This window comes from Beta vulgaris, chromosome 5, assembly GCF_026745355.1.
Source record: "Beta vulgaris subsp. vulgaris cultivar EL10 chromosome 5, EL10.2, whole genome shotgun sequence".
NCBI lineage: Eukaryota > Viridiplantae > Streptophyta > Magnoliopsida > Caryophyllales > Amaranthaceae > Beta > Beta vulgaris.
This window is the reverse complement of record NC_079206.1, coordinates 55,284,039-55,428,217: the sequence shown is the minus strand read 5'-3', so window position 1 is coordinate 55,428,217 and position 144,179 is coordinate 55,284,039. Positions and strand designations below refer to the sequence as shown.

At 36.9% G+C, this 144,179-nt stretch overlaps 9 protein-coding genes, 1 long non-coding RNA gene and 1 other non-coding gene across 16 annotated transcripts; 3 read left to right on the top strand and 8 right to left on the bottom strand.

Annotated features, from left to right (window-relative positions):
- The first annotated feature begins 28,795 nt into the window (after positions 1 to 28,795).
- On the top strand, positions 28,796 to 28,902 carry LOC125498067 (small nucleolar RNA R71). Its single transcript, XR_007274832.1, has one exon. It is a non-coding gene; the product is annotated as a small nucleolar RNA R71 (small nucleolar RNA).
- Positions 28,903 to 32,941: 4,039 nt separating this feature from the next.
- On the bottom strand, positions 32,942 to 39,907 carry LOC104893976 (disease resistance protein RGA2). Its single transcript, XM_010680121.4, has 2 exons — positions 38,678 to 39,907; positions 32,942 to 35,426 (listed from the first exon to the last, which is right to left on the bottom strand). The coding sequence occupies exons 1-2, from the start codon at positions 39,318 to 39,320 to the stop codon at positions 32,965 to 32,967; spliced, it is 3,105 nt and encodes a 1,034-aa protein (XP_010678423.2). The 5' UTR covers positions 39,321 to 39,907; the 3' UTR covers positions 32,942 to 32,964.
- Positions 39,908 to 41,721: 1,814 nt separating this feature from the next.
- LOC104893975 (U3 small nucleolar RNA-associated protein 18 homolog) lies at positions 41,722 to 45,191 on the bottom strand. 3 transcript variants are annotated; one of them, XR_007274185.2, is made up of 3 exons: positions 44,896 to 45,191; positions 42,741 to 44,583; positions 41,722 to 42,151 (listed from the first exon to the last, which is right to left on the bottom strand). XR_007274185.2 is itself a non-coding variant. In XM_010680119.4 (2 exons), exon 2 carries the CDS (start codon positions 44,552 to 44,554, stop codon positions 42,842 to 42,844), a length of 1,713 nt encoding a protein of 570 aa, XP_010678421.2. In that variant the 5' UTR covers positions 44,555 to 44,583; positions 44,896 to 45,191; the 3' UTR covers positions 42,614 to 42,841. The 3 variants fall into 3 exon arrangements, 2 of the variants coding, with proteins under 2 accessions (XP_010678421.2, XP_010678422.2); XM_010680119.4 differs by lacking the exon at positions 41,722 to 42,151 and having other exon boundaries at positions 42,614 to 44,583; XM_010680120.4 differs by lacking the exon at positions 41,722 to 42,151 and having other exon boundaries at positions 42,614 to 44,580.
- Positions 45,192 to 48,490: 3,299 nt separating this feature from the next.
- Positions 48,491 to 52,186, bottom strand: LOC104893974 (50S ribosomal protein L17, chloroplastic). Its single transcript, XM_010680118.3, has 4 exons — positions 52,039 to 52,186; positions 51,177 to 51,422; positions 49,808 to 50,217; positions 48,491 to 48,806 (listed from the first exon to the last, which is right to left on the bottom strand). Exons 2-3 carry the CDS (start codon positions 51,397 to 51,399, stop codon positions 49,808 to 49,810), a joined length of 633 nt encoding a protein of 210 aa, XP_010678420.2. The 5' UTR covers positions 51,400 to 51,422; positions 52,039 to 52,186; the 3' UTR covers positions 48,491 to 48,806.
- Positions 52,187 to 59,135: 6,949 nt separating this feature from the next.
- LOC104893973 (SNAP25 homologous protein SNAP33) lies at positions 59,136 to 63,382 on the bottom strand. 3 transcript variants are annotated; one of them, XM_019249656.3, is made up of 6 exons: positions 63,130 to 63,382; positions 61,447 to 62,084; positions 60,311 to 60,404; positions 60,102 to 60,235; positions 59,630 to 59,727; positions 59,136 to 59,463 (listed from the first exon to the last, which is right to left on the bottom strand). In XM_019249656.3, exons 2-6 carry the CDS (start codon positions 61,957 to 61,959, stop codon positions 59,364 to 59,366), a joined length of 939 nt encoding a protein of 312 aa, XP_019105201.2. In that variant the 5' UTR covers positions 61,960 to 62,084; positions 63,130 to 63,382; the 3' UTR covers positions 59,136 to 59,363. The 3 variants fall into 3 exon arrangements, with proteins under 3 accessions (XP_019105201.2, XP_010678419.2, XP_048500284.1); XM_010680117.4 differs by having other exon boundaries at positions 60,102 to 60,232; positions 63,130 to 63,377; XM_048644327.2 differs by lacking the exon at positions 63,130 to 63,382 and adding an exon at positions 63,036 to 63,060.
- A 1,581-nt stretch (positions 63,383 to 64,963) lies between these two features.
- Positions 64,964 to 70,374, bottom strand: LOC104893972 (hypothetical protein). Its single transcript, XM_010680116.4, has 9 exons — positions 69,933 to 70,374; positions 69,178 to 69,381; positions 68,640 to 68,697; positions 68,397 to 68,459; positions 67,015 to 67,090; positions 66,083 to 66,198; positions 65,845 to 65,934; positions 65,631 to 65,762; positions 64,964 to 65,461 (listed from the first exon to the last, which is right to left on the bottom strand). The coding sequence occupies exons 1-9, from the start codon at positions 70,271 to 70,273 to the stop codon at positions 65,327 to 65,329; spliced, it is 1,215 nt and encodes a 404-aa protein (XP_010678418.2). The 5' UTR covers positions 70,274 to 70,374; the 3' UTR covers positions 64,964 to 65,326.
- An 804-nt stretch (positions 70,375 to 71,178) lies between these two features.
- Positions 71,179 to 71,991, top strand: LOC130591461 (uncharacterized mitochondrial protein AtMg00310-like). The gene has a single exon (XM_057394786.1). It carries the CDS (start codon positions 71,179 to 71,181, stop codon positions 71,989 to 71,991), a length of 813 nt encoding a protein of 270 aa, XP_057250769.1.
- Positions 71,992 to 72,004: 13 nt separating this feature from the next.
- Positions 72,005 to 73,854, top strand: LOC130591460 (uncharacterized). Its single transcript, XM_057394785.1, has 2 exons — positions 72,005 to 72,752; positions 73,763 to 73,854. The coding sequence occupies exons 1-2, from the start codon at positions 72,005 to 72,007 to the stop codon at positions 73,852 to 73,854; spliced, it is 840 nt and encodes a 279-aa protein (XP_057250768.1).
- Positions 73,650 to 80,278, bottom strand: LOC104893971 (uncharacterized). Of its 2 annotated transcripts, XM_010680115.4 has the most exons (5): positions 79,971 to 80,277; positions 77,783 to 77,913; positions 76,159 to 76,218; positions 75,421 to 75,523; positions 73,650 to 74,973 (listed from the first exon to the last, which is right to left on the bottom strand). In XM_010680115.4, exons 2-5 carry the CDS (start codon positions 77,864 to 77,866, stop codon positions 74,351 to 74,353), a joined length of 870 nt encoding a protein of 289 aa, XP_010678417.1. In that variant the 5' UTR covers positions 77,867 to 77,913; positions 79,971 to 80,277; the 3' UTR covers positions 73,650 to 74,350. The 2 variants fall into 2 exon arrangements, with proteins under 2 accessions (XP_010678417.1, XP_048500285.1); XM_048644328.2 differs by lacking the exon at positions 76,159 to 76,218 and having other exon boundaries at positions 79,971 to 80,278.
- A 1,461-nt stretch (positions 80,279 to 81,739) lies between these two features.
- LOC104893970 (uncharacterized) lies at positions 81,740 to 87,809 on the bottom strand. The gene is made up of 3 exons (XM_010680114.4): positions 87,191 to 87,809; positions 85,904 to 86,413; positions 81,740 to 82,285 (listed from the first exon to the last, which is right to left on the bottom strand). Exons 1-3 carry the CDS (start codon positions 87,515 to 87,517, stop codon positions 81,740 to 81,742), a joined length of 1,383 nt encoding a protein of 460 aa, XP_010678416.3. The 5' UTR covers positions 87,518 to 87,809.
- Positions 87,810 to 122,556: 34,747 nt separating this feature from the next.
- Positions 122,557 to 125,485, bottom strand: LOC125497440 (uncharacterized). The gene is made up of 2 exons (XR_007274186.1): positions 125,070 to 125,485; positions 122,557 to 124,490 (listed from the first exon to the last, which is right to left on the bottom strand). It is a non-coding gene; the product is annotated as an uncharacterized LOC125497440 (long non-coding RNA).
- Between the last annotated feature and the right edge of the window lie 18,694 nt (positions 125,486 to 144,179).

The window sequence follows — 144,179 nt, the reverse complement described above, 5'->3', positions numbered from 1 at the left end:
GCTGGCTTTCTTGTTGTGTTAAGTTGTGTTGTCAATTAGAGTCGAGTGCTCGATGATGAGGTGAAATTTGTACCTGAGAGCTGTAGTTGTTCTTTCCCTTGTCTTCCACCTTTGCCCTATGGTTGTTAGCGACTTTTTTTGCCTACATTTAACTTTACACACTTGTTTTGCCCTTAGTGTCACAATGCATCTCTTAATTTTTGTTGCTGCCTTCATTGAACATGATACATACTTGGTTGGTATTGTTGATGCTTGTGTCACTTTGCTGGCTTTCTTGTTGTGTTAAGTTATGTTGTCAATTAGAGTCGAGTGCTCGATGATGAGGTGAAATTTGTACCTGAGAGCTGTAGTTGTTCTTTCTCTTGTCTTCCACCTTTGCCCTATGGTTGTTAGCGACTTTTTTTGCCAACATTTAACTTTACACACTTGTTTTGCCCTTAGTGTCACAATGCATCTCTCATTTCTGTTGCTGCCTTAATTGAACATGATACATACTTGGTTGGTATTGATGATGCTTGTGTCTCTTTGCTGGCTTTCTTGTCGTGTTAAGTTGTGTTGTCAATTAGAGTCGAGTGCTCGATGATGAGGTGAAATTTGTACCTGAGAGCTATTTTTTTATACCAAATGTTTTAGATATTTTATTCTTTTTTGCTGCCTTATTTCTCTCAAAAATCTGTCTTTGGTATTTATTTTTAATATTTTCTTTTATTTAGAAATTTTTGAGTTTATAATTTCAGGTACATCAAGTGCAAAATTGGACAAAGGTAAGGGTAAGGTGATTTATGAGAGGGGGGGTTGTAGGAGATCTCTAAGACAGAAATGTAGACGACTTAGTGAGGAAGGAAAAAAAGACCCTAAAGAAAATGTGTTTACAAAAGTGATAGTATGTGGTTTAGAGGATGTCGGTGGTGGGGTACATGCTGGTGGTGTTGGGGTGCAGGCTGGTGGTGGTGGTTTGGAGGCTGGTGGTGGTGGGGTACATGCTGGTGGTGGTGTCTTGGAGGCTAGTGGTGGTGTTAGCAAGGATGATTTGGAGATTTATGTAGAGGGTGAAGATGGAGAATTCACCCGATACCAAGTTTTTGAAACATGGGAACACACTCTCATTGATGAAGGTCATGAGATACCAACTTTTTGCACTAACTTTTTGAAATTTTTTGGAATTGAAGGGGAGTATTAGTGGCTGCCTTGGTAGGATATTGGAATTTTTTGTACTAACTTTTTGCTGCTTTGTTGGGCCATGTAAATGATGATCATTATGTAATTTTTTTGCTTATTAGTAATGATAATCTAACTTGTTGGATGTAATGGATGTTTCCCCTTTTACATTAGGGTTGCTGATTTTGTAATGATGTTGGAAGCTTGGAATGATTAATGGCAGTTTTTGTTCAATTTTAATTTCATATATTTTTTTTATTTAATACTTTAAGTCTGATTTTATTTATTTTATTTCTAATATTTATTAAATACTAAGTAAAACAAATGTTTGAACGTTAGAGAGAGACGTCTTCACTATTTCTTTATTAGACATTAAAACATTAAGTAACAAGGACCGAACACGTTTAAACATTAAGTAAGTCTTATGGATAATATAAATGGGCTGAAAATGGGCTGAAAATGTACATAATGAACACGTTCAAACACACTTGTTCAAACACGTTCAAACACGTTCCAAATATAAATGGGCTGAAAATGTACATAATGATTAATTCAATTCAACTATTTACATAAATTAAGAAAAAGTTGGAGGTTAAGAATTAAGATACCTTATGGATTATGCCCTATGGTGTACGGAAGTCATGGCTTAAATGCATGTCTAACAACAGAAACTATGTGTTTCATCTCCGGCCTCCGCCTAATCGAGAACTACTCCAAATATTAATGTACTTGTCAGAAAAAATCAAAAAATGTGTTCCATCGATTTTTGAAAAAAATAAAAGAAAGATAAAACTTGAAATAAATGGTAATCTTATACGTCTTCGGTCTTGCACCCCAAAAACAAATAAATGGTGTTGGGTCGGAATGGCATTGAGTCGGGTTTAGTTGGGTCGGGTGCTAACAGGGTTGAGTCGAAACTGGGTCGGTGATAGCTGGGTTGGGTCACAACTGGGTCGGTGATAGCTGGGTTGGGTCACAACTGGGTCGGTGATAGCTGGGTTGGGTCACAACTGGGTCGGTGATAGCTGGGTTGGGTCAGAACTGGGTCGGTGATAGCAGGGTTGGGTCACAACTGGGTTGGGTGGTAACTGGGTTGGGTGATAACTGGGTTGGGTGATAACTGGGTGGGTTTAACTGGGTCATTGGCGGGTGAAGTTGGGTGCGGGTCATTTTGGGTCGAAAACAGGTTGGGTCTGGGTCGTTATTCACGGGTGCAACTGGGTACGGGTACAACTGGGTCGGCCCAACTCAGGTTGGGTTACTAATTCCACGGGTTAAACTGGGCACGGGTGAACACTGGGTCGGAATGGGTCGGCTTTCCAACCGACCACTCTCGGCTCGGAACAGGTTGGGTCTGGGTCGCATGCGGGTTCACCCGTGGGTCGGCCCAGTTTTTGACACCTCTAGAGAGGACAAAAGACTGGCCGAGCTGCGCAAGGAAGAGGTGGAGGAGAAGATCCGGAAGGGCGAGGAGGCCTGGCAGAAGGAGCAGGAGGAGTGGAAAGTGGAGAGGGCCAACCTCTCCTTGGCTAAGGAGAATGCCGAGTCGGCCAAGGCCACGGCCGAGACCAATCTGGCAAAGGTCGAGGGTGACTTGGAGAGGATCAAGTTCAAACTCTCAACAGCCGAGGCCCAACTGAAAGAGGCTCAGGCGGCCGTTGCCCGCTCCCAGGAGGAGTGGTTCAAGGCCTGGCAGGCCTCGGATGATTGTACTGAGTTTTGCGCCGAGGTTGGCCAGTCTTCCCACAAGATGGGCGAGGATGAAGCCCTTGGCAAGCTCAGGGAGGCCCTGGCCGACTCTTGTCCAGAAGCCGACTGGAATTCTGTCTGGTCGCGCTACCAGGAGATAGTCGATGCTGAAGCAGCCGTCATCAAGGCAAAAATGGCCGAGGAAATGAGCTCGGATGACGAGGACGAGGATGATGATGACGAAGGCGCTGCTAGCACCGAGCCGCCTCCAGGGAATGCTGCCGAGCAACCTGATGCTGAGGACCCTGCTGCTGATCCTGCTGCCGACCCCACTCCCCAGCTGCCTTAGGATTTTTTCTATGTTTTTGCCATGTTGGCCTTTTGCTTTAGTTTTTTTTTTTGTCGCTTTCGACCCTGTATTTTTGTTAACTCTTGGTTGTATTTTGCAACTTTTCATCAATTGGAATACAACTATTATTTTGCAACTTGCCTTTTGTCGCACATTTTTCGTTATTTGCAATATTTTAATCATTTGATAGACAATAAACTGGTTAAGTCTCGTTTGCCTTTTTGATCAAAATAATGAGACTGGCTAAGTCTTTTTATTTCTGGGGTAGAAACCCGACTTGGTACATGGACTGGTTAAGTCCGAGTTACAATTGTATTAGCTTGCTAAACCGACCAGGTAGTGCTGGCCTTACATCATGCCCCTAGTGCAAGTAACGAAAAAGAAGTTATACATAGAATCTTTTGAGATTGTCTAAGTTCCAAGGTCGAGCCAGGGGGACCCCTTCGGGAGATTCGAGTCGGAATGTCCCTGGCTTGATGATTTCTGTAACCTTGTAAGGGCCGTCCCAATTTGCCCCCAACTTCCCTTTGAGATGGGAAAGTCCGGTGGCTTCGACCTTTCGAACGACCCAGTCGCCTAGACTGATTGGCCGAGGCTTTACTCGCCTGTTAAAGTGCCTCGTGATTCTTTGCTTGTACCGGATGGCTTGTAGCAAAGCATTGCCTCGGGTTTCTGGCAACAGGTCTAAGTTGACGGGCTTTTCTTCTTCATTTTGGTCGAACTCGTAGAATGTCATCCGAGGGGAGGGGATTCCCACCTCGACCGGAAGGACAGCTTCGCTTCCATAGACCAAGCCGAAAGGAGAGTGCCCCGTGGCTTCTTTCACCGTTGTCCGAGCCGACCAGAGTACTCCAGGTAGGTCGTCTACCCATGCTCCTTTAGCTGCATCAAGGGATTTTTTGATACCCTTTAGGACAATTTTATTGGCTGACTCGGCTTGCCCGTTGGTCTGAGGGCGGGAGACTGCCGAGAACCTTGTTTGAATGCCGAACCGGGCACAATACTCTCGAGTCGGCCCGCTGTTGAACTGTCGGCCATTGTCTGATACCAAGGCTCTTGGAATTCCGAACCGGGTAATGATATTCCTCCATATGAACAACTGAACCTGCTTGTCAGTAATTGACGCCAGTGGCTCGGCTTCGGTCCACTTGGTGAAGTAATCAATAGCCACAATTAGGAACTTCCTTTGCCCAGAAGCGGGGGAAAAGGTCCGAGCAGGTCCATGCCCCACTTGTCGAAGGGCAGGACTGCTTGAATAGTGGTGAGGGGAGTGGCAGGCGCCCTTGGAATGTCCGAGTGAATCTGGCAGGAGGGACACCGCCGGACTAAGTCCGAGGCATCAGCTTTCAAAGTAGGCCAATAGTATCCTGCTCTTAGCGCCTTTCCGGCTATAGTTCGACCCCCTTGATGGCTTCCGCAGGCTCCTTGGTGTATTTCCCGGAGGACATAATTTCCTTCCTCGGGAGTTATACATTTGAGGAGGGGATGAGTGAAGGACTTTTTATAGAGCTGCCTTTCATGCCAAAGGAACCAACCTGACTTATGCTTAATCCGGTCGGCTTCTTTAGGATCGTTGGGTAAGGTCCCGTCTCGCAAGTACTCCACAATTTCGCCCATCCAGTTGGAGGATCGATTGAGTACGAGCTGCTCTTTGGCATTTATGCTAGGCTCCTTCAATACTTCCCAAGTTATGGGGGCCGACCCCTCAGCAGAACTAGCCATCCGAGCCAGTGCATCCGCTTGCTGATTTTCCGAGCGAGGAATATGGGTAATCCGGAATCCGGAAAACCTTGCAATGACGGCTCGGGCTTTGGCCAAGTACATCTCATGTTATCCTCTTGGCCTCATAGTCTCCGGAAATCTGACCCACTATGATTGTGAGTCGGACTTGGCTATGATGATGTTGCCCAGCTAGGATGCATAGCTGTATTCCGAGGATAGGGCCTCATATCGGCTTCATTGTTAGATCCGAGAAATTCGAACTTAACAGCATATTCAATTTTTTCTCCGACCGGGGTTTGATGACCAGCCCGCTCCACAACCACTCTTTGTGGATGATCCATCAACAAGCAACTCCCACTCCTCTTGCGAACCGACCGGGGGTCGAGTTGCGCATTCAGTGATGAAGTCAGCGAGTGCTTGGGCCTTGATGGCTCTTCGGGGCTCGAACTCGAGCCCAAAATCTGCTAACTGGTCTGCCCAATCGCTCATCCGACTCGAGTGATTTCTATTCTCAATAAGCTTCCGGAGCGGTTGTCCGGTTAGGACTTTGATGGGATGCTTGGAAATAGGGCTTGAGCTTCCGGCTCGCCATCACCAAGGCGAAGACCATTTTCTCAACATCGCTCAACATCGCTCAACATCGCTGTACTTCGCCTCGGCCCCCCTATAGGCGTGGCTGATGAAGTAACAGGATGTTGCTTTCCTTCTCGCTCGGCTATTAGGACGGCGCTAAGAGCGTAGTCCGAGACAGCCAAGTAGATAAACAGGGGTTCCCCCGGCAAGGGGGAGATCAGTTTGGGCAAAGATGCCAAGTGATTCTTGAGGTCACGAAGGCTTGCTCGGCTTCGTCATCCCATGCGAACTCTTTTCGCTTCAGGGCCTTGAAGAACAACAAGCTCTTATCGGCCGACCGGGAGAGGAACCGACCGAGTGCCGCTAAGCAGCCGGTTAGGCGCTGTACTTCCCGAACATTCCGAGGCGATTTCATTTCTAAGACCGCTTTGATTTTGTCCGGGTTGGCCTCTATACCTCTCTCATCTACTAGAAATCCGAGGCACTTTCCCCCTTTAACCCGAAGACCATTTTTTGGGTTGAGCATCATTCGGTATTTCCTTAGGGTGCTCAGCGTTTCTTTCAGATCTGCAGGGTGATCCGACTGGGCCTTGCTTTTGACTATCATATCGTCAACGTATACCTCAATGTTCCGACCCAATTGGTCGCTGAAGATTTTGTTGACGGTTCGCTGATATGTCGCCCCGGCATTTTTGAGGCCGAACGGCATCATTTTGTAGCAGTAGACCCCCTGAGGAGTGATGAATGCTGTATGAACCCTATCCTTCTCGGCCATGGGAATTTGATGATAGCCGGCATTTGCATCCATGAAGCTGAGAAGGGCGTGCCCTGCCGTTGAATCGACCAGCCTATCGATCTTTGGCAAGGGTGATTGTCTTTTGGGCAGGCTTTGTTTAAGTCGGTGAAGTCGACACACATTCGCCATGCCCCACTCGGCTTTTTGACCAAGACCACGTTGGCCAGCCACTCCGAGTATTGACATTCTTCTATGAAGCCCGCTTCGAGCAGCTTCTTGACTCTGCTGCTGCCGCGGCTTTCTTTCGGGACCTTGGTGCTGAGCTTTTGCTTGATGGTCTGAACCCCTCTTTGATGTTAAGCTCATGACACATGATTTTCGGGTCGAGCCCCGGCATTTCTGTGGCCTCATAGGCGAAGACATCTTGGTACTCCGTGAGCACTTGGATGATATCTTGCCTTGTTTGGGGATCCATGGCCTTGCCTACCCTGACAGTCCGACCGGGGTCCTGGCCGATCGCGACTTCTTCGTCTCCTCGGCTGGCTGAGGACGCTCGTATTGCTTGGGGTTTTCAGTTATGTACACCCGAGGCTGGTTGAGGGCTGACCCCCTTCTTTTTCTTTTTTTCGAGTCCTTTTGGACGTCGTTGTCCGAGTCCTTTTGGACGTCGTTATTTTTGAGGCTATTCACATAGCACTCTCTTGCGGCCTGTTGGTCGCCTTGAATTTTTCCTACCTTCCCGTCATCAGTCTCAAACTGCAAGAGGAGCTGGTAGGTGGAGATGGCGGCCTTGGCTTTGTTTAGCATGGGCCTCCCATTATTATGTTGTAAGGCAAAGGGATGTCTACCACCAAGAAGTCGATCGGTAGGCTTCTCCCCTTACCCTTTTCACCCATCCGAGTGGGTAATTTTATTGATCCGACCGGGTGGACAGAGTTGCCCCCGAAGCCTATGAGCGGCTGAGCCATGGGGTAACATCCCTTCGGTGTACTTCAACTTTTTGAGGCAGTCAAGGTGATTATATCAGCGGATGACCCACTATCCACCAATACCCTCTTCACCTTTGTATTGCTACCTTGAGCTCGATGACTAGGGGGTCGTCGTGCGGAACGTGCAACGTCCGACTGGGTTCCCCGAAGGTCATGACGGGGCCACTAGCTCGGGGGAGCTGGACATCAAGCACCTGATGTTTGAGGTTTTGAAGGTGAGCCTTGCGCGCTCCGCCGGTTAGGCCTCCCGACGCGAATCCCCAGCGATGACACCAATGAATCCTTCCGTGTCCCACTGTTCGACTGACCCACCTTTTGCTTCCCCTTTCTCTTCGCTCGACGCTTTAGGTAGGGTTGAGTTTGCCCTGGTCGGCCAAACCGTTCAAGGATTTCTTGAGCTCCCTACAGTCGTTGGTGGTGTGTCCACATTCCTTGTGGTAGTCACACCACAAGCTCTTATCCCTCCGAGACGATGATGTCCGGATGGGCGCTAGCCTGGGAAGCCAATTTTTGTTCCGGATGTCAAAGTAGATTTCCTTCCGGTTTTTATTGAATCGGGGGTCGTTGCCATTATCGGTGAGCCGATCCCCTCGGCCCCTCCGTTCTTTGATGTTTAGGCTGACCCAGTGACTCCTTCATCCTTTCTCTTCTTGCCACCCTCGTCCGAGTAGCGGCAGATGTCCGTGGCCTGGATGAATCTTTGGGCCCGAGCCATGGCTTCCGAGTAAGTTTTTACTTCATTCTCGGCCAATGACCATCTGAGCCGACCCGGTTGGAGCCGGACATAGGGGGCGAAGCTACAGCGTCCTGTAGGTCGTTATTTTGAGAGATTCCTCATTGAACCTCTTTATGTAGTCCGACAAGGATTCATTCTTGTCTTGCTTCACCCCCATGAGATGAAGGCTGGTTTTTCTTTGCCTCTTTCCAGCACGAACTGGTGGATGAAAGGTGTTCCATATGGCGAAGTCAGTGATGACCCCCGCTGGTAACTCTTGGAACCAATTGAGAGCCAGGCCTTTGAGGGTGGTAGGGAAGAAGCGACACCAAGTGGCCTCGCAACTTGTCTGCACGCTCATTTGAGCCTTGTAACTAGCCATATGATCATCTGGGTCGGTTAGGCCCGCAAATGGCTCGATCAGGGGGGTTTTGATTTTCCCTGGGGGTTGGGTCCCTAGGATTTCTTGGCTGAAGGGGATCAGGAACTTGAGCCCTCCTCCGGAGCTAGGAGGCTGAGAATGAGCCGAGTCCCCTTGGCCCTCTCGGTCATTGGCTTTCTTCCTGAGGAACTCCCGAGCGTCATAGCCTTGGCTGAGGCGCTTCTTGTTGTTAAGGAATTCTCGGGCATCTTGGGGTTTCCGACCCGCACCCCCCCTTGGGGATTTAGATATATGGGTTTCCGCATGCTGACGGGCCGACCCCTGTCGTGTTGACTTTTCTCTTTCCCGGTGGCTCGGGTCTCTCTCATCGGACCGTGGTCGGCTAGGCTGCGGGTCTCGATTAGAACGAGAGTTGTCCCTCTGGGAGCGGACAACCGTGCGCTCCCTGGGCTCATGCTGATTGAGCGGGACGACTTGTTGCGGCTGCCTCTGCTGGAGCATGGCCATCATGTCCATCATACCCTTTTGGAAAGTTTCCTGGAGCTGAGCCGTGATAAGGGCCAGGTCAGACGCAAAGAGCGGCTGAGGCTCCACATGCTGAATATGCTGGGACACGACGAGGTCCAGAGTTTGGACGGTAGGTGACCTCAGGGCCGGTGAGGGAGTCCGCTCGGCCTCCCGGTTATGCGCAGGCGAGTGACCTCGCTCCGGTCGAGGGTTCGGGGGATCCCTATTGTGCGCGGGGGAATGGCCTCTTTCTGGCCGACCCATTTGGTCAGAGGCTTGCTTAGCGCGAGTGTTCTTTGTTGGTGCCATTGTCAATTGGCGTTTTGAGCTGAGTAGCTGAGCGAATAAATCTGAGTGAGTGGTGGCGAAGTAACCTTTTGTACTATCCCCACAGACGGCGCCAAACTGTTTCTGTCTAGAAATTAAGGGTTCTGATTCCTTTGCTTAGGGAGTACCGGGTCAGATTCGAATGTCCTGAGTTCAAAGTCCGTACGCCGGAATCCTGCAAAGTAACGGTTAGACTGCCCCGGGGGTTGTTCCGGGATCGCCTCTCCGACGCTCAAGTCAGTAATCAAGCTTAGAGAGATAAAGTCTAGAGAGAGATGCTCTGGTTTGTTAGGTAAGAATTCAATACCTTCTCATTGATGAGGGGGTTGAGTATTTATAGTGCTGGGGATATCCCAACTGTAGGCCAGCTGGGGGCACTGACAGCTGGGATGCACCATCACAGGTGGGGCCCTCTGGAGGGTTAAGGCCTTTATTGGGCTTAATTATCCCTGGTAGGCCTAACCCAGGAAATAAGCCCAAACATTAGCTAATCATACTCCAATATATTCTCATTACCTAAAATTCATCAAAAATAAGAAAATATACCGAATAGGAGTGGAATAAGATAACTTATGAATATGATGCAACAATGAACCTAAATATGAAACTAAATGTTCTAAAATGCAACCTAAATGCACCTAAAAACTATATAAATATGACATATCAAGAAGCTTTTGGGTTGATGGAGGTGATTGGAGTCGCTGGTCAAACCCGGTCATGTGCGTCATTTATGGATTGATGGTGTAAGCTCTCTGTGTGTCTGTAGATGATGAAGTTCTTTGCAGGATAGCTATGGTTTGTTGGGGTGTTTGGAATCCTCGTAATGAAGCTCTCTTCAAGAACTCTGGAAGATGTTATAATGAAGTGGTGGCTGCGGCCATTAATTATTTGGAAGCATTTATGGGCGAGAGAAAAGGGTGAGATAATTGGGGAGCGTTTGGCGAGCTCATGGAGCCTCCCACCTCCGGTAGTGTTCAAGGTGAACTGTGACGCAGCTTCGAGGCAGGGTGGTTTGGCTAGCTTAGGGACATTACTCCGAGCTGAGAATGGCGCACTGACTGCTGCAGTGAAGCAAGAACAACGGGCTTGAGACCCAGCGATAGCCGGAGCAAAGCTAATCCTCTTTGTGTTGAAAGTTGCGCTAAATTGTGGCTATGATTAAGTAATGATCGACAACAACTGTTTGGAGGTAATCCTCTTGGGACACTTACAAAGAGGAAGTTCAACTTTATCTTCGATTTCAGTTGTGTGATGATATTTTAATGTTTTTTAGTTTTTTTCGTTCTATTTGTTGGAATCATGTTAAAAGAGAGGGTAATGTAGTAGCTCACCTTCTAGATAAGATTTCTCTGCTAGAGGTTAATGAGATAGTCTGGATGGGAGTGCCCCGAACTTCGTTGTCGATGTTATAGCAACGGATATTTGTGATATCTTTATGGAATAAATTTACCTTTTTTCCTTCAAAAAAATTGTTCTTACAAGATTCATGCTGGAGATTTATGGGTCTCGTTCTAAAATTGAAATTATATATATATATATATAGAGAGAGAGAGAGAGAAGTGAGTTCATATGAGAATGCATACTTATATGAGAAATGAGAATGAATTTTACACGCTATAACTCTTATGAATAAGTGATGTAACTCTAATGAAAAGGTAATGTAACTCCAAAAACAAAATATTTGAAAAAAAATTCAAAAAAAAACATTTTTTTTTTTGAATTCAAATTTTTTTAGAGGGATATAACTCTAATGAATAAGTGTTGTAACTCTAAACCAATCGTGTGGTTGAGATTCATTCTCATTTCTCATGTAAGGATCATTCTCATGTGATCTTGCCTCTATATATATATATATATATATATATATATATATATATATATATATATATATACTTAACATAACAAATATCTTTTTCACTATAAGATTCAAACTTTTATTCAATCAATAATAGCAAATCAATATAAATAAAACTTTATAACAATCTTCTATCTAAAAAGTGTCGTTCTCGTAGCATTCTTTAACGCAAAAGTATCAATTAAATCTTCAACAAAAAATTAAAACGTAATTCAATCGATTAAACTAAGTAAAGTCAACACAAAAAAATTAATTCTATCCTATTTTAGCAGCTCAGTCATAACCAATCCAACATTATTTACTAATTCACATGCATATTGCCTTAGTTTTTCTCTTTGGCATTCTTTTTAAGTCATTCGGCATTTGAATTACTCAAGTACACAAACAGAAAGAAAGCATCAAACTCACAAAACACAAACATTCATATGTACAAATATAATCAAAAACCAAAAATTGGAGAAAATAACTTACATAAATTGACCAACTAATTCTTCGACTAGTTATTTCTCTCTCTTTGAAGAATATATTTCAAATAAATGAGAACGATAAACCCTAATTTCCTCAAAAAGAAATTGTATTGGATGATTGGCAAAAAAAAACTCGAGGAATAGTACAGATCAGACGGTTAGAATGAATTGGTAAAAAAAAAAAAGATAAGGAGATGTAAATTAGCAGTCAGCACCGCCGTAAAGTGGATCCGGTCGGCGGTGATAGTTGGAACGGTGAGAAGTGCGAAGTTGGGGGAAATGAAAATTACTCAAAGTAAAAAAATGTTTTCTTCATTTAACGGAAAAATTATCCCTAATGACTGTTAAAAGTTAAAAAAAAAGAAAAGAAGAAGGTAAGGGAAAAATCAAAATCAGCGCTAAAGGTGCGTTTATCCTTGAAACCCAAATTCAAACTTAATACTGGAGTAGTAGGAGTAAATGGATTTATATTTGCCTCATATGAGGGAAGAATTGTCCCCATATGACTGTTGAAAGTAAAAACAATGTAATGAAAAAATCAAAATCAATATTAAGGGTGTGTTTATTCCTTATTCTCAAAGTCTTAAACCCAAACTTTAGACGGATGGACTTTATTTTTGTGTAATTATGGAAAATAATATTGTTGATAGGGAGAGAACCTGTGCAAAGGGGCACTTTATACACCTCCGCTATGGGCCTAATCATGGGTAGACCATGGCATGCATGCACACTCACATGTTAGTAGTTTATACAAAAGAATTAGTTAGAAGGCTTAACACAAATTTAAAGATGACAAACTTAGCGTTAAACCTAAAAACTTTCTTGAACCTTACTCTTGTCTCTTCTTTCTCTTGTTTTCGTGAGTCCTCAACTTCACAAACTCAACTCACTTTATGAGTTTTTGTATGTTCCCCTTTGTAATGCTTACGGTAGTATATACAATATGGTGGACATATATATATGGATAATAAGTAAAACATATATGAATAATAAGCCAAATAAACATATATGTATATGGATAACAATTCAACTGAACATATGTACATCTCTATTGGTACATGTTTATAGGAATTGCTTTTGTGTTCATAATCTAGTCCTTCATGTTCATCGTATGTATGTTTCTCATCCTACAGATATATGTATGTACTAATTTGAATCCCCTTTAACTTATAAAATAATGAGTTTTCTCTTGATTTGTTTTGGGAGGTTATCCCGCATTAAATATCTGAGTAGATTATCTACCAAATTTGGTCGATTCTAGGATACTATTATCTAGCAAAAACTATTAACAGAGACTGTCTAATTTTAGTATAAAAGTAGACATAGTCACTAAATGAATTAAACTAGTCACCGAAAGAAATTATCCTAGTTACTATTGGGCTAATTCGCTGTTTAATATTGGGCTAATCATTGCCTAATTTTAATTTAAAAGTAGGCGGTCTCTTACAAGACGGTCTATCTAAAGCATCATAATCCTTTCTTTTTCCTTTTTCATTTATTAAGAAAGAGCATGTTGATATAAGTTGAAGTGTTAATGATAATGTTGTTGAGTACTTGAGTAGTTCTCCTCTTCCTAAATGATTTTTTTATATGAAGGTAGTGGGGTCAAATTCGTCTGACTTATGATTAGAATTATAAGTTTGATTATTTAATAGATTACTTTGAATATTTGATTTTAAATATTAAATATCTGATATTAAAAATTTGATTATCTGATAGGTTATTTTGAAGATCGTGTAATCTTTAACTTTGAACATCTTATAGGAAAGTTTGATTACCTGATCTAGACTTTTCATTAGTTGAAATAAACTTTTATTCTCTGACAAATTTTTTAATTAACTATGTGATAAACAGAATTGAAAGACTGATATAGATATTGTAACACCCCGAGAATTTTCTATTTTCCAAAATACCTTTTAAATATAAAACTTAGAGCATTATCAAAGTATTATCGCACATGTGATAACGTACCGGCTTATTCAAAATTTTATAGCGGAAATAATAATAAATATACTTTGAAAATAATACTTATTCAACCAAAAGTCAACTTCAAAAGTCATTCCAACATAAGTCAAAAGTCAGCCTTTAGAGTAAAAGTCAACCACAAAAGTCAAAGTCAACTATGAAATAATAATAGTCAACACAAGCTTTCCAATTTCCTGAACCCTTGGTGCATCATCTTCAAACTTGTGAACGATGATGCTCTATTGATCCCGAGAGACTGCTCACCAATTGGGTCATCAATAAGGCATAATCATGATTAACACATACACATAAAGCACGTAATCAGCAAAGTTAAGTATTACATAATGAATAAATACAAAACCTAACATGATACTAATATATATTAAGCATGGATAAATAGCAATACAATAACATAGCATACTACTTATACTGAACTAAACTACACAACTAATAAGTTAATTAAATTAAGATGGAATAATCAATGGAACAAGTTATCTAAACCAAAACCAGTCTTCAATCTAGAAGACGGAGTACAGGCGCCACTCCGTACTCATCTGACCTACGATATTGAGGACACTAGTAGCATAAACGCTTATTGCTGCGGTGATATTGCTGCGGTTTTATCTATACTCAACAATATATCACGTAAAAATAGAAAATAACAATATTGCTGCGGTTTCCGCCCAAAACTGCAGCAATACTGTTGCAACGGATATATTTTCAAAACTGTGTGAACTTAGAAACAGCATGTATATATGCGGTTTCTTGGGGAAACCGCAGTAATATATGCTGCTCTCACTTACCAAAAAACAAACGCGGGATTTCATTTTTTTCGATATTCTCTAATTTAATCTCTCTCTCTCTCTCCTCTCACACTCACTCACACTTCGACGAGTTTTTTTCCGGCGACTGGGTGCGGGCGAGTTTCCGGCGACTGCTGCGACGTTTTCCCGACTAGGGTTTTTTAATTCGATCTCCTCCGCTTCTCCTCCTTTGTTTAGGGTCCGTTTCTCCTCGCTTCTCCTCCGTATTTCCTTCACTGGCACCACTCCTTCACCGACGCCACTCCCTTCACCTCCGGCGCTTCTCCTCGAATTTACGGCGAGGGTTTATCATATTAGGTTTTTTTTTAATTTTTATTGATTAGTGTTCTAATTAAAAATTTGGCTTAAATTGTAGTTTAAAATGCTTAGTATAAAGTGTATATATGATTAGTTATAAGATTTGAGTATTAAAAACTGATTTTGTGATGATTTTGCTTAAGTTTTTGTATGCCCTAAAATGTTATACGAGATTGTTTATGCTTAAGTTCTTGTGATATTTTTGCAATTCTTTATTTAAAGTGATATGCAATGCCTTTATATTGATAGACTCACCAATGGGAGGGGAAGGGAAATCTAAGGAATGATTTGGTACTTGTTGTTTGGTGATAACTTGAAATCGCTTGAATGCAATTATTGTTTGGTGAATACTTGGAATCGCTTGAATGCGATTATTTTTATATACATCATATTGCCTAGATACCCGTTCATGACTTACTTATTAGGAGTAAGTCTTGAATAGTCCCCGTTTCGGGACTGTTCTTAAACATCACATCTCACTTAGGTGCGTCGTGAATGTGTGTTGATTCATTAATTATAAGTGAAATAAGGTTAGTCATTTCCCTAATTTGTTCTCCGGGTACATATAAGATAAACAATTATCTTTATCGTGTACTTGGAGAACTGAAGGGAAATGCTGCCGAATTTTGCTTAGAATCAAAGATGATACATGCATTCACTAGTGGGATTGGACGTTTAAGGATGGGTTGGGTTGGGTTGGAGTGATAAGGACCCAATGGAAGCATGCATTGAATATTAGTTTATTGTGTTATATTTATGTGAATTTTTTAATTGATAATAATTTTTTATGTATGTATGTATGGGGTTTATTAGAAATGGATCGAAGTTGGATGTATGGAAAATGGAATCCGTTAGAGTTCGTACAAGGTGTGAATGAGTTTTGTTAACGTGCTGTAGAACATCAACAACTTACTTGCGAGGCTGAGATTTATTATCCATGTGTTGATTGTTACAATGTGAATATGATTTCTGATATTAAGACCATAAGGGATCATATTATTCGTCGTGGATTTAGGGCTGAGTATTATATTTGGTTATGGCATGGTGAGAAGGGAAAATATACTCAGGATAGTGTTAATGTTGACGTTGGCACTAGTAACTCACTAGAAATTGATATGTCGAATGTCGGGGTTGAGAATGAAGTTGTGATTGACGATCATGTTAGGATTGAAGGTGATGAAAATAACAACGGAGATAATAGTGACATTGAGGATGTACTAGTTGTTAAAAAAATCTTAAAAACTCATACTTTAATCATAAAAATTGCATCATAAGCATCCTTATAAAATTTCCAACAACTTATAAATATACTAAAACCCTTCTAGATATACTTAAACATCATTAAAGCATAAGAATACTCAATTTCATAAACTATAATATACTACTATGATTTTCCAACTTATAAAACCCTAAAAATTCATGCTTTGATACTTAAAATCTTGATTTAAACATAATCAATAAATCTGAAATTTAATTACTCCATCCGTCCTAGAGTACTCTTGACACTTATCAAGGCACGTAGTTTTAGATGATAATTTGTTGTTTGGTTATCAATTGTTATTTTATTGAAAAGTAGATGTGATAGGAGTTAGTAGTTAGTAATAAAAGTAGTATTATATTATTTTAATGAGAGAGAATGTGGATCATGATTAGAGTTGGTAGGTAATAAGAGTGGTATTATATTATTTGAAGGAGAGAGAGTATGGGGCAATAGTTAAAAGGTGGAATGATTAAAATAATAGTGAATTATATCCCAAAATAGAAGTGTAAAGAGTATTATGGGATAGATAAAAAAAGAAAAGTGTAAAAAGTATTCTGGGACGGAGGAAGTACTTCATTATATAAACTACAAATTTTAGTTTTATATTTAAATCCTCAAATTAAAACCATCTTTAAAAATATAAACTTTGCATTAAATAAAACTTGAGGAGGAAGATAAATAACCAAAGCGAATAGAGGGAGGAAAGGACGTCGGCGGGGAAGAGGCGGCGACATCGGCTAGTCGGCTAGGCAGCAGTCGAGTCGGCCAGGTATTGGTTGTGAAACACGAACAGGAGGAGAAAAGAAGAAAAGAAAGGAAAGAGAAAAAAAGAATAAGAGGAGGCCGAAAATTAGGGGAGAGGAAGAGAAAGAAAATAAGTGTGTGGGAAAATTTTGGGGTTTGGAAGATTTATATAGTTATCCTCTTTTGGACTTAGGAAAAGGTGTTTGGGCTAAAATAATATTTAATAGTTGGGTTATTTGAGTAGTTGAATTTCTTTAACCCAATTTAAAATCCTTTTTTGCTAAACCAAAAGGTTTTTTAAGCTATTTAAATAGTTTTTTAATTATGAGTAAATAAAATGTTTGACTTCTTTAAATCATTAAATAATTCTTTTGACTTTTAAATAGTCAACCTTTCAAGAAATAAATCATTTAAATGTAAAAGATGTTATATATATATATATATATATATATATATATATATATATATATATAGTAAAATATATTTATAAAATTCATAAAATTACGAGGGATATCTTATTTCAGATATTCAATATATATAATCGTTTTTTAATAGAAATAATTAGATTATCAATATCAAGCATCAGATAATCAAACCAACCACTCACCTCTCACTCCTCACCCTCCTAATTCACACCCTCATCCAGCATCTTCCTCCACCACTCCCCTCACGCTAATTAGCACAATCTCCTCTTCCTTCTCCCTGCGTTATCCAGCCTCGACCTATCAACCTTTGCTACGCTCTCAAAGGCATCGACAGATTATGGGAGTCACTCCTTATCAGCGAGTGCCACCTCAATCCAACGCTGATACGAAATGTCATCATTTCGTTCGACGTGAACAAGCTCAACCTGAGGCTTCAATAGGTGTTCGCTTCAAGGCTTTAGGTTGGAAACTGGTGACGTAGCGAAAAAATGAGAGATCAAATTGCGAAATGTGAGGACAAATTGGTTGACATTAATGTTGCTATGAGGAAGCCTCCACAATTGCGGTTGTTCGAGTTGAAAAAGAAGAAGGAAGTTCAAGGATGGAGAAAGAGTGAAGTGAAGGGTAGCTCGTCTGAACGTCAGAAAGAGTGAAGTGAAGGGTAGCTCGTCTGAACGTCAGATTGTCTGATGATGGGTTTTAAAATATACCGCAGTGCACAGTGTCTGTTAAGCAGAAATTGGCAAATACGGGTCGATCCACAGGGAGAGGAGTTCTATAGATTTATGCTCAATTATTTAACTACTTCAAGAGAAAAAAATCGATTGAAGAATTAATAACTAAACTAGAGTAAACTAGAACCACAAAATGATGTAAGTTTATCAAATAATTAAAAACCTAGGGCAATTGATCGGTCCACCATGCTTATACCAATCTAATTACTACAATATAGTTCAACAATACTCGGATTGAGGTTCGAATAACTAGAGTATTTCGTTAATCCTTGGTCAGGCATCAACAACTCTTAGATTAACATATGCCAGTACGGTCGCTCAACATAATCAAATCTACATATTGTAACAAGCCTCTAATAATGAATACGATCTTCCGATTCTAATTCTTATTAGCTAAACATAACTCATAATATTGCGCAATTACATGAATTAAACAAGCATAACAAATCAACAGGAATTATTCTAATTCAATCCAATTATCGAAGAACATCAAACCACAATTAAAAAGGTATAAACATGGCTTCTCTCTCTAAGCCCTAGAAATATACTACTCACTCATGATACTAATAAACTCATCAATAAACATGATCAAAGTAAAATAATTCATTAAATTAAAGAAAGTAAAGAGGAATACCGAATGATTGAAGAACAATGAAAAGGAAATCAACAATCTCTATAATCTTCAAATGTAAAAGTTCATACAAAACTAGAGAGAGAAAAACTAAGTGTTTAGCCCTAAAAACGTAGAAAATAAGATAGTCTAATCGAAAATACTAAAAACCTATTTATACTTTTTACAAAATCGGCTAAAAAAGGCGAAAAAACCCGTCCCAAGAAACCGCCCAGACGGCGCGTAAGCGAATTTCCCCCTTTGGTCGCCCAGTTGGCCGGGCGAAGTGAGTGTTGGTGGCCTTGAGTTTCTTGATCCGCCCGGTCGGGCGCGTAAACGCTTTTCTCCATTTGGTCGCCCGGTTGGCCGGGCGAAATGAATATGCAACAGCAGCTCAGGTTTTGTGGTTTGCCCGATCGGGCCAAACCGCTCGGTCGACCGGGAGAATGTGTTTTCTTGTCTTTTCTTCGTGCAATCCAACCGAATCGTTCGTGCAATCTTCCGGATACTCCTTGGACCTTGTGTGACCATTGGACTTCCTTGTCGCGACTTACATAAAGGCAGAAAGTGCCTAATCTGCATCAAAACATGCAACACACGAAAAGAGCTCCAAATGCATCAAATCCACAATAAATGAGCTCAAAAGAGCCCAAATCGACTATCAAAACTAAGGGGATTGGAGTAAATAATCGATGAATAGTAAACACATCAAAATCCCCCAAGCTAACCTTTTGCTTGTCCTTAAGCAAAACCATGATATGAACAAGAATATGATTGCCTCACCCCTTTATATATGAAAACAGAGCTCAAAGTCTTTTATAAGGCTCATAAATCATTCAAGCAAGCGCAATTCAAGTTTAACTGTTCAGATTACTCTATTTACCAATCGCCCAAATAAGCAATCAAATGCAGCTGCCTTATATGACATACAAATCTCGAAAAGGCTCTCACTAGGGTGTCACTCCTCTCGACATTTTTGTGGCAGGCAAAAGATGTGCCTGATCACTCACCATCCCGACCATAATAATTCCCACTCATACTCTCATGTGTTTAGAAAGGTAATAATGTCACTCATCCTAACCATGTCGACTCAAGTAGCGAACGTACTCTTGAACCTTGACAAACTGAATCCACATCAATCCAATAAACAATGTAAGCACAAGCTCAAGAGGACTTTTTCAGGGTTTTAATGGGGCTTAGGTAAGGGTAGGGAATATGTATGGGAAACGTGGTGGAAAAACCAAGAATGGGGGAGCACAAGTCACTAGAAGTATTTTACCTGAATATAGCCAATAACAATGTCCCAATTCTATGAATCAACAAAATTTTCAATAAACTCATCCTTGAAGCAGTGTGATGAATTTTTTTTCTTTGCAAGCACTTGTGAAGGAAAGAATTTTTAACTTTTTGTTCATTTTTTTTCAATCTTTCTTTTTCTTTCTCTTTGCATCTTTTCAATCCAACAATCACATGTATTTCACTATGCTTATTCTTTTCTTTTTCTCGAATTTTGAAACTTAATACAATCATCTCCATCCAAAGTAACTCATAAAAACCATCTCATATACTAACTTAGACAGATGCTCCCCCAAGCTAGGCTTGGGATTAATATCAAAATGAGGGCTAGAGGCATGTAATGAGGTTTAGTAACATGAAATAGTCATTAGGCTCAGCGGGGCTAAGAAGGATAATAGTATATCGAAAAAAATCACTCTGAGGCTCGAGAATCAGACAAAAGAACGCCTCTATCACAGCAATTGCCACAAGTTATCAGATTTCAATAATTACGTTGTCAAAGTCAATATCAGTCAGCTAATGAGGAACTAACATATAAGAAACAGAATGGACATAGAAATAAATCCATTGGCAAGAATGAATCCTCGCAGTTTAACCAATTCGAGTATGCAGTCAAGATAAGGGTGTTATCATCAAAACTCACTTAAGGTCAAGGCATTTAGAGTTCACATTCCAGCATCACAATATCAAGTCCCCAACTATCAAGATAAAGAGCCCAAATACACTTTCAAAGAATATCATGGGGCACAAAGGAAGCAATCACACCAATCAGTCAAATCGTATTTTTGGTATTTTTTACAGCAAATTTTTTTTTTTTGTTTTTAGGAAAGCAATGAAACTAAACTATGAAAAGCAAACTAACTAAACTGACTACACTAAAAAGCAATAAAAAGGGAGGGGTGTACTTACAGCAAATCTCCCCCCACGCTGAACTCGGCAATGACCTCATTGCAGCAAGAGGGAAAAAGAGGGCTCACGTCTCATAATCAGACATATCAGCAGTAAAACCGCCACTAGAAGTACCTGCAGTACCAAAGAAAGCATGGCCAGAAGTGCCCTCCCCAGCATGGTCAGAGGGGTCAGGTACATGTGGCGTATACCAATAGGGGTGGGTGGCATCATGGGCAATAAGCCCCTGGTGGTAGTAGTCATGATAGATGGGGTAGAGGCGTAGCGCATGTCGGACTCCACGGTGGTCAACCGTGTGTCCAGGGTGGTCAAGTGGGTCCGAATGGTGGCCTGGCCGAGCTCAAGACGGCCTATCTATGAAGTAAGGGATTGTTGTCCCTGCTCAATGCGGGTAAGGGCGGCCATCATAGGGTCTACAGGTGCGGAGGAAGAGGCTACCCCAGCGGACTGCCTATGGTAGGGCCTCAGAGGTCGTCTGGCAATAGGCTCCTGACCCCGCAAAGGAAGTAGGTACGAACCTACACCAGGCTCAAGGCGGGACTGGGCACGGTCAGGAAGAAGGATGGACTCTTTCTTGGCAATGTACCACCTAAACTTATTGGCTGATTGGGCAATTATCCACTTGGCATTGATCATATAATAATCGATGCCAATCTCTGCGGGGCCAGCTACTGCATTGTTGATGTCAGGCACATAACCAAAATGAATAGCGATAGCGGTAATAAGGCCACCTAGATCAATAGGTTGTCCCCTAACACTACCATCCTCAAATGTGGCAGGCAAACTAGTTGCAGTCCGTTTTAGTTGAGATACAAATAAGTAAGGCGGGCACAAAGCATAGTCGAACTCGGGAAACGAATAACTCCCCATTAGAAAAATCTCCTGTTTTTGACAGGAGTGGGGCTCAGCACGCCCTAAAAGTGTACATTCTAGAAATCGCTGCAAGTAGCAAAGACTAGGAAAGTGTAATGGTCAGCAGACATGTGTTGGGTGTTCATTTCCTCTTCTCCCGTAAAGGCTGCCCACAATGTGTTTATGCGAATGTGAGGAGGGTGGTGATGGTCCTCAGTTATGGGTAGGCCAAATATAGCAGCTAATTGGCCTAGTGTGAGTTCTCGATCCTCATTCATGAGGCGAAAACGAAGAACCTGATTTTTATTCCCTACTTCTAGGGAACTCAGAAATTCAAGTGTGAGGTGCCTAAAAGTCCAAAAGAATATGCCAAACATAGTTCCTAACCCCAATTTCTCAAATAAAGTCTTGGTATCAGCAAATATACCAAAAGTATGCAAAGATTGTGAATCAACAAAACGAGTGGGAATTATATTGCGGAATTTCAACTTTTGAAACTTTTCTTTTTGCTCTAAAGATTTTAAAATTACCTCAGGAAAAGTTGAATCCGGCGGAATTTGAGTGCTTAATTCCCCTCTTGAGCTTTGCCTCCTTTTGCTTGGCCTTGACATGGTGAAATTGGGTGAGAAGATGAATTAAAGTGAGTGGGAGAAAAGATGGAAATTTTCTGATTTTTTTTTGGTGAGAAAGATGGAGAAAAAGAAGAAGGGTGGAGAAGATTTGAAGGAGGAGATGAAATTGGTGAGTGAAGAAAGATAGGAGAAGGTATGGGTATGGAGGTAGTGAAGAGAGAGAAAGGGAGGGTTTGGAGAGCATGAAGAATTGAGAGAGTGAAAAGAAAGGATGAAAAAGAGGGTGAAAGGGCGCACAAATAGGGCGCGCTGTCGGGGTCCTCGCCAGTGGCGGATTTACTTAGGGTCACGTGTGGTCACGTGACCAACTAATATTTTTGAAAAAAAAAATAAATTTTTTTTTTTTCATTTGCAGCGCTTCACACGCGAAAGCAGAGAGCAAACCCTTCCTTTCTCTCTCTTTCTCCTTCGCGAACAAAAAACCCTAAGTAGGAGAAGTGTAGCAGTGCCGCAGCCCGGCCGGTGAGTTTGCCGGTGAGTTTGCCGACAGCCCGACCCCCGACGCACTTCAGTCTTCAGTATATGTGTATGTACAGTAGCAGCGCCGTGTAGACGTCTAAGAGACGAAGACGTGTCTCGCAATTCGCAAAAGAATCTGATTTTCCGCCTTTCCGGTATGTTATTTGCTTGATTTTGTTTGATTTTGTTTTGTTTTGTTTTGTTAGCATTTCGATTTTGTTGTTTTGATTTTATTAGGGTTTTTTTTTATCACAAAAGAATCTGATTTGTGTCTTTGATTTGCGAATTGCGACAGACAACAACACCAATAGAGGGCGGCATGCCGGCTGCAAGGCGGGTGGCAGCGGGCGGCAGCAGGCGGCAAACACTTCAGGTATTCTTCATTTCTTCTTACGTTCTAATTCAACCTTCTTAATTGAATCATTCTTAAAAATTGTTGAATTATTCTTCATGAATCATTATTGGGTTGTAAGTTGTTGGCTTGTTGCTGAAAATTGATGTTTATTTGTGAATTTTTGTCAATTTGATTTCATTCTTGATTGTGTTGTGATTTGGAAATTAGATTAGGATGCCATTACGATTGTGTTGTGATTTGGAAATTAGATTTGGAAATTGATGTGAATTTGTGATTTATGAAATATGTTACTAAAGTTAGGAATTAGAATGTTTTAGAAATCATTTTTGAATGATGTATTATGTATTATGTGCTTGATTGTATTGTGTTGGTTTTTCAATCGACTTACTTAATCTCATTCAAAACTCGTCGAGAACAGTTGTAATATTTTCTAAGTACTATTTGGTTGTAATAAGTACTATTTTTAGGTACTATTTTATTGTAATATGAACTATTATTAGTCATAAATTGATTTTATTTGAAATAGTTTTCTTTCAATTCATGGATTATCCTATATGGATACGCGTATCCGAACCCGTACCCGTAGCCATTTTTGTGCAACCTAGTCGGTAGTGACCAACTATTCATAAATTCCTGGATCCGCTACTGGTCCTCGCCCGGTCGGGCTGTCCCGCTCGGTCTACTGGGCGAAACTTTTTCTTGCTTCTTTTTCTTCCCTGGGCGTTCGCAAATAATGGCATTCCGCCCAGTCGGCCGGGCAAAATTCTAAATTCCACTCTATTTTTTCGCCCGGTTGACCGGGCACCAAAACTAAACTTTTGCTTGCGCAGCCGGTCAGGCGGCCTTGCCCGGTTGACCGGGCAAAAAACACGTTACTTTTGTTTTCATCGAATTTTTCGCTCTACTTGGAAACGATTACGCGCCCGATCGGGCGAACTCGCCTGGTCGACCGGGCGGTTTCATTTTATGCTATTTTTCCGTCAAAATTTCTCCAAGTCATAAGATTTGTCTCCTACACACACTAGACTCGTCCAAATATCAGTACACGCTCCCTCACCAATCTAAAAAATGAAAATCAAAAAGAAATAATCTAAACTAGCAAAGAAGAAAAGAAAAGACGGGTTGCCTCCCGCAAAGCGTTGGTTTAGACGGTCCCACACAACCGTAGTACCTTTGATTTCAAAATCAGGGAGTGTCTAGGTACATAACCTCTACTTGGCCGATGAAAGCTCCCTCATAGTACAGTTTCATACGTTGTCCATTCACTTTAAACTTCGTCCCAGCTGCATTAGCCACTTCAATAGCTCCATGTGCTTTCACGTCATTGACAACAAAAGGTCCAGAACATTTTGACTTATGCTTTCCAGGAAAGAGCCGTAGTCTAGAGTTGTATAGTAGAACTTTGTCACCAACATGAAACTCCCGCTTCACAATCATCTTGTCATGAAATCTCTTTGTTTGCTCCTTGTAAAGTTTGTGGTTTTCATATGCTTCCAGTCGAAGCTCATCTAACTCATTCAATTGAAGAAGTCTTGCCTCCCCTACAGCCTCCAAATCCAGGTTAATTTCTTTAACTGGCCAAGCTGAGAGATATTCCATTTCAACTGGTAAATGACAAGCTTTGCCATAGACTAATCGATATGGGGTGGTTCCTAGAGGTGTCTTAAAAGCAGTTCGCAGAGCCCACAAAGTGTCATCCAATTTTTATGACCAATCCTTCCTTGACTTGTTGACTACCTTCTCCAAGATGCGTTTGATCTGACGATTGGAGACTTCAACTTGACCACTAGTCTGAGGATGATAAGCTAAACCAACTTTATGAGTGACTCCATATTTCTTCGGTAAAGCTTTAAAGGTTCTCTGATGAAAGTCAGACCCCCCATCACTGATCGAGACTCTCGGGACTCCGAATCGAGGGAAAATGACCTTCTTGAAAAGCTTCATGACTACCTTAGAATCATTGGTAATGGAATCCACAGCTTCAACCCACTTAGTCACATAATCCACAGCAACCAATATATATCTGTGTCCACAAGAAGAAGGGAAAGGTCCCATGAAATCAATGCCCCATACATCAAATGGTTCAATCTCCAAAATTCCCATCTGTGGCATCTCTTGTCTCTTTGAAATATTACCCATTCGTTGGCATTCATTACAAGAAAGACAAAAGGCACGAGCATCTTCAAAAATAGTAGGCCGCGCCAATAAAAACCACTCTGGAGAACTCTATAAGCTGTAGCTTGTGAGCCAATATGTCCACTACAAGGCATACTATGACAATGTTGGAGAATCCCAACTATCTCCCAATCAGCAATACATCGTCGGAATAAGCCATCTAAGCACTTCTTGTATAAGAGTGGGTCTTCCCAAAAATAATGTTGGGCATCATGATAAAACTTATTCCGCTGTTGGTAAGTCAAATCAGGAGGATGAGAACCACTAACACAATAGTTAGCAAAGTCAGCATACCATGATGATTGAGTAGACACAGCAAAAAGATGGTCATCTGGAAAAGCATCATCTATGGGACCGTCAGCACTTGACTCAAATCTCAACCGGGAAAGATGATCTGCAACTACATTCTCAGCACCCTTCTTGTCGCGGATCTCCAAATCAAACTCTTATAATAAGAGTATCCATCGTATAAGTCGTGGTTTGGCCTCTTTCTTGGCTAATAAATACTTCAGCGCAGCATGTCAATATGGACAATCACTTTCGAACCTATGAGGTAGGTCCGAAACTTGTCAAGAACATAAACAATGGCCAACAACTCTTTCTCTGTAGTAGCATAGTTGACCTGGGCTTAATCTAAGGTCTTGTTGGCATAGTAGATGGCATGGAGGACTTTGTTTTTCCGTTGACCAAGCATAGCACCAACTGCATAATCACTAGCATCACACATGATCTCGAAAGGGAGACTCCAGTCCGGAGGTTGTATCATAGGGGTAGTGATCAATGCTTCCTTAATCCTGTCAAAAGACTCCACACACGCATCAGTAAAATCAAAAGTGGCATCCTTGAGCAACAATTGAGTAAGGTTTTTTGCAATTTTTGAAAAGTCTTTTATAAATCTGCGATAGAAACTCGCATGACCCAGAAAACTCCTCACTCCCTTATTGACATTCACATGAGGAGGAAGTTTCTCAATCATCTCAATTTTTGCTCTGTCCACCTGGATGCCACGCTCCGATATGAGGTGTCCAAGTACCACTCCTCATTCACGATGAAGTGGCACTTTTCCCAATTAAGAACCAGATTAACCTCGGAACAACGTTTCATAATTTTAGAGAGATTATGCAAACACACATCAAAGTCAGAACCATAAACACTAAAATCATCCATACATATCTCCATGATATTCTCGATGAAATCAGAAAAATGGCCATCATACATCTCTGAAATGTGGCAGGGGCGTTGCACAGACCAAATAGCATTCTGCGATATGCAAAAGTGTCGTAAGGGCAAGTGAACGTCGTCTTCTCCTGATCGGCTGGGTGAATGGGAATCTGAAAGAAACCTGAATAACCATCCAAATAGCAGAAAAAAGTTATGTTTTGCTAATCTTTCTAGCATCTGAATAATAAAAGGGAGAGGAAAATGATCTTTCAGAGTGGCAGTGTTTAATCTGCAATAATCAATACACATCCGCCAACTTGTAATAGTAAAAGTAGGAATTAGTTCATCCCTATCATTCTAACAACAGTAGCCCCCCCCCCCTTCTTAGGAATAACTTGAACCGGGTTCACCCCCTTAGAATATGAGATAGGGTAGATGATGCCCGCGTCAAGTAGTTTCATAATTTCCTTTTTCACAACCTCTTGCATATTAGGATTCAAACGTCTCTGGGGTTGTATGCAAGGGAGGTGGTTTTCTTCCAAGTTAATTCTATGCATGCAAAAATCAGGACTAATACCCTTTAGATCATCAATACTATACCCAATAGCCTTCTTGTGCATGCGAAGCACTGAAAGAAGTTGTGAAAGCTGGCTATCTATGAGTTTAGTACTGACAATCACAAGGCATTCCTCAGCATCATCAAGAAATGCATATTTGATGTGAGAAGGTAAAGGTTTAAGTTCTAACTTCTTTACATGTGGTTCGGAAGTAGAGCAAATAGTCTCCATTACCTTACAATCTGCTACCTTTTCAACGTCAAGGCCATCATTCAGATCAAGACTTGTATCCAATAATTCATATAACAGAAATTGTGAAAAACTAACTCTAGAGATCTCATCGAGTATGTCAATCCTGCAACATGTGTGCTCAAGCATAGGAGACTTAATAGCATTGGTTAACTTAAAAGTAACAGTACTATCATCACCAACACTCAAAGTCAAAGAGCCAGATTTTACATCAATAACAGCACCAGCAGTACATAGAAAAGGTCTACCCAAAATAATGGGAATTTGACTATCTTCTTCCATATCAAGTACTACAAAATCCACAGTAGAATTTTCCAACTCTAACAGGTACATCCTCTAGAATACCTAAAGGATATTTCACGGATCGATCTGCCATCTGCAGAGTAATCTGTGTACAAAGCACCCAAGTTCAGTTTATTACAGATAGATAAAGGCATAACAGATACACTAGCACCTAGATCACACAAAGCCTTATCTATAAACAAAGCACCCACATGACAAGGGATGGAAAAACTACCAGGATCTTTTAGTTTTGGTGGAATTTTATTTTGCAGAACAGCGCTGCATTCTGCAGTTATAGCAACTCGGTCTACCCCACCAAAATCTTTCTTATTAGTAATCATATCTTTCATAAACTTGGCATACATTGGTACTTGAGAAATTAAATCAGTGAAAGGAACCGTTACCTCAAGATTTTTGACCATAGACATAAATTTGCCAAGTTGTTGATCGACCTTTGAAAATTTTTGCATCCTATGGGGGAAAGGTAGTGGTGGAGTAGGAGAATGAGTAACCTTCTCCTTGCGTTTCTCTGCTTCATCTACTCTCCCGCGCTCAACTTCAGTTCTGGAGCTATCCTCACCTTCATTTTCATTCACATCATCATTCTGAACTGGAGGTGCTGAATCATTAGTAGGCATAGGTGGGGCATCATACTGTGTATCACTTCAAAGAGTGACAACATTAGCAGTTTCTTTAGGAATTGGTAGCCCCGGCAAATGACCTGGTTGCCTCTGTGCATTATTTCCAGCCACCTGAGCAAGTTGAGTCTCCAAGTGTTTGGTGGTGTTCTTCAACTCCTTGATGCTCTCCTCATGATTTTTCTACATAGAAAACATCATTTTCATTAGATCAGACATAGTAGACTCTTGAGAGCTGGCATTATGAGAAACTTGCTGCTGATATCTTTGGTGTGAAGGCCTATTGAAACCAAGAGGGGGGTTCTGAGGAGCCCCTTGATAATACGGTTGTCTAGCAGCATGTTGTGGTGGGTTTTGATGTGATGGTTGGTAGGAAGATTGTGGTGGAGGTTGAGGATTCTGAACATTGTTGTTCTTGTAGGAAAAATTAGGATGATCTCTCCAACCTGGGTTGTAAGTGTTAGAGTAGGGGTTGTGTGGTATCTGCTGAAAAGCATTTGCATGCTCCATCTGATTCAGATCAGGTTGACTGTAGCAACAATCATGACCAAAGTGGCCTTGAACACCACACACTTGACAAAAGGAAGAAGTAATAGGGGCCATGGAAGACATCGCATTAATACTCATGGGAGGAGTACTAGACTGCGAAGATTTCAGTGAGTCCATCTTCATGCTCAACTATGCTACTTGTGAAGACAATAAGGCATATGCATCAGCATCCAACTTTTTCTTTGTAATAGTCCTGGAGGAACTATGATCATTCGCTGCTAAGTTGGCCAGAAAATTGTATCCTTCATTTACCCCCTTATCTAGGAAGACACCCCCTGCAGATGAATCAGTTGTACTCTTGATATGAGGTTGTAGACCATTGTAGAATGCTTGGGTGATGAACCACTTATCCAGATTGGGGTGTGGGCATTCTCTTTGCAGATCCTTAAACCTATTCCATGCTTCCTTCAGTGTTTCATCGGGTTCTTGTTGGAAGGTAGCAAGCTTGTGTCTTATTTCTGCAGTCTTGGTGGGAGGGTAGTATTCTTTCAGGAATGCGTCAGAGATAGCACTCCACTCAGTTTCATTAACATCATTCAGCCATTTACGTGCCTTTACCTTTAATGAAAATTCAAATACCATGACCTTCAACTGATGAGGAGTGACCCCTTGGTGCTTAACGGTAAAACAGAGTTGTTGAAACCGTTGTATATTATTAGCAGGGTCTTCAGCTGGATGCCCGCCAAACTTATTCTGTTGGATCATATTAATGAGAGCAGGCTTGATTTCAAAGTTAGTTGCCCGTATATCAGGCATAGTAGGGCCAGTGGGAACATTGCCAGGAGAAGGTACCCCATAAGACTTCAATGACTTAGGAGGCATGATTTGTTCTGTTGGTTCTTCCGTGGTTTTTTCCTGATTAGCAGACTGCTTTTTCTTCTTTTGTGTCTTCTTGAGTTGCCGGAGGGTTTTCTCAAGATCAGGATCAGTTGGTTCTAGAGTACCTGTTCTTTTAAACCTGGGCATAAAAGAAACAAAGAGAAATGTGCAGTGAGATGGCCTCAATTGGAACAAGAAATTCCAATGAGATAGCAGAAATAGTTTAAATAATTAATCAGAAAGCTATAGAAACTAGTCGTCTCCCCGGTAACGGCGCAAAAAACTTGATGGGTTTTAAAATATACCATAAGTGCACGGTGCCTGGTTAGCAGAAACTGGCAAATACGGGTCGATCCACGGGGAGAGGAGTTCTGCAGATTTATGCTCAATTATTTAAGTACATCAAGAGAGAAAATCGATTGAAGAATTAATAACTAAACTAGAGTAAACTAGAACACAAAATGATGTAAGTTTATCAAATAATTAAAAACCTAGGGGAATTGATCGGTCCACCATGCTTATACCAATCTAATCACTACAATATAGTTCACCAATACTCGGATTGAGGTTCGAATAACTAGAGTATTTCGTTAATCCTTGGTCAGGCATCAACAACTCTTAAATTAACATATGCCAGTACGGTCGCTCAACATAATCAAATCTACTTATTGTAATAAGCCTTTAATGACTACGATCTTTCGATTCTAATTCTTATTAGCTAAACATAACTCATGATATTGCGCAATTACATGAATCAAAAAATCATAACAAATCAACAGGAATTATTCTAATTCAATCCAATTATCGAAGAACATCAAACCACAATCAAAAAGGTATAAACATGGCTTCCCTCTCTAAGCCCTAGAAATATACTACTCACTCATGATACTAATAAACTCAACAAACATGATCAAAGTAAAAGAATTCATTAAATTAAAGAAAGTAAAGAGGAATACCGAATGATTGAAGAACAATGAAAAGGAAATCAACGATCTCTATAATCTTCAAATGTAAAAGTTCATACAAAACTAGAGAGAGAAAAACTAAGTGTTTAGCCCTAAAAACGTAAAAAATAAGATAGTCTAATCGAAAATACTAAAACCTATTTATACTTTTTACAAAACCGGCTAAAAAAGGCGAAAAAACCCGTCCCAAGCAACCGCCCGGTCGACCGGGCGATGGTGATTGACAACTTACAACAAAAAAACAAATCCACTCGGTCGGGCGCGTAAGCAAATTTCCCCCTTTGGTCGCCCGGTTGGCCGGGCGAAGTGAGTGTTGGTAGCTTTGGGTTTCTTGATCCGGTCGGGCGCATAAACGCTTTTCTCCATTTGGTCGCCCGGTTGGCCGGGCGAAATGAATATGCAGCAACAACTCAGGTTTTGTGGTTCACCCGGTCGACTAGGCGAATGTGTTTTCTTGTCTTTTCTTCGTGCAATCCAACTGAATCGTTCGTGCAATCTTCCGGATACTCCTTGGACCTTGTGTGACCATTGGACTTCCGTGTCACGACTTACATAAAGGCAGAAAGTGCCTAATCTGCATCAAAACATGCCACGCACGAAAAGAGCTCCAAACGCATCAAATCCACAAGAAACGAGCTCAAGAGAGCCCAAATCGACTATCAAAACTAAGGGGATTGGAGTAAATAATCGATGAATAATAAACACATCATCTGACTCAATACATTAATTGTTATTTGTCTTTCTAAAAAATCAGATATATTTCTTGGATGAGGTATATGTAAATATATAGTAACTAGTTTTTTTGTCCGAGTCATACCTCGGGTCAGTTACAATAAACAAATATGTTATTATTCTTAAATTTCATAATTTATTTTGCTCCTCTTCGTATTTTTTGTCCATTAAGAAATTGAAAATTTTACCTCACAACATGATGATTAAAATTTTTTTGAAAGGTATGAGTTTGAAAATAATACCTTAAAAGGAATTGTGGTGAGAGAATATGACATCAATAGTCTCTTGTTAGTTATGTAATAAGAGTGTTGGAGATGTATATACTTGTTTAAGTCTTTTTAGTTAACTATAATTATTACAAGACTTTATTATATTTTATTTGAAACATTAGACAATAAAGTCATAGTGTATTGATGGTTAAACTCTTACTTTTCATTTCAAATGTCACTTGTTCAATAACTTACACTTACATACACAATATATTCTTTTAAGTGAAGAATACACATGGACATAAAGTATTTGCATCAGAAATTTGAGGAGAGTGCCACGTGTCACATAGGCTTCCTTATGCACACCTTTCAATATAGTTGTATAGGTGTATCATCAGTGTAGTACTAGTAAATTTGATCCAATACGATAGCTCAACTCGAACTTAAAAAATATGGCTTAAAATATGTATTTTCAACTCGTTTAAATCATGGAGTCCGCTAATTAATCCATTTGATTATATGGGTTAGGTAGGTTGATATTTAGAACTGAAAATTAACTTATTCTAACTCGTTTAACTCATTTATGCACATCAATCCCAAAAACATATCACTTTGTCCGTCCCATGCTAGGGTTCATTCTCTTTATATAAAGCCCATGCTTTGAGGAGGCACTCCTCCTTAATGAGGTTTTGCGAGTGGAAGATACATGTATTACGCTTCTATCATATATACTACATTTTGCGAGAAACAACCTTTAAAATTTTCCCGAGAATATATAAAAACTTTAAAATTTTATTTGATACAACCTTGCCCTTCTTTGAGGCATTGACCCTCCAATTACCGATGTTGACCAACTTGATGCCTTACCAAGTTTAACATACAATATGAAATTGTTAGAGAAAAAATAGATCAATTTCAATTAGCAAGAATAAGTTTTACTAATAAAAACCAGTTTCAGGATGATTATAAAAATTAATTTTATCTAACACTCCAGAGTACGTCCAGAACTTTGTAAATTTCATAAAACAATACACTAGAAAAACAGTAAAAAAGAAGAAACATATTTAACATGTAGGATTTAATAATAAGTAAAACATTCATCATAACTACAAGAAATCATTTTTAGTTGGTAAAAATGTCAGTTTTAATAAGTGAATAACCAATTTGGCCAATAAAGATAATGCTCGCTTAGTAGAAATCAAAGCTTTGTTTAAAAGGTATAAAACATTTTCCTAGAATACTATTTTCATTTATTTTCAGTTTTACATTGATTGGTTTGCAAATAAGTGTAAAATAATTTACCCTAGGAGTAATATTGTTTTTCCAATGATGGAAAATCTCCATTGATGAAAAATCATTTTCTCTTCAAAATGAAGGGAAAACTATTTTCCTTCCTTTTCCTTTTATTTCTTGTACACTCCTTGCACTACCTCCTTATTTTCCCTTTTATTTTTTCTTTCGCTTCATTATTTTTCTTACATAGAACCAAACAACATAAACTAATTTTGGAATTGTGTTTTCTATTGTAAATTGTTTTCCGCAAAAGTCATTTTACATTAAAAATATTTTACACCCAGACAAACGGAGCCCAAGTGGAAACAAACGGACCTAAAGATGATTATTACTTTACCAGAAATGCGATAAGTGACTTAAATCTCCAATACAAGTATTGCACTAACAATTTGTTCATAGATAACTAATGGTACACATGAGACACCATTATATATTGTCTAATTATTCTACCTATAACATTATCTGGAAATATGTCTGATATATGAAAAAATATCGTTTTCATCTTAGTAGTCGACGACAAGGGAAGGGATACAGGCAATTTTCGACCACTCTTCAGTGTTTTTGCGAATTTGTTTGTCTAAGAGAGGACATTCCCAAATGCACAAACTTGTTAAGTTGGAGAACCTTTGCATTGCATCTTGTGAAGGCAGATGCTTCAAATTTGGCAAGGAACAGAGAGCTAGCGACGAAAGTGATGTCAACTTCCATAGCCAGTCTGGTAAATTCTGCATACTTTGAAATTTTTTAATATGGAGTGTTTGCAGTGCTGATAAATGTCGAAGCTGGTGAGGAAGAGTGGCTGTTCCGGCCAACTGCTGTGGCGCCGACAAGTTCAATGAATGAAGGGATCTGCACAGTGGACTATCTTTGCTCAACTCAGTTGGTAACAGTCTATCAGTATTTACTTCCCTTAAACAAGGGAGACAGGCCAATCCCACTAATTCAGATGTAGTAGTAATACTGTCACAGTCTATAACTTCCAGGTATTGCAGCTCAGTTAATGGCGACAAATTTGGAAGATTCCCAACTTTATTGCAAGAAATTAGCTTCAGAGATTCAAGCAACTTGCAGCAATGAAATCCACATTCGGGAAATGAGATAGTTAACTTGCGACAACACTCCAACGACAAGAAACGAAGACCTGTGAGGTTCTCCAGTTTGAGATCTCCCTCCGCATACAAACAATGCTGCAATGTGAGGGAGACAAGGTTGCAAAGCCGCTGGGAACCTTTTCTATCAACCATTAACCACGCTGGGAAGCTCGTGCCATTATAATGAGCTACCTCAAGTGCAGCCAATTTATCATGGGGTTCTAGGCCTTTTAGAATGCAATCCGCAGTGGAACGTTTGTCTAAATATGTAGACCATTTTAGGATTAACCTATCAACATTTGATTTCTTTCCCAAATGCATCCCTCGGGCTTCTTGTTCACCGCTCATAGCATCCAGTCCACCTATTCCCAATGTGCCTCTAAGGTTGTTTAAATAACCTAGCTCACTTGCTTTACCACCCCAATTGCTTTTCAGATTGATGGTAGACAAAGTTTGCAGAGCAGTCAAACGCCCCATGCCTTCTAATATACCAATGTCAACATATTCTGCACTAATGTGCCTCAGACTGACCAACTTACAGACGTCTCTCAGGGGTAAAGAACACCCTAGCTCACCCTTAGTATTATAGTCAATCCTTAAAGTCTGTAAATGATAGAGGCTAATGATCACATCTGGAAGTGTGTCGAAGCAATTCTGAGAGATATCAAGGTATCTCAAATGTTTTAAGTCGCCAATGGATGTGGGTAATTTGTCTAGGTTAAGACGGGGCAAACACAACACCCTTAAACACGAAGAATGCTTCAGAAATAGTTTCAAACTTTCACAATCCTGCAGATGCTTAACCTGAGGGTAGCAGTAGTAGTAAGTACGCAACTTCTCGCAGAAACTGGAAGTAAGATGAGGATGATCTTTGCTCGGAAGGAGAGTAGTTGATAGGTGACGAGCCTCTGTCGTTAAAGAGTCCTTGAATTTTGAATTCATTTCCAAATTCAAGCAATCCTCTCCTGAAGCATGCGCAAGAGATGATACAAGTTCATGTATCTTGAATGTCATCACATTTCCAAGCTGATCGCAACTTGGCTTTTGGAACAAGGAGCTATTCAACAGAATATCAACACTCTCTTCCCCAACACCCTCCATGTTGTTGTATGGTTGCAGGAAGCCTTGCGCCATCCACATCTGAATCAATTTGTCCTTTTGGATCACCTCATCTTCCTTGTAAAAAATGGCACAATATGAAAAGCATTTTTTCAGAGCCACATTTGGCAAGTAATTGAAACTTAATTTTAAAGACGGTAGAATGCTATCTTGTTCGTGCCATACATGGTTTTTCTCAACCTCGCGCCACTTTTCGACACTTTTGTTACGTAACAGGTCACCTAGAGCTGTTATGGCAAGAGGAACGCCACCACATTTCTTTATCATACTCCTTCCTAACTCTTGGAACTCCCCATCAGTAAGATTGCCACTACCCACTGTTCGCTTGAAGAGAGACCAACTGTCATCATTATCAAGCCCTTCTAATTCATAAGTGTCCTTCTGAATATCATCTCCATATGTATTTATGTTTGCCAACACCTTCTTGTCCCGCGAAGTCATCAAAACGGTAGTACCCTTAGATCCACCAATTTCTTGTAATGCAAATTTCAAGGTTTCCCAAAGAAATGTATCCCATACATCATCTAATATAAGTAAATACCTCTTGCCTTTCAGCTTCTGATGAAGACCTTTAACCAATGCTTCGTCCGAGTTCGACATGTTTGAAGCATTTTTAAAAAGTTGCTCAGCCATTTTCTTCAGAATAACTCCCACATCAAAGGTATGAGAGACCACAAGCCAAAAAATCCAAGAATAGTATTTCTTTACTTCTGGTACCTTTGCAACTTGTTTGCTCAATGTTGTCTTTCCGAGACCTATCAAGAATATATACATCAAATCGATATCTAGTATTCAAATTAAATATGTTACATAGCATAAAATTAATTCTAGCTACTTTCTCCATTTCTTTTTACTTGCAACGATTTGACTTTTACGCTATTCACCGACTCCGGCCACTTAGTTTATCTTTGATGATTTATAGCTAAGCAAAAACACATTCATGTGGGATCTTGCTAGATTCCTCTCAATGCATATTTTTCGAAAATCTACTTGTCATAATTTTTTATAATCGCTAAACAAAGATATTAACGGTTGAAGTTATGCATTGTCAAGCGCGAAAATTAAACTTTTGCAAGTAAAAATAAACAGAGAAAATATTAAATATCCCCCGATATTAATTATTTATAGAAATTTGTATAAACCTCTCACCGATCAACTTGACCCGAGTTCGCGAAGTAGGGCAAAAGGATAAGAGGAATTCCCACCTTCAAAATGCTCCTAATGGGGATTGAACCCCAAACTTTAGGGTTGAAAGACACAATTCTTTGCCACTAGGTCAAATTTAATTTGGTATATATGTATAGGAGACTAGGGGGATATAATAAGTAGTTCTTCAAATGAGCAAGATGAGAACAACAAGATAAATATTTTGTGAAAACTGAATATGTTTATTACTCCCTCCATTTCCTAAAGATCTTCCCTCTTTCTGTTTAAGGGTGTTTCCAAAAGATCTTTCCTCTTTTGCTTTATTCCTTATTTGGCAAAACAAATTTCCCTATTTACCCTCTCATGTCACTATCATATGGTCCACCATTACATTATTAATTCAATTTTACTCCCTTTCTCTCTCCTACTTTAACCCTTTTATATTTGTTTGTTTGTCTTAACCCCTTTCTCTCTCCTACTTTACTCACACCATGCCCCACACAACTTGATTTTCCTTGGTATCTGTAGGAACAGTAAGTGGGAAGATCTTTAGGAAACAGAGGGAGTAGTTTTTAACTTGATAGTACTTGTTTGATTAAGGAAAACAAGATAAATATTTTGTGAAAAGAAGTGCACATGACAAAAATTTATGTACATTCAATTAAAAAATATCCACATTAATTTAGTTAAATTTGTAATGCATATCTTCCTACTTTTACTTTATAACGTAGTTGGTAGAGGCTAATTCCCTTTTAATATTACCTTACCAATTATTCCCATATACTTCCTCCATTTAGTGAAATGTCATAATAAGTGACACATAGCTCAAAGTAGTAAAGAATACTTTTCATTTATTACATCTTTGTCATCATTTAATTGTTTCACCTAATTATTTTATCCAAAACTTAAATTTGATTGGTTAAACAAGTGATCCCAACTTTCTCTCTCTAGACTCTTTGGTATTCCTTCACTTTCTCTTTATGGCACTTATTAAAACATGGAGGAAGTATTACTTACATTTATAAATAGTTACACCATTTCATGTTTTCACGCTTATTGCTGCATAGTTTCAAATATTAATATCTTTTTAATTACAAATTACAATGTTATCATAATCAAGATTCTACTTTGGATCGTAGGAGTTGGTAGAATCGAATCAGTGGGATCGGGTCGTAAATGGTGATAGTTTTTCAATACTATAACATTGAAGTAACATGCAATCAAATTCTAATAGAGAAAATATAATATGTGAAATTACTTTGTTATTTTTTTTACGATAGGATCGGATCGTAAAGTTGTAGGGTCTTAGAACCATATTAAGATCCAACCATGTGATTTTTTGGGGTTAGATAGGATCAAAAGATCCTAATATGATCGGGTTCAGTGAGTTCCTTATCATAAAACCATATGATTGTAAGATCCGGATCGGGATTTTAACAACAATATTTAATTATAAATAAGTAAAAATTATAAAAGGCTATGATTAAATCATATACATTAAAATGAATCAAACAAGATTCTATATGATCATGTTTTCTCCTAAAATATAAATTAACGAAGACAATTAAAATGTAATATGTGAATAGTAAATAATGTGCAAATGATGCAACTATTTCTAAAGGGAAAAAAAGTACTTTTTAAAATTTTCTCACAACCATATTCTCTCTCCCATGTAAATAAAAATTAACTCACTTTCACACTCTCTCCTCCTTACCGCGTTATTGTTGCTACAATATGTAAAAAAATCTTTAAAAACTAGAAGGAAGTAGAGTCATCAAATGACAAGATTCTTAAATTAAAAGGATGAAGAATAATTTTTTGCATATTTTTGAACTAAATGTGCATAATTTTTATATTAAAGGCGCAAATATTTTTACGATGTATATATTCTTTTTAACAAAATATGCATCTTTTTTGTCAAAAGAAAATACATACGGGTCAAAAGTGAAATATGCATATTAATTCAAAAATTACGCACATTTAGTTTGAAAAATATAAATATGTATCATTTAAACTAAAAAGGATTAAGAATATTTATTTGCATATTTTTTATATTAAAGGCACAATCTTTTTACCATGTATATATTCTTTTTAACAAAATAGACATCCTTTTTGTCAAAAGAAAATATACAGCTCGCAAATGAAATATGCATATTACTTCAAAAATTACGCATATTTAGTTTAAAAAATATGAATATGTATTATTTTCATTTGGAAATTTTTATGAGATATTCTTGAGGTTTGGCATAATTTTTAAAATATCCTTATTGAATTTTGAAGTTCTAAGATTAAGTTTCAAGGGTAACTCATGAAATTAATGCATTTGAATTTTTGTCTACAATAAGGACCTTATGGAAACATGAGAGATTCCAAAAAAAAAATGAGAAGGGTCTTTCGAGAATTACGCCAACCTTAAGAGATACCAAAGTAAATTTTTCCTTTTCATTCTGATAAACTCTTTTAGATCTCTCCCCAATAAAAAGTATTACCGCTAAAACAGTCCCAAAACTCGATATATCGTGAGTAAGTCAGTACACATCTTATCAAGCTTGTTTGGTGTAATTAGTTGGGGATTTACCTTCTAACCTTAGATTACTAGGTCGAATCCTTCCACCTGCTTTACTTGGAGGTAGGGTTGCCCCTTACCTTTCCCCCTATCCTAAGACCAAAAACACCATACAGGTTGAGATCTAGACATGATTTTTCTCTTTTACCATTTATATAAAAAATAGAGGATAGAAACATATCTTTGCTATTTAGCCACATAGATAGCCCAAAATAAAAAGTACTACCTCAATTTATAAAGGATGATGAGTAAAAAAAAAAAAAAAGAGGTTGGATGGATGTATTTTATAGTTACCTGCCAAGCCGACAATTCCGACGACGGTGAGATCTTTGGTATTGTTGCTACGATCACAAAGCAACTTAATTAGCCGATCTAAGTCTTTATTCCGTCCTGCCAGGCTATTGTAATCCACCCATTGTCGCTGTTCCTGCAGCTTCCTTTGTTGTTTATCATGACTTAATCTACTACTTCTTCCAGCAACGACTTTCATTGGTGTGATGCCGAGCTTTTCACCATTACTGTAGATCTTACTTATTTCCGTGCTCAACCCCTTTACTCTGTGAATGAGTATTCGGCGAACAGGATAAGACGTGAATTTATCTTTGAACTTATCCCTGTTTCTGCTTCTGTTTTCACGCTTCAGAGTTTCATATGAATACTCATCAAGCAGATCATCTGCATCATATGCTGCTTTCTTTACCATCCTCAGCCAATCACTCAGTAGCACATTGTTGTTCGAAACCAAGGAGTTTTCGGCTGGACCATGTAACAGCTTATTTAAATCATCGAACTGCTCATGAAGCTTCTCAAACTCTTCTTTGTATTTCCTCGCATGTCTGATTTCCTCTCTGATGCGTGACAACACCAGTGTAACTATTCCATGAGCTTCATTTGCAATCAGTCCTCCGACTGCATTTGTCCAAAGTGTGGTCATCATTTTTCTCTTCCTCCTTTGGTAATGAGGAAGATTGAATAAGGAGAGATCGAGATGATGTTTTCAAGGTTCAGAAATACTATGAAGAGGAAAAAGAAGAGGAACCAACAAAAAACCAATAGAATGGAAAGAAAAAATGGAATATGAACACACACAGGGAACCGAATATTAGCTTATACAACTCGTGAAAGAGATAAGAGCAGAAAAGGGCAAGCAAAATGAGATAGGAAGAAATGACATTCATCATTGTACATTTATTGAGCATTGAAGGTAAGTCAGTCAATGCATCGGTCAACGGCTAGCTTGTTGGTTGCAAAGAAGACTTGGGAGATGGGGCCCTTTGCCATGGAAACTTCAAGGATGTTAATTGGAGTAAAATTGTCTGCCTCTCATATTAGACCAGAAAAGTATTATTCATAGATGTTTTCTTTGTTTCCTTTCGTATAGGAGTATAATAGTTATCTAGTTTCACATTTTTGGTTTATATAACACAAATAACAATCTTTAAAAATAAAAAAAAAAGTAGAAAACCCTCAACTAATATAAGCATAAAACATGTTCAAGTGAATACAAACAATATAATTTCACTCAAATTAATTCATATACTTCCTCTGTTTCGTTTTAAATGCAACAAATGAATATTTTATATCTCACAAATAATACTCCTTTGTTGCATTTAAAACGAAATGGATGAAGTATTAAATATAGTCAAGTATCTAATATAGATTGAGGGAGATAGAGCAAAGAACAATTAACATGTAGGAGATAACCGATTGTGGAAGCAGACATCTCTATTACATAAGGGAAGGGGGACCTATGATGTCCTCTTTTGAACTGACTATTTTGCCCTCCTTCCCTTTCTAAATTACAAAAAGAATATCACTACCAAAATGGGGGTTCAAACAAAGCTACCGGAAATTAAATTTCAATATCACTCACAAATCACTTATATCAGGAAACTTTACAAATCACTCAAAGAATTGAGAAAATCACGTTGAAGAAATCACGCAAATCACTCACATGATCATAAACTTTACAAAAAACTAAAAATTAACTTACAATCTAAAACTAATATAGTAGAACGTCAATACATACAAAACATTCACAAAATTCACTTACAAATCATTGTTCTCAAAAACCATTCACAATTACATACTCACAAAAATTACCTATAAACACAAATCTGAGAAAAACATAAGATTTTGACAGTCATATCACACATTTGTCCCGGCGATTTTCGAACTTTCAAACAGGTACATAATTCTTTTAATCTTCAAAGTTATTTCACATTAATCGATTGTTATGTAGTTGAAAAAATGGATAATAGCAATTTGTTGAGAAGGGCTTTTATATAATTTGATTCATTTTCATATAAAATCAGAAAACAATATGTGTATGAAATTTGATTCATTTATGACACTGATAAAAAGTAACAATTTTAGTTCTTTTTTATGAAAATTCCAATATAAAATTTTTTGCCCGAAACTTTTGCTAAATTTCCATGTTCAGTTAAAGGGGGTATGTACTCTTCGGACCGTAAATACTATTTTCAATTAAGAAAGGTGAATAATAACTTGGCTCTAAAAACTGCTTCCTCTAAAAAACGAGGATTAATAATATTTTTGCAAAAAGTATAAAGTATGAATAAAAGGAAATGAAAGAAAAAGAAAAAAGTAAAAATAAAAGAAGTAAAAAGTGGCCTGGGATCCATCTTAGTGGTTTTATTTCTTGATTAAAAAAAAAAAAAAGTAAAAAGTGGGAGAAAATAAAAAGAAAAAGAAAACAAAAAAAAAAGAAGAGAAAATCGAAGAGTACAACAAAAGCCAAAAGGAGTAAAAAGAAAAGGAAGAAAAAAAAAAGAAAAAAGAAAATAGAGATAAAGAAAGAAAATCAGAAACTGAAGCATCATACCCCCTTTTTGCGAATAACTTTTTCAAAAATCCATTTTCAGAAAAATAAAATTACATTAAATTGCGAAATCAGATTGTGTATGAAAAAATTAAAATTTCATTTCAAATATAATTGAAACTCAAAGTGTTAAAATTTAAAAAAGGAGAAAAATTAAAAATGACCATTTGATTACATATTTGAAGTCGACTGAGCTGATGAGTGTGCGTGGATTTTCAAGAAAATTAGTTGAAGTCAACAAAAAAGTAGTTACAAATGCAATTTCTTACTTATACTTATTTATTAAAGTGTTTTTAAATAATATTTGAATTGTATTTCAAAGAATCTTATTCACAAAACGGAGGTGAACTTAAATACTAACTTGCATTTTATTTTTGTTTACTACTTAGTAATAATTAGGCCTAAAAATGTCATCGCACGCATCGCGTGCATAAAAAGCTAGCGATCTACAAGGAAGGCCGAGAACCCAGAGATAAACTCATAAAAAACAACATAATGCACTCGAACTCTCAACGATATGTAGATAATGATTGAAAGGAACTGTAAGCAACTAAGCACTTAATCTCAAAAAGGCCTAAGCATGTTTTTCTCAACGAAAACTTGATTATCCAGAACATACAATGGCCAAAACATCTTTTCAGAAGCCTAAGACATTGATCTTAAATAGGGAACAGATTATAAGGTTGGGTGGACGTGGACCACGTGAACGAAACTCCGCTCGGACCTGCCAAAGCTGCACAACCTGCTATACTTCCAACACAAACCAACATGCAAGCCTAGCAGTCGTGCCAAGTTCTTTCAGCAGGCGCTTCAAAGTTCAAGCCATCTCACTTGCCTTTGCAAAGCTATATAACCCACAAACATCCATGCCTCAACCATGCAGTTCCTCTTCCCTACTAACATCAACACTAACGTCCCAAAACGCCCTATACCACCGAGCACTTTGAAACAGTAATAAGACAACTGAACAAAATCGATGCTCCGCCTACTCGCTCATGTTAGGAAGTCACAAACACCAGGTACAAGGAAACTGCTATATATATGGACTCTGTTCTGTCCACCAGCATAATGATAGCATCAAAGTAAGAACAAACTGCTACTCTCCTGGTAAAATTAAGATTCAAAGGAAGCATATAATTTCTCAATTGATGTAATTATTTAGATTATTGCAAGTGCAAGATTAAGAACTAGAAATAGCATCCCTGGCTAAGCTTATGTCAGATTACGCTTATAGCAAAGAAGCATGAGTTGCAATGAAGATTCATTACCAGCACGGTACAGAATGTACAAAGATATTGATCAAAATACAGTGTATCATAAACTGAATCAGGGAACTTAATTATCAGAGAAAACAAACAGACAAACTGAAATGATATAACATAGAAGGCTATTTTAAAATTTAATATCTTTGATGGATGAATATATTGTTCAGGCTTCATGATATTGTGATATTGATATGTGGATTGAAGAGGAACTATAAAATGCAACTAAAAAGTCTGAGAATACTAAACTTACAAAATTCGCACATAGGTTACTTCCCTCTGTTGATCTCAAAACCAGAGAGAAGCTATTCCTTAGAGCAAAACTGGAAATACAATACAGACAGACCCATTATCTTATGCTTGCTGATAATGATGTAACTTATACAGCAAAACCTTTCCAGCTGCATTCCCCATAGCCATGAAACCACCAGCAGGACTAAAATCCAAACTTCTCGGAAAGTTCAGTGTTTTGTTTGCTGGAGGAAAATTAGAAAAGACAGTAAACGAAGGGACGTGAACCAATTTTAGGCTGCCCTTCTGCATTCTTGAACAGATGGCTAAAATCTGAGCATCATGGTTAAACTTCATGAAACTTGCTTCCGTTCTGAGATGCTCAAGTGTTTTGATTGGTTTTCTCTTTCCCCCCAAGAATTCCTCCCTGTTGTAAACATTAACAATTCCACTAGATGAACCAGCTGCAAACAGATTCCCTACTGGTGAAGTACAAAGAGCAGTGCCATTAATAGAGCCTTCATCCACGCCCTTATGGAGACAAGTTCTTGTTCTTAAATCCCAGTGGTAGACATGCCCATCACCACCAGAACTCAACAATTGCTGTCCATCGTCAGTGAAAGCTATAGATCGAGCTGTTCCATTCATTTTAAGGGTGCCAATCAGTTCCTTCGTTTTTGCAGATACCAACAAAATGTAACCATCATTTCCCAAAAAGGCTATAGTACGAGAATCTGGGGAAACCTCAAAAACTTCCAAGCTTTTTTCCTCTCTCCCAGTTAGTGGCCCAATTTTATCAACATTTCCCTTGGATATGTCGATACTATAGAAGAACTTTCTTCTACCAGCAACAATAACTTGTGAGCCATCCGGTAAGAAAGATGCGTTTCTAATAGGGCAATCTTCAATGAAGATAGAATCCATCATTTTATTCCTCTTGCCATCAATCTGGAAAAATCTCAGCTTTCGGTCTAATCCAGCAGCAAGGAGTAACTGATGATTTCTGTGAAACTGGACAGAGTTTATTGGGCCATTAGAAGGATCTTCTACATTTGCATCCACTAATTTCGAGTACTCAAGGATTCCAGGCAAAAGCTTCACTCCTCTCTTCATCACAAGCTCTTCATTTGTTTTTAGAATATCATCAACCCTTTTATAACCAGAAGCAACCACCGCCCCATTTTCTACCTCAGAATCTTCATCAGAATCATACATTCCAGCCTTTGAATCAAGATTGGCCCAACCTGTGCCAGGGTTCAGCTTCTCGTGATGAGCCCTCAACCTTGACACATATGCAGAACCTGATATAACAGTCTCATCTTCTTCCTTCCTTAGCTTCCTCAACCTATTAACCTTCGAAATGTTAATAGCAGTCTCCTCCTCTTCGTCATCCAACCAAACCGGTTTCCTTTGTTCACCGCCATCTTCATCAACATTTCCCCCTTGATAACCTCCATCCTCTCCATAAGCCGACAAATCATTATTGCCAGACCGGTCCATGATAAATAACGGCGAGGCATCCATATCCACTCCGCGTTGTTTTTCATCCTCATCTTCCTTTCCGAACTCAACCGGCGAATGCAAAGACCCAAACAAAAAATTCCCCAAGTTCTGCATTTCCATTTCCTCCTCCATCATCTGGTTTACCTCCGCTTCATTCCTTTTAATTCTTTTCTTATGACTAACAATATCATCAACATCCAAACCCTCTTCCTCCAAAATCTCCTCCTTGTCTTCTAACAAGAGAGGCTCCTCACCCTCATTATCATTTCGCTTCGACTTCTTTTTCTTCTTACTTTTATCCTTAATAACAGCATTTTGAGAAATCAAACTCATCTCTATAATGCAAAAACGTACTTCCCCTGCTGCAAATCAAACCAAATACACATATTCAAAAACTATTATAAATTACAAACTATTACAGCATCTTAATCAAACTAACAAAAATCGACATAGAACCTCAAACAAACATAAACCTAGCACAAAAAATCTGATCTTTTTTAGCTTACCATTGTATAAAGTTAAAAATAAATAAATTAATTCATTATATCAACAAACAGATTACAAATTAACTAAATTAATTCATTATATCAACAAACAGATTACAAATTCTTACTCAAATATTTGTGGGTAAGCTACAAAACTTAAAATTTATGGTAAATTAGTCCTAAACAAACCTTCAAAATTTTGGAAGATCCAACTTTTCGGTCTCACACTTCTTGCTGCTCGTCAAATTCAGAAAGGGTAACTTGAATTGAAGTTAGGAATACAAAATTGAATTTGTTAGAAAGAAAAATGGAATGGATGCAGTTAGAGTGTAGTTTGTGAAGAGATAGAAATTGTAATTAGCGCAAATTTGTTAAATTTTTTGTGTGTACTGTATGTGTGCGCTGCTCCTACCGATTGGAGTGTTAGGGTTTTAGGGTTAGAAACTGTTTTTTTTCCTACTATCTCCTTTACACTTTATTGAAAATTGATTGTAGGGGTAGAAAAAATTTGTTAAAGATTGTTAAAGATTGGTATTTAAAAAAGGGTTTGTATAATGGCTATAATTTTTAACTATTGAATTCTTACCCTTTTATTTTTAAAGAATAATTTTGTCTATAAATTTAACAGGGTAGGAGATTAGGTGACCGTTTGGTTTACATGACTAGTCAAAATTCTCATATAATTGCAATTTATAGGAAATAAATTACTTAATCAAATTCATGGAAAATTGGTTAAATTATTTGGTTGACAATGGAAAAATTAAATTCCCATGAGAATTTCGGACCTAGGTAAGTAACTTACTCCATTTTGTATGAATTCAAAACTACTAGGAATTTCTAATACCTTCGTTCTGCTATTTTGTTGTCAGTCAAACAACTCACCAGATTTTCAGTTAGTAAGAATTTCTATTTTCCATGTTTTCTCGTATCAATCAAACACCCGATAGGAGTAGTTTTGTTTGGAGGGGGGGTTTGTTAAATTTCAGCAAGAGTAGGTTAGTCTTCCAACTTGTGTTTACTGTATTTAGCCTCTTTTGTTGTATACAGCACAACTCTAATTTAATTAAACCTTAAATATTATGAAAAAATAGAGAAAAGACCAGTTTCAATAAAGAAAAATTAAAACAAATTGTCATTGAACATTATTTACACAATCATCTTTTCCCTTTTGGAGTATTGTTCTTTTCTTTCTTTAGATTTCTTTTGTTATCACTATTAACAAAAAAAAATTGGAATATAAGAGCCAATTAATATATATACAAATTTATTAATGTATAAAATTTCAATTATAGTTTGATTAAAATAGTTCTAAAAAAATGGTTTAAGTTACACAATTATGCTATAATTTTATTGCAACCATTATAAAAATATCATTTGATGTATTGTATACAAAATGCAACATATTCAATTAGACAGGTGTATAGTAATTTATTGTAAATTGTTAATGGAAAAAGGTTTTGCCTTATATATAGGTCTCTTATTATATTAAAGATTGAATATTCGATTCAATTTATCGAATTCCCTTTGATTTCCGGTTGTGTTGAAAAATATCATAAATAGTGTAAAATCTAAAATTTCCATAAAATATAATCATTGGGTTAAATCGAGTTCGATTCGGGTCAATTTTCGTTTTCTCTCGGTGATAATAGACTGGATTCAGGTCAAGAATTACCAGCTCTAACTTATATAGAAATTAGAAGTGACTTATTTAAAGTAAAAACTTACTAGCAATAAACGGGTTATTAGTATATATGTAAAAAAGACCCATTTAAGGTTAAAAGTCACCTTTTGTTTGAAAGTGACTTATTTAAGGTTAAAAGTCACCTTTTGTTTGAAAGTGACTTATTTAAGGTTAAAAGTCCTCCTTTTATTTAAAAGTGACCCATTTTGACTTTAAAAAATGACTTATTTTGATTTTTTTTAGGAGACTTTAATTTAAAAGTGACCTAATTTTTACTAAAATTGAATTAGTCTGACAATAATTTATTGTACACCTTGTACAAACATAAATTTATTGTGCCTATACACACAAAAAGTAAGCAAATGATGATATATTTGTCAAAAAAAAAAAAGAATTTAAATGGACATTAGTTAGGTTTTAAAAAAAGTATTATATCGTTATATAAATCTAAATTTTTGTTGGATTTAATTTTTTATCGCCAGATTTAACTTTATATGTTGACATGTCCCTCGACCAATAGCAATTGAACACACTAACAACGAATACAATGTATGTCCGAAACTTTAAGTGGCATGTTCTGTAATTTTTAATTTTGGAAGGCTTAGAGGATATTTATGGGGAAATGTTCAAATTTGTTTTGTAGCTCAGAATCTTTGCCTAAATGTTAATTTGAGTATATAGGAACCTATAATGTCTAAAGGCACACATAAAGCACGAAATTAAATTTTTACTGATACACTTCAGGCCTAACAATGGCATTTTCATAAGAAAAAGTTGCAAAAATAGAAAGTTCAGAAAATTTCAAGAAAAATAAGAAAAGTAAAGGTAACTAGGTTAGTATACAAAAAATTAAAAAGTTCAGAAAAGTTTAGAAAAAAATAAGTTGAATAGAACATGTCATTTAATTAAAGCACTGACTTGAGAGGTTGTGTATAGGTTGCATGTGAGCATGGGCCTAGAGGAGGTTGTATGAACGTCCAATTGCTAGTTTCTCAAAATACTCCAAGGACTCACTTGTAATATCACGCACTAAACAGTTAAGTTGATATCAAATAAAGTCAAGTTGGTACAAAATTTAAAGCACGTTTGGTTCATGATTTTTGAGCTTCAAGAAACAGAATCATTACCAATTCCCTTCCTATTTGTTTGGTTCAATACATCACCAATCGATTACCGTTACTTGGTGGTAATGGACTCCCCCTCAAGTAACAAAATGCATTATTTGGTGATAATGGTTATCATTTCATTTCCATTCCATGGCTTGAATCAAACACCTAATAAAGGTAACCATTTTCATTACCATTCCTCTCCTCTATTTGTTTCCATTCCCTTTCCAGTCCATATCTTAAAGACTTAAACCAAATGACCCCTTAGTGTCAAGTTGGTACCAAGTTAAAATACAACAATACCCAACATAACCTGTTTTAGTCTCCTTGTCATTGCTTTTGACATGATTTGTGTAGATAACATTGTAATGATTTATTGGTGTAAATTGTAACGGTAATGTTGGGGTTCGAACATTACAATATTTGTAAAAATGACCCATTTTGGCTAGATCCTAGACCTGAAACCTAGACCCTACATACCCTAAGTTTCGGGTCCATCTCTTCTAGACCCTTAAGGTCCGAGTCTGAGTCCAACAAAAACTTTAGGGTTTGGGTCAAGAGTCTGGCTTTGGGTCGGGTACCATGCCCATCCCTAATGACAGCTATAAAGGTTTTATTCGCTCATGGACTATAAAGTGATAAAACCGGTTCCAAAGAAATGCAATACTGCTTCCAAAACAATACTACTACAATTTTTCCATCTTGAATTCGAGTAAACCCGCTGAAATTCCATCAGGATAAAGAGACTAATCTAGGTGAATAGAGATCACAGCTTGGGGATTTTCTTCTCCAATTGAACCCCTCTGACAAGGACATCCACCAGATTGCTGCTCAATTTACAGTTATTGAAGTCGTCACGGCGACAGATGGATGCAGAGCCTCCTTATTGTTTCTACTTCATACTTAATTAACCAGCATGCAACTAACTACCCAATGCTATACTAGCTTGATTAATAGATTATCGTAGGCCATTGTCTAGAGAAGTTATAAAAGAGAATACTCAAACCTGGTTTACTTTTCGTTTAAACTATCTATATCCCTTCAAAAGAAAAGAAAAACCATCTATACATAATATATGCCCTGAACAGAACATACAACTAGCAAAGAAGGGGCTAACAGAAACACCAATTTACTATATCCATTGTCAAATACAGATTTTCCTGTCGTAATAATCAGCCACTGCACTGAAACTAAAGTGATTAACATTAAAAGATGAATTCCTACTTATCAAAAGTTTCTCAATTGAAGCATGTTGTTGTGGAGCATACTCAATCGGTTTTCCAGTGACCACTTCACCAACTGTAAACCTTCACCTGAGCAACAGAAAGGTAAGGTATTCAGCAACTATGGATTTGTCAACTATATACAGCATGGAAATCAGTTGGATCAAAGTAATCAATTGTCTGCAATAGCATAAGCTACAAAAGCACCCAATTATATCTATAATCTCATCATCTGTATATATGATCAGCGATAAAATTATGACAATGCTTCTGAAAGAGCAGCTTTTGCCAGAACCTAACTTGACGACATTTGCAATATAAAAGGGACAAAGTAGTTACTATAATTTCAAGTGCACAAAGTACAGAGATAAAGAAAAGTATATAAACACAATTTACATTGGTCAATTAACAGTTTAACACTTATTGTGTGACCAAAATCACAGCTTGAACATGACTGGCCCAATAGATATGTACCCAAGGCCTACTTCGACATCTATGATGGGATTGCTAGGGGGGATTTCATTCAGGAAAAAGGCATGGAAATGTACAAAGATATGCGCATCAATGCGATTAAAGTTTATATATTGTCATGCAGTGGCGAATATATGGCTTTTAAGATCTTGGACATGGAGTTGCAATCAGCTCTGCAATAAATATGTGTGATAGCAAACAGAAGGGTGAACATAATACATGGACATCAAACTTAGAAATCTCACATCAATAGAGTAACGTAATTCTACACAATTTGTTGAACCAAAAGGCTAGAGAATAAAAAAGGATCCAAAGGCATTGACATTAACCACAAGTTCATTCCTTGGAAGTATGACTTTAATCATAGTAGTTCTAGAGGAACAGAAGAATTGCAATACAATAAAAAAAAAAATGTATGCTAAAATCCTCAAATCTACACAACAAGAACAATATGCCAGTCTTTACTTTAGCATATCCATGAACAAAAAATTATCAAACAAAAACTTCATTACAGACTGTAAATAACCAACAACACCTTCCGAAGGCGAAAATTCTAGAAAATATCACGCTCCAACATCAAAAATATAACAAAGAGGGAGCTGAAGTCATCAGAACAGTACCTAAACAAGCTCAATGTAGGCCATTGGAGCATTGTCCCCTCTCCTTGGCAGGGTTCTGATGATCCTTGTGTATCCTCCATTTCTGTCTCCATACCTATCTTGCACCTCAGCAAATAAGGCATGAACGATCTGCTTCTCATATATAAACCCAAGCGCTTGCCTTCTTTTGTGAAGAGTACCCTCTTTAGCCAAGGTGATCATCTTGTCAATATACTTCCTCACAGCACTTGCTCTTGCTCTGGTAGTCTTTATACGTCCATGCTTAAGAAGCTGAGTTGTGAGGGCTCGAAGAAGTGCACGACGTTGATCTGGAGGCCTGTTAAGTTTAGGCACTTTTCTTCCATGTCTCATGGCAAAGAATCGGCCCCCATTATCAATGATTCTGAATAGACTGTCAAAACCTGAGTTCTCTGTCAAAAAAACAGCTGAGATAAGAGCACCACCAAAGGTTGAATAGGACAAAAACATATGACATCTCATTCAACTTATGGCCAAATACAAAGTTAAAACCACTGGTTATGATAATGTCAGACTAATGCTATTTCCACACAAGAGACCCTAGATTCAAACTTCTGAAACACATATGATAAAGCTTACAAAATACATCTGCATATAAGCTTCCTATTATTTACAAAACTAAAGCACAGGAGTCAAGTACCATTTTGTCTCATTACTAGATGCTCATGATTATATTGATCTTTATCCTCATCTATTGTAGCAACTGCATCGCACCTGTTACAACTATATCCAGAAATGTTTACAAAATCTTTGCAAAAAAGGAGAGCCACACAAGTCTTGGTCTATAGTCAGATCTCTATCTTCTTTTAGAAGCAGACTATCCAAAATCTAGATACCTTGAAAACGATTCTATGCTAAAGAAAATTACAATCACCAATTCTGTTTGCATTTTCTGAAATCTAAAGTTCCCGTACAGCAACATAATTTTTTCATTGGCTGAATTGAGATCATATTTAAACAATTAATGCGACATGACATAAGAGATATACGACCACAGCATCAAAATATAACAATCCAGCATCACAAAGAACCTAAGGCTACTGTCATATTCGCTATATTAAGTATCTTGACGCCTATATAATAGAACTTCATCTTAAGCAGTAAGGTTCCATAAGATAAACTAATCATTGTTACATGTATCTATTCCCAATGATGAAGAACGCTACAAAATTGGCACCAGGGAGAATCATTCAACAAGGTCACAGTCACAAAATTTTCCAAGGATGAACTAATCATTGTTCCAGTAAAATTCTATAATTCGATAAACAATCATGAAAATTAACTAAGCAAAATCACCACCAGGGAAAATTACTCAACAAAGTCCATATTTTCAAAGGAACGGAGATGATACCTAATCCAGAGGGGAGAAGGGGGCAGAGAGCAGTGAGGCCACTGAACTGTGGTAGAAGAGGCTTAGAACTCCGTAGCGATAGCCCCACTCTTGGCGGCTTTGAGGACGAAGTATTACAGACAGCCGAAATCGGCAACTTGTTAAACACAGGAGCAGAAGGATTAGAAGGCAAGGCCGCTTTTAGAGTTGCCATGCTCCATGCTGTTGAAGATGAACAAGCCATCTACCAGCAATTTTGAAGTGGAACTAAAAACATAGAAAAGAAGGAAAAAGCAAAAGATTTGAATTGAATACATTAGCAACTGATAATGATACTGCCAATTCACAAAACATAAATGGAGTATCAATTATAATTCCAATCACCCAGTTCAAAGAACAAACAGAATAGCTGAGTCTGAAACAGAAATTAGGAAACAATCCATGTTTTCACCATTCATTCAATAAAAAACAATTGAGCAAATAAAAAATCACAACTTCAACATGTATCAAAAAAATTTCACACACCCAATTTACAAGAAACATACAGCAATCACAAAACTATAATGCACTAATGCAAATGTGGACATACAATCAACTAACACAAAAACAGAAATATAACAATTTTATTGAATTTTGCCACTAAAAATCAAGCAATAAACCCACCCTTAAAAAAAACCCAAATAGCAAAACTTTCTCATAAGCATTTCTTCAGACAGATAAGAAGCATAAAAAAGAACAATTCTTTTACAACGGTTTTATCAAAATGAGCATAGAATTATCTGACCAACAACCATATTTTAACCAAAAATTCATGTAACAAACGAAAAATAATAAGTGACATTGCAATTTTAAAGGCAAAGATAAAAGTGAGAGGGAATTTTACCAAGTTGAAAGGTAGTGTAGAGAAGAGCTGAAGCCCGAATCAAATTGGATAAGGAAGGAGAGAGACTATCTTCACTCTTTCGCTCAGCAATTTTAAAGGGATAGAAATATGGTGGAAGACCAAATTGATATGCTATGCTCAACTCCACCTTAAAACTACTGGAGAGTAGTCCACGTTAGCATGAATGATAGCATCCATTCGTTGGATAACCCTTGCTAGTTTTCAATTTCAACGCTAGTTATTAGGCTCGGACTATGCCCCGGGTAAGAAAAATTTCATTTATTAATATTGTACTTTGATATGATAGCACTAAAGACAACTTGGTCTAGTGGTTAAAACTTTAGTACATTAACTTGAGGTCATGGGATCAAAACTTATACTATGCAAATTTTTTTTTTATTGTACATGGATTACATGAACTAAACTCCCTAGGGAGAGCACCACGTGGCACCTCCTGGTTTACGCACGCCTTTTAATATACTAGTATAGATAGATGTTAACACTAAATACAACTTGGTTTATTGCTTAAAACTTTAGTACATAAACTTGAAGTTATGAGATCAAATCATATACTATGCAATTTTTAATTTTTTTTTATTGTACATGAATTACATAGAGTAAAATGCTCCTAGGGAGAGTGTCACGTAACACCGTTCCTTGCTTGAGAACGTCTTTTAATATAAGGTTTTTTCACCAAATACCTTTGACAAAAAAATTTATTCACCAAATACCCCAACTTTTTTCAAAATTCACCATGCACCCTTGATTTTTAACAAAATTCACCAGATACCTTTACTATTAACGGACGTTAGTGCTCTGTTAGCCCGTATTTACAAGTTTGCCATAAGTCAACCTAATTAGCTCTAAGTCAACCTAATTAGCCCTCGCCCCTCAGTTAACCTAATTAACCTAATTAAACCTAACTAAACCCTAAACTCTCCCTACCCCAACCCTACCCCCCAAACCCTAGACCCACCAGCCCCACCACCCAACCCCGACCCCACCCCATTTTCGGCAGCCCCCGTGACCCCCTTTCCGGCAGCCCTCTTGCCTCGCTCACGCCTCCCTCTCCCCCTCCTTCCCTCGCTCCTCCTCTTCCCCATCCCTCGCGCCTCCCCTCCCCCTCTTTCCCTTGCGTCTCCCCTTCCCCGTCCCTCGCGCCTCCCCTCCCCCTTCCTCACTAACATAGGAAGGTTAGCAGATAAGTTCGATAATGAAGTTCAATAAAAGAGCCTGAAATGATTTCTACTAATTGGGCTTTCGGAGTCCAATTGCTTATTGCGATACCTTTCTGGAAGCGGAACGGGCCAACAAGTCAAACTCACCGTTATGCCGTGACCTATAGGCTTTCTAAGCCATCCGAGTTCGCTTAAGGCCCGAAATTAGCATTTTAATTATTTCCGGATTTTATTATTTCCTTAATTTCGTATTAGGGTTTTGTGTTAAGTATTTAAACATTATTAGGTCATTATTGGGAGGCAGTTTTTGACTTTTAATAATGTCACTGAGTTCCTACTCTTTTCTGTTGGATTCCGAATTTTCTACAGATTTATTGCTTGTAAATTTGTTCGTTCTTGATTGAGATTAGCGCTTCCTTTTCTCCATATTTTTCGACTGCGTCAGATTCCCCTGGCAGCCTGGCTCCTTCAATTATGGTGTTCTACTCCTTCAAACATCCTTAAATGGAATGTTGATATATAGTTCAATCTTCCAACATCTCTTGGATCAGCCGTCAGTGGGGTAGTGTAAGGGTGAACACCGGAAAATTTTTGTAACACCCCGATGATTCTCTCTTTTTCAAAATACCTTTTCAATATAAAAGTTAGAGAATCATCCAAGTATTATCGCTCGTGTGATAATGTATCGGCTTATTCAGAACTTTGCATTGGAAAACAATAATAAATAACTTTAGAATTGAAATTTAATTAACTACAACGTCAACTTCAAAAGTTAACCAAGAACGTCAACGTTAACTAAAAAAACAAACCAACTATAAAATATATAAAACCAAAGTACGATAAATAATTTAAAATACACAAGCTCTCCAATCCCGAACCCAATGATGCATCATCTTCAAACCTCCAGATGATAATGCACTACTGATCTTGAAACTCTGTTCACCTAAATTGATCATCACAGGATCAATAAGGCATAACCATGATCAACCACAGGCAAACAAAAGCACGTAATTAGCAAAGCTGAGTACTACATAATAAATAAATAAACAATCCTAACATGATACTAATAAATAATAAACAGGGATATATAATAACATAATAACTTGCATATAACTTTTACTGAATTAAACTTTAACAACATTCTTATTACTTTGAATGGAATAGTTACTCGACCGAGTTGTCTAACTAAACCAGCCTTCCCTTGACGAAATACGAACGCGACTTCGTATTCTCATGACCGACGATATCGAGGAACCTTTAAAAATAAAATAGGACGATGATCAATCCGATCCCAGAAAAAGGCATGGCGCGCTCACCATGTACCCCAACTCCTGTTTGTCCAATACTTCAAACGTGCACCAGTCTAAAGCTTATTACTATCCAATTTTCACTTTACATGATTTACCGGCCATTTATTACTTGTTATGACACACAAGCAACACAGATAATACATGATCAAACAATCACAAAATATTTAATGATCAACAATCACAACTTTTATTTTTATTATAGGATTAGATAAGTGATCACACAACTTACAACCCAAGATTAATTTCTTCTTTAATTCAATCTTCCTTATTTGTTGAACCTAGCTAACAACCAACTTACTTTTCAAAGGTATAAATATCAACTTACCAAATAAGTCCCTTGGTCCTTATAAAGTAGTGAAATAATCAAAAGGGAACAAAAGATCAATCATGATCCAAACTGATATATATATATATATATATATATATATATATATATATATATATATATATATATATATATATATATATATATATATATATATATATATATATATATATATATATATATATATATATATTCCCCTACGTGAATTAATAAAATAAAGTTTCCAACTATATGCTTGCATCAATCTTTCATACAAACATAATATAATTTCATAATCGACATGTTTCACACAACGACACAAAACATGCAAACTAACATAATATAAATCATATACGAACTCAAAATAGTTCATATACATGATACTACATGATTCTCATCCTTAAAATCATGATACTAATTCAATCAACACATAGTATGTACGTACCTTGTGTAGACAAAATTCGAGGCTACTTTAACAAGTTTAAAAGTTGCCTAAAGAGAATTTTCCTCCTAAAACAACCAATATAAATTCACAATCAATCCTTTATGAATTTTAAGCAATAATAAAATACTTTAAACCCTTCTTAAAAGTGTTTAAACCCTTTCCCATCATTAAAATTTCAATTTTTTAATACTTCCTAGTATAGTAATACTATATTAGTCATAAAAACCTTTAAAAACTCATACTTTGATAATTAAAACTCTATTATAACTATAATAATAAAAAATTCCAGCAACTTATAATGCATTAAAATTTCTTTAATTAAAACATACTTAAACATAATCATAATTATAAGAGTACTCAATTTTACAAACTATAATATACTACGTACTATAATTTTCCAACTCATTAAACCCTAAAAATCCATACTTCAATAATTTAAAATCCAATTCAAATATAATAAGTAAATCTGAATTTTTATTTCTTTAATACATAAATTATATAAACTTAGATTCATAAATAAATCATCAAACTATAATCTTTAAACATAATCATATTAAACAAGAATCAACGACCGCTTTAGCGAGGCTTCAGGCTGTCAGCCGGTAAATTCATGGATCTTTCTTTTCCCTTTTGCTACCAACAAGACAAACCTCAACTTATTGATTTGTTTTCATTATTTTCCATAAATAATGGGGGTACAGCTGTACCCCTTGTACCCCCTCTAGATCCGCCCATGACTGCCACCCATGCTACTAGGAGATTCTGTGTAATTTTAGTTCTAGATTAAGAGTACTATATGGAATATAGTTTGTGCATGCATGGGACAATGAGGGCAACTGGGTTATATGGTATTTATAGCCTTGCTTTGTTTTTACTGGGAAGGAAAAACATGCACTATACTACTATATTGGGGGGAAGGATAAACATGCACTATACTACTATATTGGGGGGAAGGATAAACATGCATGGATAGGTGCGTACGTGTTTATCCCTTTGGTATCCGATGTATCATGCTTAGGGTAACTTTGATATAGCGGGAAAGATTAGGCAAGAAGAAAACTAATACTGACAACTTTTTTGACAATTCATCGATTTGTATACGATATATCACTTCTTTGAGATTAGTAGGGTTCCAAATGTTCTAATCCTATTAGGTGGTTATTTTGTAAGACCGCTTGTGATCCTCTAAGTTTCTCTATTGAAAATTATAGAAAAGCTCTCGAATCCCCCACCTGGTGGACTAGGTCACATTAATCAAACCACGTAAATCCTTAGCTTGTGTCTTTTGTTCATTTCCATTATTGCTTTCTCCCTTATATTTTATTGTTGACTATTTTTATGCATTAAATCAAACGCAACACTGTCATAATACTTAACATTAATCTTAGATACACACTATTATATATGTCGACTGCCAAATGGTGTGGTCGTTCACGCACGTCAGCTCCGATCCCTCAACTCATTTTCAATAAGAGATCATATTTCACTCGTCTTTTACCAAGTGTTGGAAAGTTATCGAGCTAAATTTTCATATCCAAGTTAAATCTTCTTAAAGCGTTGAGTGTGCTATGAGAATGTCCATTAAAGTTGACCCAATTGTTCATAAGTGTAAATTGATTAATGCACCCTCTTATTTTTTTTTCTTATGTTTAAGTTGTTGCTTCCAATAGGTCATCATTCCACACATCGAGCATACAAGTGTTCAACGGGGAAAATCAAGATGTTTTGGAGTTTTGTGCACAAGGGTCGACTTCAAATGAACATTTCTCAAAGCACATGCAACATTTTGGGAAGATTCAAGTTAGAGATGAAAGTTTAGCTCGATAGCTTCCATATAGCTGGTCAAAAGCTCGATTTGAATATAAAAGAAAGTGAGATATGACCTTTTCAAAATGAGCTAATGAAGCTGACGCGCTCGCGACCATTTTGATCGGCTACACAGAAAACGCGTTGAACTATGTACATTAAAATTTGTATATTAATTGACTTTATATTCCACAAATTTTTTAATGTTGGTAACAAAACATCTAAAAAAGAGAACAATACTCCAAAAAGAAAATGTAGATGACTAAGTAAATAACATTCATCTACAGTTTGTTTTCATTTTTTTTATTGAAACTAGCTTTTTAACCATTTTTCTATGTTTTTTTTACGGTTTAATTAAATTAATAGGCAAAGTTAGTCTATAAAAATAAAGGGCAAAGATTTCAATATTTATAGTGAACTATAATTTTGTTGTAAAGGAGAAAAAGAAAGCGAACATAAATTAAATTCTATACCACAATTTTGCTCCCTTTTGCTGGACCCTATGGAGAGAACGAAATTCAAGGATTTTCAACAACACTTGTTGTTCATTGGCCCAACTTGAAAACCTAGTTCCTTTCAAAACCACTTTCCTTTTCCTTCCTCAGTGCGTTGTTCATAAGTCCAATTATCTGATCATGTTTTGGTATTTTGGTTGGCAATTGCATTTTAGGAGAGCCTCAGGGCCTGTTCTCTTCGGCATAAAACAGCTGAACTGAACTGAACTGAACTGAACTGAACTTATCAAAGCTGAACTGAACTGAACTGAACTTATCGGAGCTGAACTGAACTGAACTTATCAGAGCTGAACTGAACTGAACTGAACTGAACTGAATTGAACTGAACTGAATTGAATTGAATTAAATTGAATTGAATTATATTACATTGAAATAAATTGAATGTAATAAATATATAAATAATATTTTAAACAATAATAATATGAATATTAAATAATAATTATAATGATAAGTAATAATAATGAATAATAATAATAGTAGTATTTTGAATATTTTTAAATGACAGTTATAAATAAATAATATTAATAATAATAATAATTAATGATAGTAATGATAATTAATAATAATTATTTTATATTATTTGTATTAATATATTAATACTTGACGATGATATATAATAACAATAATATCTAAGAAGTAAATTAATATTACTATTTTCATAATTAGATTTAATAATTTAAAAATATTTAGTAATAAAAATAATGATTGGGTTGGACCGCGAAAATTACATCATAAACCGTCTTGACGCGATTTGATTGGTTTATGGGCTAAAAAAAGTGGGTTTATTTGTGCTTTGACCTAAACCATGCTCCTCCTAATAATAATAGTAATAATAATTAGTAAAGCTACAATAAAAAAAATATATAGAAACAACAATAATAATAATAATAATAATAATACTTAATAGTAATGATATATATTAAATAATAATAATAGTAATTAGTAAAATAAATTATACCAACATAATAATAATAATATTTAACAAAATGGTTATAAAAGAATAGAGCTGAACTGAACTGAACTGAACTGATCTGAACTGATCTGAACTGAACTGAACTGATCTGAACTGAACTTATTGGAGCTGAACTGAACTGAACTTATTGGAGCTGAACTGAACTGAACTTATTAGAGCTGAACTGAACTGAACTGAAAATAAGCTGGGGAGAACAGGCCCTCAATCTTAATATGCAACATCCCAAAATTTTGCTCCCATACAAAAATTTATAGGATTTCACCAAATGAGCTTTAAGCTACCAAATCAACGTCATATATACTTCTCTTTTCGTTTCTTTTTTATCTACACTTTCTTTTTTTATTGATTTTTTTAAAATCTACACACGGTTGCTTTTTCTAATTTTGGTAAAATATCACATCTAATTTATCCTCTTTTTCCACAATGTCATCCACTTTTTAATATTTAAACCCACTTTTTAATTTCTCTCTCGACCTTTTTATCTTTTCTTTCAAACTTTTGTACTTCCTCCTTCTTGGTTCTCCCTCAAAATTAAGTGAGCAAGTTAAAAGGAAACCGATGGTGAATTTGTCACTGGATAATGATACTTTACGATATTTTTCATTATTCACGAGCTAATATAAATATCAAATACAGACATAGTGCACATACAAAAATGTTTTTTCAAATAATCCTCCTCCCTGATTCACAATCGTTTGACAAACCCAATTACCCAAACAGCAAGAAATTTAGGAAGGCCATTAAACTGAAAGGGCATCCTTGGGTTGAAGTTACCATGTCGCAAGCTAAACTCATCATTTCCCAAGCAACCGGCGTGCACGTTGGTTGGAATCTTTAACTCTATCATTCAAGATTGCAACATCATCATCAACGTGGTTTAATGAATGGTTTTGCCTGAAATGGATACATCAAATGTTATGTCAAAAAGCTTGCCAAACAGTAGCCAGCTACAACAACCAATGGTGAATTCTCGGTATTACGAGAAGGTAGCATTAGCATGGTTCAAATCTAGGAATTCAGAGTAGAAGAAGTCGAAAGGCTTAATGAATGCAAGACTAACCGCTGAATCTCAGATCCCATGTCCTGTGCCATAACCTTCAGCTCGCCTAACAGATCACTCAAATCTGACAAGGCATCATCTTGCTTCACCTTTTCCGCCTGTTTAAAAGAATTAGCAGAAGAAGTTAAAAATCCAAATTAAACAAAATTGAGGCATCCATTCCTGTATGAGATGAGATGGTTGTGTGATCAGAAATTATGTACTATTAATTATCATAAGAAATAAGGACGACTTTGTATATTATAGGGTGACTTCTATTAAGATATGGCCCAAATGAGTTTACATTTTCCCTTGTATAATTAAAGACAGTCCTGTGCTAGAATTTACCATTGAAATCTAAATTAGTTATGCAATAGATACATGATGATCTAAATTTTGACAAAATTACTTGACGAGATTAAAAGCATTTGATAAAGCTCATAAATTTCAAAAAAGCTCGTAAGCTTTGTTGGATATAGTCAGAAATACAAACCTCAACTTTTTGCAATGCATTTGTGGGTTCAGGGGGTGGAGTCCTAGACTTTGAGCGTCCATTCTTGGTAGATGTCAATCCCAGCCTCTCCTTCTGTTCCAAATGGCTACCTTTACTCCAAACAGGATCATCTGCTGAAAATGAGATCTGTAAGTGCCAAAGCTATGTTTACATCTTAAATATTTTGAAACAAGAGAAAAGACATAAACCTCTCAGCATAATAGGGCCTTTGACTGGAGCAGTCTTCTTTGGCTTCCAAGTCTTAGAAAACAGCCCTCCAAGACTTCCTAAAAGCTTCTCCCCCTACAATCAATGAAAATAATATTAGTCATGGTTCCATAAAAGAAAATGGGAAAATCCAGAATACTTGCATGAATATTACAGAAGCAGTCACGCAACTTTCCATATAGTTATACAATTGTATTATACTCTATACATCTAAAAGAGGGAAGAGACCATGACTAATAAGCACTAGCGTCTAATGAGCAGCAGGTGATAGCCTAGTGGTATCAGCATCATCTCCGATCCCAAAGATCCTGGGATCGAGTCTCACCCCTTGCAAGAACGGATCCCCAATTTCCCCCCTCCTTGCAAGGGACTTCATCTTACCTTTAAAAAGAAAAACAAAAAAACACTAGCGCCTAATGTGTTGTGTTCAAAAACCCTAGAAAGAAAAGTGATCATGTTACTCACAATTCAAGGCTCGCTAAACAAACTGATTAATCTCATACCCAACTACGAAAAAGAGTGGCCTGAGTATAACTCTGACTCGAGGAGGGGACAAGGAACCGAGAGCATGGCTCTGCAAGCGTATGTGGGTTGTGAGTATGTCTCCTTGTATCGAGTAGTCGAGTGTGTGTATGGAAAAGACAAAATGGTCTCCTCTTAAAAGATTTTTTTTTACTCCAGGATCATGTAGTTCAGACTTCAGATGTGAAGCCTCATTATTTTTCAAAGGTAAGGAGAATTCCCTCGCAAGAAGGGGGAGAAATTGGGGATCCTTCTTGCAAGGGGAGAGAATCAATTTGAAGCCTCATTAGCAGCTAACTCAAGATCAAAACTATTATAAGGTTAACTATTGGAAAAAACAACAAAGGTCAGGCAACATTGTTCTGGGGATTAATAAATGCGCAATCTCCTGAACTTCTAACTGAAAACAGATACAATGCTATACAACCAAACACATCATGAATAGTAATAGAGTTAATATGCTGCAGTAAACATAGTAAATAGTATCTAGAAGCTACAATTTTAAGGATCATATTACTTTTAAAATAAGAGTACCTCCCTACTCAAACAATATTGTCATCGGTAAAGACCAATAAAAAATAAAAAATAAACCTACCCGACTTAGATCATAGTCCATACTGGCAGCCTCCTCATGGGTTCTTCTAATCTGTTCACCTTGCTGATGAAGAGTGACTAACGTCTTGGTAGCATCATCTCTTATGCCCTCAGCAATCCTCAAACAGTTATCAACACTCTTTGTTGTGTCCTCAGCTTTATACGCAGCATAATGTTCCAAATCTTCCACACTTTGATTATCCACACCACCTGCATCATAAAAATCGTTCTTGTATTTGTTTCTTTGTGCATAGGTGAAGGAATACTTAGAGGTGGATGAACTTTCTTCTCTCTCTCGATTATCAACGTCATCATCAAAAGGGTTAGTCATGCTAGAATTTGGTAAATCTTTTGGCGGTGCAGAAGGAGGTTTTGTAGCAGATCCTTGCTTCGGCTTCCTATCAGACTCATCATCTGAATCAAAAGGATTAGAGCTCGCATTACTAGGAACTTTCGAGCGAGCTGAGCTAGGCTTAGCAAACCTATGTAACGGTGAGTTCTTTATACCAATCATTCCCAAAAATTGTATGTTATGTACGAAAGTACTGAACAGAAATGGTCAGGTTTCACAGCGAAAAATGACTGTACAATGTTTCTGGAAATTATCCCGATCCAAAACTGAAGCAGCACAGCAACAAACTGCATAAGATGGATATAGAAAGCATAAGCATACAATTTATAAAACCAAATCATGATTCATAACAACACTAAAGATAGATGTAAATATTTATAAACATTGCATTCCTTATAAAACTTCAAAAAAATAAGAAAGAAGATTCAGCAGGAAAGCTACAACTTAGTCAAGGGAAGATATATAATGAGACTTAGGAAGGGGGAAAGAATCAAAAAAGGTGGACATAAAAGTATTCCCTTTAACTTCATTTTCAAAAATTCTTTGGATTCCATTGACTAATAGACGACCCAACCTAACCGTTTAAAGCAAGATTAACAAAATGCCGAACATATAAATCTTACAAATCAATACTACAACAACAACAAAGCCTTAGTCCCGAAATGATTTGGGGTCGACTAACATGAACCATCATACATAACCATTCGCGAAAAGCGAAAAAACTTACATATAAATTAAGGGAGCATTACCAATTTCAAATCAATTGAGAAACTCTACTTACTTTTAAGATCAACTTGGAACACAGAACTTAATTCCAAATTACAGGGTTTAAATATGGATCAAACAGCTTATTCTTAACAATTAAGCACCAAACACAGAACAACAAACAACCCAGCATATGTGAATCACCCACAAAATCAATTGAGTTCGTTTTGTAGTTAAATCAAAACACTTTAATCAATCAACAATACCCACAAAAGAAGAATATTTAATCATTCAGAGAAAGATTAATACGACCTAAATCTTTTTATATGCTAGAAAGAGGAGATTAGCAAAAGAGAAAAAAGTAAATATGGGTTTAATTTCGAATTTGAAGTTAATAATCAACAGTAAAAACTCAAAAAGCATATAAATTGAAAGCAAAATACTTCAATCACATGAAAATTAAGCACTTACACAAGTTACAATATTAACAATAGTAAAACAACCAAAAAAAATGCAATAAACAAAGTTAAAACCTTGGATTCTAAATTGTAATACTTGAATTACTCCATCTTTGAGCATAAAAAAAAAAGCGTAAAATGGTGAAGAAGATAATAGAAAGGGTAGTACCTGAAATTGAAAAAAGCGGGATATTTGGTAGAAAATTAAGTTGTTAAGAAAATAAGAAAGATAAGAAGACTTAATAATGAAGAAGAAAGAGAGAGGAGAAATGGTCTAGAAGTGGAGGAAGTTAGAAAGAAATTGCCCGTTTTAAAGAACACGGCTTCTCTCTCCTTCTTACGTTGTTGTTTTCTCTCTCTATCTTAATTCTTAAACCTTCTAAGACTTCCAACTTTCTTTTTCAGGTTTGATTTATGAAGAACTACTTTTGTTGAACAAATCAAACTTTTTGAAGATGGGGGTGGGCGGACTTAAACTCCTTACATTTTTTTTAAGGTTTTGTTCTTTTGGACTGAATTAATAAAAACTTAATTCAATTTGTTTTCTCTTATAGTCTAAGTTTAATTTGATTCTTACAAATTAAGTTCAAAGTTTTACTTACTCTAATGTTTCGTTTAAGTTAGGGTTGTGCATGGTTTGAGCGGGCATGAGGGTGGACCTGTTATAGCTCGGTGCGGCATGAGAGGCTTGATGGTGTGTCGTGGCAGCATCTGAACTCCATTTTTAAATTTCAACTTTAGCGTCATACGAGTATGATGGACTAACCCGTTGATGTGCTCATTTTAGAGTCAATAATTATCGGAGAAATGAACAGGTGCAAGTTGCAACCAATTACCTTATTATATGTCCACCAACTTTTCCTCTCCTCCACAAAATAACATATTTGGCACCATACTACCACTGGATGCATGAATGTCAAAATGCGAAGTAAGAGAGATAAACTATTCTCTAATAGACATGAATGCTTTTAAAAGATTATCGATATTTATTTTTTATTAGGTATGTAAGGTGATTGGGAAGGGAGATTGGAAATCCATCTTACAAGGGGTGAAATTTGGTCCAAAGACTTATGGAATCAAAGGTGACACCAACACCACTATGAGTTATTTATTAGATTTAGACCTTTGTATAATTGTATTAAGTTAACAACTTCATCACCACATCGATCAGAAAATAAAGTTCTTGCCTTGAACTCCAATGCCCTCCCTCCGTCCCAATTTATAGTGATTGTTTCTCATTTTGCACAAAAATTAAAGAACTCATCATTTGCTTTAAATATAGTACTTGCATATGAAAGATAATTATTTGCATAAGAAGATAAACATTTGGATCGAAAAATACAAATATTGAATATGACTACAACTTTACATGTAAAAATAATGACAAATATTAAACGGGTAAATGAGCAAAAAACAAAAATATAGTACCATACTAAAAATAAAAAAAGATGAGAAACAAAAAGAACATTTTAAAAACCCTAAAATGAAATACAAGCATTATAAATTGAGACGGATGGAATAGTAAATAATTATCCGTACGCATCATATGGAGAATAATTTTAACTTTAAATACTATCTAGAAAATTATTTAAACTATCTAGCTAATGAAAACTCTCTATGTTCCATTCAAAGTGTTTCTTGCTTGCTTATCTCCCTTTCCTCTAATAACAATTTACAAAATGTTATTGACCATGGATACAAAATGTGTACGCCCTCATCAAAATAAGGATGTGCATGGAACATGATGTTTTGAGCTTTGACTTATCACAATTTACATGCAAAAACAAATAGCTAGAATAGAGGATAAAAGTATATAATACACTTTCCCACGAAATGACCAATTAAATACTAGCATATGGAGTAGTAAATAAATTATATAAAAACCATGCGATGTATGAATTCGTCATCCTACCAAATCCCAATTGTATGCTTATCTGCCATTTTTTAATGTCCATTACAAGTCATAATTAAGCAAGTGGGAAAAGAGTTTAACAATCTTCGCGTTTACTAAGCTCAACTTTCATACTACCAACAACTTTGTAGTTTGTACAAATGATAATAAGGTTCATTTTCCTGTATTCACCCATAATGTTTTCAAGTAAAACATATAGTATTTAAGATTTAAGTCATTTGCCATTTATCCCTCCTGAATAATCAAATCCCATTCCTTTTTCCTAATAGATACATCACGTAATATCATCAGTGATTCTGTCAATGGACCATCAGCCAGACACCAACTATAGTCGAAAGCTCGAATCATCCTGCACGCGACCAATAAATCTGCTCTCTCATCACAGTTTCCTTCTTTGCAAAGAGATCAAGTCATAAAATGCAGGGTCTAAAACCATTTTTAAGGCTTCAACACATTACACTTCAAAACGTTTGAACCAATTGCTTATGGTTTGGGCAAGAACTTTGGTGTCATTCAATGAAGCAGTTTTCAAGCCTTGAGCAATAGCGTCCACAGGCGTGTAGAGGTCCCCTACTTGCCATTTTGGATCCTGATCAGTTTAATCACCATATACTCAGTAGACAGATAAATTCAGCAGAACTTGGCGAGATATATATTTTCTACTCTTCCTCTTCAGAAAAAAAAAATGTATGTGCTCAAAATGTCATTAAAGAGGTACACGTATGACTAAGGAAAGTGGACTTGTTATAACACATTACCTGTATGCATGGTGTCAGGTGGTTACCACTTAGTTGGACCTTCTCCAGGGTTCCACCAATAGACATAACACGGGGCTTCATTGTTTCTTCAAGGAGATCTGTCTCGTCAATTGTATCAAAACTGAACTTCACCTGAGACAGACGACACTGTGATGAAAGGAAGATAACAGAATCATGGTGTTAAAGAGAAGATGATGAGGGAAACATATCATACCAGTAATGTGTGTGGGACATTGTATGAGCCCTTACAACGTTCACGATTTTCTGCAGGTGTAGGCCGGAACTCGGACACTCCCTCTCTAACCTAATAAGATCATATAAAATTGAAGTATCAAAAATTCAAATTTGGAAATTGGAGTAACAAAATAAGTAACTTAATTGTTCCGAAACTAATCTTTATACATGTGGGAAAAAAAAGACTAGACCGAAGTGCATGCTCAGATTAACAGTACCTCATTAAACACCGAGGGCAATTGATCCACAAACTGAGTGACTGAAGATAACAACTCAGGATCATTTTGTGATATTACTGCTCCAGCTCCATCTAGTAGCGCTTTCCATGCATCTCCTATGTAATGCAGTAGTGATAGAAAGCACAATTAAAATGATCAAGACATTTTTGATAAATAAGCAACCTCGGATGTTAGATTGACTTGTATTTACGACTTCAAGGAGCATGATAGAAAATGCAACAGGACCAGACTGTATGACATGTTTTTCCACTAGTTTTCCCAATTTCACTACATTCATACATACAAGGTTGTAAAGAAATATGAAAAAGGCTCCAGTAGTCTAGGATAGTTTCTGAAAATTCTTCAAAATGTTGTTACAAACTAAATATAAATAGAAAAGTGAGGAGCACTTACATTTCAATAATCATTAAGCTGTTACATTTCAACTTGAATAATGACACAATTTATTGCAGGTTTCCACTCAAACAGCATGGTCAACACATAAATATGAGCAATCTTAGGTTATTTATCTTTCTTGGGGGAGAAGCAACATATGTTGCTTAATCACAAGATGCTAGCATTTAATCTAGATTCTAGCTCATGACCATAGTGAAGAGAAGTGAAACAAGTGATCATTTAGCTAAGTAGAACTTCATAGATTCAGTAGTAGTTAACTGTATGAGTACAGTTCAAAAACGGTTTTAAATGAACGACAGTAGTACTGAATATGGATCCTAGCTCTGCATGTACTGTCATTGATGACCCGAGTCTATGAGAGATAAACTGATTATTAAAGTCTAAAACAACAGATAAGTTGAATTGGCATTCTTTTAATTTCTAAAAAAATTATAAAAAAAATTAAGAATCCATCTGAAGACTACAAATGGAACATACTAAAATACAATGGAGCTCCGCAATGATTAGAATCGTACCTGATACACTGCTTGCCATTGAATATGCTGGAGTTGTTTCCACCATTGGCATAACCTGACTAAGTAAAGGCCCCAGCTGCAGAAAATGTTCCACAGACCACAATTACCATCTAGAAAAGAAAGCTGATATTTTCAAATACAAAAGGTGAAAAGCTAATGATCCAAGGAGCTGAACCAGATTCCTAATATTGCCCAACTAACCCACACAAGTAACAGTACCTAAGCATAAAAGGATAATCAAATACAGGTCCACAAAAGTTTTAAAGAGGCAGGAATCTTGGTGTCCATGAAAACAGATAATACGATAACAAATAAAGCAGACATCGACATATGACCTTGGTATCAGTTTGTAACTAATCAGTGTCTCTACAAATTCTAGAAGCTACCTCAACTGAATTAAAATGAAAAAAGAGCTGAAGGAAATGGAACGCCACAGCGAATTCATCATTTCACATGCTGCTTTGCGTTATCACTAGCTATTTACTTGGACTCTTCATTTCACCTCAAGTATCCGTGTCGAATCTTTGATACTTTGACATAGGTACAGACATTTCGACACTGTTTTGGGCCAATTCCCTAGTCGAACACTTGAACACATACCGCACCCGACACAAGTACCCGAGTCCAAGGAACATAAGTCAGAAGTCACAACTAATAAGCAATGATTCACATGTTTCCCAGTCACAATGCTCATCAATGAAACCACAACATAGTGACAAGCAAAACAAAAATGAGAGGTAAGAAAGAAGCAGTTCAGACCTTCAACACATCAAAATATTTTCAGAGTATCTAATAGGCTTGACAGTAATGATTATGCCACAAAGAAGAATCCTATTTCATATTTTAAGTTTGCTGTTAATGGATGTGAATGTGATAAATTGCATCAGCATCATATGTTATGTGTAGCTCAAAAGTCTGCAGGTGCAGCCAGCAGCATTCTATTTACAGTGAACTACTGCTCTAAAAGAGATCAAAGAGGAAATATGATATTTTCCTTTCAATAAGTCAAGAATCAAATTTAGTTGGAACAATTGACTGACATGACCCCAGCAGAAACTAACCAAAGCATGTGAAGCAGCTTAATTTAAAGACCTATGGAATGAGTCAAGTCTACAAGTTTTTGACTTAAAAGTTATTTGCATAGATTATACTGTGGAGACACTAGAGAACTCCTTATAGGTATATGTTCAGAACTCTGAAAACTCAGAGGTACATCCCCAAGAGTAGCTCACAGTTCCTACAAATAAGTTGGATTGAAGCACTAGCACATCTAACTGATTAGCAAAAAATAAAAAGGAAATTAGGAATAATTCAGTAGTATTATAAAATTCAAATGATAATGATAACTGAAACCAAAATATGAGCAAAGGCATAATTAGTACCTGTTCAAAGTACGGCACTGCCTCGGTTGCTGACCGGTTGTTGAATGACACTATGGCATTAGCCTTCCACAAGAGACATATTCTTCGTCACATAGTGCAGATCGCCAAAGTTAATATAACTAATAATTGACATATTTCATTTTCCTATATACTATAAGTCTGAGAAATTAAAATTTGGGCTTAAATATGCCGACTACTACAGTAAGTGAGTAAACAATCAAAGAAGACGAAAGGGGAATAAACCTTTGGTATTTTGTCAAAGAAGTAGCTTGCTGTCAGCACCTGAAGGAGTGCTCCATTGCTGCAGGAAAATCAAACAAAGAAAGTAATCAATGGACAATGATAGTGTCTTTTCTGTTGATGGCAAGTTAAATCTCCCACAACTCCAACAATGTGGTCCACATTTTTCAGCATTGCTGTGAAACAAACATAGCGTTAAAATCCATCAAGTATCTTATTCAATCTTCTTCTCCTTGTCTCCAATAGATAAAAGACTAATACTGATTATTGAAGATATCATAGCACATAGCATCCAACTTCTAATGGTAAAAGATAAAAAAGTGATACAATAATTGAACTAGATCCACAGTACTGTCAATTGGACAGGTTTTATGACTCCATCCTATAATTACTGAGTACAGTATACACAACATAATCCAAAAGACGAATGCAAACAGAATGCTATAGAAATGCACCACATTCACCAAACTCTGCAACCAGATTTGGCAAATTCAATCAACAAAGCATGATCATAGATGAAGCACTGAAAAGAGTAACATACCTGTGGCCAACAGAGAAAATAGGAAGGCCAACGAGCTGGGAAGCATCGAGTTTCGCATCAGATAACCCAGAAGTGAGAAGAATATCCAAGCAGGCATTAAACCTCTCATAAACCTGCCTAGCTGCATCTTCATGATTGAATGTCACATTATAAGGAACTAGCACAACAAGATATCCTTCCTTTGCCAATAGCTCTATTAGATAGCTGAATAGAAATAAAAGAAAACCATAAAGACCACTAATTCTCAGTATCTAAGTCCATAATTCTAGGACCCAAATTCTTAGTCTACACACATGTATAAATCAAGCAAGAACCATTGATAGACCTAAAATAGTAGTAACTTAATGAATAACTTTCACATTGACAAAAAAAGATATTCATCCTTGAATTCCAAATAGCTCAACTAAACAGCTAAAATTAAGGGAAAACCTAACACATATCCAAAGGGCCTACATACAAACCCATGGGCGATGAGGTTCCATCTTAGAACCAATTGGCGATAGGCGGAGTAGTCCACGAGGATAGGACTCTCCATGTGGGTTTTCCTCTCAACAAAAAAAAACCACATAAACAAAAATTAAGCAAATCATGTAGAACAAGAACCCATTAAAACTAACAACTTTCACTATTTTTTCCAAATTACTGACTTAAACTCCACAAACCCAATTAGCCAAACACCCAAATGCAGTTCTCCAAAATAAATTTGAATTGAAAATCAAAATTTCTCAAATTCTTCAAATTAAAGAAAGACAAACCTGTAAGTAACATGAGAAACTTTGCCAATAAAAGCTCCACCAAGGAACTTAATAATGGCACGAGGTTTTCTGAAATTTGGTGGAGGAACTACCAAACAAGTATCCACAACAATCTGCCCATTTTTCTTGTCAAAAGAAGATGAAGAAGAAGAGTTGTTGGGTCTAAAATTGCTATTGCTACGTCTCTCAAAAAACCCACCACTAGAAACCATCTTTGGACCAGTAAATTTGTGGGGTTGATAATTTGGGTTCCATTGCCATGATGGTGTGATTGATGATTTCTTTGAGATTGTGAATACTGGAGATAATATTGATTTTGAGGGACAAATTATTGTTGCCATTGGTGGGATTATGTTTGATCTTAGAGTTTGATTAATCCAAAAGAACTTCTGCCAAGATTTTACTGATGTAAATTAGAGTTATTGTTGTCACAAAGACACGATGAGCACTTTAAAACCACTAAGGGTCTCATATGGTTAGATACTTGGATGGTGACAGTTAAATCCAATTTGGGTAAGTCACAAGTTACCGTTCCAAAGTAAACAATAAAGGGAATAGTGAAGAATAAAAAGATTTCTTAAGTTACTATACTAATATATGTTTGGATTGATAGAACACTTTAATCTTATTGAAGTAATGAAGTATATTCAAAGGAAACATGAGTAAAGCCTATGACAGAGTGGAGCGGGGTTCCTCAGGAAGCTACTATTGACGATGGGATTTGATGGAAGATGGGTCAATCTGGTTATGAGTTGTGTTGCTACTGTCTCCTCTCGTATTCCTTCATTATTAATGGAAGGGTATGTGGTTCTGTTACTCCTTCTAGAGGATTACGCCAGGGTGATCCTTTATCTCCTTTCCTGTTTATCTTGGTTGCTGATGCATTCTCTCATATGATTAAACAAAAGGTGGTTACGAAAGAAATTCATGGTGCGAAAGCAAGCCGGAATGGTCCAGAAATCTCTCACCTTCTTTTTGCAGATGACAATCTTCTCTTTACTAGGGCTACCCGACAGGAGTGCTTGACAATAGTTGATGTTCTCAACAAATATGAAGCAGCATCCGGGCAGAAAATTAATTATGAAAAGTCGGAAGTATCCTTTAGTAGCGGTGTAAGCTGTGCGAAAAAAGAAGAGTTGATAAATCTTCTCCATATGAGGCAAGTTGATAGACACCAGAAGTATCTTGGTATTCCAACTCTTTGGGGAGGTCTAAGAAGGTGCTTTTTCGGGAACTATTAGATAGAATGTGGAAGAAGTTAAGGGGCTGGAAAGAAAAGTTATTGTCGCGAGCTGGGAAAGAGGTTCTGATCAAGGCTGTTATCCAAGCATTGCCTACATACATAATGGGAGTTTATAAGCTTCCGGTTGCTGTCATACAAGAAATCCACTCTGCAATGGCTCGATTCTGGTGGGGAGGAAAAGGGGATGAGCGGAAAATGCATTGGCTAAGTTGGGAGAAAATGTGCAAACCCAAGTGTATGGGGGGTATGGGATTTAAGGACCTTGCAGTTTTTAATGATGCTTTATTGGGCAAACAAGTGTGGCGATTATTGCATAATAAAGAGTCCCTTTTGAGTAGGGTAATGAGTGCCAAGTATTATCCTCATGGTGATGTTTGTCAAGCGCGGTTAGGATACTCGCATAGCTACTCGTGGCAGAGTATTTGGGGTGCGAAGAGTTTGGTATTGGAGAGTTTGATTTGGAGGGTTGGAGATGGAACTAAAATTGACATATGGAGTGCACCATGGGTAGGAGATGAAGAAGGTAGATTCATCAAGAGTGCTCGAGTGGAGGGTCTTGAACTGGTAGGAGATTTGATGGATGTTGAAAGGAAGGAGTGGAATGTGGAACTAATCGATAGTCATTTCAATGAACGTGATCAACAGTGTATCTTGGCCATTCCTTTAAGCACCAGATGTCTACATGATGAGTTAACTTGGGCGTACTCTAAGAACGGCACTTATTCGGTGAAAACTGCTTATATGTTGGGAAAAGGGGGCAACCTGGAGGATTTTCATAAGGTGGAATATATAATGGAGCTTAAATGTGTCGCCTAATGTACGTCATTTTATGTGGCGTGCTTGCACAAGTTCACTCCCAGTAAGGAAAGTGCTTCAGAGACGCCACCTTATCGATGAAGCAGGGTGCCCCTGCTGTGATAGAGAGGATGAGACACAATCACACTTATTCTATCGCTGCCCGATGTCGATCAAATTGTGGGAAGAGCTGGACAGTAACATATTATTGCCAGGGATGGAAGATGAAGGCATGTGTGATACCCTAGTCAGATGGAGTCAGATGGATACTAATGTGGTTCAAAAGGGTTGTTATATCCTATGGAACGTTTGGGTTGAAAGAAACAGGAGAGTTTTTGAGCATACAAGTCACCCTGTCACTATTGTGGGCCAGAGAATTATGAGACAAGTTGAAGATTTTAATAACTATGCTGTGAGGATTTATGGAGGAGTGCGCTCCCCTGCGGCCCCGAGCCCAAGCCGATGGTATGCTCCCCCGATTGGTGCTATTAAATTGAATACAGATGCAAGTTTGTCCGAGGAAGGATGGGTGGGACTTGGAGTGATAGCCCGCGATTCGGAAGGTAAGGTGTGCTTTGCTGCAACTAGACGTGTGCGTGCCTACTGGCCTCCCGAGGTAGCTGAATGCAAGGCCATTTACATGGCAACCCGCTTGGCCAAAGCTCATGGGTATGGTGATGTGGTTTTTGAATCCGACTCTCTGGTAGCAACGAAGAGGTTAACGAAAGCAGCTATTTTCTTCTCAGATTTGGATGCAATACTTGGGGACATTCTTTCTATGTGTAATGCATCTTCTTCTTTTTCTTTTTCTCATGTTAAAAGGGATGGGAATACTGTTACCCATAACCTTGCTAGAGTTGTGCCTTTTGGTGTTGAACAATGTTGGGAGCATCATTGTCCTAGTACTGTAACACCTTATGTACTTATGGACACCTTGTCCCTTTGATTAATGCACTTCTCTTTCCCCTCAAAAAAAAAAATGAAGTATATTCAAATTTCCATCAATATAAGGAGAAATGTTAAATATCTAAATGTGAAATAAAGAAATTGTTAGACCCTCATTTTACTTGTAATTACAAAATTCTTCAAACACTCATATTTCAATTTTAGATATTTAACGATCCATATTTAACATTTTCTCATTCAATAAATGGTTGTGAAGTGATGTGTTGGTTCATTTCATATTTTTCGTAAAAGTTATTTTTTCGTCGACATTATTTAAAAGGAAAAATTATTTTCAACGGTATCAACAATTAGCGATTTATTTTAAACGGTACCAACTATCGTTTATTCAAAAACATTACCAACTATTGGGCCTATCTGCAATAAACGGTATATTTGCAATAATTTTTCTGATTATGAACTAGTAAGAGTGTGACACGTGTCACCATATAGCGTTTGTTGCAAATATGCCCAATAGTTGGTACTGTTTTTGAATAAACGATAGTTGGTAACGTTTAAAATAAATCGCTAATAGTTGGTACCGTTGAAAGTAATTTTAATCACCAAAGCCAAATACGGTTAAAACAATTACATTAACAAATAAAGCCCCTCAAAAAAAAAAAAAAACAAATAAAGTTAACTTTAATCATTAATACCTCCAATTATTAATTGTGAAAATTATAAAAAGTTGAAATACTGTAAATATATATTTAACATAAATCTAATAACATCTTAGATGCTCATTGGTAAATATTGTATTATATTATATATTAGTCCCAAATTACTGGTCAAAGTAAGTACATGAACAGTACTCCAAAAGTTAAAAAGTTCCAGTTATTAATTCGATTAGCTCCAGAATTGTCTCTGACCCCCGACTCTCCAACTATTGTCAAAGGAGATATTGGTCTGCCATTGAAGCAGAGATATATTGATGATGGATAATACTCTAGCGTTTCAGCATAATCCGTGTATAAAGCCACAAAGTTTTGATCAATTCGCACCATGTACCCAACCCCAATACCAAAATGGATTATGTGTGAATCAGGGAGGGGTCCTGGTCTGTGTTATTTCCTTTGTGGAAAAGCTCAGCATGACCGTTGATCAGGAGAGGATGCGGTTCACGGACATGGTTTTCACTGGGGGTGTTTCGACAGGGCTCGTTGACCTTGCCAACGAGTAGTGGGTTCGATGGGTTCCCGATTGATCTCTGAAGGAGGGCTGGAATGAGAGGTGGTTTTGTTGGTTGATAGTAGGTTCTTTAATGGCGGTGGACTTGGTTGCGGTGAGATAGAGCTTGATTATGATGGTGCTCTTGGAGGAGAAAACCTTAAGGAAGAATGAGGAGGCTTTATATACAGTTATAGAAACCCTGTTCAGGTAATCCTCTTAAGTTTACAAAATCTTACAGAGCAAAACAGTATTGAACTCATCAAAACTATTATGCTTCACAAATGCTCTGAAGAGGGCCAACAGATTTCCTCTGCTCTATCAGAAGCTGTGCTTCTAGCTCAGATATTCTCTGTAACGAGGCTTGTTCAATGCAAGCACGGCGTTTACGCTCTTCTTCCAGTAACTCTGTCATTTGGTACCTCAATTCTGCCATTTCTTGCGCGAGGTCCTCTGCTTCTTCTTTTGCTCTAAATTTCTCTTTCTTAAGTTCTTCCTTAAGCTGCTTAATAAGTTCTTCATATTCATGGAGGTCATGGCACATTTTATCTCCATTACCCTTGAAATCTTTAGACTCACAACTGCTTTGATCAAAGGCCATCATTTCCAACCTCAAGCTCTCTATTTCACATTGGTACTCCAATGCATTAGAGGCAATAGACTCTTCTAGTTTTTCTATATGCAATCTTGATTGATGGAGTTGTGTTTCTTTAGTGCCTAGCTCTTGAACTAAGAAATCACACTCCGAGTTTGAACTCTTCAGTTCCTCCCTTAGACCGACAACTTCCTCCTCCAAAAGGTCAAAGTTAACTATTTTCATCTCGAAGCTCCCAAGACGCTCTTCCAAATGATTCACATCTGCGTTCCTTGCATTCAGCTCATCCTGCAAAAAGTCTAAAGAGGACAAATTATGCACCAAAGGAATAATGATGCTTTCACACAAACATAGCAAAATTTACAGCTTATAAGCACCAGCAAATCAATCTAGGAACTGGAGGAAGAAAACTACACACATGATCTCACAAGTCACAGGATAGGATCCTCTAAAGAGACATTTGGGTAATTTTGAATTTGATATTGTACAAAGATTCCAGCAGTTCACCAAAACAAACAAAGAAAAAAGATTTTGGTGGTCATCTGTCCATGATGGTTTAGTTTTGTTTCCCTAATGCCGTCCTTAATCTTCACCTTCCTCAAAAAATTGTCAATCTTATCAATCAAGATAGGTCCTGTTGAGTGGATGACTCAATCCCGCACTCGCACCACCAAAATAAATACAAACAGTGACAAAGGGAAGAAAGCCTAGTGCACAGATTGCACAAAAAGGGATGAATATATTACCAATTTCCTGATGGCAGTTTTTCAACTCTTTTTCTAACTCCTGAATGCGCCTCCTATCTTCCAAGCGAACCTCATTCAGTCTTCTTACATGCAGCTCCAGTCTCTGCATTGCATAAAATCTAGTACTTAGTAATAAATAAAAAACATAACCAAGCCTCATGGTAGCATGCAGAGTTTCACACTTGTTCTAACATCACCATAGAATAATGAAGAACAGATTAATGTACAGAACAGTAAAAAAGAACAATGACTATCCTTCCAGAATGTAAATATCACCAACTGAAAACATAAATCCTTCACTCCAGAGTGTCCTTTTAGTTTGGGACTTCCCGAACTATATACCATCAGCGCACATTGTTTATGTGGATTCATCAATAGGCTTCATATCAGTTTTTGGTAGAATTTAGAAGGCACATCATAAACAACAAATATATTAATAAAAAGGATGGCACACTGATAATAGCTCTTTTCATATACAGAAAAGACTATCAGGGAAAGACAGACTTGCGGGTACAAAGAGTACATATAAAACTGTCTGCCGCCAGATATGCTGCAAAGTCCTCTAGGATTCAATTGAGTACTCCAACAAATCAAATGATATTTCCACAACAGCACATATTTCCTTTTTTCCAGGTTGGGGGTCCGGAGGATGGAAGGATGAAGAGTACAGATTCTGTAACTAAGCAGTGATACATGTCAATAAATAACAGAATGTTCATAAAAAGATAGACGAATTACTTTGATCAAGTCAAAGCTTTGGGATTGCGTTTCTTTTAACAAGTCCTTCTCTCTTCTTAACTGCAACCAAAATGAGAAGCAAGAAAACAATGCATGAGTTACTCCTTTCATGCAAAAGTAATCTCATTAAAACAAAGTAAAAGATGAAGTAATGTTATATTGTTGCTATAGCATACACCATTGAGGACTAAAAAAATACTTCCTCCGTTTTCTTTGAGTTGTACCTTATTCCTGTTTTGTCTGTTTTGAATTAATTGTACACCTTATTTGGTCATTTTTGGTCCTTCAATTCACATAATTAACCTTGGCACATGCGATGGTCCCAAACAATTAAGCAACTTTTTCTCTCTAGCTTTACCAAACATCACAAGGGTTGATTTGTAAATTCGCACTCCTAATCTTTTCTCCTTAACATGTGTGCCAAACGGCCCAAACCCTTTGGGTACAACTAAAAAGACGGAGGAAGTACAAAAAATAAAATACAAAATGTTCCCCCCCCCCCCCCCCTCTCTGTTCTCCTTATAAAATGTGAAAGCAGACTTCTACATCATCCATCTTATAGAAGACAAAATCTTAGCATAGGGGTCGGCTGTTGAAATAGTAGACTAATCCTGCAAGCTGGCAGATTAAAGTGCCTGTAGAAGACATAGGTGAAAATCACTAGACGATTGCCTGATAAGGTGCAAATGAGGATTATATTTTTGGTAGCTTCTTTCAGAACCTTGATTTGACAAACAGAACGGAATAGGGAAAAATAAAGATATAAATTTGACAACCCAGGCCAAGTCTCATGAAGCTTCAATGACAGCATGTGAAAGGACCATGGCTTAATAGATATAAAATTGAAAATTGGATTATTCTCATGGCATAAATGTTATAACAAATTCCTATGACCAGGAATGCACCCATCATTATTGCATTTCACAAGCTAAATTATTGCGTAAAGCTGAACAGAACATTTATCTTTTATTGCAAATCAAGAACCTAACTGTCTGCTTCTGTGCAACAGAACATTTTGTTATCTACCACTGTAAATTGATACATTCCCCTATTTTACAATACCCTTGCCTAAGGAGCGACTGAACAGATGCAAAGGTTTCTCTTTTCTGTTGTTTTCTGAAGGGAGAGGGGTGTTATCGAATTTGCTCCATCAAATCACCGCACCTGGTAGAGTGCATTCTCTTCACCTTAAAGTTAAGTTTTAAGTATATAGATAAGTTCAGATAACTGATCTAAGTTCCAACAACTTCCAATAAGTTCTAATTAGTTATAAATAATTTTCAATATTCCAATAAGTTCAGAACAGTTCTACTAAGTTAAGATAAGTTTCAATAAATTTTAACAAGTATAAATAAATTCCATTCAAAAAACTTCATCAATAAAAAGATGAAGAGAAGACACCCTTAATGCAAAGACCAACAGGTCCACTGGGGGAAGCTACAGTGAATGATCTACTGCTGCTATTCAACTCACCAAGGACAATATCTTCTGTGCTTCATCGTTTCTATACAACACTTTTTCTCTTTTGTTATATCAAATATATCTAAGTCCACAACAACTTAGTGGTTAAAACTTACGTTGTCATGCAAAAGCAACCCAAAAGAACAATAGTACTGCAAGATACCTCTCTACATCTTGCTTCAATATGTAATAGTTCCTCTACATCAAAATTGGAGTCATCAGTATCACTCTTGGAGCTTGTGGACATCTTGAAAACATACACCACAAACGGTATATATCTGCCTGGTTGCAAAACTGCCATAAACACCATTAATCATGTTTATTATCAGTTACTAAAGAATTCTTAAAAATACATCTGCATGTGCTTTTTGATGTATGCGAATAAACGTATTGGATATGAAAAGGATCAAAAGGATAAGTCCAATATATCAGCATGAACATTTAGCACTTCAATATATCAGCATGAACACTTAGCACAAGGTACTTACTCTCTACAGATCAGTAGCAACTGAGGAGAACAAATTTCCTACTAGATACTTTGTATTGGCAATAGCTAAACATGAAAAAGATTGGTTCGGGCCTTCTGGGAGGGGGGAAGCATTTTTTACAAATTGGTATCTTAACCTTTTGTTTTGAAATTAAAACGACTCAACCATCTGCCCAAGTGCCCATCATGCCACAATTTTGAATGTTTACATATGGGTAACACATTCCTTGTATTTCATGACTAGAACAAGACAACTCAACCATCATACTATATCTCTTTATATGCATACATATGGAGTCAAATTCTTTACATATGGGTATCGACCTCTTCTTGTTTTGGGGGGGTGGGGGGTGGGGGGTGGGGGGTGGGGGGTGGACGGTTTAGCCATAATGCTAGAATTTGTAGGTATACACATGGGTAACACAACCTTCAAAATTCATGAGTGAAGACGCTTTAGGGGAGTTAGGTTCCCATGAACCCAAGTTATGTCCCAACATACAAGTTCTTATAAAAATAGAAGATAAAAAAAGAATGAAAATGTAGACAGAAAGAGCTACTAGCCTGAAGATTTTAAAATTTGACAAGTTAGAATGAACAGAGAACACTTGTTGACCTAATCAGGCAGTTCAGTCTGGATTCACCACGACCTTCAATGCAGACAATTTCCATCTACTCCCCTAACCATGTTTATATAGATCTGACAGATTCCATCACAAGCTCACACCTTATGTAGAAGGCCTAGTGGCCTACCAACTAAACACTGAATTTACCTAGAGAGCCGACACTCAATTCTTAAAAAAAACTAATGGAAGTGATCTCACTCTCCCATAGGATCATCCTTAATTTACTATCTGCACAGCTCTCTCCAAACATGATGAAAATGGCAACTCCATATGCATCTGGCATGGACACATAAATGGAGTGCTTACATATATGCTTATCGTCGTCAAATTTTCAGAAAAATATATCTCCGAAACACCCAAAGAAACATTTTTTAAGAAATGAAAAGATGCTTTTTTGTTTAATCTTTCAACATACTTCTAATAAACTTTATTAAAAAAAAGAGTCTCATACTCTCATCCATCCAACAAAGTAAATTCAACAATTGAACAATCCGTAGAAGTCCAGGGAGAGGGATTTGGCAATGAGCCTATATTAATGTGCAATTGTGCTTGAAGAAAATTCCACAACAAAATTTATAAAGGATATGCGGTCAGGATTATGTCAGCTAGACAGTTCATAAAGGTATAAGTCTCTATAACAGTCATCAAACTTGTGACATGAACAACCAACTCTCTAGCAAGAGGGTTCTCACTAAGACGCCAATGTGCCTTCTAATAGTTCGATAATTCCCATACTTCTGTTACTCAATTCAACTAGTAGCATCTAGGAAAGTCCAGACATAGACTATCAGTGTATAACTTTACAAATTAGGGAAATGATTCATAATACAGTATACATGAATAACATAATAATTCCGTAGGAAATGCTAATTAACAAAAGAAAGCCGTACCAATCAAATATCAATGCATGTTTATGCCAAATTTTGTCCTCAGTAAACAAGCTAACCTAGCTTACAAATTCTCTACAAATTGACATGAGGAAAATAACTTGCATAAACTAAAATATGATCTTTTATCTAATACTTAGAAAAAAGAGCATGATAATTTATTAATTTATCCAATTCATAAAAATAAACAAGTTCAAAGACTTAACATCGGACTAGGTTAAATTCAACCCCAAAACACAACAAATTCAGAAAATAAAATTATGTTCTTTCCAAACAGCTTTATTACCAAAGTCACTCATTTCTGCAATATGAATTCTACAGAATAAATGGGTTATTACTGAAACTCGAAATTACCTTGAATTGTAAATAATCTGGCAATCAGAAGATGAAGGAACTGAAAAATACCCAGAAAAAAATAATGGTCCAAAATTGGAAATTGAGAAATTTGCAGGGTTCAATTTGTTTGATTTTAGCGTTTAAGTAATATAGAAGAAGAATTATAAGAATAACAAGAGAGATAAATTTGGAGGATGAGTTCAAAGGAATTTGAATGGAAGAATCAAGAAAGCCCAGAATGGCGCAATGAGGAAGAAGTAAGTCAACAATAAGGCTGAAATTACCCTCTAAATCTTTTTTTTTTAATCATTATTGGCACTTTACAGAATTTTGAATTGAAGATGGACAGCTCATTTTGAGCACCAAGGGCTAAAAGGGCCAAAACAACACACTTTTTTTTTAGCTATGTCATTGTAATTTAAGTAACTTTTTAGTTTATCTTTCCACCTCTTTAGTTTATCTATCACATTTTGTTTTTCTTCGTTGGTTTTTGTCTAAGAGTAAAGTAAATAAACTATAAAACAATAAATGAACTATGATAAAAATGAAACCCAAATTGGACTATTTGGTTTGATTCTAGGATATACACAACAAAATATTTCATAATATTCTATTGATATTTAACCGCTGCAACTGTATTTTTAGATTCTACAATTGTAATTATGGATTGTGCATACAATTGATTTTTGTATATTTAGATTCTACAATTTTAATTATGGATTGTGCATATAATTGATTTTTGTATGTATATGAAAAAGGAACTCAAGATGGTATAATATAACTTCTATAATTGTATTTTATTGGCATTTGGCATTGCTATCACAAAATTGTAATAGGATTCATGATTATAGTACATCTCATAGAAGTATCGAAATTTTATTTAACCCAAATCCAACAAAGATCATCATGTTTCTTACCCATCTTTATTTCACTTTTGAATTAACAACATTATATAAGAAAAAGAAAATAAAATTATCTATTGCCTTTCAAACGTTAGTACTCCGGCAATTCACTACCTTTGGATAATATCTTTTACAAATTGGATAATTATAGTCAGATGCATCGACTTGTCATTTTTTGCTTAATATGAAGGCAACTGTAAATAATTTGTTCTGACATTTTGGTACTACAATCTACAACCAAATTAGCTTCTTTATAATCACTATCAACCCAATGCCAAAGCTTTGCTTATAAGGTCTCCAAAGAACAAGTTGGAGGTTCTGTGCAACAACGTTATCCTGCTTCTCTACTACTTTTTCGTCTCATATTACTCGCTACACTTCTCAATTCATAGATTTCTAGGCATTTTTTAGAGAAGAGAGGTAGAGAGTAAAAAGAAAAGGGATCATGTGAGGAGAGAGATAGAGAGAGTTTATTGCCAAAAATAAAAGTGTAGCAAATAATGTGAAACTTCCCACAATGAAAAGTGTAGCGAGTATTATGAAACGAAGGTAGTATGTAAATTCATTTCGTTTCTTTGCAATATTCGCTGATGTCCCAAAAAAAAAAAAAAAAATCCTGATGTTTCTGTATTTCTTGCACCAGGAAAATATACCAAAGAATTGGATTGAGTCCTTGCGGCCTGTAGGCCCAAAATATTCAACAAAGACCAAGATGCTACTAGTTCTTTTTCCCGATGGAGCCCTTCAATGAAAAGGTGTCTAGTCTGTACAAAATCTACACGAAATAGAGCCCCAATGGGGGTTCATATGTCAGGTGAGTTATCTTCATGAAGCGTGCCCTGGGTAGGCAACTTGGAGAGCGCTTCAGCCTTTGTGAGAATTAGGCTAGCTGTGGAGACCGCTGCTTGCAGCTTCAGCCTGTTGGCCAGCACAATGAGAATTGAAGACCGTCTCGCTGTTACAAACCACATTACATATAGTACACGTTCTCACAGCATCAGCAGCAGCCCCAGATTCCAGAATATTCCGTTTCTTCGTCTCCACATCCTTTGGCTCCTTAGCCGGACCTTTTTTCTTCGCCTTCTGCGGTTCAGGCAAAGATATTTTGGTGGCAGCTGTGTTTCCTTCAACTCCGGTGGACGGATTTGTCGAGGGTAGTGGAGCAGCAGTTGAGGGTAGTGGAGCAGAAATTGAGGCAGGGGTAGTAATGGTGCTAGAGTTCGAGGTTTGGAGCTTCTGCACATTCTTTTGGTGCTTCTTTCCTGCTAGGTGAATCTTCAGACCATCACTGCTTGTACAGCTGATTTTGCAAACAACACACCACACTGGAGCAGATTCCCCACTTTTCTTTTTCTTGGTTGGAGTCTGTTGCGCCTTGGTCTCCGACATACCCACTGAAACAGGATTTGAATTCACACTACGAGCACGTTCCTAAAGCAGGAGTATCAGACATTAAAGCTAATATATTTATGAAAACAGATATCCCACTGAACTAAAAAAAGAACGAAGAATTTATCACAAAAGAGTATATACAAAACATTCAAAGGAAAAGAAAAATTCTATTGCACAGCTCATAATGAACAAAACCATCATGGTAGAACCAGTTATACAAACATAAGCCACAACCAGCCCCCTAATTCTACCCTGCTCAGTAATCCCTTTCAGAAGCATTAGGGTAATGTGTCAAGTGTATCCAACAAACTGCCACACCAGTGGAAGAGTTACTAATTGATTCAATTTGTACAAGTCTAACTTTTACCCTAGCCAACAATCTAAGAGTAACTTAGTTTGCATATTCAAGTTCCTAAGAGTGCAAACTTATTATTGGAAAATCAATAACTTATTGAGTTTCCCAAAGACCCAAACTTTAGTCAGTGATAAAATGATGTCCCTTAAACCTGACATCATAAGCAGAACCATGAACCAAATGACAGTTCCACATGGTATTAATACAGCCAGCGTACATATGAGCACTATTGACTAGCCAGCCCGAGTGAGATGCTGTATTTCAAGAGACATGTACAGTTCAAATTACAATTGCAAAAACAATAGCTTTATATTAGGGCAAGAATTTCAAGGAGATTGATATCGGGAACAGTGAACGAGTAATCTGAACTCCTGAAAAGAAAAAGGTCCTCTTCCTACCATCGAACTTCAAAGGAACTCGTTCAACCATGGAATTCCAAACTAATCCAAGGATTACCCTCATAGCATTCTTAGAAATCCTCCCCCACAAGATCCAAGAGAGCACTCCAAAAAATCAAGCGAGATCTTCAAGCCATTTAAAAGTGATACAAAATTAAATTAAATTAAAAGTAAAAAAGAAGTAGAGACGGCACTTTTTAAAATCTGTCCCTGCAACGAAATTTAGGCTCTCTTCTAACCATATAACCTCTTAGAGATCTTCCCCACAACATCCAAGAGAACACTTGTAGAATTGCTCTTAAAGGGAAGCCGACGGCAGGTAGGACATGAAAGTAAAACTGAACAATTTACTCTGCCAAACAAGAAAACCTATTAAGGATGACAGAATCCACTTCAATCCATGCGTTGCCATATTTAGATTTCAGACATGTCAATTTCAACAACCAAAATTAACTACAAAATCTGGAGAAAGAGAGAAAAAGTAGTCCATGAGGTAGAGGCCATTTAAGATATAGAGTAGAGAGGTTTTGTTTAATTTCTCAAAATAAGAAACAAAAACCAAAAAAATGGATCATATGCAAACTATATGTGAGAGCTATCATCATCTTCCACCAAAAACACAAGCAGCACATTTAATTTGTCTCCTCTCCCTTGTATACAGGAGATACCTCCTTGGTATCCTATAATAATTGATATTTTCCTTTAATATCAGGGAAAAGAGGAAGAACAAGAGAGCACCAAAATCCTCCCATTGCACAAAGAGTCAGCAAAGCTAACTTAACTCGTGAATAAGACAACAAATACGACTCACAGGAATAAAACACTGTAGTTAGTATTAAAATACTTCCATTGAAACAGGCGGACTTATTGCTAGAGTTGCAGTGCTTTACCTGTTTATTATGACACACATATGGACATGAATACATGATCCAGATTCCAGCGAAAGATACTTGCTAGCTTCAACTAGTAAAAGCAACATAACAGGACAGCTTGACCTGAACCGAACACGACATCTCAAAAACAGAAATTACTTAAATTAACTGGACGATGAGTAACCTATTTGATCAAAAGGTTTGGCTAGCATCGTGAAATCACATCAGATTTATTAGACATGAAACAATAGCCTAACAGAACATGACCTGTTCGCCAGCTAATTGTATAGCATCTGCAAAAGGCAATAGGCCCAATACTCAACAGCCTAACCATTGACACATGAGCTATCGGTTCAAAAACCCAATTTTTCCTTTTCAAAGGCAATCATGAAATTCGTTGACTCTCATCCCTTGGAGAAATTTTTTATCCCTCTTCAAACTCACGATAAATTATGGAGATCTGGCATACAGCGGCAAAAGACCCACCTTGTGCATAAACTACCGAAGATTAATATTGCTCCACACTAAACCAAAGGAGCCAAGTAGACTACTATGATGCAAGTTAGTTTCAGATCTCAGTCTACTAAAAGTCAAAACCATAGCGTTGCTATTGGTGTGCTTGCTTAAAGCAACACTGTAGAGAATCCAGACTGTCACCAACTGACATTAACATTTATAAGATCTGCAAGGTCGGATTTGACGCATCAACTGTCAAGCAAGGGGGATTATCAGTAAAACACTGCCTCTTTCTTGTTTCAGTTCTGTAATGAACTAGCATCACTAAGGTAGATAAAAGAAGTAAGGAGTAAAACTGATACTTGATCGATAATATGGAATTTGACAGTGAAGAAGATAGTAACAAGCATTCGAGAGGCTTGTTTCTCTCCCAAAACTAGACTACTAAATCCTCCAATATTTTCTTCATGTCCTTTCATTCTCCCTACTCTATTTATAGCATTTCATTTCTCACACTCTTTCTGTCTTCTTCCTCAAGTTACTACTAATAACTAACTAATTATGCATTACCCATATTACCCCTCTCACTAGGCTTGTTCATCACATGATCTTTCCCATCCCCTGCATTAATCGGACTTCTACTTCAGCAGTATGTAAGCCAAGCTCCAACAATGTTCTATTCATCACTCATCAGCTAGTTGAACGTTAATTAAGGAGGCTGAAACTACAACTTGGGCACGTGACTACAAAAAGCATATCCTTTCTTCGTTACTTAAGCTATTCGGAGGTGAATGGATTTGACCTAATCAACAAACAAAGTAACCTCACTCCCTCATATTCATTTTTATGAACTATACAATACCATATGATGCTGCCATGGTGCTTAAAAAGGGAAGGAGCCACTACTGCCACAAGGGAAGGAGACAATAAAAACAACTAGCTTTTCTAGTTGACATCTTTAGAAATAATCTAAAAATTCCAATTCAATACAATACACCAAAAGTATATACACAAAGCCTAACCTAGAGCACAGCGAAAGAGCATGAACACAAGAAAGGGAAAAGGTTCTCTCAACAAAGTGTAGTTACATACGAACATTGATACTTTCAAATGTAGAGGTGCATATATAACAAGTTAGACTGTTAGAGTGTATTTAGACCTTAAAGACTCGTTATGTATCCTACATCTTCAACCTTTTTTTTTTACAGGATCTTCAATGTTAGAATAACCATCTTAGACTCTTCCTACTCTTTCACCAAATTATGACCCTTGTATCGGAGTTTAAGTATCATCTCTTCCTAATTCGTACATCCTCAAAATATTTAGTCATCTTTCAAGCATTCAAATTCTATGTATTGCACTTCTTACCAAAATCAGCTTAACCAGTTTCCACCCCATAGGTTCTTAATATTACCGTAAACAAAAACACACTTATTTACCGATATTGACCAATGAAATACTTCTAGAACGTAGGTCCTCTTGATATTAAACTGCAAACACATGTGATATCAGCTAGTTGCAATTAAATCCTAGATGCAGACAGGTAAGAGTTTAAACAATGTTAAAGAATATTCACCTTTGCAACATGCTTCTTTCCAACTACATGATCAGCAAATGCTATTTCCCCATTACAGGCCACATTGCATATTGCACAAGTCCTCATAGATTGAGCTGCGGCACCACCTTCCAAAAGCTTCTGCTTCTTTACTTCCAAATTAGCAGACTGATTTGGTCTTGGGACACCTTGTCCATCAGGAGTAACTATTTTACCACTACTATTTGCAGACTGAGATGCTTGCATAGGCGTAGCTGCAGATTGTAAACCTGGAGCATAAAGTTTCAGGAGACCTTTGCCATGCTTCTTCCCAGATAAGTGCTTCGCATAAACATCAACGCTGCTGCACTCAACCTTACAAACCTCACATCGCACATTTTGGCTCACAGACGATTTGTTTGGAAAAGCCCTGGGTCGCTTTAGTTTTTTCTTAGGTACATTTGTAACCAATTGTCGACTTACCGGCTTGTGGTTCATTGGGGCGGCATAACTTGTTGAAGCAGTGGCTTCCTGCCTCAACGGGTGGATAGCCTGCAGCTTAAAAGCATCCGCTAGTAAATTTCTAGTCATCACACCCCATAAAACTATATACAACACCCCAAAAGAATGTTAAGACATCACATTTAACAGCCTTATCACTTTGTATGGTAAATGTAAGCCATAAATCCGTAAATATTAAACACCCATGATTAGCTGGACCTTGTCAAAATTACTTTCTTACATAACTCATAACAATAATGATTTTCAGAACCCCAAATTCCAATTTAAACCACACACTATTACGCTCCAACTGTCCAACATAACAATTGCAAGAAGCACAAAAACCAAAAACAGATTATGTGTACATAAGTCATTAAGTTGGTCTACAAAAAAGACCTATCTTACTATTTGACACAGAAAAAAATCACTTAATAAAAAGTAACGTAAACAAAAAGTGACTCCAACATAAAAAGTGATAGCCTCAGTTTCATTCATCATACTCCCAGGTATACTACATGTGTCGTACACCCAAGATTAATTCTTGCTCATTTGAAACTTTTCCTTTTTAGTAATGCGCACAAAAAAATAGCCTCGACTATACCATGCTCAAAATACACTCGGGTGTGTGATAAAATTTTAAAGAATTTGCCTATGTACATGCACCTTTGATCTCTCTCCACCCAAAACATTTAGAAACATATTGCACATTCGTCAATCACAAATTAGGAATTCAACTAGAAAAAAGAAACCACAATCAACCAACAAAAATTCAACAACTACCCATTTTCAAGAAAGAGCAAATAAATAAAAAAGGAAAAAGAAACATACAGGAGAATACTTAATAGGAGCTGCTTGTTTGACGACCCAACTGGGAGTAACATCATTATTAGTACCCGAATAATTCACAGGTGGGGCCCCAAACCCGGCGTAATTAGATGGGTAATGCCCAGAATCAATATATGGGTTGAAGGTAAGAGGATGAGAGAAGGATGGAACAGAGGAGAGAGAATTGAAAGGAGGAGGAGGGTGAGATAATGAATGGTCAGAGGAGAGAGAATGGAAATTATGGGGTGGGTTAGGAATTGTAGGGGGGAAAGATTGAGTAGATAAGTAAGATATATTGGTGTATGAAGGTTGATTAAGTGGTTCATACATTTTTTTTGTTGTTTTTGTTAGTTTACAACAGATGAAATTTGTGGAAATGTTGTAATGAAATGAAAACTGGATTTTTTTTGTAAGAAAGAAGTTGTGAAGGAAGATGATGAAAATGTATGGAAGTGTGCTGTAGATCTAGGTTTGGAGTGAGAAGAAGAGGAAGACAAAGGGAAGGAATTTAAGATGATTTACCAGAAACCCAAAACTCTGAACTATGAATCTGTGCGATTGGACTGAGTTGAGAGTTCTAAATCTCACTTTTTTGATAATGAGTAATGACCCATTTGACATTTCCTTAGACTCGTACAACTTGATTATTGTGTAGTTGTGTTTTTTTTTTTTTTAATACTACCTCCGTTCTTTTTTAGTTGCAACGTTTGACAAATTGCACTATTCATATTCTCTTATTTGACCACATTTATTGATTTATATGTTAAACAAAATATAGTCATGTGGGGTCTTGTTTGATTCGTTTCGATGTAAGCTTTCATAATATCAAATTTTTATAATTTTTACTTACATACAATTAGAGATAAAACGATTTGAAATTGTACATTGATAAGCGTGAAAGTCAAAACGTTGCAACTAAATAAAAACAGAGGTAGTATATGAGCGACGAAGTCAATACAAAGTACAAAAAAAAAGGGGAATCGAAGCTGTGAATTGTGATAACACTTCTTTTATCATTGTTACTATATCATTTTAGAGTATTGTTAAATGCCGCTCTAATATTTCTTACGATTTTTTCACCAAATATCCCGAGTTTTTGATTTATTCACGAGGTACCATCGCACTTTTGAAAATACACAGGGTACCTCTCAGTTTTACAATAATACATCCACGTACCCTTAGTAACTAACAGCTTTTAACGCCTTTAGTTTTAACCCTAATTTGTAACACCCCGATAATTCTTTTTTTCTAGAAATAACTTTATAATAAACCTTAGAGAATTTCTCAGGCATTATCGCCCGTGTGATAACGTTTCGGCTTACTCAGAATTTTGCAGCGGAAAACAATTTACTAAAAACCAACTTTATTAAAACTTATGAAATAAGAAACCAATAACAATGTTTTGAACTAAAACACACCAACTTAAAACTAATGTCTGAAAACATAAACTCCTAGAAAAACAACTTAAATGGTTCTAGTAATACAAGAGCCTCTCCATTCCAGATTCCCCAATGATATGCATCTTCGAACCTGTAATGTCAATGCCGTCTCAACTCTGCTCCCCCGAAGGATCACCACATGAACAATAGGCAAAGCCATGATCACAAACACAAACAAGCACGTAATCAGCAAAGCTGAGTACTACATATCAGACATACATAACCCTAAACATGATACTACAAAAATATAAAATGTAGGAATAAATAGTAATAAAACATATAACAATCTGCAGACGACTCCTACTGAACTAGACTCTAAACTTTTATTTCTTCTTTAAATGGAATAGTTATGGGACGAGTTGTCTACACTGAAATAGGATATACGGTCATGACTCCGTAATCCAAAATGACATGCGATATCGAGGAACCTTTAACTAATGAGGAAAGGTGATCAATCGAATCCTAGGAAAATACATGGCACGCTCACCTTGCATCCCAACCCTTAGTGTCCAACTCTAGACGTACACCAGTCTAAAGTCTATAACCTATTCTCGTTTCACTTTACGTTGATACATTTTAATACTTGTGTTGACACCAACCAAGCACATAACACATAACTAATAATCACATAATCATCACAGAACTCCTTTTTATCTTAGAATTAACAAGTGTTCACAACTTATCAATCAAGACTCATCTAACTTCTTTTTATTCTTTACTAACTTGCCTGTTGAACCTAGCCAACAGTAAACTATACCTTTATATAGGTATAACTCATACTCACCCGAATCTGATTGGCCATATTTCTCATAGTTCCGTTTATTTTTAGCCAAAACTTCCTTCTTGAAAGTTGTAGATCTCGAAAAGTTATTGAATTTAGGCTCAAGAATCACTTAATTCCGATTCTTATTCTATTAGTTATGACCTCTGCAAGTTTCGCAATTCTGCTGCCATATTTCACTCGCGATTTCGGTATTTCATTCTTTTTCTTCCTTCTCCATTGTTGTGGTTGTTTTTCTTTTCTTTCTCTTCAAGATTCCATTAAAGTAATAGTTTTTATATTATTTTATTATTTATTAGCATGTATATGATTTAAATTATGGTTTTATATGCAAATATATATTTCGGCTGTCATATATGTAAAAAATAATAAATTTCAGATTTATTATATTAAGTTATTTTCAGTTTTTATTATGAAAGTTATGGTTTTTAAGGTTTTTAATCACTAGAAACTATACTTATAAAATATAAATCATGAGATTTGGTTAGCATATAATTTTATATGTATTAAATATATTTTCAGAAGATTTATAAATTTTTATAAGTGCTGGAATTTCAGAAAATATGTATTTTAAGGGTTTTTAATGATTTTTAATCACTAGAATAGTTGTACTATACTAGGGATTAAAAATAACGAAAGTTTGATACGTAAAAACGATTTTAAAACATGTTTAAGGGGTTTGGGTCGTTTTTAAAGTTGCTGTAAATTTTTAATTCAAGGTATTTATTTCATTATTTTATTTTATAGGCGGACAATTCGTAGTAGGAGACTTTTAGAGCGTAAAAGTGGCCTACAGATTCGTTTATACAAGGTACGTACATAGTCTACGTGCTATATGATTTAGAAACATGCTTTAGGGATGTTTTATTTATTAGTATCATGTATAGGATTCTGTTGTTCATATATATGATTTACTGGAATTGTTTTACATGTTATTTGCCTGTGTGCTACATGTAAACTAGTAGTATTTATGAGTATGCATGTTTGTATGGAAGTTTGATGCAAGCAGATAAGTCCAGTTTAAGTATTAATTCGTGAGTGAATTAATGTAAGTAAGATTGAATCATGTGTTACATAGATTCTTGAGTATTATTTATTTATCTTATAAGAACCGTGGATCTTATTTGGTAAGTATGAGTTATACCTATATAAAGGTACAGTTTACTGTTGGCTAGGTTCAACATGCAAGTTAGTAAAGAATAAAAAGAAGTTAAAGGAGTCTTGATTGATAAGTTGTGAACACTTGTTAATTCTAAGATAAAAAGGAGTTCTGTGATGATTATGTGATTATTAGTTATGTGTTATGTGCTTGGTTGGTGTCAACACAAGTATTAAAATGTATACAACGTAAAGTGAAACGAGAATAGGTTATAGACTTTAGACTGGTGCACGTCTAGAGTTGGACACTAAGGGTTGGGATGCAAGGTGAGCGTGCCATGTATTTTCCTAGGATTCGATTGATCACCTTTCCTCATTAGTTAAAGGTTCCTCGATATCGCAGGTCATTTTGGATTACGGAGTCATGACCGTATTTCCTATTTCAGTATAGACAACTCGTCCCATAACTATTCCATTTAAAGAAGAAATAAAAGTTTAGAGTCTAGGTCAGTAGGAGTCGTCTGCAGATTGTTATATGTTTTATCACTATTTATTCCTACAAGTTATATTTTTGTAGTATCATGTTTAGGGTTATGTATGTCTGATATGTAGTACTCAGCTTTGCTGATTACGTGCTTGTCTGTGTTTGTGATCATGGCTTTGCCTATTGTTCCTGTGGTGATCCTTCGGGGGAGCAGAGTTGAGACGGTATTGACATTACAGGTTCGAAGATGCATATCATTGGGGAATCTGGAATGGAGAGGCTCTTGTATTACTAGAACCATTTAAGTTGTTTTTCTAGGAGTTTATGTTTTCAGACATTAGTTTTAAGTTGGTGTGTTTTAGTTCAAAACATTGTTATTGATTTCTTATTTCATAAGTTTTAATAAAGTTGGTTTTTAGTAAATTGTTTTCCGCTGCAAAATTCTGAGTAAGCCGAAACGTTATCACACGGGCGATAATGCCTGGGAAATTCTCTAAGGTTTATTATAAAGTTATTTCTAGAAAAAGAGAATTATCGGGGTGTTACAAAGTGGTATCAGAGCTTTAAGTTAGTTTAAGACTTATAGGCGCCTAACTAACTAACTAGCTTATTAAGTTACCTAACTTATTGGTTATTTGGAGGAAACCTTAGTATTGCTCCTACGTTTTCATTTCAAAAAAAATTTTTTTTTTTATATACACCGAATTTTTTTTTTTCGGAAAAATTTGGGGTTCGAAATTTTTAAGTTTCAGCGAAATTTTTTTCGAAAAGTGCTGAGTCCGAAAAAAAAAAAAAAATTCGAGTGAAGATTTTTTTTCGAGTGACTAGGTGGTCCGAATTTTTTTTTTTTTTCGAAAAGTTATTATTAGACACTTAAGTAATGTTATTTATAAAGGTGTCTGCATTATTTTTCATGCCTTTAAGGTTTATAGTATTGCATTGTGAGAATGGGTAGTATAAGAAGGGCATATAAGATAGAAACATTATATGTCTGCACTAGAAGGTTAGTTCAGCATCATTTTTATTTTCTTCCCTGCAAATAAGTGCATTATTATTATACTTCCCTGCTATTGATGCATGAATATTTTTCTTCCCTACTAACTGTTTATAATTCTTTCCTGCAAAGTGTATATTTGCATGTCTTTATTTTTTGTTTACCTCTTGTTATTTGTGGGAACACGTTAGAGAGAGTGCTAAACCATTATAGGTTTATTTGTTGTAGATCCCTAACCATGTCTGCCTGACAAGTTAATAGAATTGTCAGGCAAAGTTAATATAGTAGGAAGCTATCATAACCCAATTATATTGAGCGATGATGAGAATATTCGATGTCATGAGCCTCGAAGTTATAGTTATATTAGCCTGGAGATCATTATGCATTATGGGTTAAAAGTAGGTATCCTTGTTAGCGATATATGAAGTAATTCAAGAGTTTGATTGTACTAGAGCGCAAACCTGAAAGGACATCTACAATATTATTTGGAGATCCTATTTGAGCGATGTGAATGTTTTAGAGATGGATGAAAATGGATATCAGCCCAAAAGGATTTGAAGATATACTCGATCTAGGAATTCGAGTTATTATTGTTATTATTATTATTATTATTATTATTATTATTATTATTATTATTATTATTATTATTATTATTATTATTTATTATAGTGAATACTGGAGACTTTGAAGATGAAATGTTTACTCCATAAATATAAAGGAAATAAGGATAGAAATAAGTGTAATCCATAGAGTATTTATTTATGCTTAAGATTAGTTGTTGGAAAGTAGTCAAGCTACAATGGTTTAAATTTCCTTATTCTATATTGTTTGAGGAATAAGTTGGTTATTTTGGATTGGGAGAATATTCTTATTATTGATTGAGGAATGAAATCTATTATTTATTTATATGAGTGAGTAAGAATTTATTCTGGGCACGTGATGGGAATATTTTTTTATTTTATTATTCTTTTCATCATGTGATTATATTCTTGCTTGCTTGTTTCTACTTTCAGTTGATGTAATATATTTTACATGAACGATTATGTGATATTAGAGAACATTTCAGTTGAAACTAGTGGAAATTGTTTGTTGATGCGATCTTTAATGATCAAATCAAATATTGCCTTATTAATGGACATGTAAGTTATGCTGGAACCTAAAGTAGAGTTACGTTTCAGTCCGCGAAGTAGAGTGTCAACAACATACAATATGCCTTAGCTTTGCTATTCGCCTATTGGCAAAGAATTTGACTCAAGAAAGACTGAGAGTCCCGATTTGATGGGACATGTTTGAGAGACTAGCTAAGATTAAGCCGTCGTACCTTAAGGGGTAAGCTGACCCTATCCTCTTAGAGAGTCGGATTAGGGCGTTTGAAAAGATTTTGGGGCCGTGAACTGTCCTGAGAGTATTAAAGTAGGTCAAGTTGTACTGTATTTGAAAGATGAGACTGACTTATAGTAGGAAGAGAATGAGACTATATGAAAAAGTTTATTTGGGAATCCTTTATTGCTGCTTTAAGAGAAAAAAAGATTTACCCTGCTTTTATGAGGAAACTAGAGTTTATAAACCTTAGGATGAGAAGTATGACTATCTCTAAGTATTATAGCAAGTTCATAGCGTTGTCTAGATTTGCACTTGAAGTATAGCCATGAGGAGTTAAAGGCTCGTGATTTGAGCAAGTTTGATAGAAAATTCAATTGGGTTTATTAGATTTCGAAGTGTTTGATTTTCCTATTAGCATACCTATTGGAAAAATCATAAGGTGTACCAAGTTGTTTAGAAAATTTCCTTTAAAGATAGGAGACTTTGTATTTACATCCGACTTAATTGAGTTCAACTTAGGAGACTTAGATGTGATTCTTGGGATGAACTGGTTGAGTCATTACAAGGCCAGATTGATTGTGAAGTTCAAAAGTAGTGTTGAGAAACCCTTCGGGAAAATTGACCTCATATAGACGATTTGGGAAACCAAGAACTTTGGAGTGATCTCTGCTATGCAAGTGCAGAAGTTGATGAGAAAGGTGGTGATTATTTTTCTGTAGTGGAGTGAGTAAGGAAGCTGAGTTAAAACTTGAGGATGTTCCAATAGTGAATGAGTTTATGGACGTATTTCCGAGTGAAATTTCAGGTATGCCGCCTGCAAGAGCTGTTGAGTTTACCATAGACTTAGTTCCTGGAACTGCACCTATATCTAAGGCACCTTATAGAATGGCACCTCCTGAGATGAGTGAGTTAAAGACGCAATTGCAAGAACTTTTGGATAAGGGTTATATCAGACCTAGTGCATCGCCTTGGGGAGCTCCTGTTTGTTCGTGAAGAAAAAGGATGGGAGTATGAGGTTATGTATGACTATAGGGAGTTGAACAATGTTACCATTAAGAACAAGTACCCTTTGCCTAGAATAGATGACCTATTCGATCAACTGAATGGAGCGAGTGTGTTCTCGAAGATTGACTTACGTTCAGGATATCATCAATTGAGGGTAGCTGATAAGGATGTACCTAAGACTGCCTTTAGAACGCGTTATGGTCACTACGAGTTCACTGTAATGCCATTTGGGTTAACAATGCTCCTGCTATATTTATGGATTGATGAATAGATCTTTCATGAGTTTTTGATAAGTTCGTAGTGGTTTTCATTGATGACATTTTGATATATTCGAGGAATGAAACCGAGCATGATGAACATTTGAGGATTATTTTGGAGACTTGAGAAGAACCAACTATATGCCAAGTTCTCTAAGTGTGAGTTTCTTTGGAGAAAGTAGCATTTTGGGTCATTTTGTGTCTAAGGAAGGAGTCTCAGTAGATCCTGCTAAGATTCAAGCTGTGAGTGAGTGGCCAACTCCAAAGAGTGTGTCAGACATTAGGAGTTTCTTGGGTTTAGCTGGCTATTATAGGAGATTTGTGAGAGATTTCTCGAAGATAGCAAGACCTATGACTAATTTGATGAAAAAGGAGTCCAAGTTTGAGTGGAATGAGAAGTGTGAGGAAGCTTTCAGATCTTGAAGGATCGTTTAACCACTGCACCTGTTTAACCCTACCTGATGGGAATGAGGGATTTGAGGTCTATAGTGATGCTTCGAAAAATGGTTTGGGTTGTGTGTTGCAACAGAATGGTAAGGTAATAGCTTATGCGTCGCGTCAATTGAAACCTTATGAGGCTAATTACCCTACCCGTTTAGATGCCATAGTGTTTGCTTGAAAGATTTGGAGACATTATCTTTATGGAGCAACTTGCAAGATATTTACAGACCATAAGAGTTGAAGTACTATTTACCCAAAAAGACTTGAATATGAGGCAAAAGAAGATGGCTAGAGTTGATTAAGGATTCTGATCTAGAATCCAGTATCATGAGGGGAAAGCAAATGTGGTTGCTGACGCCTTGAGTCGAAAATCGAGTCATAGCTTGAGTGCTTTGATAGTCCCTGAGGAGTTGTGTAGAGATATGCAAAGGTTGAACCTAGAAATTTTAAATCCTGGGGAAAGTGAGGCTAGACTTAGTAATCTTTCTTTGGGAGTGTCAGTTTTCGATGAGATGATTGAGGGTCAAGTCGGGGATGAGCATCTAGAAGATAAAGAGAAAATGAAGCAAGGTAAGGAAGTAGACTTCAAGATTCATGATGATGGGAGTCTAAGGTTTAAAGGGAGGTGGTGTGTACCACAGAGTGCAATGACCTTAAGAGACGTCTTATGGAGAGGGACAAAACTCCATATTCTGTGCACCCTGGGGGTGACAAGTTGTAAAGGACCTTAAGGTGATCTATTGGTGGCCAACATGAAGCGAAAGTAGCGAGTATGTGTCTAAGTGTCTAACCTGTCAGAAAGTGAAGATAGACCATAAGAGACCCATGGGGAAAGTTCAACATAGAGGTTCCTGGATGGAAGTGGGATTCATTTCTATGGACTTTGTGACTGCCTTACCCAAGTAGAGTGGAAATGATACCATTTGGGTTATAGTGGATAGACTGACCAAGTCCGCTGTTCATACCTATTAAGGAGACATGGAAGAAAAGCAACTCGCTACAACCTATATCAAGCATGTAGTGAGATTGCATGGAGTTCCAAAGGACATTATCTCGGATCGTGACTCTAGATTTCTATCTAAGTTTTGGAAAAAGGTCCAATAAACCTTGGGACAACATTAAAATGAGTACCGCCTTTCACCCTGCGACCGATGGTCAGACTGAGAGGACTAATCAACTATGGAGGACATGTTGAGAGCTTGTGCAATAGATTTTCAAGGAAGTTGGGAGGACCAATTAGATTTGATTGAGTTTTCTTACAACAATAGTTACCACGCGAGTGTAAAGATGGCACCTTTTGAGGCATATATGGACGGAAGTGTAGAAGTCCCATTTGCTGGAATGACTTAGTGAAATATAGTTTGGGGACGAATTCATTGAGGAGACCGTCAAGAATGTTAGATTGATTCAGGCTCGAATTCAAGCTGCGCAAGATAGGCAGAAGAGTTATGCAGATTAAAACGCGCGAAGATGAGTTCGCTGTAGGTGATAAAGTATTCCTGAAAGTATCACCCACAAAGGCGTTATGAGATTTGGGAAAAAGGGCAAGCTGAGTGCTAAATATGTAGGCCCATATAGATTTTGGAGCGCATTGGGAAAGTAGCTTATAGATTGGCATTGCCAATGGAGTTTGAAAAGATGCATGATGTTTCATATATCCCAACTTAAGCGCTATATCCCTGATGAGCGCATGTGTTAGAGCCTGAAAGAGTTCAGATAGATAGTAGCCTCACTTATGAGGAAAGACCTGTCAAGATTCTCGACAGGAAAGTGCGTAGTACGCGGAACAAGGATGTTCATATTGTCAAAGTTCTTTGGTCTAACCACGAGTCAGAAGAGGCAACGTGGGAAGCCGAAGAGGATATGAAGAAAAAGTATCCAGACCTATTCCTTGAGGTGAGTTACGAGGGTGTAACTCTTTTCCTTTAAGGGGGGTAGAATGCGATAAATTTCGCGCTTTTGTCTATTTTTATGAGATTTTCATGATATGTATGCCTATGTTGGGCAATTTGCACATGTTAGTGCAAAAGAAGTAGAGTCTCCGCATAAGAAAAGTGTTCATAAGTAACACAAGTGTTTTTAAAAAAATGGGAAAGTGCACGAGAGGCACTACCTTTTTCCCCAAAAGTTTTCGAAATATTTAGTTCAAACTTTTGAAAGTACGAGGGTTTTGTGTTAAGTTTCGGGACGAAAATTCTTTTAAGGGGGGTAGACTGTAATCCCCCACAATTTTAAAGGAATTTCATAAATATATTAAAGTATGAGAACGTATTGTGTCGGACTCGTACGACCATAATCTTGGTCGGACGACTTTCAGGTGGTTCCAATTTTTTTTCAGGTAGTCTTCATTTTTTTTTCAGGTGGTTCCAATTTTTTTTCAGGTAGTCTTTATTTTGTTTTCAGTTAGTCTTCTTTGTTTTTCAGTGGGTTTTTGTGCTTCAGTTAGACTTACTTGGGTTTCAGTTGGTCTTTATTATTTTTCAGGTAGTCTACATTTTTCTTCAGGTAGTCTTCAGTTTGTTTCAATTAGTCCATTATTTCTTTCAGTTGGCCCATTATTTCTTTCAGTTGGTCCAACTGAAAGAAAAGAAAGTCCAACTGAAAGAAAAGAAAGTCTAACTGAAAGAAAAGAAAGTCCAACTGATAGAAAACAAAGTCCAACTGAAAGAAAAGAAAGTCTAACTGAAAGAAAAGAAAGTCCAACTGAAAGAAAACAAAGTCCAACTGAAAAGAAAACAAAACACTAACCTCTACTTTCTCTCACTTTCTCCTTCTTCTTCATGGCATCATATCCACACTGCCCCTTACTTTCCAAACAAGCTGTGCAGTTATAAGCCTTCCAGTTAAGCAACACTCCACTTTCTAACATATCTATTATTCTCCCATCTTTCATATCCTCATCATTATATGGAACTTCAATAACAACACCATTACACTGTCCCACCAAATCCTGCAGTTTCGAATCATTCCTATACACTGCTAAACTCCCACATTTCACCCTTTTTTCCTTATTCTCTTCCTTATCAAATGGCGATTTTTGCGTACACCATTTTTCTTCTAATTTTCGTTGGTTTTTATCGTCGAATGGCGCCGAAATTCAAACCCAAAATCTTCTCTAAGAAATTTCATGAGAGTACGTAACATCAATACATCATGAACCATGTTCATACAAATACAATCAACTCCAACGTACGTAGTCCTCACTATATATAGCAACCTTGAATCATCACAACTTCACCAAATTCTCTCATTTGTCCTGCTGTCGTAGCCATATTAATCTTGCTCAGTACTACGACAGGTTATATTCTTTGGTTTTGCTTATTGTTTTAGAGTCTTTGTGGACATAATATTTCTTGGCTAACATTCTTTCCATGGCGGATTTTGAGAAGGTTACGAAGAAGAAGGTTTCGTTTCTCCTTTGCTGTATATTATAGTACTGGGCTCAGCCCGTCTGACGAGAATATTAGGTCAGACGGTCTGACCCAATACTTTCACTTGAAGTATTTATGTAGTTATATTTAAATCCAAATGAGTGTGGAAAATGATTTGACTTTTAAAAAGGGTTGACTGTTTTAAAAGTCAACTAAAAATATTTTTCATAGCTTAATAAAATTTATAATGTTTTAATTAAGCATGTTTTAATAAGAATTTTAATTATTAAAAACATATTTGAAAATAAAGCTTATTGGAATCGAAAGCCCAAAAGTAATAAAAAGGGAAAGGATTATTTGATGACTAAAGTCCTAATGAGCCATCTTATTAGTCATCAAAGTTTTATTTATTAAAATCTCTTTTCCTAAGCCCAAAAGGAAAAGCCTCTATTTAAATATCCTAAAAACCCAAATTTTACCATACACACTTTATTTCTCTCTCCTCTTTCCACGTGACTTTTCTTTTCTCTCTTCACTCGTTTTTTCTCTCACCCGAATCTGATTGGCCAGATTTCTCATAGTTCCGTTTATTTTTAGCCAAAACTTCCTTCTTGAAAGTTATAGATCTCGAAAAGTTATTGAATTTAGGCTCAAGAATCACTTAATTCTGATTCTTTTTCTATTAGTTATGGCCTCTGCAAGTTTCGCAATTCTGCTGCCATATTTCACTCGCGATTTCGGTATTTCATTTTTTTTCTTCCTTCTCCATTGTTGTGGTTGTTTTTCTTTTCTTTCTCTTCAAGATTCCATTAAAGTAATAGTTTTATATTATTTTATTATTTATTAGCATGTATATGATTTAAATTATGGTTTTATATGCAAAATATATTCGGCTGTCATATATGAAAAAAATAATAAATTTCAGATTTATTATATTAAGTTATTTTCAGTTTTTATTATGAAAGTTATGGTTTTTAGGGTTTTTAATCACTAGAAACTATACTTATAAAATATAAATCATGAGATTTGGTTAGCATATAATTTTATATGTATTAAATATATTTTCAGAAGATTTATAAATTTTTATAAGTGCTGGAATTTCAGAAAATATGTATTTTAAGGGTTTTTAATGATTTTTAATCACTAGAATAGTTGTACTATACTAGGGATTAAAAATAACGAAAGTTTGATACGTAAAAACGATTTTAAAATACGTTTAAGGGGTTTGGGTCGTTTTTAAAGTTGTTGTAAATTTTTAATTCAAGGTATTTATTTCATTATTTTATTTTATAGGCGAATAATTTGTAGTAGGAGACTTTTAGAGCGTAAAAGTGGCCTACAGATTCGTTTATACAAGGTACGTACATCGTCTACGTGCTATAAGATTTAGAAACATGCTTTAGGGATGTTTTATTTATTAGTATCATGTATAGGACTCTGTTGTTCATATATATGATTTACTGGAATTGTTTTACATGTTATTTGCCTGTGTGTTACATGTAAACTAGTAGTATTTATGAGTATGCATGTTTGTATGGAAGTTTGATGCAAGCAGATAAGTCCAGTTTAAGTATTAATTCGTGAGTGAATTAATGTAAGTAAGATTGAATCATGTGTTACATAGATTCTTGAGTATTATTTATTTATCTTATAAGAACCGTGTGGATCTTATAAGATAAATAAATAATACTCAAGAATCTATGTAACACATGATTCAATCTTACTTACATTAATTCACTCACGAATTAATACTTAAACTGGACTTATCTGCTTGCATCAAACTTCCATACAAACATGCATACTCATAAATACTACTAGTTTACATGTATCACACAGGCAAATAACATGTAAAACAATTCCAGTAAATCATATATATGAACGACAGAGTCCTATACATGATACTAATAAATAAAACATCCCTAAAGCATATTTCTAAATCATATAGCACGTAGACTATGTACGTACCTTGTATAAACGAATCTGTAGGCCACTTTTACGCTCTAAAAGTCTCCTACTACGAATTCTCCGCCTATAAAATAAAATAATGAAATAAATACCTTGAATTAAAAATTTACAGCAACTTTAAAAACGACCCAAACCCCTTAAACGTGTTTTAAAATCGTTTTTACGTATCAAACTTTCGTTATCTTTAATCCCTTGTATAGTACAACTATTCTAGTGATTAAAAATCATTAAAAATCCTTAAAATACATATTTTCTGAAATTCCAGCACTTATAAAAATTTATAAATCTTCTGAAAATATATTTAATACATATAGAATTATATGCTAACCAAATCTCATGATTTATATTTTATAAGTATAGTTTCTAGTGATTAAAAACCTTAAAAACCATAACTTTCATAATAAAAACTGAAAATAACTTAATATAATAAATCTGAAATTTATTATTTTTTACATATATGACAGCCGAAATATATTTTGCATATAAAACCATAATTTAAATCATATACATGCTAATAAATTATAAAATAATATAAAAACTATTACTTTAATGGAATCTTGAAGAGAAAGAAAAGAAAAACAACCACAACAATGGAGAAGGAAGAAAAAAAATGAAATACCGAAATCGCGAGTGAAATATGGCAGCAGAATTGCGAAACTTGCAGAGGCCATAACTAATAGAATAAGAATCGGAATTAAGTGATTCTTGAGCCTAAATTCAATAACTTTTCGAGATCTACAACTTTCAAGAAGGAAGTTTTGGCTAAAAATAAACGGAACTATGAGAAATCTGGCCAATCAGATTCGGTTGAGAGAAAAAAACGACTGAAGAGAGAAAAGAAAAGTCACGTGGAAAGAGGAGAGAGAAATAAAGTGTGTAGGGTAAAATTTGGGTTTTTAGGATATTTAAATAGAGACTTTTCCTTTTGGGCTTAGGAAAAGAGATTTTAATAAATAAAACTTTGATGACTAATAAGATGGGTTCATTAGGACTTTAGTCATCAAATAATCCTTTCCCTTTTTATTACTTTTGGGCTTTCGATTCCATTAACCTTTCTTTTCATATATGCTTTTAATAATTAAAACTCTTATTAAAACATGCTTAATTAAAACATTACAAATTTTATTAAGCTTTGAAAAATATTTTTAGTTGACTTTTAAAATAGTCAACCCTTTTTAAAAGTCAAATCATTTTCCAAACTCATTTGGATTTAAATATAACTACATAAATACTTCAAATATATCGGGAGAGAGAGATGTCTGGGTGGGGGAGGGTTGCTTCTCTACGGGGGTGGGGGTGCGTGTGGGAGGACGACTGCGGGAGGTGGGGGAGGCGGGAGCTGTTTGGGTGGGGTGGGGGTGGAGGGAGCTGCAGGGGTGGTGGGAGGGTGGGGGAGGGGGTGGAAGGAGTTGCAAGTTAGGGTTAGGGTTAGGGTTAGGGTTGGGGTTTATGGTTAGGGTTAGAAGTAGGAGTTAGGATTAGGGTTAGAATTAGGGTTAATTAGGGTTTAAAATACAAAATTAGAATTAATGACTAACGATGGTTAACGTTGTTAGTCATTAAGGGTATTTGGGTGTATTATCGTGAAACTAAGGGGTACCCCGTGTATTTTCATAAGTGCGAAGGTACCTCGTGAATAAACTGAAAACTTGGGGACATTTGGTGAAAAAATCGTATATCTTATTAAGGCCCTATATTTTATACATTTATACACATCTCTTTCCTCCTCTTTTCTCTTTCCTTTTCTGTAATTTTTCTAGATCAATTCTTGCCTAATTTGTCTGACTAAAAACATTTAACAACATCTTTTTTAAAAAAAAATCAAAATCTTCATCCCTAATCTCCATTTTAGTACTTCTGTTCTCGTGACAATGATTATGCAAACTCATTCTCTTTCTTCCCACATTATTCCTTCCAAAATGTTCCCAATCCCAAAACACAAAACCTCAAATCCCAAAACTTTCTCTCTCTAAAACCAAACCCACGCAATTTCCAAAGTTCTCCATTGCAGATTTGCAGTAGCTTCAAACCCAACAACGATTCTAGAAATTGAAGAAAAAAAATGATTTTTTCTTAAATATGTTGAGGCGTCAACCATGGACGTTTACCCTGTGGTGGGTTTGGGTGCTTATAAGTATCCGGTTTATGATGTGGTCGATCCAATCCGATCCGATTTTTCAGATATCCGATCCACTTTTTTAGTTTCCGGATATTTCATATCGTATATCCGCAAATTTTCGTATCGGATACGGATCTGAATTTTTCATTTTCGTGTATCCGAATTATAGAATTTTAGGATTTTTCCGAATATCCGATCTAAAATATCCGTTTTCAAGGCAGGATCCGGTCCGAAACTTGTTTTACTAACTTTTCCTTTGAAAATTTCATTTTTTTTTAGTTTTCGGATATCCGATGGTCGCATTCTTCCCGATCCGAATTTTCTGGATATCTGAAATTTCGGATCTGATGTTTGAAATTAGCACCCCTAGTGGTGGGTAGCCTACCATGGACGTCTCATTGATTTTCTTTTTTAAAAAGAAATTCTGGTGGTTGGACATGAGGAGAAAGATCATGAAAAAATTCTGGCGGTTTCAATGTTGCTCCGGTGGTTGGATGAACTCAAGTTTTTAGTGTTCTTCAATGGTGGAAAGATGAGAGAGCAAGGAGAAGATGAGAGGGCATGAGAAAAGAGAGAGTTGTATAAGGAAAAGAGATAATTAAACTTTAGGTATGTGAAATGTATAAAATACGTATTAGGGCATTAATGAGAGAAACTAGAGAGAATTAAACTTTAGGTATGTGAAGCATATAAAATACGTATAAGACGTTAATGAGAAAAACTGGGGTGGCATTTAGTAAGTTAGTTACCTCAAGAAGTCACATAAAGAAAAAACTTATCTCAAGAAGTCATGACATAAAAAAAACTCACCTCGAGAAGGATGAAATAGAATGGCAATAAGCCCTTTTATTTTCCACTTATAGATTGACGGCGTATAATTTCTCTTACTAATTTTTTTAGCAAAATTATCAAAATATCTCTGAGTAATTTTCTTTTTCACCAAATACATTCTAACATTTTCAAATTCACCATAAATCTTTTATTTTCTTTAGAATTCATCATATGCATTGAATGACTAAACCCTAATTAGTCTCTATTTGAGTTATTTACACTAATAATCAACTAGTAAAACATCACTTATGATCAAAAATATGAAAAAAAGTTGTGGAGGAGAAGAAAGAAAGAAAACAAAATCATATTATTTCAGTCGATTGTCGACTAAGGAACAACTTATATAAAGGTCAATCAAGGTTCAACAATAAATTGAAGGACTAATGACTAAAAAACTAACTGTTATTAGCCATTAAAACATAAAAGCATATGGTGAATTTTCAAAAACATTGAGGGGGTATATTATAAATTCTGAAAAGTTAGAGGGTATTTGGTAGAAATAAATTACTTGGGGTATCTGGTGGAAAATTTGTATAGAAAAAATACGTTAAGATATTCAAAATAACTTATTTTTGATTTATTTCAAAAAAAAAAGTAACTTAAATCTGATAAGTTAGTAGAATTAGATGTTAAGATAAGTACAAAGTTCAAATAAGTTATGATACTTTTTTTTTTTTTGATAAGGAGAGAAAAACTAGGCTAGTCCTTTAAAAAGGACCAACCTAAATCATCCTTTCGAATAATAGAAAGAAACACATGATCATTAAGCTCAAACCAACTGTGAGGAGACCGAAACGAGTGACCCTTGTAGGCCAGGAAATCTGCCGCTTGATTAGCTTAACAGAAACCATGGTTCATGGAAATTGAAGACATTGCCCTAAGATCCTTACCTGCATCTAAAATAATATTATTAATTTCCCACCGGATCTTCGAAACATTTTTTAGACAGTTAATAACCAATAAGTTATCTCCCTCCACAATTAGATGAGAAATTCCTAATGAAATAGTTGCTTTAAGGTCTTCTCTCATTCCCCAAACTTTAGCAACTAGGATAGAAGTATTATGGTAAAGGCTACCCGCACCCATGATGAAAATATTACCTTGAGCATCAATAATGATGTACCCAAAAGAGGAATTACCATTATTTACTTTAGAGCCATCAAAATTAAACTTATAAGCATTACTAGGGGGTTTAACCTGTAACAGCCCCCGTCCTAGCTTGTGTTAAATATTAATTAAAAACTATACTTCTAGCAATAGCGGAAGCAAAATCATAATCAAACGTTACGGAGGCTGTCACCTGCTGGAGTCAACCCATTAATATGGTTGAATTGACTCTACGAGCTAATCTTAAAATAAACATTCATCACATATGAAATTAAGTTAGTTATTACAGACCCAAAAGAAAGTTATAAATTAAAGTTAAACAGTGTTCATGAGCGGAAGTAAGTTGCAAAATATGATCATGTTCAAGCTTGCATCCACTATGACGGTTGAGACATGACTTCACTACAGCTCATCCCTCGGACTACCTTAGCTTGCTTTTCCCTGCACAAGAGTCTGCCCCACCAGGACAGGTTCATAGAACAAATAAAAATCAGTTTACACTGGTATGCAAATCAATCCAGAAATAGATTTATGGTGGCTGAAAACAAGGAGTGATCACACTCCAAGGTAATTTACAAATCAATATGTCAAGAAAGTAAACCTTCCTCGTAAGAATACACATTCGAAATGTTCACAAGTTTATAGCAAACGTCCACATACCAACACAATTTTGAAAACGTTTAGCTTGAGGGCGTAGGAAGAAGATATCACAATGAGGTGTATTAGAATACAACCTCCACACAATTCGGAGTTTAAACTCCTACTATTTTCTCGCTTGCAAGCTTTTATAGGACATGTCCTTTCACATGATACACACATTCCTCTTCACTACGCAAAAACGAATTCTCATTCTTTAATAACGAATACACTTACTAAAACGGTTTGTAAGAAGTTATACTAAAAGTTAAGCTTATAAAAATGATTTAAGGTTTGGTCCAGGATGGATTAATGGACTTAGGACAGTAGCTACATGATTTTAGGAATGCCAAAAATAGTTTTAAAGAATCCACACAATCAATCTAACTAATCATAAGAATAATCCAGGTTTTGATGTGCGAAAAAGGGTGATTTCGGACCTCATACAAAGAATACTTTGAATAGAATTTGATCATCGATTTTGATTGAGTAATATAAGTGAAACATTTATGTTAAGCTACTGTAAATACATCTATATATCATTGAAAATGTTTCCCTTAAAAAGATTATAGGCAACCCGATATAGTTCATTTTTAAAACGTAGTTTGTAAATAGTTTTCGAAACCTCTAATGTAATCTGAAATGATGTAGAAGATTCTTATCCAAGTATATCATGAACTCCATGTTTCTTTATCAAGAGTAACTAATAATAAGTTCAATGAAATCCTTTTCCAACATTGATCACATTTCCAAGTAAAAATCACATAGTAAAACATGCCTTTAACCACACTTTTTAGTATAAAACTTAACCTTCATCCTAAATGATGTTCTTAGCTATTAACACACACTTATATGATCACCTAATATCATCCAACCTACTGCCTACTTACAAAAAATCCATCCATAATACCAAAAATCGCCATTCTTAACCAAAACAAGTAAAATCCACATACTATTCTTCCTAAGGTAAGAAAAGGAGTCCTTTTTCATTTGTTGTACCAACATGCAAGGGTTTAAACTTGTATAACATCAAAATATAAAATCCAATAGCCATTCACAACAAAAATTCAGCCTTAATTTCGTTCTAAAACAAATCTAACAACTTCCATCATTTTTAATCTCCAAAAAGGCATCGAATCCGCATACCTTAACTTGTAAATGGTGTAACTCGACTTCTACTGCTCCTCAAGACTGGATTCTTGATTCTTTTTGATTCTAAGACATAAAAGAACATTCACACCAAATTTCATAAGAAAATACCTCAAGGAAGTACCTTAATTCAACCTAAACATTCACTATACTTACTGTTTTCTTGATTGAAGAAGATGGCCTTGCTTCTTGAACTTCCCGACTCTTAAAGCTCGAACTTTTACCTTCCCAGTATGCACCTATGTGTTTAGAATATGAATCAAGCTTTGCATGCAAGTTTTTTATAGAGAAAAATTGAAGAAAACGAAGGAAGAACCAAGCTCTGCAATCTCGCAGGAGCTGGCGAGTGAGAGAGGGAAGAATGGTGTGTTCTGGGCAGCAAGCTTTTGTTGTGGTAATGTACTGAAATTTTTATGAGGTGTTGGTATGCATGTGAACCAAGTCTGGGTATGTTTTATATCTCGTGATCTCTTCTTTAATAAGCCAAATGAGGTCTTTGTTCCTACTTGGTCTTCTGCAGGAATTTCTGATCTTCTTTTGTACTATCCTAAGCCTAATTTTTTTTTTTTTTATATTGATTTGCTTACTAGTGATCTAACCTTCCCCAAGATGACTATTTTACTCAAAACATCCATAACATATACTCCTTAATTTATATCAACCCATCTATATTAAAGAACTCCAAAGTCCATTCTTTTAAACACAACCCTCAATTTGCCTAATAGTTGAAACATGATTCCTATCTTCCACTAGTTTTCAATTTCCATAACTTAACTTATTAAAATAATATATCGATACTAAATGTTCCCATGTAACGAGATAATATTATTATTTTTATATATAATTCCTTCTAAGTACTAATTACACACAAACACACATTATTTTTACACACAACTCATCATACGTATTTCCTACGTACGATCACGTTAAAATTCCACAATTTAAGTTACTTAATCATATAATAATCCTTTATTATTTACCGGCTGTTACACGTTTCCCCCCTTAAGAAGTTTCGTCCCGAAACTTAAACCGTACCTTAGAAAAGTTGCGGATAGCGGTGCTTCATATCAGTCTCTTTTTCCCAAGTAGCCTCCTCCGAATTTTGACTGGACCACAATACCTTAACTAATGGTATGACTTGATTCCGTAGAACCTTTTCGCGTCGGTCCAATATTCTGATAGGTCTTTCTTCATAACTAAGAGTTTCATCAAGTTGCAATGGTTCATGAGATAACACATGGGAAGGATCGTGCATATATTTCCGAAGTTGTGATACATGGAACACATTATGGATGCGAGACAGTTCAATAGGTAACGCAATTTCGTAAGCTACCTCGCCAACTCTTTTCAAGATTTCATAAGGTCCAATGAACTTCGGACTAAGTTTGCCTCGAATACCGAATTTCTTTACTCCTTTGGTAGGGGAAACTTTAAGGAAAACTTTATCTCCGACTTCAAATTCCAGTTTCCTCCTTCTTATGTCTGCATATTTCTTCTGACGATCCTGAGCGATTTTCATCTTTTCCCGGATTATTCGAATTTGATCCATAGTCTCTTGAACCAATTCTGGTCCTACCGGTACTCTATTCCTCAAATCTTCCCAATAAATCGGCGTTCGGCACTTTCGACCATACAGGGCTTCATATGGAGCCATTCCTATTGTGGCTTGATGGCTGTTGTTGTAAGAGAATTCTATTAAAGCTAAATAATCTTCCCAAGACCCTTGGAATTCCAAAATACAAGCTCGCAACATATCTTCCAATACCTGAATTGTACGTTCAGTTTGACCATCGGTAGCAGGATGAAATGCCGTACTAAATTTCAATGTTGTTCCGAAAGCTTCCTGAAGTTTCTCCCAGAAATGAGCCAGAAATCGGGGGTCTCTATCCGAAACGATGCTTACTGGTACCCCATGAAGACGAACAATATTCCGAATGTAGGCATCAGCCATCTGCGACTGATTCCAAGTTCCCTTTATTGCAAGAAATCACGCCGTTTTGGTGAGACGATCCACTATCACCCATATCGAGTCATTTCCCTTTTTAGACCTTGGTAACCCTGACACGAAATCCATGGAGACAGAATCCCATTTCCTCTCTGGAATAGGTAATGGTTGCAATAACCCAGGTGCCTTCTGGCGTTCAAACTTCACCTTTTTGACATGTTAAACATCTCGCCACATATCTCGCTACCTCCTTCTTGAGGCCTTTCCACCAGAAGTATTTCTTAAGATCTCGCACCATTTTGTCTCTACCAGGATGTACTGAATACGGACTACTATGAGCTTCCTTCAAAATCCTCTGCATTAAATCCTGATCCTCGGGAACACACCATCGTCCCCTCATTCTAATACTTCCATCCTCATATTGCGCAAATTCCTGAGTTTCGCCATTTTTATCTTTTCTTTGATACCCTGAAGAATGCATCTTGGCTTTGCTTTTCCCGAATCTCTGAGTATAGGTCAGGTTGGAAAGTTAAAGCATTAATGGTTCCTCTAATATCCCCTGAACGTACTAAAGCGAGTTCAAATAACTCTATCTCTTTACTCAGTTCATCTGGCAATGCTGATAAAAAGCTTAATTCACTCCTTGGCCTTCTACTAAGTGCATCTGCCACCTTATTTGCTTTTCCGGGATGATATTGAATGTCGATGTCGTAATTTTAGCAACTCTAACCATCTTCTTTGCCTCATGTTCATATCTTTTTGAGTGAAGATATACTTCAGACTTTTATGATCCGTGAACACCTTACATGAAACTCCGTACAAATAATGTCGCCATAACTTCAGAGCAAAGACAACTGCAGCTAATTCCAAATCATGCACTGGATAATTTTTCTCATGAGGTCGCAACTGTCGCGACGCGTAGGCTATCACTTTCCATGCTGCATCAACACACATCCCAAACCTTCCTGAGAAGCATCACTATAAATTTCAAACCCCTCAGTTCCGGAGGGAAGGGTCAGAATAGGAGCACTGGTTAACCTCCGCTTTAACTCTAAGAAGGCGGCTTCACATTTTTCATTCCATTGGAAACGGGAGTTTTTCCTGATTAAACTTGTGATGGGTAATGCTATTTTAGAGAAATTCTTCACAAATCGCCGATAATAACCTGCTAAACCCAGAAAACTCCGAACTTCGGACACATTCTTCGGTGCTGGCCATTCTTCTACTGCCTTAATCTTGTCCGGATCTACAGAGATGCCTTCCTTAGACACCACATGTCCGAGAAACTTCACCTCCTCTAACCAGAAATCACATTTACTAAGCTTGGCATACAACTTTTCCTTCTGGAGTGTAGCCAGGACAGTTCTCAGATGACCTTCATGTTCCTCACGATTCCTTGAGTATATCAAGATATCATCTATAAAGATAACCACAAATCGATCCAAGAACGGCTTAAAATAGCGTTGCATTAAATCCATAAAAGCCGCAGGCGCATTAGTCAATCCAAATGGCATAACTAAAAACTCGTAATGCCCGTATCGAGTGCGGAAAGCTGTCTTTGGTATATCCTCCTCTACAATCCTCATCTGGTGATAACCAGACCTCAAATCAATCTTGGAGAATACACTCGCTCCCCTCAGCTGATCAAATAGATCATCAATTCTTGGTAAAGGATACCTATTCCGCACCGTGATCTTATTGATCTCTCGATAATCTATACATAGTCTCATGGAGCCATCCTTTTTCTTGACGAACAACACTGGTGCTCCCCATGGAGACACACTAGGTCTGATATATCCCTTCTGCAACAACTCATCTAATTGCTTCTTTAATTCTACCATCTCAGCTGGGCCATCCTATACGGAGCTCTTGAGATCGGGGTAGCTCCCGGAATCAAATCTATATGAAAATCCACAACTCGATGTGGAGGCAACCCTGGTAAATCCTCCGGAAATACATCGGGAAATTCTTGAATTACCGGTATATTCATCAATTTTGATTCAGTTTCTCCTCGTTCCGTTACCTGACAAATATGTGCTTCCATAGCACCATCCCAGCCCTGATGGTAATGGTCCGCTCTAAGAAGGGTCGAAGTTTCACCACTCGAGTATAACATTCTATTATAGCTCGATTTTTACTCAACCAATCCATACCCAGAATCACATCATATACACCTAAATCAAACATTATCAAATCTGCCTTCAAATCCACCTCCGCAATTCTAATACCACATTCTCTCAACATATACTTACATCGGAAGGTAGTTTTATCAGGCAAAGTTACATTCAAATCACATGAAGTCACTTTGGGTTTTTTCTCTATGCGGAATGCAAATAGATTTGAAATAAAAGAGTGGGATGCTCCGGAATCAAATAACACAAATGCAGGTAAATTACACACATCAAAGGTCCCGGTAATTACATTACCTTTCTGCTCTATAATCTCTGGCTCCTCAGATGGCTCAGACTTAAGGGCAAATGCTCTCCCAGGCGCTTTCGATACTCCTTTTGGTTACGACCCGAGCTTGATTCACCAGCCGCTTTCAGCAGCAACACCTCACCAGGTCGCTGATTACCTTTAGCATTTCCTGATTGATTTAAAACGGGACACTCCTTGATTCTATGCCCCGTCTTCATGCATTTGAAACAAATGCTTTGCCCCTCACAGTTTTTCCCATAGTGATCTTTTCCACAACGCGACACTTCCACTCCTTCTTTCCCCCTCCCCTATTTTAGCAGGGACTAAGGCCATGGACGTTCCGGCTGGATCCGTCTTAATTTTCTTGCTACTCTCTGCTCCAGATTTTTCGTTCCCCTTCTTCTTCTTTTCGAGTTTTCATCCTTTTGCTCAATCCGTTCATGTTCTAAGGCTCGATCATACAAATCCTCAAAGCTGTTATAGACCCCTATTCTTTTCTGGTACTTCAAATTTAACCCTCAAAAAATCGCATGGATTTTACCCTTTCGTTGCTAGTAAAGTCTGGAGCGAACCGCGCGAGTTCCATAAATTTGGCAGCATATTCTACTACCGTCATCTGCCCTTGCCTCAAAAACAAGAATTCATTTCTTTTTTCCTTCTCAGTGCTGGAGGAAAGAACTTATTCCTCAACTTTTCCACGAACATTTCCCAGGTGAAATGGCTTGGGTGGAGGTTTTCTTAACTGTACCCCACCACATATCCGCAGGGCCTTCCAGGTAAAAGGATGCCAGCTTTACCTCAAGTTCTCTGGACAGTTTACCACATCCAGCAGCTTTTCCATATATGCAATCCAGTCTTCAAATTTTACCGGATCCGCTTCGCCGTCATAGCCCCGTGGCTTATGAGCAGCAAGCCTCTTATAGAACTTCCCTTCCTCATTATCCCTATTTTGTTCCTGCTTTTCCAGGATTGCCAGCAATCGGGTATTCATTTCCCTTAGCTGACGTATCTGTTCGGCTTGAGAATTTTCCAGCTGTTCCTGTGGTTCATTGTTTTCCACATTCTGCTGGATCTCATTGGTCACGTTGATATGTGCCATAACCTATAAAATGATAACTGAATATTCTTAGTAATCCCCAAAATTTCCAAATTATTACATATAAGCTACTAAACACTTATTCCCAAAAAGGATTGCAATTTTCCCCACTTTACACGTATAAGCAACATTATTCATATCACAGATCATTCAAAATATATTATAACTTGAACATCTTAACTTCACATACAATACAATAGTTCCATTGCCCAGAGTCGATCATCTCATCCTGACAATTCTTTTACACATACAATAAAAACTAAGGCTACTACCACTTCCTTCCACATCATCACTATGCTAATTCCTCCTAAAGAATGTTATATGGATCATATGCGTATCCACTGTCTTCGCTACTGGAGGATGGGGTTTCGGGAATGTAGTCGGGGTCACTCATCCATGAGTTACTTCCTCGAAATACTACTCCTGGCACTCCCGAGGGTCCTCCTGAATCATCACTTGATCCTCTCGAATTACGTGACTGGGGAGGAGCCATACTTGTAGCGGAATCTCCAGATCTTTGAGGTTGAGGTGGTACCATACTAGCAGCAGAGTTAGGGGGTGTAGGAACTCTTCCCCTCTTCTTCTTTGGTATTCTACTGTGGCTATTCTGTTGTACATATCTATCCAGTACTGAGCATCCCAACCCATATCTTGCAAACCCGCTGCTTGCTTAGCCCGTTCCATCTCCTCTAACACCTCCTCCGGTGTTCCTTCCCACCTGATCAAATTCTTATCAATATTATCTATAACACTCTCATTCAAATTCAACAAAGATGGTGTTGCCATAAACAAAACTAGCAATTTCCAGTAGGTCCAACGGAACAACACCCAGGGATGAAAATGTGGTAAGGTCTTGATGAGGGTGTATGCTTGAATAGCAGGTCGAGTGAAAGGGTTATGGTTTCCACTCCCATATAACTGGTTATACTCTTCTATGACATTGAGTTTCTCTCTAGCAAATACCAACGGATCCTCTCCTTCATTCCTCTTAACATCTGGTTCCTCCTGGTACCTTCGATTTCCATCACTACCAATCACCCAATATGCGTTGTTTCTCCATATTACTCTTGACCCATTACCATTACCACTTCCACTTGTAGACATCTAGTTGCACATACATAACACATAACTTAGATAACACACATAAGTATCACACACATAATCTACACACATTATTTGCCCTACTGAGCATGTTACTCTTACCATCATAGCATTTCTTAGCTTCCTTGAACATGATCAATCAATCATTTAAAACATTTATGTTTAAAACAATTGAATACCTATATGAAGATAAGTATCAAAATCACATTTTCATTTTCTTTAAAATTAAAGAAAACCTTGGCTCGGATACCACTTGTAACAGCCCCCGTCCTAGCTTATGTTAAATATTAATTAAAAACTATACTTCTAGCAATAGCGGAAGCAAAATCATAATCAAACGTTACGGAGGCTGTCACCTGCTGGAGTCAACCCATTAATATGGTTGAATTGACTCTACGAGCTAATCTTAAAATAAACATTCATCACATATGAAATTAAGTTAGTTATTACAGACCCAAAAGAAAGTTATAAATAAAGTTAAACAGTGTTCATGAGCAGAAGTAAGTTGCAAAATATGATCATGTTCAAGCTTGCATCCACTATGACAGTTGAGACATGACTTCACTACAGCTCATCCCTCGGACTACCTTAGCTTGCTTTTCCCTGCACAAGAGTCTGCCCCCACCAGGACAGGTTCATAGAACAAATAAAAATCAGTTTACACTGGTATGCAAATCAATCCAGAAATAGATTTATGGTGGCTGAAAACAAGGAGTGATCACACTCCAAGGTAATTTACAAATCAATATGTCAAGAAAATAAACCTTCCTCGTAAGAATACACATTCGAAATGTTCACAAGTTTATAGCAAACGTCCACATACCAACACAATTTTGAAAACGTTTAGCTTGAGGGCGTAGGAAGAAGATATCACAATGAGGTGTATTAGAATACAACCTCCACACAATTCGGAGTTTAAACTCCTACTATTTTCTCGCTTGCAAGCTTTTATAGGACATGTCCTTTCACATGATACACACATTCCTCTTCACTACGCAAAAACGAATTCTCATTCTTTAATAACGAATACACTTACTAAAACGGTTTGTAAGAAGTTATACTAAAAGTTAAGCTTATAAAAATGATTTAAGGTTTGGTTAAGGATGGATTAATGGACTTAGGACAGTAGCTACATGATTTTAGGAATGCCAAAAATAGTTTTAAAGAATCCACACAATCGATCTAACTAATCATAAGAATAATCTAGGTTTTGATGTGCGAAAAAGGGTGATTTCGGACCTCATACAAAGAATACTTTGAATAGAATTTGATCATCGATTTTGATTGAGTAATATAAGTGAAACATTTATGTTTAAGCTACTGTAAATACATCTATATATCATTGAAAATGTTTCCTTAAAAAGATTATAGGCAACCCGATATAGTTCATTTTTAAAACGTAGTTTGTAAATAGTTTTCGGAACCTCTAATGTAATCTGAAATGATGTAGAAGATTCTTATCCAAGTATATCATGAACTCCATGTTTCTTTATCAAGAAGTAACTAATAATAAGTTCAATGAAATCCTTTTCCAACATTGATCACATTTCCAAGTAAAAATCACATAGTAAAACATGCCTTTAACCACACTTTTAGTATAAAACTTAACCTTCATCCTAAATGATGTTCTTAGCTATTAACACACATTATATGATCACCTAATATCATCCAACCTACTGCCTACTTACCAAAAATCCATCCATAATACCAAAAATCGCCATTCTTAACCAAAACAAGTAAAATCCACATACTATTCTTCCTAAGGTAAGAAAAGGAGTCCTTTTTCATTTGTTGTACCAACATGCAAGGGTTTAAACTTGTATAACATCAAAATATAAAATCCAATAGCCATTCACAACAAAAATTCAGCCTTAATTTCGTTCTAAAACAAATCTAACAACTTCCATCATTTTTAATCTCCAAAAAGGCATCGAATCCGCATACCTTAACTTGTAAATGGTGTAACTCGACTTCTACTGCTCCTCAAGACTGGATTCTTGATTCTTTTTTATCCTAAGACATAAAAGAACACTCACACCAAATTTCATAAGAAAATACCTCAAGGAAGTACCTTAATTCAACCTAAACATTCACTATACTTACTGTTTCCTTGATTGAAGAAGTGGCCTTGCTTCTTGAACTTCCCGACTCTTAAAGCTCGAACTTTTACCTTCCCAGTATGCACCTATGTGTTTAGAATATGAATCAAGCTTTGCATGCAAGTTTTTTTATAGAGAAAAATTGAAGAAAACGAAGGAAGAACCAAGCTCTGCAATCTCGCAGGAGCTGGCGAGTGAGAGAGGGAAGAATGGTGTGTTCTGGGCAGCAAGCTTTTGTTGTGGTAATGTACTGAAATTTTTATGAGGTGTTGGTATGCATGTGAACCAAGTCTGGGTATGTTTTATATCTCGTGATCTCTTCTTTAATAAGCCAAATGAGGTCTTTGTTCCTACTTGGTCTTCTGCAGGAATTTCTGATCTTCTTTTGTACTATCCTAAGCCTAATTTTTTTTTCTCTATATTGATTTGCTTACTAGTGATCTAACCTTCCCCAAGATGACTATTTTACTCAAAACATCCATAACATATACTCCTTAATTTATATCAACCCATCTATATTAAAGAACTCCAAAGTCCATTCTTTTAAACACAACCCTCAATTTGCCTAATAGTTGAAACATGATTCCTATCTTCCACTAGTTTTCAATTTCCATAACTTAACTTATTAAAATAATATATCGATACTAAATGTTCCCATGTAACGAGATAATATTATTATTTTTATATATAATTCCTTCTAAGTACTAATTACACACAAACACACATTATTTTTACACACAACTCATCATACGTATTTCCTACGTACGATCACGTTAAAATTCCACAATTTAAGTTACTTAATCATATAATAATCCTTTATTATTTACCGGCTGTTACATAACCCACCAAACCTCCTTAGAAATCTTCGAGGGAAACTCTTATTGCAAATAGAAAGACAGTCCTCCATACTATGCGCATGCCTCCAGTCCTTCAGAAACCGAACAATAGACAGTGCCACCTTGGACGAGACCAAAGCCTCCTCTTGAAAGATAATTCTGTTATGAGCAAACCAATTATGCCACCAAATAATGAAAATTTTACAGATTTCATCTTTACTAAACTAATTCCTCATCCTGACAATATTCTCACTTGATTTTTGATTACTATCAAAACAAGTCATAGCAGACCAAGAGCCATAGTCATGAAGAATGTCAAAAACATTATGACAAAGGAGCAATCACAAAATAAATGGTAGCTAGTCATCCTCCTTGTGAAAATTGTAGAAAACACACTCTTGAGGGAGAAAAACATGACTTCTTTCAAGACAATTTTTAGTAGGAAGCCCATCGATGCAAACTTTTCATATTAAAAATCTAATCTTGGGGGGATATTACTCTTCCAAATCCAATCGAAGTTGACTTTAGGGGTATAATGAATAACATAACCTTGCAATTATTTAGTCTCCGATTGAACCGAGTAATCACCATGGGAAGTTAAACTCCACACGAAGTTATCTTCCATACATGAAGAAGGAATAAATATACTTTAAATTTAATATCCATGAGCACATTAAGCGAGACAAAATCCGCCAACTCAAAAACCATCCACCGATTATCCATAGACACTAGGGGAAAAAACATAAAGGGCTGCGCAGGAAGGGCTGCGCTTTTCGTGAAAGCGCAGCCCTACTAGTGAAGGGCTGCGCTTTTTTAAAAAAGCGCAGCCCTACTAAGAAGAAGGGCTGCGCTTTTTAAAAAAGGCGCAACCCTTCACTAGTAGGGCTGCGCTTTTTCAAAAAAGCGCAGCCCTTCTGTAGGTAAGAAGGGCTGCGCCTTTTTGAAAAGCGCAGCCCTACTAAGTGAAGGGCTGCGCTTTTTTAAAAAGCGCAGCCCTTCTGCTTAGTAGGGCTGCGCTTTTTTAAAAAAGCGCAGCCCTTCCTGAAAATTTTTGAAATTTCGGAATCGCGCGCTTTGAAATATTGAGCGGGGATTCGTCAAATATTTATCCTCATTCTCTCTCCTCTCTCACGTCCCTCATTATTCCTTTCCTCCTTATCTCTCACCTCCCTTCTCTCTCATCTTCTTTCTCTCTCAAAAACTCCCATAAACATTTGTCTCAAAAACCCATTTTAAGTTTTTCCGATTTGCACTAAACATGACGACGGAGTCCGATTGCCTATTGTGATACCTTTTCGGAAGCGGAACGAGCCAACAAGTCAAACTCATTGCTTTGCGGTGATGTTTAGGCTTTTTAAGCCATCCGAGTTCGTTTAAGCCTCCAAATAGCCATTTTAAGTTTTTCCGAAATTTTTTTTTCCTTTAAATTATGTATTTGGGTTTTGTTTTATGTATTTAAACATTATTAGGTTGTAGTTCTTGTATTTTTTCAGATCTATAATGTTCTTGTATACTTCTCTTTGTTTATATATTTTGATTAATGTTCTTGTATACTTCTCTTTGTTTTGATTAATGTTCTTGCTTGTATACTTCTCTTTGTTTTGATTAATGTTCTTGTATACTTCTCTTTGTTTTGAATGTTATTCTTGTATACTTCCTTTGTTTATTTTGATTAATGTTATTCTTGTATACTTCTCTTTGTTTATTTTGATTAATGTTATTCTTGTATACTTCTCTTTGTTTATTTTGATTAATGTTATTCTTGTATACTTCTCTTTGTTTATTTTGATTAATGTTATTCTTGTATACTTCTCTTTGTTTATTTTGATTAATGTTATTCTTGTATACTTCTTGTATACTTATTGTATACTTCTCTTTGTATATTAGTTTTTGTTCCTTTTTTTCATTTTCGTTTCATTCTTTTTATTGTTTTGGGTTTAGTATTTTCGTTTCGTTTCTCTTCTCTTCTGTTTAATTTTAGAAAATGTGAGATTATGAGTAAAAAAATGACAAAAAAAAAAAAAAAATTTTTTTTTTTGGTAGGTAGGAAGGGCTGCGCTTTTTCCTAACTAGCGCAGCCCTTCTAGCTTAAGGGCTGCGCTTTTCTAGCGCAGCCCTACTTAAAAAGTGAAGGGCTGCTACTGAAAGGGCTGCTGTCAAAAAGCGCAGCCCTACATGCCCTTTTTAGCGCAGCCCTTCTTCATTTTTCCACTAGTGAGAGATGAAATCACTAACCTTTAGCTAGGCGTCATGCGGCCCATCCTGAAATAAATCCACCAACGGAAAGGCATATACCCAATTATCAAACTAAAAAGAAATATTAACCCCATTACCCACCTGCTATTGAATACCTTCCTAAAGATAGACCAGAGCGACATAAGCTTTCTCCATTGTCATGAAGATGAAGCAGAAGGCCTATGGTCCCAAAGATTATCATTCTTTAAATACTTCCTTGTAATCATAGAAACCCAAATATCATTCAGATGTTTTAAAGTTCTCCAAATTAATTTTAATTGACGAGCAATATTATTAACACTGGCTTTCCTAATATCAAGACCACCATAACATTTAGATTTGCAAATTTATCCCAACCAATAAGTTTCGATCTTGAACTATCAACCTTTTTATTCCAAAAGAAATTTCTATTAAATTTATCAAGACTAGAAGTGTTGGCAGAGGGAGAATAAAACTTTGTATTTGAAAATTAGCCTTAGTGGATAAATTAGACTGAATTAGGACAGTGCGTCCCACTTGAGAGAGCGAATTAGCTTTCCACTTTGATATTTTTTTTTTTAGACTTATCCACTACTTCTCCAAAGGTTTCTTTTGTTACTCATTCAGTGATGACATGACAACCTAGATACTTACCTGGAGACAGAGTATTATCCATCTCAATGATATTCTTACACATTATACAATCCTGTTCCGGCACATTTGACGTGCATTGGAAGGACGAATTATGAAATTAACTAACTGACCGGACATTCTACAATATTCATCCAGGATATTTTTAATGGAGAGGCAGGACCTGGAGTTAGCTTTTGCAAATAAAAGAGTATCGTCAGTAGATGTTAAAAATGGAATATTTATACTAGACCTTCCAATTTTAACACCTGAATCCTTACTACAATAGAAGATATGTTGATGAACTTTCCTAGCCAAAAGTTCTGCACACAAAATAAATAAATATGGAGACAAGAGTGCCCTTTTCTTAGACCACGCGTAGGTTTAAATTGTTTACCAGGAATACCATTGTCTAGAACAGAGATGGAGACTGTAGTAATACAACTTTTAATCCATTCAATAAATTTCTATGAAACCCTAACTTCTCAAGAGTAGTAAAAACGTAATTCTACTCAAGTCTATCATAAGCTTTTTTCATATCTAGCTTGATTGCTAACCAACACTTTTACCTCCTCTATTTTTGAAAGAGTGAAAAATCTCATGAGCAAGCAAAATATTATCTGGTATTATTCTTTCTGGAGAAAAAGCCCCTTGAAGGAGGCGTATTATATTTCCTAAAGAGACTTTTAACCTATTAATCAACACTTTTGCAATAATCTTGTAGATTGTTGAGCTTGAGCATAAACTAATTGGTCTAAAATTGTTTGCCAATTATGGGTTGTCAATTTTAGGAATTAGCATAATAGAAGTATGATTTATCTCTTATAACATTCTGCCAGAATGGAAGAAGGCTTTAATTGCCTTAACCACAGAATTGCCAACTAACGTCCAATACTTCTGGAAAAAATATAGAGGAAAGCTAAGCCATCCGACCCATGAGTTTTATCTGGGCTAAGTCAAAGACTGCATCTTTAATTTCTTCTATCGTAACTTCTTTGATTAACTCAAAATTTTCTTGATGTGAAACTATTGGAGTAATCAACTTGAAATCTATCTCTTTGTAAAAAATAACAATCATTATTAGCTAAAAACCTCAACTTAAAATATTTGGTGATTTCGTCTTCTATTAACGATTGATTAGTCACAACTAATCTATTACTAGATTTATACATTTTGATGGTATTACGATTGCTCCTAATGGATGCACTAGCATGGAAATAAGAGGAGTTAGAGTCTCCATTTAGCCAAAAATTATCTCTTTTATTTTGTTTCGAATAGCTTGCTTGGTAAGAAAATAGATCTCTTTGTTTATTAAGAAGTCTTTCTTGCTTAATGACATGATGCTTATTATAGGGTTCTTGGATTATTCTATTTTGAACCTTTTCAAGTTGAGAATCTAGTAGCGACGTTTGTCTAAATATATTACCAAATTTTGCGTGATTCCGATCCTTGGCTTTTGTCTTTAGAAGTCGCGTTTTCTTAACAAGATAAAACATCATTGACCCTTGAAATTGATTACACCACGTTTTTTTTAAATAAGTGTGTCAAAATCTTTGCGCAAACACCACATACCTATACAATTATATTAAAAGGTGTTCATGAGCAAGGAACGATGCCACTTGGCGCATTCACTTGGAGTATTTTATGCTATGTAATATACATACACTAAAAAAAATAGAAAATGTGTTATGTAAGATTCAATCTCGAGAACACAAGCATATATAATAATGTCTTAATCACTAAATCAGGTAATACTTGATGTTATTATTTCAAAGTAAAATATTAACAAATGAAAGATATAATTACTGGGATGTAGTCCGGAAAAGGTGGGGCTTTAGAAGAATTTGAAGAAAAATTCAGTTTTAAAGATACTTGCACTAGTAGAATAAATGCTATTTGCTGCGGTGGTATTGCTGCGGTTTTACCCATACGCAGCAATATATCACGTAAAAATGAAAGGAAAAATATAAAATAACCATATTGCTGCGGTTTCGGCCGAAAACCGCAGCAATATGGTTTAACTGAAATTTTTTGAAATTTTTTTAACCATTTAACCAATCATATTGCTGCGGTTTTTGTCAAAAACCGCAGCAATATATTAAAATTATATATTAAAAAAATATTCTTTGGACCTATTGCTGCGGTTTCTACTAAAACCGCAGCAATAGGATTTTAAAAAATTAAATGGATCCATCTAGGGTTACTCCTTTTCCTCTTATAAGTTGCACACCTTTCACTCTCTCTCCTCCTCTAATCCTCTCATCAATTACACGCCTCTTTCTCATCTCCCCTCATCTTCTCTCTCCCTCTAAACCCTATCATCCTCACGCCAGTCACTCATCTTCTCTCTCCCTTTAAACCCTCGCATCCTGACACCCTCTCATCCACGCATCCTGTCACGCCGATCGACCTCTAATAAACTTGCGAAAAAATTGCAGACCTCAATAAGCCAAACAATCCGAAATTTGCGATTTCGAACCTTTCATCTTTGAGTGTTCATTTTGCTTTGATGTGTTTCGAAAAATCCAATTTGCGTTGGATTGCCGACGATTTCACATCAATGAACAACAACAAAAATGTTAGAAAATTTGAGCTTCAACAAGGGAGATTAATGGCGACGAGTTTCACATCCTGTCACGTCGCGTTTTCTTCAGATCTGGAAACGAAAGACCAAGCACAAGTCTATGACCATATTTTCTTTGCCGGCAGCCCCCACTCGTTCGTGTTCGTCGGTCGCTCCACTCGTTCGTGTTCGCCGGTCGCTCCACTCGTTCGCCGTTCGCCGGTCGTTCGCCAAATTCAACAACGGCGCGCCACAAGATCGATCTGCCCTATGCTTTCTTCGTCTCTGTTATTCTCGTTGAAAACTATACGGCTTCTTTGTCCTTTTTTCGCCGGAATACACAGCTTTTTTCCCCTTATTTCTTCGCTGGAAATACACAACCTATTGTTCTTAAATTTATTTTATTTTTTGTTTTTTTTCTTACTTTTATTAGGTTTTGTTTGGTGATACTTGGGATTTTGGTCTAGAAACTAGCTGTTTTGGATTTTTATTTTTAGTTCAATTTGTGAATATGGAGGTTCATGTTCTAATTTCTGAAGTTATTTTCAATTTCATGTTTCAACTTTTAATCTTTATGGTATTGGTGTTGTAGTTACCTTTTAGAATTTGGATTATTTTTGGATTGTTGTGGTATCAGCTTGACTTTTTTTGTAGTTTTTATTATTTTTCTACATTTTTACCTTTTAAAATTGATGAAAAAATGCAAAAAAAAAAAATTGCTTTTACATAGACCTATTGCTGCGGTTTTGAGAAGGAACCGCAGCAATATCTTTCATTATTATAATTAAAAAAAGAATATTGCTGCGGTTTTGGGCCAGAAACCGCAGCAATATTATGTGTTAAACTGGTAAAAAAAAATCCTAATATTGCTGCGGTTTGACCTTAGAACCGCAGCAATATTTGACGATATTGCTGCGGTTTAAAACCGCAGCAATATTATTAATACCTATTGCTGCCCCTTTAATTGTTGCGCGCCCAAAATCGCAGCAATAGGGCACTTTTTAACCGCAGCAAATAGCATTTATTCAACTAGTGTTGGCAATGATCCGATGAAGTAAAAATATGATTTTGAAGCTTAACTAAGGGAAAAAAATTAAGCCAACTAGGATTGGCTATAGCTTTATCTAAGCTTTCCAAGGTATTATCAACACCCCCTCTTTTTGTACTCCACGAGAAAGGTTGGGCAAAGAATTCAAGTTCTAAACAATTGGTGGAAGAAATAACATTATCGAAACGAGTTATCCTCGAAAATTTAAAAGGAGCCTTTCCCATTTTATCTTCCTTGGAACTTAACTCATTAAAATCACCCATTATTATGAAAGGATCACTAATGCTGTTAACATACTTAGACACGTCGTCCCAAAATTTAAATTTTTCTATAGGATTAGCAGAAGCATAGATAAACAAAATAACAAGTGAATTTTCAAAATTCAAAAGAGATAATTTACAAACGATTAAACAAGAAGCTATAGTTAAAATATGAAGATTAAAGGGATTAAACACATCGTCTTTCCACAATAACCAGATGCCACATGATAGTCCTTGGGTAGGGATGCACTCAAAATATGTGAAACCAGTCATCCTCAAACAAGCAGGGGAGGGGAGGGGGAGGAGGACAGACTTGGTTTCGCATAACATTACAATAGACAAACTATTTACATTACAAAAAAGTTTTACTTTTTCTAATGTGTTTTTACTCTTGCATCCACAGATATTCCAAAAGCCTAAAGACATTTAAAATAATTAAAAGCATCCAAAAAACCACCCCTCTAACAGGAGAATCAAACCTCGGATCTCTTCAGAGGTGAGGATGTTGAATCCTCCTCACCATTTTCCTTCCTTCTCTTTTAAGCACTGGAAAGGGAAGTGGGTTCCATAAGGGATTTCTGCTCAACACCCATGACACCAATGTGCCTAACAATGGAGCTCTCTGAGTCTACTAAACGTAATGAATTCTCAGGTTGAGTATGAAACTCACCAAGATATTTGTCATCATCATGTATCATGGTAGCATTTTCAACACGGACTTAAACAAAGAGAGATCACCATAAGCATGGTCAGCAAAATTAGATAAGGGGCCAAACTAATTACCTTGCATATACTCCTCACGGACCGTTTGGTAGTTGGTTATAAATGGTAGTAGTGGGAATGAATTTGTGTATAAATTTATGAAGAATATCATTGTCCATTCCTATGGTAATTCTAATTTATCCTAAAGTGTCTAGTTTTCTTCTTGAATTTTCATTATTCCCATACAATATCACCTTGTAGGTAATAATGAGTGGTAATGAAAATTGCTTCCCCTTGGAGACAAAAACACAAATTTAGGGGTGAGATTGCTTGCCCATGGAGAAAAAATGCCTCCTCATGGAGATTTTAAGGTACTTACCTAATAACATTACACTGAAAATTCATTCTCATTACCGCAATTTATTAACGAGTACCAAACAGGTCGTCGGGATAGACAATTTGTAAAGGAACAAGAGACAACACCGTCTCCATGTCCTTGGGTGGAGCATGAGCCATCCTTACACCCTCACTTTTCTCAGTGTGAGAGAAAGCAAGCATAGCAGCTTGAAAACATGCGTTAGAAGGGAAATGAATAGGAGCATCATTGACACCAGCTTCATCATCAGAGTCACTTACCTCATCAATCTGGAGCAACAGCATAAAGAACAACCTCCCCTTTGCCTTTTCCATAAACATGCTCAACAACTTTACCAACAAGGACAAGGGGGTTTTCTTTGATCACAATACCAATATCTTTCTTCTTACCAGAACCAACATTTAGTTTACCATGGGACAAGATTTCTAATTCAGGAATTTCTTTTTAAAAGGGCCTATAGAAACTGACTTAGGCTTAGCTTGCACCACATTGGCTTCCTCAGCCCTGATGACAAGTTTTTCCTGTCTAGAAGTGAAAGATAGAATCTCAACCAAACTATTTTATTTCGAACTTTTCAAGAGATAGATAGAAATTTCGTTTTTAAGAGCATGTAACAAGGGACATATATCAATTAATAACATGTTCCTCAGAGACACAAAAAGAGCATCCAGTAGAGAAATCCTCATACCGAATGTTATACCCACACACTTACCCACCAGCATAAGTTAATTCAGCAGATTCCAACAATGATTCAGTAATATCTACACGCACACAAGCTCTTGCTAATTAAATCTTATCTTGTTTCTTAACAAAGAATTAGCATCAAGTTTAATCAACACACCCACATTATTAGCAGCAAAGAGGCTTGCCATAGACTCATGATTTAACAATTCAGTAGGAAATATGAGAATACGCACCTAGAGATCAACTCATTTGATCTCTTCTAGGAAAGGGTCAAAGTTAGGCTTCCAAACTTTCAGCACATAGAGTTCACCTTGGACATGCTAAGGCCTCTCTGACCACACCAAAAATAGGTCATTAGGGTTAGCAAATTTTAACAGGATCTAATGATTTCCCATTTCTAAAAACTCAATTTCACCTTTTTAAATATTCCATTTAGCCTTAGTGCGAGAAATTATAGTACATCCAAAGGTTCACCAAGCATCTTACCTATCAGACAAGACTTAGATAATTCTTTAACATCTCTTAGAACTTCGTAAAGTTCATCAATTACAACAGCCTCTGGAAATGCAGCTCCAGTAAGAGGATTAGGCACACAATCAGCAAGAGATGCATTAGCAGGAGTAACATCAGGGTTAACACTCACATTGGGTTCACTACCTTCATCTGGAAGGTTTACCCCCTCTTTATGGTGAGAACCAGAAGACAGAGCAACATTTTTGAAAGACATAAGGACAAATTTAGGGGTTTCACACTTTTAGACAAATAACAAGAAAATGAGTAATAACTAAAGCAAACAGACAGAGAGGAGTGAAGATGAATAATCAACCTTCCAACCCCTTTAATAGCCAGAATAAATCACACAAGCAAAATTTCGAACAATCTTCAAATCAACTTTAAAACTGATACTTACCATCACCATAAAATGCTAGGATTTCATTATTATGAGTAAAGTCTGCGCACACTTGATTAACAGCACGCGAAGAACCAAATAGATTTAGGGAGAAAATCTCACTAATAATGAATGACACCACGACAAACACATTCAATCTCTCAGACAACACTCGAGCTCTCAGCCACTCAATTAATAAAGGAAAAGCAACACCCAATTAAAAGCCCCAAAACTCAGAGAAAACCCTAGATTATAGAAATTTAATTGGGAAGACGAAACCAATTTACGGATACCAGCCTGTAATTTCTCTCTCAGAGACTTGAATCAAAGCTTTATTTGAAAATTAACCCTACACCCATAGCGTAGGATCGAATTATTGCAGCTAGTAAAACCTACTTTACCAACTTTAACTAGACTAGGCTAGAGCAAAGCCAACACAGAAACTTAGTTGTACATTGATAATGATGAGATAAAAGGGTCTCAACTAGGGATGGCAATCCAATCCGAATCCGACCCTAGTCCGCTCCGATCCGAAGGAAAAAATCCGAGTTGACTCCGACAAAAAAGTAATCCGACTCCGACTCCGTTTAAAAAATCCGACTCCGAGCCGGAGGAGGGTCGGAGTCGGATCTCATAAAATAATCCGACATCCGAATCCGACTCCGACTTTGAGCCAATCAATCCTTTTTTCTTATTTATGTAATGTATTATTTATGTATAATCTGACTTCGACTTTCAGCCAGTTGTATTATATAGGCTTTTCCCACAGAAAAAATGATTAAACAATTGGAAGAAAAATAAGTCGGATCAGGTTCGGAGTCGGATGTTCGGATTTTAAGTCGGATGTCCGGATTTTAAGTCGGGTCGGATCTCGGAGTCGGATGTTCGGATTTTAGGTCGGGTCGGATTCGGATTTTCAAAGTCGGATCTCGGAGTCGGAGTCGGACTCGGATTTAAACTCCGACTTTCTGTAGGGTCGGAGTCGGATTATGCATAATCCGGTCCAAGTCCGACCCGTTGCCATTCCTAGTCTCAACGTACAATTAGAGAGTAATTGCAGGGATTGGCAACAAATTGAGATAACTAACAAGATTTTTCAAAGGTTCTAGGGTTTCTCGGGTTTGCAATTGGGGCTTTTCCCCCTCTTTCTTTCTCTTTCTCTTTCTAGCATTCTCTCTCATAAGTTAAGATAAGCTCAAGTAAGTTAAAATAAATTTAATAGAATGCACCCTTATTAAGATATTCTCGTTATTCCTTTTCTTTGATAATTTTATATGAATTACTTTCTTCGTGATTTTTCTATTGGAACAATTGAGTTTTCACGCTTGTCAACACACAACTTTAACTATTAATGTCTTTGATTACTCACTTTTAGAAAAAATCATAAAAATTTGTTATTTTAAAAGTATATATCGAGATAAGTCTAACAAAACCCACATGATTATATTTTTCCTTATGTATAAATCACAGTAGATACTAAAAGGGTAGTGGGTGAATAGTGTAAAAAAATAATTCTTGTAATAGAAAAAGAACGGAGGAAGTAATTACTATACAATTGGTTTAACTATGCTTTTTTCCCAAAATTTCTTATACAACGATTTATAGATGATAAATTGCAAGTCAGGTCATTTTAGTTTCATTTTTTCGGGTCGAGTCGAAAAAATTCCATATTTTAGGGTGAATTTCGGGTGTCGAAATTTGGACATTTGACTTGGCTCTATTTGCCATGTCTAATTTATGGTTAGACGGTTTTATATGAGATTTTGTATCCTTGAAAAGTTTGGAGTTCTTCTCCAGCAGCAACACTAAATTAGTCACATATTATCGCAATCATTTATTACTTTCTTCAAAACAGAGTGGATCAAAAAGCATAAACCATAATATTATATCTCGCTACATTGGACCCATTTATCGTTGTTTTTGGTAATGACCCATTTCCTCATTGTGAACCACTGGCCACAAGACTGCTGCACATGAACTTCATATGCTTTGAGCCCAAATAGTTTGTATTTAAATCTGCTTTTGCGGCTCCAAGAGTCCAAGTACTACAGGGCATTACGCATTGGTTGATGCTTCTTGTACTTGGATTAAAATTTGCGTGCATTGAGAATTTTCATCAGCTCTAGAAAGTTTATCTTATACTCGGAAACTTCATATAGTACTTTTGTTCTAATTATAGAAGCACATAAAAATCTAAAAAATGATCGGAAGACAGAAGGAAAAACATAGGATATACTTGAGTTATGCTCTATTTTTAAGAAATACTTTGCTAATCTTTTGGCTCATACTATTCATTCATTTTTATCATATAATTCCTTCGTTTTTTAAGTGAGTCACCTTCTTCCCTTTATGTGATAACTTTTAGGGAGAAGTGACTCACTTAATTAAAGCTTTTAGAGAAGCGACTAGATTAAAGAAGGAGGAAGTATCAGATCTAATGTTGGTTAATTTACCGCATATTTTGTTATAATCCATATATACTGACGCAGTCGGAATTAATGGAGAAAAGCAAGCGCTAATCTCGAATCAAGAACACACAGATTTACAAGTGATAAATCTGTAAAACTCCAGAATCCACCAGAAAAGAGTATAAACTCTGTGATATTATTAAAAGTCAAAAACTGCCTCCAAACATTGACCTAATAATGTTTAAATACGTAAAACAAAACCCTAATACGTAATTAAGGAAATAACAAAATTCGAAAATAATTAAAATGCCTATTTCGGGCCTTAAACGAACTCGGATGGCTTAAAAAGCCTATACATCATAGCCGTGAGTTTGACTCGTCGGGCCGTTCCGCTTCCGAAAGGGTATCACAATAAGCAATCGGACTCTGTCGGCCCAATTAGCGCAAATCGTTTCAGGTTTTTCGTCGCGCTTCTTTATCGAACTTATCTGCCAACTGTCCTACGTCAGTCTCCTCCACCTCTAAAGAACTCGACCCCGAGTTCGTAGTATCATAAAGAGCCTGATCAGCATGGTACTCATAAATATCAGCCACATTGAACGTGTTGGAAATGTTCATATCATCCGGAAGAGCGACCACATATGCATTGTCATTAATTTTGTGCGTCACCTTGAATGGCCCATACTTGCGTGGCTTCAATTGTAAGTCCCAACAGGGAACCTCTCCTTACGCAAAAACACCATCACCTTATCACCCACGCTGAAAACCTTTACTCACCTATGTTTATCAGCAGCAGCCTTATTCTTCTGCCCAGCAGCATACAACTTAGCCTTCACAGACTCCTTGACAGCGACAATCTCCTCTGCCATATGCCCAGTTGCCACACTAACTCCCGGACTCTTAGGAAGCTTAATCAGATCAACCACATGCCTAGGAACAGAACTGTAGAGCACGGAAAATGGTGATCTCCCTATGGCCGAATGCACATCACTGTTGTAAGCAAATTCTACCTGAGGTAACGCCAAATCCCACTGCTTTGGTTTATCTCCACAGACACTCCGAATCATATTCCCCAACGTCCTGTTAGTGACTTCAGTCTGCCCATCTGTTTGTGGATGAGCTGTGGAACTCTTGTTCAGCGCCGTTCCAAACATTCTCCATAGAGTTATCCAAAAATGGCTAAGAAACTTATTGTCCCTATCCGAAGTGATAGAGGTAGGAACACCATGAAGCCTAACCACCTTCCGAAAAAAAAGTTTAGCCACATTCGAAGCATCAGCTGTCTTCTTACATGCAATGAAATGAGACATCTTCGAAAATCGATCAACCACTACAAAAACAGAATCCACCCCTCGTTGAGTACGAGGCAATCCCAACACAAAATCCATGGCCAGGTCTTGCCAAATATCATCAGGAACAGGCAAAGGCATATAAAGACCCATGTTTTGAGACTGATCTTTGGAGACTTGACACACATAACAGCGACGAACTACAACTCCAGCATCCCTTCTCAAGTGAGGCCAATAAAACCTCTCTTCCAAACTTGCAATAGTCTTGTCTCGCCCCAAATGCCCTCCAAGACCACCTCCATGCAGATCCCTGATCAACTTCTCTCGTAAGGATGAACAAGGAATACACAACTGATCACCCCTAAAAAGGTACCCCTCTCGAATGTGGAAGTCTGCACTAGACTGCCCCTTGCTACACTTTGCCCATAACTCCTTAAAGTCTGCATCATCCTCATACAACTCCTTCAAGCATTCAAAAACCACGATCTCTTGAGCTAACGTGATGAGTAAAGAAGCTCTCCTACTTAATGCATCTGCCACCTTATTTTGCACACCAGATTTATGTTGTATAATGAAAGAGAATTTCTGCAGAAAGCTCGCCCACCGCGCATGCATTTTATTGATCACCTTCTGGCTGTGAAGGAACTTTAGTGCTTGATGGTCCGTAAAAAGAATGAACTCCCTCTGTACCAGATAGTGCTCCCACTGACGCAATGCCCTAAACACTGCATAGAACTCCTGATCATATGTACTCCATTTCTGCCTAGCATCACTCAATTTTTCACTGAAATAGGCCATTGGCCTCTTCTCCTGAGACAGAACTGCTCCAATACCGACTCCACTGGCATCACATTCAACTTGAAACACTTTATCAAAATCAGGAAGTGCTAGGACCGGGGCACTACATAGTTTCGCCTTAATCAAAGAGAAACTCCTCTCCTGCTCATCTCCCCACTAGAACTTTCCTTTCTTCAGACACTCAATTATCGAGGAGGTTATGAAACTGAAATCCCTGATGAATCTCCTGTAGAAAGTAGCTAGGCCATGAAAACTGCGAACTTCAGTCACTGAGGTGGGTGTGGGCCAATCTCGGATTGCGCTCACCTTCTCTTCATCCACCTGAATTCCCTCGGCACCCACAACAAACCCTAAGAAAAGTAATTTGCTGGTACAGAAAGTGCGCTTCTTCAGATTAATGTACAACTTATTCTCTTGCAAAACCTGCAGCACCTGAGCCACATGCTCCAGGTGATCCTTCTTGTCCTTGCTGTAGATCAGAATGTCATCAAAGTAAACAATAACAAAAGAACCAGTAAAAGGATGAATAAGGACTTGGTATATCAGGCGCATGAAAGTGCTAGGCGCGTTTGATAAACCAAAGAGCATTACCAACCACTCATACAACCCCTCCTTGCTCTTAAAAGCTGTCTTCCACTCATCTCCATGCCGAATACGAATCTGATGGTACCCACTTCGCAGATCTATCTTCGAAAACACCTTAGATCCTGCCAACTCATCAAGCATATCTTCCAATCGAGGGATAGGGAAGCGATACTTGATAGTTATCTTATTGATGGTCTTACTATCAACACACATTCGCCACTGATTTCCTTTCTTGGGGACCAAAAGAACAGGAACTGCACACGGACTCATACTCTCCCGAATGAACCCCTTTTGCAACAAATCCTCAATATGCTCCCTCAAAATCTCATTTTCTTTGGGACTCATCCGATAATGGGGAAGGTTGGGTAGGCTGCAACCCGGAATCAGATCAATGTGATGTTGTATGTCATGTATGGGTGGTAGTTCTTTCGGTAACTCATCAGCAATCAACTCCTTAAAACCCTCTAATATCTCCGAAACTTCAGCAGGAATAGGGTTCTCTTCTTTTACAGCACCTAACAACCCTTTAACTACTATTGGACAGAAATGTTCAGTTTCTTTTACAGCATCATCAAGTTCTTTATCATTATAAGTCATTACTAAGAAACTGGTTTTCTTTCCCACTGCCTTATCATCAGAATTCAAAACAGGAGCCATGGCAATTTTATGGGATCCCCAAGTAAACATCATCACATTATCCCTTCCCGATAAGTAACATCATTATCAAACTGCCAGGGCCTACCTAGTAAAACATGACAAACATCCAGATCAAGCACATCACACATTACCTCTTCTTTGTAGTGTTTCCCTATGGAGATGGGAACTCTACAAGTCATAGTCACCCGAACTTGAAACCCCTTGCTGACCCAGCCCAGGGCGTACAGTTTCTCATGTGGTGTTGTGGGCAGCCTCAGGTACTCCACTAGCTTCTGGGACACCAGATTTTCCGTACTACCATTATCCACAATCAGGTTACAGACCTTGTTCTGAATAGAACAGTGAGTTTTAAACAGGTTCTTGCGCTGGCCCTCCTCTCTAGAAGCTAACAGAACCCTTTGTAGCACAAAATTAACTCGATCCTCAGACTCCTCCTCAGCAAACTTCGCTCTGCATACTCATCATTCTCTCCTTCAAACTCCCCTCCATCTGCTTCTCCTTCTAAGACAGCAGTGACTCTCCGAGTTGGGCAAACATTGGACCTATGACCCTTACCGTTACAACGATAACAGGTATCCAGGCTTCACATACGGATTAGTCTGCTTCTGGACAGGGGCCCTTCCTTGTGGTGCACTACTAGAACCGACTTTTGGTGCAGACCCAGACTCCTTAGTTACTGCACTCTTCTCCTTCTCACTGTTAAAATCAAAGTTACTCTGGGGTGAGTATCTTTTGAATGAAGAGAAATTTCTAGGGGATTTCTCTATTTGCTCCGCCTTTAATGCCAAACTAGATGCTTCAGCCACACTCCACACAGTTTGTAACCCCATCTTCTCTTGCAGGGAAGTCTTCAACCCACTAATATAACATAGCGAGCCACCTTCTGACTTTCAGATTCCCCTAAGTCATTGCGCTCCGAAAAACGCAGGAACTCTACCGTATATTCTGTCACACTCCTTTTTCCCTGAACACATTCTATATACATCTTATACAGAATCTGCTCGTAATCCTCCGGTAAAAACCGCTCCAACATCAATTGCTTCATGCAGTCGCCAAGTCTTAACTGGCCCTTTCCTTTGTCTTTGCCTTTGCGCAACCAACTTATCCCACCAAACAGCAGCAGTACTCTTCAACCAAACCGCCACCATCTTAACATGTTTATTTTCAGGAACCTCCATAACCTCGAAGAATCTATCGACATCAATCTGCCAATCCAGAAATTCCTCCACTCCCATATTTCCATAAAACAACGGAATATCTGCTTTTACTCTATAATCATGTTTAAAAGAATTGTTACCTTCCTCGCTATGTTCCTCTTTAAAAGCTTCTTCTTCCTCAGAACTCGAACTATCTGCCACGACAGGTCGTTTGCCTCTTCCTCGTGGAGTTCGATTTTGTTCTCCCCTCCTGTCTCCTCCTCGATTGGTATTGTTTTGCATGTTGTTCATCTGCGTAGTCAACGCAGTCATCTGTTCGCTCAGTGCAGTAAGGGCCGTGGTAAAAGCCGCGGTAACCCCTTCAAGTTCTGCCCTAGTCACTGGTTCTCCCATGGTCTTCAAGCTACGAAAAGAGACAGGAGAAGGCCTGCTCTGATACCACTTGACGCAGTCGGAATTAATGGAGAAAAACAAGCGCTAATCTCGAATCAAGAACACACAGATTTACAAGCAATAAATCTGTAAAACTCCGAAATCCACCAGAAAAGAGTATAAACTCTGTGATATTATTAAAAGTCAAAAACTACCTCCAAACATTGACCTAATAATGTTTAAATACGTAAAACAAATAAAACCCTAATACGTAATTAAGGAAATAACAAAATTCGGAAATAATTAAAATGCCTATTTCGGGCCTTAAACAAACTCGGATGGCTTAAAAAGCCTATACGTTACGGCGTAGCCGTGGGTTTGACTCGCTGGGCCGTTTCGCTTCCGAAAAGGTATCACAATAAGCAACCGGACTCCGTCGGCCCAATTAGCGCAAATCTTTTCAGGTTTTTCGTTGCGCTTCTTTATCGAACTTATCTGCCAACCATCCTACGTCATATACTCTCTAATATTCATAATATATGCTTAAGCCTTAATTAGCCACATAACCCAAGGAAAAATGTTCAAATACATGTGAGCCAATATGGTATATTAAGATAATTATTCAGATGTTCCGATCCAATTAAAATTAAAACACATATAAAGGAAAATGCCCTTTTTATCTTATATTTATTTTTTTATAAATGAGAGTATAAATCATTAGATCCTTATTTATTATGTGGTAGCGCTGACCGTTTTAATAAAATACATGAGGTACTCTTGCATTTTGAAATCGCACAGTGTTACACCTAATGTTTGTATCAAAGCCGCCATATATCCTCATTAACTAACAAATGTTATTTTTTTATTAATTAGCCATCAAGCAGTTGACCTGAACGCCAAAATTTGTTGAGATTGATGAGAGGTGTAATAAGAACGAAGAGAATAACACAATTTTCATATACTCTTAAAAAATAAAATTAGGTTGATTTTAAGTAAAATTTGGCGAAATTTAGTTGCTCACAAAAGTATTAGCCCGTGGGTTTGATACTGGCAAAATCTTACTTTAAGTTGCTTGTAGTTAAGAAAATGTAACCCTTGCCAAAGTAGTAGGACCAGATTGTATAAATTGGAAGCTGCACATACTTTTCTTCATGGATGCTCACATGGACTGTAGACAAAGAATGCAACAGTTCAAATAATATCCTGCTTAGTTATTTAAGTTAAACCAAGCAACTATGTCCTTAAACAATAATAAGTGCATGAATATGCTGCCTATAGAGTATACACTACAAAGATAGCATAATATGGCTAGTTAGTGCCCTTGTGCGCTCATCCCTCACCCAGAGCACCACCCTCATCTATCCAAAAACACTATGGTCCCATGCATAATATAATATTTGTAGTATTAAAATGTTCCCTAACACGCAAAATTTAATTATTCTAGAAATTGAGTAAATTGAGTTTACTTTCCTTCTAAATCATTTTTGGTGAGAGGATAGGTCACTCATACATGATCCATTATTACAAATTCAAAGGAAACACATGCATCTTTATGATTAGGCCCAAATTTATAAGGGAGAAGGTGGATTTATAGTTGTTTCCTTTGTCCATTTATATACGTACAAATCTTCAACAGCTTCTGCAAATGTTGCCACCAAAGCTGCTAGTGGTTAGTTACTTAGATTTGGTGAAAACAAAATACAACCTATATTGTCCATCTGTCAAATGGAGTGCTAATTTTTTTTATCCATTTTTTCAATAGAAAATTAAAGTCTTAAGATAATAAAATTTATGTTGTGCGTTAACGAAAGTGAAAGTTATTTCAATTATTACAAGATAAAAGGAGTATCAAAAATGTCAAAATCTAACTTGCGACTTTCAAAACCAACCAAATCAACTATGACAGGACAATAAAAGTGATAGTAATCCAAATCAAACTATATTTAACTTAATGCTAACTTACAACTGATTGACCTGATACTCTGATGTGTGAACCCGAACTTCACCCAATTCGATAAAGTCATGACTCATAATGGAACTGACATTAAGGACTAATTAAGATCTCGCGCCTGACTTGAGAAAATCTAAAATTGATTGAATTTGACATGACCTATTATTGACTGAGCTGCAATGACCTCGATCTGATTCAACTCTTTCTCTTTATTGATCCGACCTATTATCAACACAACATGAAACTAAGTGAGTTCAAATTAGATGGCAAAGTGCCAAGCTAGCTCGAAACCGACGACCCATCAACACAAATAAAGCATGATATGGTTTAGGCACAAAACATGCATGGAACATTTACACGGTATCACAAATGTTCTGGCGTCCCATGCATGGGTCCAGGCACTTGCTAATGTAGTATCTTCAAGTGCCTAAAATTGTTTTATTGTGTGTGAGTTGTCGTAGTAAAGCAGTAAATAAACTTACAAAACTTGACGAATCAAATAAAGTTGTCACGACGTCAAAAGACCACAGTCCTAAAAGACGATTTCACGCTACCTCGATGCAAGTAGAAACACCGCGATCACCCTCTAGGATTAGCACGGCTCCACAGTTCGTGTACATTCACAAACAACGAATAGTGATCAGAATTTGCCCAATATCAAAGAGGAAATTTTGAGAGATGAGAGTTTCGTGTTTTTTTTTGTGTGTGCATTAAATTGATGAAGGAAACAACCATTTATATGCTCAGCAAGGCAAGGGAAAAACAGAAAAGCTAAAAATAAATGTAGAGTTTGATCCTTCCCAGTAAAACGCGGCGTGTTCGAATTCTGATCGCTTTTACGCGAGAAAGGGGGACCACCCTCTAAGCCTAAGTATTCCTCAATGACCGATAGCGTACAAGTACCGTGAGGGAAAGGTGAAAAGAACCCTATTTAGGGAGTGCAATAGAGAACCTGAGATCCGATGCGAACAATCAGTCGAAGGAGCGGAGCTTAGAGCCTTTACTTTTGATTCTATTAGTAAAGCGCACTCACTCTAACGGCGTACCTTTTGCATGATGGGTCAGCGAGGAAATGGGAACAGCGGCTTAAGCCATTAGGTGTAAGAAATCAAGGCAAGAATATGACTGGGGTGCAAAAAGGACTGTAGACCATAAAGCCCACTTGCCACGTGCCCGCCTAGTGCGCACGCTTGGTAGTTACTAATCTTTTTTGCCCATTACAAAACAAGATGTTCTAAGGCAGTTTCCTACTGTATTAAACAAGACATATACTTGATTTTTCTTCCCTGTGGGACAAAGGGTTTCGTCTCTCTTATTTTGATGGATAATTTTCTCTGAGAATTGTTGAACTTCCAACATGAGTTTCTTATATACTTTGGAGGAGTCGTGTAATATTCCACTTATCTACCAAAAAAGAAGAAGCTCTAATGAAATATAATGGTGGTCTAATGGGATCATGTTAATCAGGCCCGTCTCAAACTATATAGAGACCCTGTGCGATCTCATATTTGAAGAATTCAATAATGTAATAGCTCATCCATACTTCATATAATCATATATGGAAAAAAAAAGTAGTCCAAATAAATAGATAAACTTTTTCTTTTTACTACTTGAACTTTCTCTATTTTGGGGCCCTCACAATTAAGGGGCCCTGTTCCATGGAACATGTTGAGCATGCTAAAAGCCGCCCCTGATGTTAATACACCAGTCCTTATTCAATTTGAGCAAATTAAAATCGGGAGAACCGTTATATAGTGAAGGTATCATCATAAGCTTATATGATCAATCTTTATTTTTGGGTATTATAAAGATCCACAAATAACGTGAGCATCATAAATCTTGAATACCACCTCTAAGACTTTTACCAAACTAAACAAACATGAGATTCACTCTACAGACAATCTTGCGAATGAGTAATGCACTGACCTTTCCGATTCAAAGCAAAAAGAGTAGGCAAGATCTATATTTGGTTGCTGGTCAGGTCATTACTATGTACGTAGTTGAAGCAGAGTAACACTTGGGCAAAGATCTAGTCCAACTACCACAGCTAAGACATCCAAGTCATCCCATTGTTGAGTAAAGCTAATTAGGATTTAGAAGTATGCTTTATTATTAATGCAGACCACTAATCATTTGACTTTAATCCATATTACCTGCCTCCTAAAGTCTAAACCAACCAATCAAGCAAAGAAAAGTTGGAAGTTAATTAATTGAAAAATAGAAAAAAGGGAAAGTTGTTTTAATTATCAGAGATTATATCATATATATGTGTGTGTATTCTTTCTTTCTTCTACTCTCTAGAGTATGGTATGCGTGTCAGCAAAATAATGCACTTTTTGCTCAAAGCCGGTGGAGAGGCTTCTGTCTTCACATGGCTAAAGTCACTACACCCATATACTTAACTAACTCACACTTCAACAATTTCTCCATGCATTTAGTAATATCAAGCTCTAGTGCTCTACTCTCACACTTGGTATAGTTTCACGGCCTAAATCGCGACACAAGTCGGACTAAACTTTATTTTTGTATTGTGATATTTTTTTATATAATTATATTACTCTTTAGCACGTTTTTTTGGATTTTTACTCCGTTAGTTCAGGTCTGTAGTTTAGTGCTTGTGTATAAAAAAAGTGTTAATTGAGTCATGAATCACTATATTAATCAAGGATGTTCAAAATATTCGATCTGTTTAATTCGATTCGTGATCTAATCGATCCGATCTAAAATTTATTTGATCGATCCGATATTTGGATTTTGGAATTCTCGTATCGAATTCAGAAAAAAATCAAATCGAGAAAAAGTTCCATTTGGATATCCGAAATCTTGTGAATAATGTTTTTTTTTTTTTTTTTTGAAAATTTTGGAACTTTGCTTACCTAGGGCAAACAAAACCATCATTTCTTTACCAAGTTCAAATTTTAATTTTTCAACCACAGCCGAAACAAACTACCAGAAGAACTTTGGTATGCCTTCCTCAGCTGACCAACTCCACTCCGACACTCCCCACTCCTTAGCCCTCGTTGGCCGCTGCTCTTCTCCGATCAAGTTGTTCGCAACTTTGAACCCTTCCTCTTGGAGTCTTCAACTTTTCGCAATTCGCACCACCATGTATACCATTTGGTCACATCGGTCACCACCTCACCGACGATCAAATGAGGGGAGTTTCATCTTTCCTCGTCTTTCTCTCTCCAAAATCGTATATCCAACTAATATTTTTTATCAACTAACAACAAATGGGCTATGCAGCTTTCAGATGATTCAAGTGCGACCAACCTGGCCATATTAGTCTCGTGAGTAGTTGTTTGTATATGTTTTGAATTTGTAAGTTTTTTAAAAAATTATTTTGTAGTTGAATTCGAAACTTTAGAGTATATGAGTAGTTGAATTTGTAATTTGTATTTTTTTTTCAATAATTTTGTTTAGAATTTTCAATTTGTAAGTTTTAAGAAACGGAAAAGTAGCTATTGTTAAGGAAAAACGGATCGGATAACCGATCCGAAATTCGGATATCCAAAATATTTCGGATCGGATTTGGGTCATATTTTCTTCGATCTAAAATTTCGTATCGAGTCAGATTATTCGAGATGAAGACGCCTAATACTATTAACTTAGATCAATTAGGATTTAGTCTTACAAAAAGTCTGCTCTAATTTCCTAATGAATACCTACCTTTATTATAAAAGAAATTGACAAAAAAAGTTACTTTACCCCATACTTCTATGTTAGGGTGTCAATTACAAGTCTTAATGATAACATAGATAATAATCAATATATATGCACCTAATTAAATATCAGTAACAAAAAAAATTTAAAAAGGTGGTTCTAGGGTCAGAAAATGGAAGGTGACAGTACTTGTACTAGGAAGTGAGCTTTGAGTGCCTCAGCAAGAGAGCATGCATTTTTATAATATTTATATTTTTGAATAAAGAAAGGGCAAAGTAGAAGGGGTACGGTGCGTATCTTGTGTGTGTAAAAAAATAATTTGGGGAAAGCAAATTGGGGGTGTACCAATCTTTACTTGGAAGGAGTCCTAATAATAACAAGTGATTCTAAAGGAGCATCTTTTGGCTTACGAACGTAACCACCTTACATACAACCTTTACTCCTAAGTGAAGTATCGGTTCTTTTCTCTGTAGCAAATGCAGCAACTTTGCCATGTTACTAAGCAGTAAGCACGTCCTTATATCCAACCTTCCACATTATACCTCAGTAATATAGTGAGACAATTCACTGACTCAATTAGCTTTTTTATGCATATGTACTAAACTACAGACGTGAAAGAGGTAAAAATTCGATAAAACGCATTAAAAAGTAATATAATTATATAAATAAAGATTGATCTAGCTTGTTTGATTAAATTTGGAGAGCCTTTCTTATATAATGAGCTACAAGAGTGCCAATGTAGATGCCAAACGGGATCTGATATCAAATTATAACGTTATAGATATCATGTCCACATAACTTTACCAACTATGATTAGTTGATATCCAATGTTGTTTTGGATTGAGCATGCATGAAGGGATAAATGAAGTTCATGTCCTAATTTGGAAGTATTTTATTCTTAAAGTCTTCCCTTTAATATTGTATATTCACTACGTTCGAAATTACAAATCAAATCAAATATACTGATGTTAACAAATTCCTGGTCGTTTTTCTTGAGGTTGGTTTGTAATTGGGCTTTTTACATGCCAATAAATGAATTAAAGGGTTATCATATTATATAACCTTGTGTTTTAATGTTATTTCAAAAAAAATGTCATGCATATTTTCACCTTTTAAGCTAACCTCTAATTTGTAAAACTTTATTAGACTTAACTATTTCGGAGACGGTATACTGAAGTATGTAAAAACATTCATGCACCACGCTTCTCTTTAAAATTTTCATATATATAACCCTATGTTATATGAGCAATTTTTTTTAACAAACGATGTTCTTTTTAGCACTAATTGTGTCATGAATAGGGTTTCGATAAAGATATATGTTTGGGCCCATTCCCTCGACTGGCCCATCTACGGTAAAATTACTAAAATATCCCTACCTCAAGGGAATATAATCCTCCACTAGCTGAAGCTGACTAAAATGCTCTCATTTACTGGAGGTCTCATCCTCTATAAATAGGGGTTATCTCACCAGTCAAAAATATTCAATTCTGACCTACAAAAACTAGAGAATCTCTCTCTACATGTACTCATTTTCTCTCAACACCTCAATCTCACATGACTTGAGCGTCAGAGGGCTTTTCCGGGAACACCCGAGGGCCAGTTTATCATTGAATTTTGCAAGATTGTCAAAGACCTCTTCCTCGACACTTAAGACTTTATCGGGATTTCAGGACTCTCAACACCACAATCATCTTTAACAGTTTCTAGGCAGAAACAGTTTGGCGCCGCCTATGGGGATGCTACATCTCAAAATCACATACCGAGAGCAATATGGCACCTGATTGAAGAAAGACAAGAGCTTCTCACCTTGGGCCAAAGAGCTCCCATCCTGTCGTTATACCGCACCCATTGTGGAATCAACTCATTAGGAAGATGAGGGATCTACCTCTCGGGATGAGCAGAACAACCTCAACATATGGAACTAATTTCCTATAAATCCACCTCAGTTAGTCACTACGACTAACCCAGAGAGGATAGTCAATCAATCCAACTAGAGCATTGAATGAAGTATTCATGAGCTTCTAGTCAACATACCAAAATTCAACCAAAGCCTCATCTCCAAGCCCAATTTACTCAACTCAAGGTAGAAAGGAGGACACTTGGGAAGAAAAGGACTAAGAAGATAATCCGCAGCAACAAGTCAGCATAAGATGGAGCAGGGTACATGCCAAGTTGTCTACAATCATGAAGCAAATCAGGGAGAAGGATCTAGCGGACGGTACTTGCACATCACAACCCCTTGAAAAAAGTGTGAAGGGATCCCATCGGATCCAACAAGCACAAAGAAAGAACATGCAACTCGGACCCTCAACAGCTTGTCGGGACTCTTTCTTGGTATCATCACTATAGGCGTGTTTTTATTTTGCCTACGCGGTGTGAGCGTGTACTATATTTGACTACCCCATTGTTAAGGTTTTACTGAAAATTGTTTTGAAAGAAGTCGTCAATAATTCTTTTTGGGAAGAATCATAAACCTAATTGGATCTTGGAAAAACCGTAGGGATAATTTATCCAATGTAGATTTCCCCGTCTAGATTCCATATATGGTCAAAATGAACCAAAAATTGAGTTCGGGGGTGAGGGTACAATACATTCAGGAGCCATATTGCCCATTGCTGGCCTTTACTAAATATCGATTCATTACAGATCTTATGCCAAAGAATTTTCATATGATATTTTAAACACCCTAAAAATAATTAGTCTAGATTGGTTCTGGAAACACATAAAAGACCAATTTTAGTGATATGTTATTTAGGCAATCAATATTACAGGGAACCTAACAAGTTGTCCGAATTGATCTGATTAATGTTAGAACAGTTTTTTAGGTCTTTAATTAGCAAAAATAACATGTGGGTGATAAAGACAATAAAGCAGGACAATCACATAATATGCATATAATGATCAGGCAGACATATGATATACAAAGGCATGAATAATAATGATATAAAATAATAACATTGAAAAGGGGTTAGGATGTAAAATAGAACGATTATTACTTAAAGATCTAGATCATGAAATAAATTGTTAGCAACTTCAATATAAAAATAGAGAATTTATTAAAGGATCCTCAAAATTATACCTATGCGGTTTAGATTGAAGAGCACAACGATCCTTGGGCGGAGCAATCGTGGAACCAGGAATGCATTGTGATTAGGAATAGAAAATTGATTGAAGTATTGAAAGCAAGTGGGTTGACGATAATCTACATTGCGTAAAAAAGGATGATCTTTGCGGATTCACTCTTGTGGACCTTGGTCGTCTACGTGAAACTCAGGAGCCATTTTGTACTTGCCTCACAAGTTAAACAAGTGTTTTATGTAACTGATCCTACTGATAATAAGTGGTCAATTGTTGTACCTAGCAAAAGGAGTATCCTCAGCATTGGTGATATTGATGATGAGGAAGAGTATGATGCATTTGAGGACATCCCAACTTTTACGTATAAAATAGAAGATGATGTGAATATGTCGGAGAACTATATGCGTGTAGATCACACGGAAGGGATACATGTTGTTGAAGATCCTAAGAAACGGCTGAAGGTCAAAAAATCATGAGACATATACTCAGGTATGTCTAATTTGTCCACGTCGTAACTAATATGATGATATTTTGGCGTATTCTTGTTGTTGGTCGAATTTCAGGAACGTCAAATGTGCTTTTAGGCCTATATGGCAAAGGGGGAGTGCATTGGGGTGGCGGTGGTTGTGGAAGTGTTATAAATGCGGGGAGTGAGGTCACATGGCATTGGAATGCGCATCTGGTGCTCCACACATTTATAACACTTCTTTGAACACCGTCGCTACCACCTAATGGGAATTCCAATGTCATATGACTTGACTCACTCCATTTTTAACTAGCTAGTATATTATTATTAAGTTTGCATTAGTTGGTCGAATTTCGAGAACGTTAAATGTTCTTTTAGGCGTACATGGAAAAGGGGGAATGAAGTGGGGTGGCTGTGGTTGTGGAAGTGTTAAAAATGTGGAGAGTGAGGTCACATGGCATTGGAATTCCCATCTGGTGCTATCCACATTTATAACACTTCTAAGACCACCGCCGCTACCACCTAATGGGCATTGCCTTGTCACGTGATCTGACTCCCCACATTGGCTCAGTTCCCACCACCTCCGTCGTTACTACCAGATGGGCATTCCAATGCCATGTGACCTTACTCTCTACATTTTTGACTAGCCAGTAGATTATTTTTAGGTTTGCATTAGTTTATCGAATTTCGGGAACATTAAATGTGCTTTTAGCCCTACATGGCAAAGGGGGAATGCAGTGGGGGTGGCGATGGTTGTGGAATTGTTACAAATGCGGCGAGTGAGGTCACATGGCACTGGAATGCCCATCTGGTGCTCCCCCACATTTGTAACAATTCTATGACCACTGCCGCTACCACCTAATGGCCATTCCATTGCCATGTGACCTATCTCTCCGCCATTGGCCTCTATCTGTTCCCACCACCTCCGCCGCTACTACCAGATAGGCATTCCCTTGATATGTGACCTCACTCTCTGCATTTGTAACTAGTGTGTAGATTTATAGGTTTGCATTAGTTGTTGCTCGCGTTTCGGGAACGTCAATGTGCTTTTAGGCCTATTTCGGCCTTTTCCCTCCAATTTGTAGCTTTCTAGTCATTTAATCCCAAATTCGCTTTGAACATGATAATATGAGGTATTATATAACTACTGTGTAGATATTTAGGTTTGCATTAGTTGTTGGTCGAGTTTCTGGAACAATAAATGTGATTTTAGGCATATTTCGGCCTTTTACCGTCCAATTGTATTTCTCAAGTCATTTAACCCCAAATTATTTTTGAACATGATAATATGAGGCATAATATAACTATTGTGTATATTTTTAGGCTTGCATTAGTTGTAGATCGAATTTCGGGAACGTATATGTGATTTTAGGCCTATTTAAGCCTTTTCGCGTCCACGTATTAGAGTTTGAGTCATATAACTCCAATTTTTTTGTTGAATATGACGATATAAGATATAATATAACTAGTATGTAGATTTTTAACCTTCAACTTATTGTTGGTTGAATTTCGGGAAGGTATATGTAATTTTTAGAATTATTAACTACGGTAAATGATTGAATTATTATAGTATGTGTTTTATTCCTTGGTTGTTTTGCAAGGTTTTATATGAATAGAAGTTTGAAGCGCTTCACCATGGAGGAATTAAATGAAGTTCGGGATAGTTTGGCGACTTAACTTTGTGATGATTGCTTATGAACATTTTAGTAGGATTTTGTGATATTATTTTCCTAATAATATGTACACTTTACCAATTCTATGTACACTTTATACATTATTTCAATATATTTTTTAAGTTATTCACAATTTGTTTTTTTATTGCATTATTTCGATTATTTTATTTTTTATAAAGGGAGGTGTTCGGCAGGGGGAGGGGGCAGGTGGGTGGGCAGGGGTGTGGGGAGGTGGGAGGTGGGTGGGGAGGTGGGCAGAAGGTGTGCAGAGGGTGGGGAAGTGGATGGTCAGGGGTTTGGCAGGTAGGCAGGTGGGTGGGCAGGGGTGGGGTGGGGTGTGGCAGGTGGGCATGGGTGTGGGGAGGTGGGCAGAGGCTGTGCAGGTGGTTAGGTGGGTCGGTAGGGGTGTGGCAGGTGGGCAGGTGTGTGGGCAGGGGTGGGGTAGGGTGTGGCAGGTGGGCAGGGGTGTGGGGAGGTGGGTAGAGGCTGTGTAGATGGTCAGGTGGGGGGGGGGGGTGGGTAGGGGTATGGCAGGTGGGTAAGTGGGAGGTAGGAGTGTGGGGGAGGTGGGTGTGGGCTGGGAGTGCTGGCCTGGGGGCAGAAGGGTGTGTTGTGGCCTGTGGGTATAATTTTTTTTTTTTTTTTAAAGGCTACGGTTTTGGGCATAAATTGCATCCCTTCTATATTTGTAGGGCTGCGATATATGAAAAAACGCAGCTCTTTTGATAATGAAGGGTTGCGTTTTTTATTAAACCGCAACCCTTCTAAAAGTTAAGGGCCACGATTTTTCTCCCTAAACCGCAACCTTTATTTTTGGCTGAAGGGCTGCTACAACAAGGGATGTTGGCCAAAAACGCAACCCTTAGGGTTGTTTTGACCGCAATCCTTGCATATTTTTCCACTAGTGATGGTTTGGTAAATGAATCCACCACGTCAACAACGGATCGTGTAAAATAAATAGTGACGAGGCCATCTTTATCATCTCATACAAATAGTTGGCACAAGATGTCAAAATTTTATGTTTTAAAACCCAG

Bases quoted from the DNA above. Each gene is read 5' to 3' on its own strand.
- LOC104893970 (XM_010680114.4), bottom strand. From the start codon at position 87,517: ATGTATGAACCACTTAATCAACCTTCATACACCAATATATCTTACTTA. The intron at 86,414-87,190 runs GTATGTTTCTTT...TTTAAGCTGCAG, and splicing joins CTCCTATTAAGTATTCTCCT to GCTATCCACCCGTTGAGGCA. The intron at 82,286-85,903 runs GTGAATATTCTT...CTCCTGCTTTAG, and splicing joins GAAAGAAGCATGTTGCAAAG to GAACGTGCTCGTAGTGTGAA.
- LOC104893971 (XM_010680115.4), bottom strand. From the start codon at position 77,866: ATGTCCACAAGCTCCAAGAGTGATACTGATGACTCCAATTTTGATGTA. The intron at 76,219-77,782 runs GTATCTTGCAGT...TTTTGGTTGCAG, and splicing joins TTGAAGCAAGATGTAGAGAG to TTAAGAAGAGAGAAGGACTT. The intron at 74,974-75,420 runs GTAATATATTCA...TGTCCTCTTTAG, and splicing joins AAACTGCCATCAGGAAATTG to ACTTTTTGCAGGATGAGCTG.
- LOC104893975 (XM_010680119.4), bottom strand. From the start codon at position 44,554: ATGAGTTTGATTTCTCAAAATGCTGTTATTAAGGATAAAAGTAAGAAG.
- LOC104893974 (XM_010680118.3), bottom strand. From the start codon at position 51,399: ATGGCTTGTTCATCTTCAACAGCATGGAGCATGGCAACTCTAAAAGCG. The intron at 50,218-51,176 runs GTATCATCTCCG...TTTTTTTGACAG, and splicing joins CCTTCTCCCCTCTGGATTAG to AGAACTCAGGTTTTGACAGT.
- LOC104893972 (XM_010680116.4), bottom strand. From the start codon at position 70,273: ATGGCAACAATAATTTGTCCCTCAAAATCAATATTATCTCCAGTATTC. The intron at 68,460-68,639 runs GTTTATTCCCCT...CTCTTGTGGAAG, and splicing joins TCTTTGACAAAATACCAAAG to GCTAATGCCATAGTGTCATT. The intron at 66,199-67,014 runs GTACGATTCTAA...TGCATTACATAG, and splicing joins AATGGCAAGCAGTGTATCAG to GAGATGCATGGAAAGCGCTA.
- LOC130591461 (XM_057394786.1), top strand. From the start codon at position 71,179: ATGTGGAAGAAGTTAAGGGGCTGGAAAGAAAAGTTATTGTCGCGAGCT.
- LOC104893976 (XM_010680121.4), bottom strand. From the start codon at position 39,320: ATGATGACCACACTTTGGACAAATGCAGTCGGAGGACTGATTGCAAAT. The intron at 35,427-38,677 runs GTAACTATAAAA...TATTCTTGATAG, and splicing joins CGGAATTGTCGGCTTGGCAG to GTCTCGGAAAGACAACATTG.
- LOC130591460 (XM_057394785.1), top strand. From the start codon at position 72,005: ATGTGGCGTGCTTGCACAAGTTCACTCCCAGTAAGGAAAGTGCTTCAG. The intron at 72,753-73,762 runs GTAATGCATCTT...TAATTCGATTAG, and splicing joins TGGGGACATTCTTTCTATGT to CTCCAGAATTGTCTCTGACC.
- LOC104893973 (XM_019249656.3), bottom strand. From the start codon at position 61,959: ATGATTGGTATAAAGAACTCACCGTTACATAGGTTTGCTAAGCCTAGC. The intron at 60,405-61,446 runs GTAGGTTTATTT...CATTGATTGTAG, and splicing joins TGGACTATGATCTAAGTCGG to GGGGAGAAGCTTTTAGGAAG. The intron at 60,236-60,310 runs GTTTATGTCTTT...TCTCATTTTCAG, and splicing joins AGGCCCTATTATGCTGAGAG to CAGATGATCCTGTTTGGAGT.